General features: G+C 36.4%; 1 protein-coding gene and 1 long non-coding RNA gene across 3 annotated transcripts; one reads left to right on the forward strand and one right to left on the reverse strand.

Annotated features, from left to right (window-relative positions):
* Positions 1 to 21,637: 21,637 nt before the first annotated feature.
* On the reverse strand, positions 21,638 to 63,858 carry FBXO32 (F-box protein 32). Of its 2 annotated transcripts, none has more exons than XM_051971054.1 (9): positions 63,737 to 63,858; positions 53,032 to 53,144; positions 51,615 to 51,664; positions 51,001 to 51,093; positions 34,235 to 34,328; positions 33,515 to 33,699; positions 29,254 to 29,436; positions 28,632 to 28,775; positions 21,638 to 27,695 (listed from the first exon to the last, which is right to left on the reverse strand). In XM_051971054.1, the coding sequence occupies exons 1-9, from the start codon at positions 63,850 to 63,852 to the stop codon at positions 27,606 to 27,608; spliced, it is 1,068 nt and encodes a 355-aa protein (XP_051827014.1). In that variant the 5' UTR covers positions 63,853 to 63,858; the 3' UTR covers positions 21,638 to 27,605. The 2 variants fall into 2 exon arrangements, with proteins under 2 accessions (XP_051827014.1, XP_051827015.1); XM_051971055.1 differs by lacking the exon at positions 63,737 to 63,858 and adding an exon at positions 54,828 to 54,919.
* LOC127544426 (uncharacterized) lies at positions 53,113 to 62,886 on the forward strand. The gene is made up of 2 exons (XR_007949443.1): positions 53,113 to 53,209; positions 54,837 to 62,886. It is a non-coding gene; the product is annotated as an uncharacterized LOC127544426 (long non-coding RNA).
* Positions 63,859 to 144,179: the final 80,321 nt, after the last annotated feature.

A 144,179-nucleotide genomic window follows, 5' to 3' on the forward strand; every position in this document is an offset into this window, starting at 1 on the left:
CTATACCCTTCCCTCTGTTGATTATTTTCTACATATCTTATTTGTACATAGTGGCTTGCATATTATTCCTCCATTAGATTGAATTCCTTGAGAGAGGGAACCATCTTTTGCTTTTCTTCCCCCCCTCCCCCCCAGCACTTAACACTGTGGTAGCATATAGTAGATATTGATAAATGCTTTTTGACTGACTAAAGAGTTAAAGTAAATGGAAATAATGTGTTAACTCTATAAGATTTTTAACAAGAATAAGTACAAAGTTTCTTATTTAGATCTAGAAAATGAACTGCTTAAGTACAGGAAAAGGGAAAATAAAGTAGTTAATAGTTCATGCAATCAGAATCTTTAACTTTCAGTGAAATGTGTGCTTCATTTGAGTCAGATTCTACCTTAAGGAAAGTCAATCGGATCATTGATTTTAAACTGGACAGATTCTACTTCAAGAAAGGTCAATCGGATCATTGATTTTGGACCGGAAGAGATCCTAGAAACCACAGAGTGTAACCCCCTCATTTTATAGATGAGAAAACTGAGAAACAGAGAAGTAACAAGACTTGCTTGGGGTTACACAAGAAATTGAAGTAGGATTTGAATACAAATCTCCGTTACACAATACTTCCATTCTTGTGCTCTGAGCTGGTAAGCCTCCAACTGGAGTTTAGTTCTAGGCATCACATTTTAAGAGAATACTGACAAGCTAAAATGTTTCAGAGGATGGTCAAAAAGCTAGGAAGGGACTTCTTGGTCTTCTTAGACCTGGAGAGTCCTCCATTCATGAGTCTAAACCAGCTACCATGTTGAGTTTTTCTTTGTGGGAGGAAGGTTGAACCAATCTTGAATCAGGACTATGCATGTATATTCTTATTTTTTATATTTATTAACTGTATCCTTATATGCTAAATCAAATTTATATGTTCCTTTATTGTGTGTTAGTCATTTAACTTTTGTATTACTTCGATTTAGAACTTTGGCTGCAGTTCCCCCAAGCGTGTGAGGAGTGGGGATCATAACTCTGTCTTCAAATATTTGTAAGGTTGTCATGTAAAAGAAACAATAAGTTTATTTTGTGCAGCTCTAGAGGACAGAACTAGAAACAATGGGTAGAAAATAGAGACATATTTCAGAAAGAATTTAATAACAGAGCTTCTAAGCATAGAGTAGATCAAGCTTTTCAAACTTTTTCCACTCATGACCCCTTTTGCCTGAGAAATTTTTATGTGACCCTAGGTCACATATATATATATATATATCTATCTATCTATATATCTATCTATATATATATCTATATATCTATATATGTAGATATATAGATATATAGATATATATAGATATATAAAAGAGGCACCCAAATCAAACATTTATTGGTGATAAATCATAATTTCTTTACCCCCACATTTAGTTATGTGATCATGGCATCATGAACTACAGTTTAAGAAACTGAGGAGTAGACTATCCCATGAAGCAATGAATGACTGTAGACATTCATGATGAGGTGATATAAATATTTGTATAGATATTACAGAGAAGCTACGACTACTATCTTTTTTCTATCCTAGATCTCTTTGCCAGTCTGGTTAAACACAAGGACACTTTCTCAGAATAGTGTTTTTCAGTGCATAAAATGAAATATATAAGATTACAAAGGAAACCAATCATATTACATAAAGATATCAAGATATTTTAAAAAGCAAGTTCACAGATTCTAAGTAAAGAATCCTTGGGCTAAAAGATTTCCAAGTTCCTTCCCAATCTGAGATTCTGTTATTCATATTTATAAGTGCAAATGCATATACTTTAAAACTATATATAGATATGTATTATATAAATTTAAATCTGTATAGTTAGATTGATGGATCAGGCATTTATCAAGCGTTTTTTAGGTATGTATAGAATTATGTTTGTTGAATAGACATTTATCTTATCTATATCAGCTGCTGTTCCTGATACTAGGTGATTCAAAGTGATGAAAATTCTAGGTCTAAGTTTTGGCCTTGAAATCAGTTTATACTGGAAGAGAGAGAGATCTGAATAACAAAGAATGAGATGTAGTGTACTCAACAAGTTCTGGCCTCAAATATTAATTATATTAAAGGGAGAAGGATCATTAATGATGAGTTGTAAGTAATGTTATTTAGATAAGGCATGATTCAAGAAAGAGGTTGGTTGAAGATTGTTGAAGGAAGAAAGATTTCGTGGAGTGAGCAGCCATTATATATATTGCTTTGGAAACTTGGGGAATAATATGAGTGGTGAGTCTTATTTTTATTTATTTATTTTTTAAAATAACTTTTTATTGATAGAATGCATGCCAGGGTAATTTTTTACAGCATTATCCCTTGCATTCACTTCTGTTCCTATTTTTCCCCTCCTTCCCTCCACCCCTTCCCCCAGAGCAAGCAGTCCTTTACATGTTGAATGGGTTGCAGTATACAATATATGTGTGCAGAACCGAACAGTTTTCTTGTTGCACAGGGAGAATTGAATTCAGAAGGTAGAAATAACCCGGAAAGAAAAACAAAAATGCAAGCAGTTTATATTCATTTCCCAGTGTTCTTTCTCTGGGTGTAGCTGCTTCTGTCCATCTTTGATCAATTAAAGCTCTCTTTATCGAAGAGATCCACTTCCATCAGAATACATCCTCAAACAGTATCGTTGTTGAGGTATATAATGATCTCCTGGTTCTGCTCGTTTCACTCAGCATCAGTTTATGTAAGTCTCTCCAGTCCTCTCTGTATTCATCCTGCTGGTCATTCCTTACAGAACAATAATATTCCATAACATTCATATACCACAGTTTACTCAACCATTCTCCAATTGATGGACATCCTTTCATTTTCCAGCTTCTAGCCACTACAAACAGGGCTGCCACAAACATTTTGGCACATACAGGTCCCTTTCCTTTCTTTAGTATCTCTTTGGGGTATAAGCCCAGTAGAAACACTGCTGGATCAAAGGGTATGCACAGTTTGATAACTTTTTGAGCATAGTTCCAAATTGCTCTCCAGAATGGCTGGATGTGTTCACAATTCCACCAACAGTGTATCAGTGTCCCTGTTTTCCCACAGACCCTCCAACATTCCACATTATCTTTCCCTGTCATTCTAGCCAATCTGACAGGTGTGTAGTGGTATCTCAGAGTTGTCTTAATTTGCATTTCTCTGATTAATAATGATTTGGAGCATATTTTCATATGTCTATTCATAGTTTCAATTTCTTCGTCTGAGAATTGTCTGTTCATGTCCTTTGAGCATTTATCAATTGGAGAATGGTTTGATTTCTTATAGATTAGAGTCAATTCTCTATATATTTTGGAAATGAGGCCTTTATCAGAACCTTTGATTGTAAAAATGTTTTCCCAGTTTATTGTTTCCCTTCTAATCTTGTTTGCATTTGTTTTGTTAGTACAAGAACTTTTCAATTTGATATAATCAAAATTTTCTATGTTGTGGTCAATAGTGATCTCTAGTTCTTCTTTGTCATAAATTCCTCCCTCTTCCACAGGTCTGCGAGGTAAACTATCCTATGCTCTTCCAATTTATTTATCATCTCATTCTTTATGCCTCGGTCATGAACCCATTTTGACCTTATCTTGGTGTACGTGTTAAGTGTGGGTCAGTGCCTAGTTTCTGCCATACTGATTTCCAATTTTCAGTGGTGAGTTTTATAAAGACTCTTTTACCATTGCAACATTATTGCTCAGTCAACAATATGAGTTGGTGCTGGCACTGTTAGGCTAAAACCTGCAGCCTAATGATTAGAATCCTTCAGTAGTTTGTGTAGTCTATGATTTCATCCATGTGGTCCTCTCACTGCATTCGTACTCCTCTCTCATTTGGATGATCTTATGAATTGCTGAGTCCAATATTTCGGGGAAGTTTGTAGAATCATGGAGAAACCTCAAAAGGCATTAAGTCCAACACTCTCATTTTGAAGATGAGAAAACTAAGGCCTAGAGGAGTTAAATGACTTACATAAAGTCATATACTTATTAAGTGGAAGAGCTAGGATTTGAACATAGAACTTTTGGCTCCAAATTCTGTGTTCTTTCTAATGTCACACTGCCTCTAATGGGTAGAGCTGGGCCAAGTACACATAGAGGAAAAATATATATGGGAGGTGATATAATTTTAAGGGCATTGAAGAATTGATTCTCAAAATATGAAGATGACAAATGCATGGAAAATATTAAGAAGATATGACTGAAGAGTACCTAAAGGTACTAGATTTCAAACTATGCTGAAAAGTAATAATTCTTGAAACTATTTTGTTTTTGTTAAAAAAAATAGGAAAGCTGAAAAATTGGAAATGAACAGATTAAGTATATAAAACCTAGAAGCAATTGAACATAGGAATATTCAGTAAACTCTTGAACACTTATTATTGGAGAAATTATCCCTTACATGGCATGCTGAGAAAACTGGAAAGCAAGCTGGCAGAAATTAGCTGCAGACTAACATCTCATACCATTTAGCCATAGTAAGTTCCAAATGTATATGTGTTCTAAATATGAAAGGTTATATTATAAACAAATTGTAGGAGGAGGGATTGATATACCGTTTACTACTTTACTTTTACTTTTATTACTATTTTTACTACTTTACTACTTTGAACATTCTTCACCAAAGAAAATATAGATCTTCATAATGACAATAAAGGATGAAATGGACAATTTTGATTATATAAAATTGAAAAGTTTTTGCACAAAGAAAATTAATTAAGTTAGATTTATAAAGAAGACAGTGAATTGGGAAAAATCATTGTAGCAAGTTGATAAAGTTCTTATATTCATATATATGTGTATATGTATGCATATATATGTATGTATTAGCTTTATTCCCAGTAGAATAAATGGCAACATGATATGAATGGATATTTCTCAAAAAAAGAAAAGAAACACAAACTATCAAAATCATATTAAAAAATTTCAGATCATTAATAATAAGAGAACTGTAAATTAAAATGTCACTGCGGTTCTTCTTCATATGTATCATATTGGCAGATGACAGAAAAGGAAAATAATATTTATTAAAAGGCCTGTGAGAGGAAAGAGATCCTAATGCATTGTTGATCAAGCTTTTAATTGTTCCAATTGTCCTGGAAAGCAGTATGTTATTACCACCCCACAAAACACAAAACACAAAACACAAAATTAAGTGGAAAAAACCAAATAGATGGCAGTAACTTCCAAATCATTTAGCTACTTTCTCAAAGACTAATGAATCAAGAAAATTCCAAAGGACTCAAGATGGAAAAATACTATTCATATCCAGAGAAAGAACTGATGGAGTGTGATGCAGACTAAAACATGCTATTTTCACTTTAGTTTTTTTTTTTTTCCTTTCGGTCTGTTTCTTTTTTTTTTTTTTTTTTTAACATGACTAATATGGAAATATGTTTTACATGATTACACACATATAACCTGTATCAAATTGCTTACCCTCAAGGGAAGGAGCAAGAAAATCTGGACTCAAAATTTTTAAAAAATAATAAATAATAATATAAATAGATATAATCCAGCAAAATAAATGGACACATTGTCAATGTATGTCTCATTCTGCAAATCTACTCCCTTATTTCTCTGCCAAGAGGTCATTGGTCTTCTCAATCATAATTGGTTATTCCAAGTGGATGATATAGTAAATAATGTTCTGGGCTTGGAATGAGAAAGTCAAGAGTTCAAATCTTAGCTTACATAATGCTAGCTGTGGATACTCTCTCCATACCTTAGTTACTTATCTTCAATATGAGGCTAATAAGACCATCTATTACACAGCATTGTTGTGAGACTCAACCTAACACAAGGAACTTTATAAACTTTAAAGAGTTATTTATTTATTTATTTTCCTAATGGAATATTCTACTAGGCCAAGTCCTCAAGGGATTACATTCTGGGAGCCCTCTTTTCTCCTTGTCCATTGGAATAAACAGCTATGGGTTAACCACAAATGCTATCTTTTTACTAGCACTACAACATCTGGCTAGCTTTTCATTAAACTCAGAAGTTTTTTTAAACCTTACAAAACCACAAATTCCTTTTATTAATAGGGAACAGCCGTAGTTCAAAAACAGATATTAAAATAAAAACCTGTTCCTTTATTTCATATAATGCATATATATATCAAATATTGTTTACCCATAACATACTGATATCCACAACGTTGTCATACCTCTCTTCAGTACAAAACTGAAGTTGAGTATTCAAAGAAGACAAAAACTGTGGCAAGTTCCAACAAGCTCAGAGGATTTCATAGAAAGCCAATGTAGACTAGTCAATAAAGAGCTGGACGTAAGCTATCTTGGTTCAGATTCTCCTTCTAAAATTTACTAGCTACATGACCATGAACAAGTCATTCAGAGCTTCAGTTTCCCTCTCTGTTAAATAAAAATAATACCTGTACTAACCTTCTTATAGGGTTGTTTGGAAAAAGTCTTGCAAGAATTAAAGAATTAAAAATATAAATATGGGCTCAGCTACAAACTGAGTCACAATATAATTGTGTTCCCAGAGGTGAGATTCCAGATCCATCAGTTTTTTTTTTTAAATAGTATTTTTTTTAGTTACATGTAAAGACAAATTAAAAAAAAAGTTTCTTTTTTACCACCAGGTGGGAGTATTCTTCATTAGTCTCTGAGGTAGACATAATTATGAGACTGTCAATATTTACTTCTTTTCTAAAAAAATAGTCAATAAATATAGATTGCACAGCACATAAGAGAATTAACTATTATAGCTCCATATACTGAGAGGTTCTATGTTAAACTAAATCAAATTCGGAAGGGACAAGATGGACCTCATAGAACTACTTTAAGCTCATAATTTCAGGGTAGTCTAAAGTTTAGTGATTTAAATGATGATATCTGAATTAGGATTAGATTTCGAAATCATTGCTTAATTAGAAATGACAGACTCCTGACCAGGAATGGAGTGTATCTTAGAATATATTTGGCTGATATGTTGCAAATCAAATCAAAAGGGCTTTAAACAATAGTAACAAAAAAATAGAGTAAAGAGAAAACTATCTAAATATATGCACTATGTTAGATACTATCGAGTGTAATTGTAATGTAGGAAGAAGAATATCACTGAAATTTAAAGAAATAGAATAGATAAAGCATTTTTCAAGCACTTATATGTTAGTTTGGTTATAAAGTACATCAAGGAGCAGTAAAATCTCTGGCTTAAAATTGTACAAAGTTTAAACAAACAGACAAAATAAAGTAAAAGTTACCACAAGGAAACACATTTCATCTCAGTTATCATTGACACTTGGTGGGTTAAGGGCTATGTCTAGATCATGATTCTGGATGGGTAGGCTATATTTCAAAAACAAAACAGAACAAAACAGGATAGGTAAATGATGGTGTACAATAGCACAGCATATTAAGAAGATATACTCACAAGTGTAACCCTTGGCCTGAAGAGTTATTTACACAGAACTGTCCTTTTTGGAGAAGACTAATTATTCAATATTTGTGGGTAGAATTGGTGAGAACTTGAGAGAAGAGATATCTTGATCTTCTGACTTTCAGCTTTAGAGAAAAGATATGGTTCCAGATTCTTCAGATCTTTTAAAGGAGAGAAAGAATCTAGGAAGAAGTATTACACTAAAGACTTTGGGGAATTTCCTTCTGAATGAGATCTGAGATTCCATGTTTCTTGGTTAAACTGAGATATTTCATCCTCAATGGGAGAGTTCATTGTCTGTATCCATTGCCTTGCATATATTTTCATACTTTCTCTGATTCTGTTTTCTATCAATTTGTATAAATGGTTTTATTGCTATTTGCTATAGGTGTTCCTTAGGGAACTGGTATCTGGTGGGAATGGAGTCAACACTTGAATATATTTCTTAGGGCATGCCTTCCCCATTACAGGATAATGATAGGGAATGCAACTGGAATCTAACATTCATTTCCTCTAGACTAACAATATTTAAAGAATCTGAAAAATATAATTCTAATTCTGTCCCTCCTTTCTCTGAGGAGAGCAAGGTGACCAGACTCTTGCTCCAACCTCTTCCTCCTCCTAATAGGAAGCCAGCTCTTCCTTGGAGAAGAATGGGAGGAAGAAACTCTAGCACTATCTATTCATGTCTCCCTTTGAACATCATTTAGAAAAACCCATATAAATATACTTAATCTATGTGGGTAAAATAAAGAGTGGCTCACACATCACATTTAATATTTAAAAAAAAAACTGGAATCAGTGGAGGAAGGAATGATAGAGAGTAACTGGAATCAGTGGAGGAAGGAATGATAGAGAGTATTTGGGGGAGAATAACGAAGGAAGAAACAGAAGTGGTTCTATCCCTGGAATATGCTATGAGCACTTGAACAAAAAGAAGAAAGAGCAGCATTTGGGAAGTGCATAACAAGCTTGCTTATCTCTTAGAATTTGTACCTTAGGAAAGCTGCAAATCAGGTGCCTAGCTGGCACAGTGAATAGAGTGTCAAACCTACAGTCATAGAGACTCTTCTTCCTGAATTCAAATTTGACTTTAGATACATATTATCTGTGTGAACCCTGGGAACGTTACTTAACTCTGTTTACCTCAAGTTTCCTCATCTGAAAAATGATCTGGAGAAGGAAAGGGCTCTTTGCCAAGAAAACCTCAAATGGAGTAGTGGAGTCAAATATAACTAAAAACAACTGAACAATAAAACAGATATAAGTCTCCCATACAATATAAATTTTGGGAGAACAGATTTCAAAGGGTTTAAAAGGATACCTAGACTCAACCCAGGAAGAACAGAAAACTGAAAAACAAAATTCTAAAGACAAAAAAGAAAATAATTCCAATGGAGGAAAAACAGGAATTGTTTAAAGAAACTAATGTGGATGTAGAGAACTCATTACCTTGCTTAGATTTTTTTCAAAGGAAGATGTATTTAGAAGATCAAAATGAAGGCAGCTAACTGTAGTGTTCTCTCTAAAATGTAATATTCTCTTGTTGGGTTTTCTTGAGGTTTCTGGGAGCAGCCTTCGTTTTAGTTCAGTTCAGTTTAGTTTAATTCAGTAATCACCACATAAGTAGCCAGATGTTAAAGTCCAAATCCTTTATTATCTCTTTTAAGGTCTTGTCTCCTTTCCTGGGGCCCAGTTAGCTTTCTTAGACGCCTATCTCATTGGTTTTGAGAGCTTAAGCTCCTGCTGCCAATCCTTTGCCTTCTCTCTGAATCTTTATCCTGGATAAAGCTTCTAGCTTATATGTTCCACACTGATACACCAATCATTGTATCATTAGGAAATCATTATTTGTTGTAGGATTAAATCAATACTAAATTAGATTTAACCATTGTCTCCTCAATTCCACTTAGTACCTTCTTTCAACTTCTGGCCCATAACAGCTAACAAAGGATGACTACAGAAGAGGGGCAGGGTCTTGAAAAATAGTGTCAAGAATGCTAAAGGTAGGAATGAATTGAGGCTGGTAAAAGAAGCTAAGGACAAAAATAAAAATCTATTTATCTAGTTTTATTGGAGGGAAAAGGACTTTCAGAGAAGAGACAGCACCACTGTTTGGATGGTTAATGAGGTGATGATAAAGGAAGAAAAAGTAAGAGTGCTCCATTTTAATTTAATTTTTCTGCCAAGGAAAATGATCTTTGAACTGGAAAAGGAAGAACAAAAAATGAATAATAGGGAGTTGATAGCAAATATAAGTAATAAAACAGAGAGAACCTAACTGCTCTTGATTAGTTTAAGTCACTCAGCACAAATGAACTGTGGTAACTGAAAGAACTGTCATGTGATCACTGAGTGACAGTTGAAAAGTCCTGGAGAACTTCCAGGAGAGGTAGAGGGCCTAGACAAAGGCAAATACTCCGATTTTCAAAAAGGGAAGAAAATAGAGTATATAGACTATATATATTTCCTGTGAGCTTAATTTCTATTCCTGAAATATTAAGGAAGAGGGGCAAGGAATAAATATTTATATAATACCTAGTGTATGTCAGGAACTATGCTGAGTACTTTTTAAAAAAGCAAATATCATCTCATTTCAGATTCACAACCTTATGCAAAGTAGGTACTACTATGTCCTCATTTTACAACTGAGGAAACTAATCACAATCGATTATCACATAATGTTGCTATTACTTTTTTACAATGTTCTCCTGACTCTGTTCACTTCACTCTCACTTCTTTTTTCTTGAAAGAGTTATCAAACTGATAGATTAAGGGAATGCCATAGCTCACAATTTCCTCATGTGTCTCCTTTTGAGATCTAGGACCTAAATCTGAAGTTTTATGTTCTTATGAGAAAAGAGGGTATTCTCTTCTACCTTTTTTGGACCTTTTAAAGCAAAAAAGGCATACGTCTTTACTACTGTACTTTGTAATACATCACAATGAGAAAGACTGGCAAATCTCAATACAGTTAGAACTGTGTCTTTATGCATGATAAGAATGAAAACAAAACCTCATTTTATGTATAATCCATTGCCATTCTGCAAATGTCAGGGCCATGAGAAAGAACAACTCAATATTCTTTTTCAATTACTCATTGGCATTGCATTCATCTTAACTGCCATGAGACTATCATAGACAAAAATAAAAAAACCTTTTTGCTGGAAAAATATGATTAAGTTGAAGCCTAGTTCAATAGCTCAATCATCCATTTAATAGTTATTAATCACCTATTATTAATAAATCAGTCAAAAAGCATTTATTAGGCAATTGCCAAGTGCCATTACACTGAAGAGCAGGGACTGAAGTTTGATTTTTTGTTTTGTTTGTTTTTGCATTTTTAAAAAAAATTAAAGCTTTTTATTTTCAAAATGTATACATATATCATTTTCAATATTCATCCTTGCAAAACCTTGTGTTTCAAATTTTTTTTCAATTCCTTCCCCCACTCTCTCATCTAGAAGCAAGTACTCCAATATGTGTTAAACATGTATAATTCGTCTATATATATTTCCACAATTATCATGCTTCATAAGAAAAATCAGATCAAAAAGGAAAAAAAAGAGAAAACATGCAAACAAACAACAACAACAAAAATGAAAACACCATTTTGTGATCCACACTCAGTTCCCACAGTCCTCTCTCTGGGTGAAAATGGCTCTCTCCATCACAAGATCACTGGAACATGTCTGAATCACCTTGCTGTTTGAAAGAGCCACGTCGATCAGAATTGATCATCAAATAATCTTGTTGTTGCCGTGTATAATGTTTTCTTGGTTCTGGTTACTTCACTTAGCATCAGTTCTCCTAAGTCTCTCCAGGACTCTCTGTAATCATCCTGCTGATCATTTTTTATAGAATAATAAAATTCCACAACATTCATATACCATAACTTATTCAGCCATTCTCTAACTGATGAGCGTCCACTCAGTTTCCAGTTCTTTGCCACTACAAAAGGGCTGCTACAAGCATTTTTGCACATGCAGGTCCTTTTCCTTTTTTATAATCTCTTTGGGACACGGGCCCAGTAGAGACACTGCTGGATCAAAGGGTATGCACAGTTTTATACTCCTTTGGGCATAGTTCCATATTAGAAGCTCAGATTCTAACAGGGGACACCACACAGAGGGAAGGTTTCAGCAACAAGTCAGGTGGAAAGGTCTCCAGTGTGCTTTACGTGTGGTAGGTATTTAATGTTTCCTGCTGGATTAAAAGTTTATCTTTTTTGTATCCCCAACACTTAGTACTGTGCCTGGCATATAATTAGAGCTTATTGACTGACAACCAGGTACAGCACTAGGTATTGATATTCTTTATATTTTCTCTGTTTCTGTCAGGAGTAACAGCACCCTTCCAGTTATCCAAATTTGGAATCTTGGAATCATCCCTGAATTTTCACTCTTCCCTCCCCTTCCTCTATCCATTTAGGCCTTCATCACCTATTACCTGGACTATTGCAGTAGCTTCCTAATTGATTTCCCTATTTCTAATCCTTCCCCCTTCTCCAATCCTCTTGATGCACAGCTGTCAAATTTTATTTATTCATTAGGAAACACTATATGTCATGGTATATGCAAAGTAGATATAAGGTGATTTTGGATTGCCTCTGTGTGAGGACTCCTTTAGCAGCTTGGGAGAATCAAGAAAGTTCCCATGTGGGAGTTGCTATTTGTACTGAGCTTTGGAGAAAACTTGTGATTTCAGGATGGAGTATATTCTAGCAGCTTTTATAAAAGCATGGTTGGAGATGGGAGATGGAATGTTGTGTTTGAAGGTCAGCCAGTAGCCTAATTTGGCCTGACCTCAAACTGTAGTAATGTGTAATAAGTCTGGAAAGGTAAGCTGTGGCCAGATTCTGAGAGGCTTTAAAAGCCAAAAATATTTCTGTTTTTGATCCTAGAGGCAGTAGGGAATCACTGACATTTTTTGAGCAGGGAAATGACAGTCAACCTTGTGCTTTAGAAATATCACTTAGGCAGTTAGGTGAAGAATGAGTTGGAAAAGGAAGAGAATTATCTATATACTTCTCTTTGCCATTATTCACTGTCCCTGTGCTTTTCCAAAACCCCATTTTTGTTCACTATTCTCCTATAAAATACACATACATACAATATATATGCATATGTGTATGTGTGTGTATATGTGTGTGTGTGTGTGTGTGTATAATTTATGTATATATATAAAATTTTATTTTTTCCTTCCTTTATTAGAATTTCCTGTCTTGGGGTCAAGGAATATTTCACTTTTGCATTTATATGACCAGTTCTACATAGTGCTTGACACATAATAAGTGATTAATAGTTTCCTTTTTCATTATGCATTCATTGAGGCAGAAGGAATATACTTTTAAAAAAGTAAACAGCTCTTTTCCTCTCGGTCTTGTTCCTGACCTCTGGACTTCAAAACTATGCTTCTGCTGCTACCTCCTTCTGGAATTTGTCTCAGTGTCTGAGGTCTTCTTCCGGAATATCCAAGCATCCCTGTGGTCTGTATATTTCCCTCTATCCTATTTTCTTTTATTTGTCCTTCAGTCTCTCTTTTTATCCTGCCCCTCTTCAAAAGTCTGTTTTGCTGCTGATCACTGGCTCTCTTAATTCACTCTCCTCTCACATCTCTTATTGTATACCATTCCCCTTTTATTTTCCTATTGGGTAAGATAGATTTCTATACTCAATTGAGTATGTATTCATCTTTTTCTCTCTTTGGATCAATTCTGATGAAAATGAGGTTCAAACATTGGTTACCACTCCTTTCTCCCTTTCCACTATAAATACTCTTCTTATGCCCCTCTTTTTATGTGAGAGAAAAATTTTCCCACTGCCTCTCCCTTTTTCCTTCTCCAGTACATTCCTTTTTTTTGCCCATTCATTTTATTTCTAAGATCATCCCAAAATAATCAACTTGCACTCATGTCCTCTGTCTGTGTAGAGTCCTTCTAATTATTCTGATAGTTATAAAGTTCTTAGGAGTATATATATCATATTCCCACATAGGAATGTAGACAGTTTAATTTTATTGAGTTTCTTATGATTGCTCATTCATGTTTATCTTTTTTATGCTTCTCTTGACTCATGTTTGAATGTAAAATTTCCTCTTTAGCTCTGGTCTTTTTATCAGGAATGCTTGAAAGCCCTCTGTTTTGTTAAATGTTCATTTTTTCCTCCGTGAAGAGTTAGACTTAGTTTTTCTTCATATTTTGGTTTTAAACTTGTTCCTTTGCCTTCTATAATGTGTGAGTATATCTATATCTATATCTCTGTCTATTTAGCTATTACTTACTTTCAGAGAGATTGGGAATGAGGAGGGGATTCAGAAATTTGTGGTGTAAGAATTCAGAATCTGGAATCAGAAAAAAAGCTGAGTTGAAATCTCATTCTGACACTGACTAGTTATATAACTTCGGGAAAGTCACTTAACTGGTATTACTCAGTCTCCTAATTTGTAAAATTAGAAGAGTTAGATTCAATGGCCTCTAATGTCCTTCTTAGATTTAATAACCATATGATTTGCTCAGGATCATACGTATAGCTAGTATATGATAGACTTGAACATAGTTCCTCCTTACATCAAGACCAGCTCTCTGTTTATTGTGTCCCATTGTCTTTCAATAATACAGCTCCCTTCCTGGAATTATAGAATATAAGAGCTGGAAGAGAATTTCGAGATCTTGTAATTTAATCCCTTCGTGGATAGAAGAAGAAACTGAGACTGAAAGAAAAAGAAGAAAGGAAAGAAGGGAAGCAGGGAAGAGTAAAGGGAGGGAAGGAGATACATAGAAAGACAGAGTCACATAGACACAGAAAATGAGAGACACAGAGAGAAAGAGACAGATGGAGAAAGACACAGAGACAGACAGACAAACAGAGACAGAGACACAGAGACAGAAAGACTTAACTAGCTGGTGGCAGAACTGGAAACAGAATGCAGGACTTTTAGTCCCTAACCCTTTCCATGACACCCGGCTGCCTCATCATATCTCTTTTTTTGATTTATAAAAATGTCTTCACCTGTAGGACAAAGGCTAGACAGCCAGAAGGTTTAAGTGAACATCATCTGGGGAAAAACATTTTGTGCTTGTATTAAGTATGGGGGCAATAGTTTAAAACATGAATAGAAAGATTTTAGATTATAATTTTGGGGGTCATGGATTTTCAGTTTACACTTTTTTTTCATAACTTACATTTTTGTAACTCTTTAAAGTTGACCAAGTACTTTCATCTCAATTACTCCATGAGATCAATGGAGCAATCCTCCCTATTTTGTAGATGAGAAAACAAAGGTTTAGATAGCTTAAGGTCACATAGCTAGTAGGTGGCAAAGTTAGAACTCTATTCAATTTAATTAGAGATTTATTAAGTGGGGCAGCTAGGTGGCAAGTGGGTGGGTACAACCTACCCAAGATTTAAAATGTACAATTTTCTAGAAATAATTTCTTTCCAGAAGTCAGGAAGACCTGAGTTCAAATTCGACTTCAGACACTTAACATTTCATCCATCCTAATTGTGTGACCCTGGGCAAGTCACTTAGCCCCAATTGCCTCAGCAAAAAAAAAGAAAGAAAGAAAAGAAATATATTAAGTGCAGTAGATAGAGAACCTAAAGACCTGGGTTCAAATTCTTCCTTTGATACATACTGATTGTGTGACCATGGGTAAGTTACTTAGCTTTTTAGTGCCCAAGGCAACTCTATAAGTAGAAGAGGAGGTGTCAAGTTGCCTTGGTAGAAGGAGATTCCTCACCTGGAAGCTCCCTAAACCAATAAAACTATAGGTCTAGTCTTTAGCCCTATTATCCACAAGGCACTGTACAAGGAACTAGCACTAAGTTACAGGAATTCAGTTCTCCTGATGACCAGGGCAGAACTCTTCTCATTATATCAAGTAATGTGCTTTGCCTCCTTAAAGTCAATGGAGGAAAAAAAAAAAAGATTAAAAAAGAACATGAAGCAGTGTAGTACAGTGGTAGAAGCATTGATTTGGGAAGTGATAATTGAATTTTGCTACTGATTGGCTGCAGGACCTTGGATAGATAACTTTCTCTCTCTGGGACTTGGTTTCCTATCTTTAAAATGAGGAATCATCCATGGTGCTTTCTAAGTCCCTTCTGGCTCTGACATCCTATAGATCGAGAAAAAAAATAGGAGCTATTTGGAAAACAAAATAAAAAAGAATAAGAGTAGAGAGACAATAGAGAGGAAGGGACAAATTCTCAGGATGGTTAAGAATATGTATTTTGATGTTTCTGCCAAGTATAATTTCAAGAATGTGATCCTTGGCCAAAGAGCTCATGCAGTCATTGGATACCAGTCTACTTCTGGATTTTCTTTTCTTTTTTTTTTCTTTGTTCTTGGTTAATGTTTAGTCTTGAAGTTTTATTTTGTTTTGTTTTTCTCCTGTAGACTTCTGCTGTACTTTACATTTCCCGGGGACTATATTAGGAGAAAGCTGGGGCCACTGATTAGTTTGTAAAAGGCTACTTGACCCTGTAATTGGAAGCTTAATGACCTTGTTTCTACAACCTACCCAAGATTTAAAATGTACAATTTTCTAGAAATCATTTATTTCCAGAAATACTGAATGTATGTTAGGGGATGATGGTAATGAGATTTTTGGCCTTCAAATCCTAGTCCTTGGCATCTAGCTCAGAAATAAGAACTAATTGCACCAGAACCTGCAAGATTGTGAAAAGAGCATGCTGCTTTATTCTGTGAGTACTCTTATAACAGTGAAGGACTATATAAATGTCAGCTATAATTATGAAATCTGATTATTTCAAGTAACCCTTGCCTTTAACTCTGGTAAAGGATTTGAAAATATGTGTTTGGATTTAAACTCCTTTGCTTCAGATGAAAGAATGAGTCCCTTTGGACTTGACCCTCGTAAGGTAACATTTATAGTATTATGTTCAGTTCTGGGCTCAACATTTTAGGAAGGATATTGATATATTCAATCACCTTTTTTATTCCACTATATTATGAAATGCTTATTTTATTTCATAAATAAAAAAAACAAAAATTATTTAAAAGGAAAGATACTGATGGAGCATGTCCAAAGGACATGGAAGAGGATGAATTGGAGACCATGCCACAGAATCAGTTGAAGGACTGAAGTATGTTTTGCCTGGAGAAGAGATCAGAAGAAGGGGAAGAAGCCTCAACAATAGAAGAGGAGTTTAATTAAGAGCAATGAGTGGAAGCTACAGAAAGGCAGATTTCAGTTCCATATAGGGAAAGCTTTCTAATGACTGAGCTCAAAATAGGATAGATTGCCTCAGGAGCTTTCCTCTTCCTTAAAGGTCTTCAAACAAAAGCTTGATGGCCCCCTGTCAAAGATATGATAGAAGGTACCCCTGCTTAGGGACTGATTAAAATTAATGGATTCTGAGATCTCTCTAAGCTCTGATGAAGCTAGGAATTCTCCCCACCTCTTGTGTTTTTTGGAATGTCTACTCCATAGCTAACAAACAAATCATCATCTTCAACCTTGCCCTTTCTGTTTTCTTCTGTCTTTTTTTGCTCACCTGACTTATTATTTTTTACTCATCTGACTCCCTCCTGATGACAAAACTTCTCTGGCCACTCTTTCCAGCACTGGCTTCAATTATACCCCCTCTCCTTCTAATCTCTGCAGTCTGACTTCTGATCTCATCCTTCAATCCAAACTGCTCTCTCCAAAGTTACTGATGATCTCTTAATTGCCAAATCTAATGATCTCTTCTCAGTCCTCATTCTTTACCTCTTTGCAGCTTTTCACACTATTAATCATCCTTTTCTCCTTAATACTTTTTTTCTGTCTGTTTTTGTGACACTGAAAATTCTCTTCCTACGTATCTGACTTTTCCTTCTCAGTCTCCTTTGCTGTATCTTCATCTAAGTCATATTGTGATGACTATGAGTGTTTCCCAAGGCTCTGTTCTGGGCCCTTTTCTCTTTCTTCCCTATATTATTTTACTTAGTGATTTCATCAATTACCCTGGATTCAACTATTATCTCCATGTAGTCAATTCTCAGATTCATTTGTTCATTCCTCACTTCTCTGATGACTTCCAGATTGACATTTTTAGCTGCTTATTGGGTAGCTTAAACTGCACGTCCCACAGACATCTTAAAGTCAGGTTGTTCAAAACTGTATCCTTTCTCCCCGAATTTTCCCCAAATTATCCAAATTTTGTTATTATCATGGAGTACACAATTCTCCTAATCCCTCAGACTCACAACTTAAGTGTCATGGTTGACTGATGACTCTCCCTCACCCTTCTTACCCCACCAGCTGCCAAGTCTTGTTGTTTGTATATTTTCTCATATTCATCTTCTTCTCTCCAGTGACTGCAACCATTGTGATACAGGACCTCATCCTTTCTTACCTGGAATAGTGCAATCTCCTTTTAATTAATAGCCATCAATGTAGTTTTCCTAAAATACAAATTTGACATTCATCAAGGAACTCAGGGGAGACATATATTTAAAGGGTTGTCATATGAAGGTTGAGTTAAATCTCTTCTGTTTGGCCTCAGGTGGTAGAAATAAGAGCAACTGAGTATCCAAATAACATTTAGGCTTGATGTCAGGAAACATTTTCTACCAATTAGAGTTGTCTAAAAGTGGAATGGGCATCTGGAGAGGTGGCAGGTTCCTTCCCCTTGGAAATTACTTTCATGTAAGAGTTGGACTAGATCTCCACTGAAGGCTTTCCACTCTTAAATTCAGCGATTTTGTATTAATTTCCCTCCTTCTCAGTAAACTTCAGTAGCTTTATGTTACCTCTTACATCAAAAATGAACTCTCTTATTAGTCATTTAAAACTTCATAAACCAGACTGTTCTCCCTTTCCAGCTTCAGATGTGATGCTCCTCCTTTTTCTCTGTCTAGAATGTCCATACTTCTCATTTTTACTACTTGGAATTCTTATAACACTCAGACTGAGGGCTGTCTTCAGCAGGAGGCCTTTCTTGGTCCTTACACTCTCCTTCCAGTTGCTCTTGCCTTCTTCCCCTGAGGTTACCTTATATCTAAAATATACTTTGTACATGTTCTCTATATACTTATAGATGTCGTTTCCTCTATTGTCTCCTCTGCTAGAATGTGAACTTCCTAAAGAGATATTCTTCATTGTTTTGTATCACCAGTGTCTAAAGTGCGTTGTAAATGTTAAAGCATTCTATAAATGCTAACTATTAGGAAGGAAGGAAATAAGCATTTATTAAGTATCTACTATGTGTTTAATAATAGTGTGAAGTGATTTACCAATATGATCTCATTTGATTCTTTCAACAGTCTTTGGGGATATATATTATTATTATACCCATTTTACAGATGAGGAAACTGAGGCAAAGAGAAGTAAAGTAGCTTGTTCTGGGTCACACAGTAAGTGTCTGAGGTTAGATTTAAACTCAGCTCTTTCTGATTCCAGGTCCATTGCTCTATTCACTATGTTACCTACCTGCTGTTTTTATTGCTATTATTATTAATATATTTAGTTAAATTTGATTATTACTACATGATTAAATATATTAACATATTTGATATATTGTTAATATATTTGATTGATTAATATATTTGAATTTGATTGACTATTTGGTATTATTAATGTATTTGATTGAATTTTATGAAATCATAGGTACACAGGATATAGAACTGAAATGGATGTTAGAGATCATTTAAAATATCCCTTCATTTTACAGCTATTTCCTGATACCAGTTAATTTTTACACTTGCATATAGTTGGCTATTGCCAGTCTCCTAGTTCATCTACTATTTCCCAGTGCTCTCCTCATTCTATTGCTCAGACCTACTTCCCTGATTATCCACTAGAAGTAATATTTGCCAAATAGACATTTGATAGGAAATGCCCTGCTATTTCTTGGGCAAATTATAATCCCTCACAATCTCAGTTATAGACTCATACGAGTTCTCTGATGCCCTTTCAAGCTTCTCTGAATTCTAGACATCTGTAGTTGAATGAAACCATAAAGTTTTTGTGATCAGACTGGTTCTGAATTCTTGTATCATTTTAAGAAGGAAAGTGAATTTTCGGGGATATAACTTCTTAGTGTAAACTACCTGAGAGAGAGAGAAAGAATGAGGGGAAAGAGAGAGAGAAAGAAAGAGAAAGGCAGAGACATAGAGAGGAGAGACAGAGAAAAGAGAAATGAGAAACAGAGACAGAAACAAAGAGAGACACAGATACAGAGACAGAGAGACACAGAGAAAGGAGAGACAAAGGAGAGAGAGGGAAAAGGAGAGAGAAAGGGAGAAGGAAGGAGAGAGGAAGAGAAGGAGGGAAAGAGAGGGAGGGAGAGAGGGGGAGACAGAGGGAGAGACAGAGAGAGAGAGAGAGGGGGGGGGAGAAGGAGGGAGAGAGGAAGAGAGGAAGGGAGAAAGAGAGACAGACAGACAGCCAGACAGACTGATTTTTGGGCTACATAGACTTTGCACACTCTTCAAATTATACTACCCACAGGTGACAGCCTAATTTGATCTTAGAGTGGAAAGATCCTTGGTTGTGTCATCCCGGGAATAGGGATGGAATCCTGGTTTTGCTTCTTATTGCTTGTGTGACCACAGGAAGTCAGTTTGTCTCTCTGTGGTTGCATTTCCTCATCCTCAAATAAGAGGGTTAGCTCCAAAGACTTCTAAGGTCCCTTCCAAATGTAGTTGCGTGAGCCTATTCTCGTGGAGAGGTGGGAGTCCCAGTGAGGGAGTCCGGCAAGAGTTCTTTTCCTCCCTTTCTTCTGTGCTTTGGATTCTTAGTATCCCTGGTCTAGAACTTGGGAAGGAGCCATTCCTCCCATTTTACATATAATAAAATTGAAGCCCAAACTTACACAGGTAGTCACCATCAGAAGTGAAACTTGACTCAGATCATGCCTCTAGAACCAATATTTTTTTTTAAAATAATTTTTTATTGATAGAACGCATGCCAGGGTAATTTTTTACAGCATTATCCCTTGCATTCATTTCTGTTCCGATTTTTCCCCTCCCTCCCTCCACCCCTTCCCCCCAGATGGCAAGAGTCCTTTACATGTTCAATGGGTTGCAGTATATCCTAGATACAATATATGTGTGCAGAACCAAACAGTTTTCTTGTTGCACAGGGAGAATTGAATTCAGAAGGTATAAATAACCCGGGAGGAAAAACATAAATGCAAGCAGTTTATATTCATTTCCAGTGTTCTTTCTCTGGGTGTAGCTGCTTCTGTCCATCTTTGATCAATTAAGGCTCTCTTTATCAAAGAGGTCCACTTCCATCAGAATACATCCTCAAACAGTATCATTGTTGAGGTATATAATGATCTCCTGGTTCTGCTCATTTCACTCAGCATCAGTTCATGTAAGTCTCGCCAGTCCTCTCTGTATTCATCCTGCTGGTCATTTCTTACAGAACAATAATATTCCATAACATTCATATACCACAATTTACTCAACCATTCTCCGATGGGCATCCTTTCATTTTCCAGCTTCTAGCCACTACAAACAGGGCTGCCACAAACATTTTGGCACATACAGGTCCCTTTCCTTTCTTTAGTATCTCTTTGGGGTATAAGCCCAGTAGAAACACTGCTGGATCAAAGGGTATGCACAGCTTGATAACTTTTTGAGCATAGTTCCAAATTGCTCTCCAGAATGGCTGGATGTGTTCACAATTCCACCAACAATGTATCAGTGTCCCTGTTTTCCCACATCCCCTCCAATATTCCCCATTATCTTTCCCTGTCATTCTAGCCAATCTGACAGGTGTGTAGTGGTATCTCAGAGTTGTCTTAATTTGCATTTCTCTGATTAATAATGATTTGGAGCATATTTTCATATGTCTATAAATAGTTTCAATTTCTTCGTCTGAGAATTGTCTTAGAACCAATATTTTTTCCAATATTACATAACGCCTTTTTGATTCTCTTTAAAGGCTTTAAGAACATTTAATTTAAAGAGGTGACATGGTTCTTTGCAAAATAAACGGAAAGAATGCTGAAAGACTAAGATTCAAATTCTGATTTTCTTGCTCACTATCTAACTAGATCTAGGGAAACTTTAACTTTGTTTTTGGGTCTAGATCTATGCACAACTTAACATGCCCTCCTCTGACTATTCATTTGCAGATGAATTATAAATAAAATAATGGTGACAGGTTCATGGAAGAAGAAACAGAAACCTTCCTGACCCAATCAAAGAAAGAGCACACCCCCAAACCAAGCATATGTAAAACCTGACTTGAAGTTCACAAAAAACACAGCAAGCTTGTCCTTAAAACAAATTTATTGTAGCTCAGTGTCAAAATATTTTTTACAAAAATATGCCACTGTTTGTACCAAACAGCTATAAAAATCAGTTCTACATGCAAGGAAGGTGTGCAAATAACTTACACAGAAAAACTTATTTCACACAATAGTATTAAGGAGAAGGCATCGTCCATGGTTGGTCTAACCTCACACTTCTATTTATAATTTTCAACTCTAAAAGTTTTCTCATTCTACATTGTCTTTGCTTCGGAGAAAAGCTGTCTTTGCTTAGAACGTGTGCTGCAAGAAACATTACCTTTCAAGGAGGATGGTTGGCACTCTGGGGGAAAATAGTGCTATCTGTCCAAAGATTCCCAAGTTTAGAGGAATGATTTGAATCCTCCCTTTAGAAGACTTACATATCACACAGTGGAAATAGACAAAAAGGACCATGATCTCATCTAAGCCACTCAGGACCTTGTGTGTCTGAGGGGGGGCAGGGGATGCGAAGAGGGGAGAGAGGGAAAATAAAATTCCAAGGAAGTCTAAAGATCAAAAGTCCCAAAAAAGGCAAAATATCCATAAATTGGCAGTCTCAGGTGTAAACTGGATTTTGAGAGCTTTTTACAACCATTCTTCACTCCTGTTTTCAAATCGAGTTAACACTTTCAGGAACCTACTGAACTGAGTACTTTCAAGAAGATGGATCACTGCCTGAGATGGGAGAACAAATAAGTTCCTAGAAATTAATTCTCTTTAATCAAAAAAGATGATATGGCAAGTAGCCCAATGATGAGTCTTAAAATTAGGGTGAAGTTCTTAGGATTTTAGAGCTAGTAGCTCTCTGGAAGGAAAGGAAGGACTGATGAATTGAGATAGTTTGGGAAGAAAAATGCACTTGGGAATCATAGCTTGAGAAGCTGGCCTGCCTTATAACACAGGTTTTGCAAATTAATTGGAAGAATTAAGGGAAAAATAAGCATTGCTTTATTTTACAGAAAATTATGTGGGGGGAAGGGAGGGGTGAAAATAGAGAGACCTGTTCAAAACATAAAAGCATTTAGGAGGTTGTACTACTTAGTCTCCTTATTAAGAAAGATATCGGGAAGTGTTTGTAGCAAGAAAGAAGCCAAAGGTTCCTAGTTTCTCTTTCCCTTTCCTATAAAATGCAAATTTGTTTTAGAAAATAAAATGTTAGCTATGGAAAGTTTACCAATATGCTTCTGATAATTTTTGTTAAGGACAACAAAATTGAAAGGTGACTAATCTTATGCATTTTGAACAGTTAAGGATCTAAAAACAGACAGTCTTTTTAGACAAAAAGCTGAAATAGAGGGATTTGTTCTCTGTTGCAGCTCCTCCAAAAGAGAAATCAACAGCAGAAGACAGGGTACACAGCAATGCTGTGGTGTATTAAAAAAAAAAATCACACATAAAAGAGGTCATTTGCACAAAGCAAAGATGTCATCTCCCTAAAGCCTGGCAGAAAAATATAAATTCTGGTGCACATTTTATAGTAAGCATAGTTATACTGAAACAACTATAAATTACATGTTATTGAACAAAATCTACCTTGAAATGAATGATTTTTAACATTGTAAATCATCATCTCTCTTTCCTTTACAAATTAAACACAAAAGTTTTCCCATGTTAAAAACAAACACAATTTTAACACATAGAGTACTTGGAACCTCTACAAAGTTGAGAATTGTAGTAATGATATAATAATCACTGGGTTACTTCATGAGCATGAAGAACAAAAAAACCAAAAACATCCTTATTTTAGGATAGTTTTACTCAGCAAACTATATCTATTGAAAAGATCAGCTTTAATGCCAACCCACCTCAATAGAAAATGCATCCCCATCAGACAAATGGAACTAATGCAAGAAAGCCTAGTGGAGTTTTCCTAGTTTGGGTAAAAGATTACCTTGTGCTGAATCTGTCCAGTTCTTCCTACCATATAAATGGAGTACAGGGATGTTCTACTGGAATGTCATATCTAATTAAAGCCAGAATGATATTGTGAAATTCTTCTATGGAAAGGTAAGTTTGGATTCAGTCTAGCTCATTTTAAAATCTCCTCCCAAGCTATAGTATATCTCACTAGACAGATCTCCTAAAGATAAAGTGCCAGCATTATCAAGGATAGGTATTCATTCATGTAGCAGCCCAGCTAATAGAGAAGGAGCAATGGACTTAGGAGTCAAACAACTCTAGGAGTCCCAGCTCCTCCTCTTAATAGAGAGCAAGGTTCTGGTCAAATCATTTCATTTCTGAACCTCAGTTTTTCCAGCTGCAAAGTGAGGACAAGAACTCTTGCAGTATCTTCCACATAAAGCTGTTTTGAAAAAGTGATCTTGTAAACAACTTGCATTTATTTGATGCTTTAAGACTTACAAAGTCCTTTCCTCACAATGCCCTTGTGTGAGGTAGGTATTAATATTGTTTACACCTTTGGATTTGACCACACTGTGCTAGATTTGTTCATAGGGTCATAGTGTCTAGGACATGGCGACATTTCCCGTTAGTCTCTGTTGAGTATAGGACTCTATTAAATTCAGTTTTATGCAGTTTTCAGAGTGGGGAAGAGGGCTGGAGCTGAGGCAGAGGTGTGTACCATTCCCTCCTTTATTTCCCACTCTGATAAAAAACTTCTAGCTGCTAGGTAAGAAGGTCTCCAACACTTTTTTTGGCCAAAGCTGCTCTTTGATGGATTTGTAAAAATGGAAAAAAAAATTAATATTGTAAGCTCACAGAATCTCACAGCAGAATGGGATCTTGGAAGTCATTTAGTATAACTTTTACCTAAAGCAATACTTTCCCATGACATCCACCTCTGATGAGAAGCCATTGGCTTCTGAGTGAATCCTTATAGAAGAGGGAATTCATCTACCTCAGTAGAATAGACTGATGGCTCTAATTGTTAGAAAGTTCTTCCTCAAAGGGAGCTGAAATCCACTTCTATATTCTTGAAGAATATGGGCTGCAAATATTGAGTAATTTAACACCTTTTTGATCAAGCTGAATTTTTGAATTCTTGTACTCATGCTTCTCTTCCCTTGATTTCCTATATCTAATACAAGATTTTTAAAAAATTCCCCTTTAGTTACTACTTCCCCCACACCAACAATCTACCATTCTTTTGCCTGCTTCCTTCCCATCAGAAAGTTGCCTGATTTTTTTTTTTTTTTGCTTTTAAAAGTCACTACCTGACTTTTCCACTTCCCACTCTTGCACATTAGGATGACCAAATGAGTCAGAGAGTGGGATTCTTCATCAAAATTTGGCTAATATCTCAGACTCAATTCTGAGATTTCTTGGTGGGTTTAAACATATCAGACTTTTCAATCACATTAAAATTTGGCCACATAAATTTGCCCATACTATGATCTTTGAGATGAGGTGGTTTTAAAAACAGCATGGACTAAGGAAATGCACATTGGATTTCCAATAAGAAGATCTGTGTTCAAATATCAGCTTTATCCCTAATTACCCAAGTGATCTTGATCAAGTCATTTTTCTCTGGCCTCAGTTTATTCTTCTGTAAAATGAATAAGTTGAGCTTAATAATTGATAAGGCAATTGCTTGCCTTCCTTGCTATCAGTTCTATGGTTTTATGAGATATCCAACTGCTAATAGGAGCAATGCATTGGAATATATTTGCAATGTTTGCAAATTGACAGGGAACATGAGAATTTCATCCATTTCATAGATATGATAAAGCAGAAACTATACAGATGGGAAAAGAAAGGAAAGGATATACTTTCAGCCTAAAAATGCACATCCAATTTGTAAAAATCACTGCAAAGACCATTTTTTAAAAAGGGAACCTGAGAAAGTCAAAGGCAGCATTGAAATTTTAGAGTCTAGGTATGAATGTCAGGTAGTAGATGGAAATGCACATACACCATTTTGTAACACAGTGGTGCTTGGCTTGTATATTACTCAGGAGAAAGGATAAAGAGGAAGAATCTCCATTACTCTGTAGTTATCTTTATATATATCTCAACTACAACTAATGTTTTATCTTTAAAGGGCATTGCCCAGTAAGACAAATGTCAAATCCAAACTGCTATTCTACTATTTTTATTTTTCTTCTTTTTTTTAACCAAAGCCACCCAAGATGGTGTTTGCATTTGCAAAAATACAAATGTGATGGCAAATAGCAGAAGTACCAAGTTATTGTCAAAAAGGAAGATTTTATAAAAAGTAAAAACATGCACATATACCCCAAAGTCCACAAATCATGAAGTCTTGAGATTCCTCATTCTTCACTGTATACCCACTTGTTTGCCTTTCAAAAATCCCCTTGTGTCCTAGCATTGAAAAACATTGAATGTGAAGTCTTTGTTTGTTAAGAGGACACATGGAATTTTTCTCTACCCTTTTCCAACTTTTCCTAATGGTCCCTCTCAACATTAGTGCCTTTATTTATTTCCAACTTATCCTGTGTATATTGTCTGTTGCTTGCATGTTGTCTCCCCCATTAAATTGTAAGCTCCTTGAGAGCAGATTTTGGCTTTTGCCTTTCTTTATAGTCTCAGCACTTAGCATAGTGCCTGACACATAGTAGGCACTTGATAAATGTTTACTTACTGGAGAAATTATGGACTTCCAAGAGCAAGGGAACTGGTAAAATTTCTGAATCAGCCCACAGATATTTGGGACTTGCTTGGTAAGGCCACAGGAACATAAAACCCCTCCAGATTAAGCTCATCAACTGAACTGTGCTATTTTGTGAAGCTGCTTGTGATGGAAGAAGCATAAAAATACCCTGAAGAAAAGCAGGAATAACTCTTTTCCTGGACACAAATTATTACTTGGCCCTTTTAATTTCTTTCAGCTCAGTTTTTTCATCATTAATCTTCTAGTTTCTACAACTGGGCTGTAGAGGTGGATTTCTGTCTGCTATTCTTACCATAGTGAGTGGCATGGGGAAAAAAAAGCATTTTGAACCTCATATATTAGGTTTTCCATTCAGGAAGCAACTCCAAAAACTATACTACTCCTTTGGATAAATAAGCTCAAAATAAGAAAAACTTTGTGGTCAATATTTTCTTCTTTTAGTCACTTTTACAGTGATTAAAAATAGACAATGAAAATTTACATTGTGCACTAGAGCAAGGCTTCTTAAACTTTTTCCACTTGTGATCCCTTTTCTCAAGAAATTTTTATGTGATCCTGGGTATAGAGATATATAAAATGGGTATACAAATCAAACATTTATCGATAATAAATCATAATCTCATGACCTCCCCCATTCATTTATAAGACCCTATATAGGGTCACAAACCAGTTTAAGAAGCTGGGCCCTAGAGAATGTGCTGTGTATGATGTGTGCTGAAAGAAAGCATTTTATGATGTCAGAGGTAGAAAATGGTGTGGTGTATTTCACGTTGAAGGATATGGCCTTTTATACAATATAGGCTTAAGAAATGTTCAGATCTGTTACATGGGTTTTTCCATTGCTTTAAGACAATGACAGTTAATGACAATAACAACAAAGAACCACAAGCCAAACTAGAAAACCAAACTTTGACTTTTTCATCTCAATATGCTGTATCTTCCCAAATTTTCATCTTGTAAACAGGTCAAGGTTGTTCTATTGTGAATTCAACTTTGCTACTTTCCCAATCTTTGGAAATCAAATAGGGGTTTCAGAGCACGTAAGGCAAATTCTAAATGACTTCTGAAATATAGCATTGATGCTGCTAAAGCCTTGCTGGCTAATCATTTTTTTTTTAAAAAAAGTTTATTTACAATCTGACTGTTCTTCCACACTAGGTCTATTAAGAAAGTCCATGTTCCTAAATAGCCAGTCAGCAATTTCATTTTGCTCCTCCAGGGTTCTGTCAGTTACTCAACTCAGGAATTTCAAAACAACATAAAAATGTACACTATTTACAATGGAAGTGTCCATATTGGGTATTCCAAAGCATCCCATGAGAACTGGACATTCTCAAAGGTTGTCCCACGTGAGGGCTCAGAACTTGAACAAGTTGATAAAGTCCTGAGGCGACAGAGAGACAGAGCAGCTCTCTGGATTATTGGCTGTACATGGATGATCTGTTCCCTGAAAAAAGAACATAGAAGTTTAGTTTGAGTTCCCAGAGAGATCTCTTCTGTTCTTAGCATTGCAAAGCATTGACAAATATAGGAACAATAATCCTCTCTAAAGAATGCCATGGACAGTGCTATATGGGCTTAGAAAAGCAAAGAACTACAAAGGAAAACAGCAAGCCCAGTTAATAATGTGTCAGTCTTAGAATCAGGAAGACCTAGCTAGGTTCAAGTGGATAAATCCTAGGTCTCTAATTATAGGAAACTCACTTAAACTTTAAGTGCCTCTGACAAGTCTTTTTTTTCCAAACTAGAGTCTTAGATCCTGGGATTATCTAGATCTAACACAAACCCATATGACAGAGGAGTTGCACAGCTCCTTTGGTGAAGGGAGTTCCCATATCTGCTAATTTACTATGATGATGAAACTACAAGTCTAAATCAAAAAAATAAAAAAATAAAAGGAAGGAGGAAGACAAAAAAGAAAAAGGACAAAAAAGGAAGGAAGAAAAAGGAGAAAGAAACAAGGCAGGGAAGAAAAAGAAAGAAAAGTATGTGTATATGTTAGAAAGCATAAATAAAAAGAAAGAGGAAAGGTCTCCATTAGCACACAATGGCAAGGAGCTGTATAGAATATAATGAATCCCCTGAAATGGTTACATTATTTGAATTCAACCACTTATATACTGGGTTCGAAGTGATGATGAACTTTTGCATGATCATAACTTCAAATAGTACAAATTTAAATACATGCAACTACTTCAGAGAATTCTTTATTTGTGCTAAGAAGCACCTATCTGTGATTTCATTTCCATACCATTACATTTCAAGCTATTGCCAAAGTAAAAAAGCCTTAGCTTTATGTTAAGCATATGACTAAAAATATTATTTGTACAATCTGAGAGAGCAGAACTTTCCTAGGCTTCTGTCAAGGTCTTTTTTAACGCACCTTCCAAGAAAGGATGTGGCAATGTTTGCAGAGCTGTAGAGTGTCTCCATATTGTTCTTTCCTTGGGTAACATCGGACAAGCTTAAAATACATCTTCTTCCAATCCAGTTGTCCCTTATCAGACAAAATTAATCGCTTGCGAATCTAAAATTAAAGTATTTACAATGGGGTAAGTAGGAGCCTGGGATTATGGGTTGAGATATTCTGGAAATACTTTCTCCAACTTTTCCATACTACCCCATCCTTGTGACCCAATTCCCTTCAAAAAAGACACATCAAACTAGAAAATTTCCTCTTTTAGGCTGCAACTCCAAGATTATGTTGAGTTTTAACTGGCTTGAAACAAGGAAGACATTGAAAAACAAGATCCAAGGATCTTGTGTAAGGAGGGCAAGTGGAATGGAACAGGGGACTGGAAATCATGCTGTGTAAAAGTAATAATAATATTTGGCACATTTCTCTAGTGCTGTGAAGTTTGAAAATAGCTTTACATACTTAACCTAATTTAATTCTCACAGCAGCTCTGTAAAGTTAGTATTACAGATCTTATTATTGCTTTTTTACATATGAGGTAGAAGTAGGGATGTGAAAATGAAGGAAAGAAAACCTGCTGTTTAGTTACCTGTCGCTCTGTAAAATGATATTGGCAGAGTTTCTTCCATAGCAACCGGTCTTCACTGAGCAAGTGCAGATCTGGGGCCACCTGGCCCAAGCTGACAAGATCCCTTCCATCTGTTAGCCTCTGCATGATGTTCAGTTGTAAACACAAAGGCAGGTCCGTGAAGGTGAGGCCTTTGAAAGCAGGCTGGAACCAAGGAAGATTCAATTACACAGAGATGAAAGGAAAACCAACCAACCAATTAAGAGGTAAAGGCATCACCTGACTACCAACCACCCTGTACTCTCAACCTGGTTTATTTTACAGAGTGAATCAAATATTCTTTTCATTCTAAACCCTTCAATTGGCCCCAGCTGTGGAAGCCAATAGAGAATAGTACAGATCACCTTGAACAGATTAATAACTATGACATTTTACTCAATTTTACAAAACTTGCCCTTTGTGTTGTTGAGATGTGTTACATATTTCAGGAAGCACACACTGGGATAAGGAAAGGGTGTCTCAGAACATCTTAAAAGGGGTACCTCAATTTGGGGAATTCCATACAATTTTTAGAGTCTATCATTTTTAGTATCTATTGTCTAAGAATAGAAAAATCTGCCACAGCCCATGTGGTTTTATAGTTAGTCTTTTGGACTTGCAGGGGAATTAGGTGCCCTTAGTGCAATATCTTGCCCTATTATTCAAAAATTGTGTGACCTTGGCTAAGTGTGAGATATAGTTTTTCTCATCTGAAAAACAGAAATAAGATATGCACTACCTTATCTCACAAGGCTTTTTGATTACAGTAATATGTGAATACATAGGAGGCAGTGTGGTGTGCTGGATTAAGAATAGGCCTCAGAATCAGGACTGCATTGGTTTAAGTGCACCTTTTCTCCCCCCCTCCTCACACATAGCTTGTTGTAAGGAATCTGGGTAAGTCATTTCATCAACTTTTCAGTAATGTAGGCAATTTTCTTAGAATATAAGAGTTAGTAGTGAAAAAGTGGGGCAGGGAGGGGAGAGGAGCACTAGGGATCTCCTCTATACCAACAAAATCATAAGTCTAGACAAACATAAATAAATACATTTCCAGCTAAATTTTTTCCTTTTTCCCTATAGAAACAGGCTATCCAAATGACACAATGGGTAGAGTGCTAGACTTGGAATCAGGAAGACCTGAATTCAAATCCTACTTTAAGATACTTGTTGACTGTGCTACCCTAAGCAAGTCATTTCATCTATTTCAATTTCCTTATTTCTGAAAGGGAGACATTAATAGCACTTATTTCCCAGGGTTGTTGTGAAGGATCATATGGAATAACAAGTTGTAGATCTGAGTAAATTCTAGCTGGAAGATGGTGATGATAATGGTGCTGGTGCTGATGTTGATATAACTTGCCCAAGTTACATAGAAATTAACTGGTAGAACCAAAGCTTGAATAGAGATTTTGTGGCTTCATATCAGAGCTCTTTCCATGATACCCCATTGCTTCCTAACCAACTTCCATTCCTAACTCTTTTCATTACATTGAGACTATGTATTTAGAATTGGGTCTCCTTGATTAGCCTGGTGCCGGGCACACGGAAGACATTAATCAAAGTTTGTAGATTGACTGGACGATCTGTTTCCCCTCAGTCTGTAGAGAAAAACATTTAGTTGTTTACCGCAGTAAGGGTTTTGTAAGCCTGCAGAAAGGTCCTAAATCCATTTTTTCATTTATCATCTGCAGTGGATTGAATGAGCTCATAAAACTTCCCAAGGATTTTTTTTTCTTTAATTTCTAAGTGAGTTTCAAAGTATCTACTTTTTTTTTGGATAAAACCCCCACCAGTTACGACATTTGCTCCTGTTAGGTGTCGGGCATAGCAGGCAGGCAGAGTGAGTATTCTCAGCTTTTCAAACCTGACCTTTTCACCAGATCTTTGCCTCAATCCCCTGAAGAGCCCTGCCTCCTTATCAACAGCTAACAGCTCACATGCTCATCATCTTTAGCTGAATATAAACATGCACCAAGGGAACAAGAACCATTCTTTTCCTTTTTCAAGCCAGTACCTGGCTAGAAGCCATTCTGGGTCATTCCTTGGCCCCTCTTCTTTTCTCCCCCTTCCAATGTAATTCTGCCTGTGGCAGATTGTGGAAGTATGGGGCAGAACTCTGCTTTACTGTATACATCCTAAGTGCCTCAGATTTTTTCTTCCTCAAAATAAAAGCAACAAAACCTTTCAATCATTCTAGCTTTTCCTTTATCATTTCTAAATATTGCTTATCTCAGTTTGGCTCCATGGAATTTGATTTGAAAGTTTACTGGACTATAAAAGGGTGTGTAAGAGGGTGTGTGTGTGTGTGTGTGTGTGTGTGTGGCACTGTAAACTGAGTGTGTGTGCATGCATGTGTATTGGGGAAGAGTTGAGTTCAAAAAAGGAATGGAAACCCAAGGATGCTAATGAAACACTGGCCAAGCATTCTTACTTTGCATGGGCACTCACTCATATGATAAACCTAGTTTTCCTAGTCTGGTTCAGAATGAAGTACACCCCTCCCTTCTCAGCATCCTCTGGAGCTTGGGGTGATGGGGATGCGATGTTGCTCTCAAAGAGGTTTACTTTAGAGCTGCAGAGGGATAAGGTGAAGTACTGGAAGGATTATGATGAGGAGGAAGCATGATAAAGTAGTATTAAATGCTTTGGGTTTAGGTACTAAATCACAGGCACTATGGAAAACTCATGGCATAATAGGACTTGAAGTCAAGAACTGATATGAGTTAGAATTTCAGCTCTGATGTATAAGTTGTTTAATTCTGAGCAAGTTATTCAAATCATGTGAGTCTTATTTTTCTCCTTTTGTAAAATGGGAATGATACTTTTTTATTCCCCACCTCAGAGAGTTGTTGGAAGGAAGATGCTTCATAATCCTTCAAATATTTAACAGAACTATGCAATTGTTAGGATCACAAATCCAGAATGAAAGGGAGCTTAGATATCATCTAGTCCAACTCTCTTCTTTTATAGAGAAGGAATTGAGGCCCAGAGTGGTTAAAGGATTTGCCTATGGTCACACAGGTTGTTTGTGGCAGAGCTAAGATTTGAAATGAGATTGTCTTACTTCAAACCAAGTGCTCTTTCCTTTGTTATTATTATTAATGATTTAGAATTATTAATATTAATGATGATTGTATACATTTAAAGCTAGGAAGGACCTCAAAGGTCATTTAGTAGGTAAAAAGTTGATCACCATAAGCCTCATTTTCCTTTTCTGTAAAAGGGAAATAATGATACCAAGAACCTCACAAGGTTGTTATAAGGTTCACATAAGATCACATATACACAAATTTTGTAAACCTTATCAGGTGATATAATGTCAACAGGGAATTCTAGCTTCTTCACCTAGGCTACTTTGAAAATAACCTGACAGTTCCACCCAGCTGGCATCCCCAAAGAGCTCCCAAGCTTTGGGAACTTGCATGAAAAGGGAAAAAAATCAAAAAGGCAATTTACACCAAACTAATAAAAACCCCAAATAACTCCTAAAAATTCAGGTAATTAAGCAAAACGCTTTTTAAAATTACCTGAATAATCTCCATTCTTATTGACTTTGTAGGTGATAGAATTATTCTTTCAGCTTTCAAATGATTTAGAAATTAAGTTTCAGAGATATTGTGACAAAGTTTTATCTTAAAATTTAAAAAATGAACTTAAAAATGTAAACTGAGTTCCTCTGTTCCCTCTCTGATCTACATTTGTGTCCAAAATCTGTTCTGAAAAGTTCTTTTGTTTTTATGATGAATAAATAGAATTGTAATTTGCAGGTTAGTACCAACCCCAAACTCTACTTCAGGAAAAAAAAATCAATAGAATCTCAGCTCTTTTGAATTGACAGTATCTTGAAGCTAATAGTTTGAAGTTCATTAGAAAAGGGATTGGGAAAAGAGGAGCCCTTCCTAAAGCTTTCTCAAGGATTTCAGTCATTACAAACTTGGGAGATATTTTAGTTTTCTCATGTTTCTCTTGTTGTTTCCCTTCGCTAGCCTCCCACCCTCCCACCACTTCTGTTTTCTTGGCTCTTCCTCCCTAGCCTGCTGCTCTATCAGAGAATGTTTTTGACTGTTTTCTTTTTCTTGTTGAGGGTCCTGTTAACATAGGAAGTCATAACAATAGAAATCCTGCCATAACTAGAGGCTTCTGATGCCCTAGTGTGGCCCCCACCCTCGGCCCCAGCTGTGCTCAGGCATTGGTGTGTAGGAATTACAATGCTCTTTCCCGGCTTAGCCTTCCTGCTTACCCTGGTGATTTGGATGTTGTTCAGCTGCTGCTGCCAATGTAGAATGGTCTCCATTCGGTACACCCACATGTTAATGTTCCCAACCAGAACAGACTTGCCTACCCTTTGGACCAGGGTACATAAGGATGTGTAGAGAGTCTGCAGCAACTCTCTTATCAATCTGATATTTTGTTGGTCTTCAAGGACTGGGAAGGGGAAAAAAAAGAAAGAAGCAATTATTATCTATTTAGTATTTCTTCCCACTTTCTACATTTTGTTTGACCCTTGAATTTTTATTTTTCTGGGAAGCTCTGCTTTCCCATTGAAAACAATGGGAACCTTTTCCTGCTCTCAGGGAGCTTACAAAAAGATTGGAAAGGCTGTTCATAAACTAAGGTGGTGATATGTGCTGGCACTGAGAACAAACTGGGCCATGGTGTTGAAAGGAGGTGATTCCTTGTGGAACAGAGCATGATCAGTGAACTGGGTCCTGACAAGTTCCATATAATGGCAATACTCAGCTTTTCAGCAGGATATTATTTTCCCATCCATCCATCTTTAAAAAACTAAAGGATCTGAATGCTTCATTGGTACCCTCCTGCTAAAAATACGTATGCATAAAAATGCACAATATGCCCACACATTATATATCTCTGTGTACATCTGTACATGTATATACATACACACAGTATTTATTACATGTGTGTGTACACAATATTACATATATGTTAAGAGTTTTACCTTTCAGCACAACTTTTTCCAAAATATTCATGAAGTTCTTTTGGGCAATGCCACTCAGGGAAGTGAGCTGCGATTTTGCTATCAGTTCCAACAGCTGTGGATAAAAATAGAAGTTGCCAGGCTTAGAATACAGAAGTTTTTCCCCCTCCACCTCCTCTAATCTGTGTTTTTGAGTCATGTGACACAATACAGACCCACACTGACGACTAAAGAGATAAATGGCAGGCAGGGCCGGCCAGCCACAGTGAAAAGCAGATTCTCAAAATAAAAGATAAATGGGAATAATTAAAAATCCATAGCAGAGGAAGCAGGCTGAAGAATCAGATGCTTTTCTTTGAAAAAATAAAGAGTTTTGGCTTAAGTTGGGACCACCCCATCCATCCTATTTGTCCTCCTTTTGTTGTACCCTATGAAGTTCATGCTTTTTGAAAAGAGACAAACTTGCTGTGACCTGCTGCTAATGCTTTAATTCTGCATAATCACCTCCCAAGTAGTGAAAGAAACAGACTTGAATTTTGCCCTTTCTCTTTGTCCCAGCCTTAATCTTGTAAAGATTTGGCAATGAACACTGAAAGGTTGAAAATATGAATAGAGGAATATGATGAGGGAGAATCAAGGTTTCAGGATAACTAGCCCCAAATAACCAAGTGGATTATATGTTCATTATTTAATTTAAATCTTTATTGAGTCTTTTTAGAACTTACCAAAGTAGGTATACTTTCTCAATGGAGTCTGAATATAATTGCATTTGGGATTGGAAGAATAAAAGGTACTAATGAATATTTTCCTTTCTCTAAGTCCAAGGTAGCTAATGTAATGTTGTTACTGGAAATAAAGGAGGAAAGTTTATGAAAGAAATTTTTACATAATTTTGAAAACTAGAATGGACTTTAGAAATCATTTAGTTCAATCCCTGTAATTTTTTTCTCTCTTACAGATAAGGGAAGGAAGGGCTGAAAGAATTTAAATAACTTGCCCAAAATCATGCAACAAATTATTGGCAAAAGCAGCACTCATACCCAGATCTCTCATTTCCTTGTTTGCTGCTCTTTTAACCAGACCATGCTGTCATTTGTAATATCTGATTCACCTAAAGCAAAAGCTCATAAATCTTTTTTTTAGTGCCCTGGCAATTTTGTAAAGCTTGTGGACCTCTTCTCAGAATAATGAATTTAAACATATAAAGAAAAATACACATGATTACAAAGAAAGCAATCAGTCATAAATATATATGCTCAAGAAAAAGTTCATGGGCTTGAGGTTAGGAATCTCTGGTCTGGATCACCCCTAAAGTTATAGGTTTTGCGTGCAACAAAGAATGGCCAGCATGTATAAACATGCCTGTGTGCTAAGAGCTCACAGCAAATAAACTTATTTTGGTTACTTGCCTATTTTACTCAGTACTCTTTCCTAGGCATGAGACTGTCAACTGGGGAGTTGGAGTGGTTAAAAGTGACTGATCAACTCTTCTGTTCATTGGCTGGGCCAACACCCTGGACCAGAAGGCTGATGTTCTATTAATATCCTGTACCTCATATGACCCTCAAAAAATAAAATGAAAGAAAACAAAAACCTAGATCATTGCTCAGAAGGGCAGGCTGTCTTGTACTATGACTCATCATTAAGAGAAAAAAACCCTCAAAACCCTAACACCAAGAAGACAAGCCCATCCCAAATCCAAGGTCCATTATGACCACCAGCCACTTAATAGTAATAAGTAATTTTAAATCTTGTCTAAAGATACTTCATGTCACAAGGTGTAGGTGGGTATAAGGTATGAGGTGTGGGGACTGTGCAATCAAGGAAAGAGTTTTACCCTCAGATAGGAGGAACAATAGAATGAAAAAGTATTTGGTGGCCAAAGCTGCTAACTGATAAATCAAAATATAACAAACATACTTTGGGGGTAGGACCCTAGGATCTAGGAGCAGAAAGGACTTAAGAGATCATCAAGTCCAATCTCTGATAAACAGTACACTTGAGGTTTAGATAGCTTAAGTGATTTAACCAAGATCACAGAAATAGTGTGATATAGTTCATTTATTCATTCATTCACTCAGTCACTCACTCAACATTTATTAAGCAGCTACTCTTTACAAAATTGAAAAACTTGGGTCTTCTGATGCTAAATTTAATTCTCTTTTCACCATGTTAATTTTCTTCACTCCATGTTTTACATAATTTTGTATCTATCCTTTTATCTCTTACCCAATATGATACTTTGCACATAGTAGTTGCTTTAAAAATATTTCTTAATGACTCACTAATAGATAGAAATTACAGGAGGAAGATTTTGGTTCAATATAATTATCAAAGCTTCTCAATAATGGAATGAATAGTGATTTCCCTATCATTGGAGATACTCAGAGACTTGTCAGTAATACAGAAAGGGGGTTTTATATATCAGGTAGGGAGTTAAATTAGATCCCAGTTTCTTAAACCTCATATGGGGTTGCATAACTGAATGGAATTGTGAAATTATGATTTATTATCATCAAAGGTTTGATTTACATACTTATAAATTCCTATATAACCAGGGTTATGTTAAAAATTTGAGTTAAAAAGGGGTCACAAATGAAAAAAAGTTTGAGGCCTTGAGCTAGATGACCTTTAAGGTCCCTATTAATTTTACCATTTTAGGATTCACCAGCTCTGTATTTTAATCCTAATCATTCCTATGCAAAGTAATTTTCTATACTTCAGCTTCCCAACCTACAAAATAAGAATATAAATATACAGACCAAAATATGTGTAAATTTAAGCATGTGTACACACACACACACACACACACACACACACACACACACCCTGAATACTGATAAACTTTGGCTTAAAGTGCAAATCACATGATCAGCTTACTGTTTCATTTTGAACAAGGCTCTTATAGCACTAATAGCCTCCTATAACAATATTTCACCTATTTGTGCAAACAATTAATGCCCTTGAGTGGCCTCTCTTACCTTTAGGTGGCGTCATTTACAGATCACCTTACAGAAAATGATAATGATCTTGTTAAGTCTTAATGGCCAGGAAGAATTTTCCTCTTCTCTAAAGAGTGCATAACTAGGACCATTTGTCTGCTAGTATCTTTAAGTTGGATGTTTAAATTCTAGCAAAATTTAATGATCCCTTTTGCCATTTGCTATGACCTAATGTTTTAGTATATATAGCCTATGCTTCCTTCTTCTGATCAGATCTTTCTGGTTTTGAAGAGCACCATTGAAAAAATTCCCGCTTAAGTCCCATCTCAGATTCTCTTCCTCATGGCATGGGGGTGACCCTGGATTCTCAAAAGCAATGCCAGGGGAGCTCAAGTTCTGGCAAGTCCTACCAGTCTGTAAGGTTTCCAGTCCCAGCCTGGTGATGAGCTGTGTTACTGTTATCTGAGAACCCATTCCTAGCAAAGTTCAGGACAGACTCATTACCAGAAGGTTAGTTCTCGGATGATCTTTTTTTGCACTGGGGGTAGAGCAGCAGAGCATTAATGTATAACAAGTCAGGAAGAATTTTAATTAAGCTGTGTGTAGTTTATGAGATGCATTCTTAGAGGTAGTGTTCATGCTGGGGAAATCATGAAGTTTCTAAGGAATGAACAGAACGGAAGGAAACGAAAATGACTATGATTTGGGGCTTGTATAGTTGCTATTTTCCTATACTGTCATTGTCAAGCATATTATAGACTTATGGAGGTTCTTTAGAATGAGAAGCTACCAGGTATAGTAGAGAGAAGAGAATGCTTACTTGAAGTCAAGATGAGTTAAAATCTCAAGACACTTTCTAGCTGGGTGATCCCACACAAATCTTTGAACTTCTCGCTACCAAAGTTTCCCTCATCTGTAAAATGGGGATAATATTATCTCCCTCTCACACTTGTCGAAGCAAATGAGACAATATATATGAAGTGCTCTGCAAACTTAAAAAGGCTTTGCAAAGTGCTGTATAAATGTTATTACTATAAGAAAAAAGAACTAGGTTTCTATCCTGGTTCTGCTGCTTACAATCTGTGTGACTTTTGGCAAGATATTGAACATTTTTTATGCCCTAGTTTCCTCATCAGAAAACTAAGAGGTGGGAAAAATTTTTTTTGAAGTATTGGAAATAGCAGGTAATCTCTAAGGTTCCTTTCCAGTGATAAATCCTGTGACCTGCGATCTATTAGTGTTGATTTGGCTTGTTACTTGAGCTGGTTCGAACCCTTTCCTCATTTTACAGATGTGGAAACTGTTTGCCCAAGTGTCTTGCCATGACATATCTTAAAGATATGACAATCCAGCACGGTCTCATCAACATGGAATTTGATAGGAAGAAATATGGGTCACGCCTTTTCCCTTTCATTATCCAGGATCGATTTACACTCTGAAAATAGTAAGAAGGCTAATTATGTATTGATGCTTTGAGGAAAAACAGAGTTTGAAAGCTTATATTAACAATATGCTGTGAATAGCAGCCTTTGGGGTTATCGGATTTCATGGTACAACAGGACAATAGTTGCAGAGGCTTGGTCTGCCCCATTAGTCTTACAGACCTATGCACATAGGAAGGAAGGAAAGAAAGGTATTGTGGGTACCTTTTAAAAAATGGTGAATGAGAAATAAAATAAGCTAAAGTTTCTGATTGCTTTGGATAGCAATTGTTCAAAAGCAGTATGATTTCATCAGTTTTGGTACTTGGCCAGCATAGGCCACAGGATATATGGAGTGAACAGAGTACTAGCTTGGTAAAAAAATAAAAATAAAAATAAAAATAAAAATCCTTCCTCTGATAATAATGTGTATCTGTTTCTTCTTCTGTAAAAGGCTACTACTAATGCTTGTTGTGTGTCTCAAATGAGATCATATATGTAAACTCCTTTGAAAATTTTAAAGCACTAAATAAATTTCAGTTATTACCATTCCTGTCCCTGACACTAAAGCAACAATAGCCAAAAACAACCCCACAAGCCTTTACTTGATGGCTAACCCTCTGGAAATAAGCCATTCTGAATTGAACTAGGCTGTCCCTTGATGGCATAGATCTGGAGCTGCTGGGTTCTTCCTACAAGAGCGATTCTGCCTGAGTTTGTGTTCTTCTTCAAGAGCTCAGGATCCTTTCCACAAGAAAAGGAGGCATCAGAGAAGAACTTTAATGCAGGTTTTAACATTAAGAAAAAAAAAGTGTCAGGAAACACCTATCCTGAGATATGCCGGCAAAAGCTGTTTAGTTCCACTTTACCTGCACATCCATAAGCAAGTAAGATTATTTTATTGAGGACCAGTTGAAAAGAGATGCAACTTTCATTTTTACAGTCTGTATAACTCTGGCTCTGTATGTGCCTGAATACACAGGGTGAATGTTAATTTGGTAAACAATTGCTTACCAAGCTGATTTAGTATGAGACAATGTGTCTCCCTCCTCCCATCTTTGAGGGGGTAAAGGTGAACAGAAGAGAATTTGTCATGTTAAGGAGCTAGGAGAATTTACCAGTAATGATTGAGCAATTACTCTGAAGAAAAAAACAAATGAAACAAATATTTTTTACTAAACAAATTGTAATAATTATCATGTTTAAGATAGCCATGGGGGGAGAAGGAAGGAGGGAGAAACGAAAGAGAAATAAAAGGAAGAATGAGGGAAGAGGTAAAAAAAAAAGAGGGGAGGGGAATAAGTTGAAGAGGGAAGGAGATGAAACAGAGAGAAAAGAAGGAAGGGGATTAGAAAATTGGAATTAGAAAGGAGATAGAGATTTCAGAGGAAGAAAGAGAGGAGTAAGGAGGGAAATGGAGAATGAGAGAGTGAGGAATAAAGGGAGAGAAAAGGAGTAAAGTGAGAAGGAAGGAGAGAAAATAGGAGAGGAAAGGAAGGAGAAAGGGAGGAAAGAGAGAAAGAAAGGGAATATAGAAAAGAGGAAAAAAGAAAAATTGCAATGAGGGAAAAGTGAGGAAGGAGAGAAATAGGTATGGTCATAACTCCTGAATCCTATAATGCTATTAGCACCTGTCCTTACTGTATATTCATCATAATCAGCAGTGACTATTTTTTTTTTCTCAGTAAGATAAATGCTTCTGAGAAACAGGATGAAGGAATGATAGTTACCACAGACTAAAACCACATCCTGCCCTTCAGCCTGGGGTGTTGCTACTGCACTGCCATTGGAGATGTGTCACAAATCTCAGCAAAGAGACCACCAGGGATTGAAATAGTTTCCAGGATTAATGGATAGGAGTGAGGTCTTGTCCCTTTAGAAATGAATTGGTGTGGCTACCATTAGATATATAGACAAAAAAGAATGTCATCATTTGACTTTTCTTGTAGTGGAATATTAGAGCTGGAAGGATGTATTAAGAGAAACAGAGTCCAACTCTTTCATTTTACAAATGAAGAAAGAGGTTCAAGGGCATTAAGAAAATGGTACTACTTGACAGCTAGTAAGTGATAGAACTGGGATTCAAGCTTAGATTTTCTTACTCACAAGAAGGTGCTTTTTCTGTGAGGTGATACTCCCCATGGAAAATCCTTTTAAAAGAATTTGATTAACAGATGCTTATAGACATTATTCTATCAATTTATGAATACCAATCGATGGTATTACATGGCAATACTGGGATTTAATTATTTGTAATTCAAGGTTTGACAAATTCAGGTAGGAAAAGCAGATCCAAGTCTAGAGAGACTAGAGCAATGTGTGTGTGTGTGTGTGTGTGTGTGTGTGTGTGTGTGTGTGTGTGTGTATCTTTTAAAGAGTCATTGAAAATCTTACAGGATTTTAAAAAAGGAGGGGGGCACAAACATTGATTAAGAACCTACTATGTGCCAAGTACCTTGCTAAATACATTACAAATATATTACCCCATTTGATTGTCTGGAAGGGAGATATTATTATTATTCTCATTTTACAGTTGAGGAAACTGAGGCAGGAGAAATTAATTAACTTTTCCAGGATCACAGATCTAGTAAATCTAGTAAATGACTAAAGTCAGATATAAACTCAGGTACTCCTGACTTTAAGCCATAAATCTAGTAAATGACTAAGGTCAGATATAAACTCAGGTCCTCCTGACTTTAAGCCACTACTCTATCCATGTATCACTCAGCTAAACTGATAGAACTAGAAGGAATCTTAAAATCATCTAATTCAATTTCTTCATTTTGCAGATTATGAAAATGAGACTCACATGGGAAGTGACTTTCCTAAAATTATACTTGATGTGAATTATACAATCACTTGAACCAAAGTCTGTATACAAGTCTAAGTCCAGTACTCTTTATCCAACAGTAACCCTACAAGTAGTTTCCCCAAGCATGTTTTATATTCAATACATATTTTTAAAGACTAGAATAAATTCATAAATTCCTCTCAAGTAACAATAAGATTTTTTTAAGTCTCTATTATATATGTGTATTATGTATGTATGTATAACATTTCATAATGATATCAAAGGCTTGATATCATTGCAGTTTTGAGAAGCTTCACTTGTATGTAATTTCTCACACTTCTGTTTCTTCTGTTAATACTAGTATTCAACACCCTTAAGAAGCTTTTGTCTTTTAAAAAACACCCCTCCCCTCAACTTTTATTTTGCTTTGTTCTCTCTCCATCAGACTCTGTTCTTTCAAAACCCTTATTTACTTAATGGATGACACAAATTAAAACCATGGAAAGTTCTGAGCTGATTTTGAGCCCAAACACTGACAGGTTGGATGAGAATCACTTTCAACCACATTAATAATCTTAGGGCATGTCAAGATTGGGTAAATATTATTTGCAAGTAAAATATCCCTTTGACTTTTTCTTCCTTTTTTTTTTTTTTTAAGAATAGTCAAAACTAGAAGAATTGTACTTTCAGCATATCCAAAGTTAACCCTACCCCCTTTGATTCATCTTGTATTTTGCTACAGATGAAAACATATTTCCATTCTTCCACATAACAGCCTAAAAAATGGTCGTCTTTGATCAAATATTGAAAATCTCATTCCTCCAGTTGGTTTTCAAGGCCCTCCATAATTTCATTCACTTGGTTTCAATTCCACTCAACAGTTATGAAGCACCTTCCTGTGTAGAATATTGTTCTGGGTACTGAGAGAGATACAAAATTTAGATGAGACAAAGTTCCTGCCCTTCTGAAGCTTCTACTCTAGTGTGGAATATGATACAGAAATACAAAATAACAAGAGGTGCTTTAAAAAACACTATGTGAGTTCCTAGGAAAAAGGCTGCACCTATTTGCAGTGGAGAAGAAGGGCTTCTTGGAGATATATTCTTCCCATACACAACAGAAAAGGACTGAGGGGCAGCTCATTATCTATTACTATCAGTCTATCACTATCTACAGTGGGATAGAGCACCTACTCTGAAATCAGTAGGACCTGAGTTCTAATCTGCCTTCAGAAACTTGACACTTGCTATGTGACCCTGGGCAAGTCATTTAACTATGACTCTTTCCCCCTTCCCCTACCCCCCAAATAGAAAAGGACTGAAAACCTATAGGACTATCCTAAAGTGAAGACGGATAGGCACTACATTGGGAAAAATGCCCAACTCATTCAAGGTCATTGTAGGGTAAGTACCTGCCTCAGGGTGGCAAAAGTACTGTTGGCCATCATTACCTACCAAAAACTTGGCCTGTGAGTGGCTTTAATTGAAGGCATCGGGTTTAAATTTTGGATCATAGGACCATATTTCAGCAATTCATTTGCCAAACCACTGGTCAATTTAAGCTAAAACATTTGTTTTGAGAAATGCATTCTTAGGAAGAGGAATGCAGCAACTTGTTGGAAGAATTAGGGGGGAAAAAGAATACTAGGGTGGCAATTTAGAAAAAAAAAAAAAAACACCTCAAGAATATTCAGTGGTTATAGCTCCAGAAAGCTCAACTTCAGGGTTACTGGCAAGATACGGACAAGCTTCCCTACTTGTCTGACTTGATTCATCAATATATTTGGCCATGGCTGGTGCAAAGGCCTGCGATAATAACTTGGATGGTTGTGGACGCAGCTGTAAAACAGTAGCCTCATTCTTGTTCCACAGGGAACAATGGGTGGGGCAGGGTGGTAATTTGGGTCAAAAAACCCAGACCCCACAAGCCTGTAAAGTCTGCTGTTGGGGTGTGTACATTCCAGGATCCTTGCATTATTTCCTTTCCTCCCCGGAAGCCCTCCTCTAATGCCTTCCAGGGCATGGAAGTGACACTGGGTGCTCAAAGACTTTGCCAGAGAAACACAAACTTTGGCAGCTTCTTTCAAGCTGGAAAGACTTCAAGTTCAGGCCTGGCAAAGGGCTCTGGGTCTGGTGTCCAAGGACCAGCCCAGCTAAACTCAGAGAGGTTTATCATAGGGATGGCCACCAGGCAATTTTTTTTTTCTTTGCCATGATAATTTCTGAAACCACCCATTAAAGCATGAAGGGGCTGGGATTTATTTCAGCAGAAGAAGGACCCACAGTGAAGAAATACCAGGACTTTGAAGTAAAATTGAGACAAGTATGTCCCTTTCCTTAACAGGTAAGTCATGGGAACCAACAACAAAAAAGAACAACTCTAGACTTCAGTATCATAAAGGGCCAACAGTCAACCCTTCAGATAGATCTCTACCAAATCTGTTTTTTCCCCTACATTATTGCTTTCATCTGATCACTCCCTTGCTCAAAAAAGTCCTATAACTCCTCATTGTTTGCAGGATAAAGTTCAATTAATTGGCTTGGCATTCAACCCTCTTCATCACAGTACTCTGGTACACTCTCTTGAGTCAGACCCCAGCCTGGTTTGTCATTCCTGAATACACCCTGTACATTTCTGCCTTTTTATGTTTGCACAGGTGGTTCCCCTGCCTTGGACTGCTCTTCCATTTCTTCCTTTTGTTGAATCCTACTCTTTTTCAAAGAACTAGCTCAGTGAACCTCACCTCTGTGAAGATTTCTCTAACTATTATAGTTCATTGGAATCCCTTCCTTCTTTTTTTTATTTTTTATTTTATAATAATTTTTTATTGACAGAATCTATGCCAGGGTAATTTTTTTTTTACAACATTATCCCTTGCACTCGCTTCTGTTCTGATTTTTCCCCTCCCTCCCTCCATCCCCTCCCTTAGAATGCAAGCAGTCATATATATATATTAAATATGTTGCAGTATATCCTAGATACAATATATGTTTGCAGAACCGAACAGTTCTCTTGTTGCACAGAGAGAATTGGAAATCCCTTCCTTCTTAACAGGAATTCCTGTTTATCCTTATTGCATACTGGCCACTGAAATACCTGTCTTATTTTCTTCCCCAATTATGCTCCCCATCTTTGTATCCCCTTCTAGTCCCATGCCTTCCAAATAGCAGATACAGAATAAGCAGTCATGAGACTTGGATTCAAATCCCACCTCAGATATTGACTGGTTTTGGGAGAATGAACAAATCACTTAAGCTTTCACAATCTAATCTCCCTCTTTTGCAAAATAATACTTGTGTTGCTTAACTATGGGCAAGGAGGAAAGTATTTTACAATTCCTTCTCTCTCCGCCCCCCCCCCCCCCCTTCTCTAATTAAATGCTCCACATAAATGTGACTATTATTCACAGAGCAATTAGTTATCAGAAGTCTCAGCTAGACCAGAATGGTATGATTTAACTACAGCTATCAAACTACTCTTCCTAAAACATAAGTCTGATTAGAAATAATAAACCCCAGTGTGTATTGTTCAGGATCAAATATAAAATCCTGTGTTTGACTTTTCAAGTACTTTATAACCTGGAGCCTTCTCACTCATCTACATCTTACTCCTCTCTATATACTCTTCAATACATTGACACTGATCTCCTGACCACTCCAACTCAAAAATAGATTTTTGGTATTTTCTCTGACCATCCTCCTTCCTGGAATGTTTTCTCTCTTTATCTCTGCTTCCTGGATTTTCTGGCCTCTATTAATTCCCAGATAAAATGCCACCTTCTGCAAGAAACCTTTCCTGGTCCTCCTTAAGAATAGTACTTTTCCTCTAATTCTATCTCTTGGTTGTATACTGCTTGTAAACTCTCAGAGGGCAGGTACTGTCTTTTGCCTCTTTTTGTATCCCAAGCACTTAGTATAATGCCTGGCACATAGTAAATGATTAATAATTGATTACTGCTATCTTGTTTGCATGTTTTCTTCCTTAGAATGTGAGCTTCTTCAGAATAGAAACTATCTCTTTTGCCCTATTCTTTCTATTCCCAGTGCTTACCACAGTGTCTGGCACATAATAGATATTTAATAAAAGCTTGTTAATTCACTGATATTTATGGACAGCTAATTGTGGATTACAAAGCTCTTTATGAACATTAATCTCTTTGACTGTTCACGGCAACCCTATGAGGAAGGCAGTGCAATCGTAGTTACCTTTGAGATAATGTGACTCCTATGTGCCCTTATGACAGCTGGGATCTCTCAGGGAACTACTCCTAATGGCAACAACATTCCAACTCCAGGAAGGATCCTAGCCTTTAAATTTTCTTCTCCATTTCTTGAATGGCAGAACACAAATATGTTGACCTTCAGATCATAGTATAGCCAGATCTTTTCAGACTGTTACACCAATGAGTAGACTGTCTTCTGATTTTTCTTAGCATTCTAAATAGTTTTGAAATGATCTGGGAAATTCATGGTTAAAGACCATTTATTTTTAAAGAATTTTAAAGAATGTGAGCACATTCGAGGCCAAATAACGCTGGGGTCAAGCTCTTGACAATCTTTCTTAAACACAATGAAATGATCTTTTGAAGGTTTGCAAAATATTCTTAAGTCTTAAAGGCACTACCTTGTCTCTATGGATATTAAAGGGATTCTTATTCTCCTTCTGAAAGATCTGAGGCCATTTATTCCATGTTCCTCATTTTGTCTGTGAGCTTGATGAGGCCCAGGAGGCTAAATGGCTTGTCTAAAATCGCAAGGGTTAACTATGAAGGATTTGGACAGATTAGACTAATATGGTAACTAAGGTCTCCATCTCAGTCAAATCAGTCAAACCTTTATTACATACATACTGTCTGCCAAGCACTGTGCTAAGTACTAAGAAAACAAAGGCCGAAATATGGTCCTTTCCCTCTAGGATTTCCCATTCTAATGGGTGAGACAATATACAGATAACCACATACATACTAAATATAGTCTGTGACTCTGAAATACTTTCCCTTTTATGTGCTTTTTCTATGTGATACCTTTGTTACAAAATGGATTTTGTGAAAAAAAAAAAAAAAAGGATAAGTTTAAAAGCTTCCTAAATAAGTTTTTGGAATGGAAACAGATTTTTTTTTTAAATGTATGTTTAGAGGCACAAACTTTTCTCTTTTAAATGAATTTAAGAGTTAAGAATTAAGACCTTTATAATAGGGACTTATAATTGTTTAGTTTAGAACTAAGGATTAGCTGTAGTAGAAAATTTTAGAGGATTAAAAACTGATGAATTAGATTAAGGTAACTGGCAGAGCAACATATTCAGTCTCCAATATTCTAAGAGATATGGAATCTCTGATGCAGCTGTTCCTTCCCGTGATGAAGATCTCAACCCATTCCTCCTCCCCTATCTAGTTGAACAGCCATTTGGCCCTATTCATAACAAGAGCCCATCCCACATACTGAGGACCTAGTCAGGTATTCTTACTCTTTGTAAGATGTCTGTTAGCTACCAGAAGATCCTGGATCCTATAGTGACAAGGGACTTCAGAAGTCACAAGTATTTACTAACATCCTCATTTAACAGATAAACCACTGAGAACAATGACAGAAGGTTAAGTGTCTTGCCCAAGATTATACAGATACTCAGTGTCACATGAGGGATTTGAACCATGCCCTCTAACAAAAGAATCACTAACTGGCTCTATCATATTTTCTCAGTCATACATTTCTCTGATGACGTTCTTGATTGTCCTCCTGTCATGGAGTTTTCCTGTGTGATATACTTCAGCCTGTTCACACCTCCAATTAGCCTCTCCATTGCCTGATTTAGTGTATTTCAGCATCCTTATCTCAGAAAACTGATAGTGATACTCTAGGAATAATGAAAAGCTCACAGTTCTATAGTCTTAAATGTTTAAAAAAGCAACCTATCTTTATAGATGAGTAGTAAAATATTACAGATAAAGAAACTGAGGCTCTGAGACATTGACCTTTTCAGAATTACAAGCATAAGCCTCGGGGGCAGGATTTGAACCCAATTCCAACTCTAATGCTCTTTCTGCTATGCTATACTCCCACTGCTTCTATAGCAATCTCTAGTCATCCTGATCTATATCTTGCCACTGGATCCAGATGGCTCCTGAGGAAAGACTGATGGCTGGTGACTTGGCACAGACCTTCCATCCACTTCACTTGCATGGCGTTACCTCCCTGATACTCTTGGAGAATGAAGGACAAACAATCCTACTATTAGTCTGTGGTGGGGAAGGGGAATAAGCATTTACATAGCACTTACTATACTCCAGGCACTCTGCTAAGTGACTTACAAATATTATCTCATTTGATCTTCACAATGACAGGGGAGCTGCTAATATTATCACCAGATAAGGAAACTGAGGTAAATAGCAATTATACACAACTTGTGTTTGAGTTCACATTTGAACTCAGGTCTTCCTGATCACAGACTGCTGTGGCGTTGTCTATTGGCTAATCTGTTAAGGGTGGTCATACATTGAGCTGAATCTAACTCTTGTGACCCCATTTGGGATTTCCTTGACAAATACTGGAGTGGTTTCTCATTTCCTTCTTCAACTCATTTTACAGGTGAAGAACTGAGGTAAACAGGATTAAGTGACTTGCCCAGGTCACACAACTAGTTAGCCTTAAAAAATTAGGAAGTCTGGAGGGAAAGCTGACTTCAAGAAATTTAACTGTCATAAATATCTTATAGGATTAGTTTGATGATTAAAAAGAGGCCATCTGTAAAATGCTTTTAATTCCCCAAAGGAAAAAAACCCTCAAAACAGAAACAAAAGAGTGCCTTTTATTGTGAAAGTGTTTTAAGGATCATAATCAAATAAGAATGTATTCCAAAAGTCACTGAGGGACTTTTAGGCAGAAGAAAAAAAAAATCTTTTCCAAATAAGAATATTCTTTCAACATCCCTGGAAGAAAACACCTTTGTGAGAGCAAGGCAATTTTTCCTTTTTAATCTTAAAAATATTTGAGGGCAGATAACCTGGCATATTGTACTCAGATTGCCACTGATTTTACAAACTCCTTTGACTGGAGTAAAAGAATCAAACACTCCTTTTATTGAATTCTGGAGGGAATGAAAATTTTTTTTCATGCTAGTGAATGCATCTAAAGTCACTGATAGTTTGTTAGTGTCTTTACAGTAACTTCATTTGAAAGGACTGAGGACTTAGGGAAAAGTACATGTCCCATATCTCCCCCATGCCCAGGAAGGCACAGCCTCTTCTGTTAGGATCCTTAGCTTCCTTTAAGTCTCAATTCATATGCTACCCATCCACTCAAAGCCTCTCTCCTTCAAATTATCATACCCATACTTATCTGTGTAATGTTATACCTCCCTCAGTAGAATGTGAGCTTCTTCTGTTTGATTCTTTGACAGCCAAACTTCCAATATTATAGAGAAGGGTTTTTTGTGGTTGGATGTCCTCATATAATAACCAGAAAGGAATTATTATCACCCCCTAAACCACAAGGGACATTAGAATGCCAAAATGATCCAAACCAGTCTTCTAGGCTAGACACCAGAGTACCCAGAGTACTGTGGCCACACCTCCTTCAATGTCCTGTGACTGGACATTCATGTTCAGTTTTGCAACTATTTGGGTTTGAGAAGGTGCCTTGTGTTAATCACCTGTACTTAGAAAACAACAACAACTTGATGACTCACACAGAGATTATTTCCCCAAAAGCATGTCTTGTGTTAATCACTTATATTGGGAGAATGATGTCTCAGTGAGTCAAACAGAGAGAATTATTTGGCCAAACTATGAGGCCTTAGTAAAGAGCCTGTACCTAAAGTGGAAAGCCAGGTTTGATCAGATTTGTACAGGAGGCCTGGCTTGCATCTGTTTAGACAACAGGTGAGTGATCCAAAGCTGAACAGTCGAATGTCATCTCTTTGGCTGGCTGTTTGGAATCATTTGACTCAATGAGCTTGCCCTGAGAGGCATGATGAGCTGGCCAAAAAATCCTCCCAGAACCTAAAACCCAAACAGCTGCAGCTTCCCAGGTTGAACCACTGACAAAAATGCAAAAGAAATTGGGGGGGAGGGGGAAGACCCAAACAAAAAACATAAAATGCCACCAACAGAACACAATCTAACTTGGACACTGCTCAGTGAAATGTTCTTGCTTTCTTCCACTTATCATTCACTTCACTTTGGGCAAATTGTATTCTGTATTATTGCTAATGTGAGTTTGAAATGGAAAGCAGCAGATGAAAACAGGTAGTTGCAGCATTAAGTAAACTGGGTATTGGATACAGTATCACATGGATGGAGGAGGCAGTGAAGAAACACTCATATGATTTGGACCCTGATATAATTCTTCTGCCACAGCCAAGAATGTATGTAGACCAGTTGAGAATGCAGAATGAAAAGGGACTAACTAAAGCGAGGGCAGAGAAAGTCACTGAAGTGTAGAAGGTTTTAACGTGGTTATCCTTGAATCTCCTCTTAGCTTAGCTTCATAGAACATTGGACTTGGGAGAGACTTGAAGGACCATCTAGATCTGCTTTCTCATTTTTCAACTGAGGAAACTGGGACTCAAGGATGTCAAATGACCTGTCTAATGTCATGTAGTTAGTGGAAGAAATGTGACTAGACTACAGTCCTCACACTTTATACCAAGCTGTGTGTTTTCAGTCACTATATTCTTGAAAGTAAGTTTAATTATCTAGCCATTTTGTCACCTCACTCATCATTGACTACATTCAAATAGTGGTAGTAGGGAAATTAAATTTAAAAAGACTAGATGTTATTTAATATTATTGCATAACTCTGGAAAAATACTAATTTCCATTTACATAGCACTTTAAGATTTGCAAAGGGGAATCTCACAATCTAGTAGATGCTCCATTTATCTCCCATTTGAGAGATTAGGAAATGCTGAGGTGAGAAGAATTAAGTGACTTTGACCAGCTCACTTAGCTAGAAAGTTTTTAAGGAGAGATTTGAACTCAGGTCTCTGATTCTAAGACTAGCCTGTAAACTTTGCTGAAAGACTATCTTTGGGGTGATTGATTTATTTGTGCTATAGAGACCTTTGCCTCTCCCCTTTTTCTAAGTGCTTTGACTTAGGACCTGATGCTATGAGTTTTGAGCTATCTGATTTATATTTTCTATTTATCCATGTGACAGATTTAGCAAGGAAAAAAATATTTTGCCTCTCATCAAAAAGAGTAGCCTAGGTAAGTTTTGTGTTGGCTCTGGCCTTCTAGGTTTGACTTAAACAACGTTCTATCAGAGAGACATAAAAACATTTATGATATTGGTTTATATGCCATACACATTCACAGCCAGTTAGAACATTTTAACACTAATAGGTTGGGAAAGCTGGCATAGTGGTTAAAAAGCTAGGCCAGTAGTCAAGAAGATTCTTCTTTCTGAGTTCAAATCTGTCTTCAGACACTTACAAGCTGTGTGACCCTAGGTATATTATTTAACCTTGTTTGTTTCATTTTTTTCATCTGTAAAATTGAGTTGGAAAAGGAAAAGGCAAACCAATCAAACATCCTTGCCAAGAAAAATCCCAGAATAGGGTCATAAAGAATCAGACATGTCTGAAAAGTGACTGAACCTCAGCAAGTCAGTGGGCCTTTAATCCCTGGATGCCTACCCGTACAACGTAGTTGAATCTTCTGGAATCCAGAATAGCAGTTGAGAAGTCAAGCCGGTTGAAAGCTTCCCCCAAGGTGCAATATCCATGGCGCTAAGAGTGAGAGAGGAGACTGGAGTCATTTTTTGGTTAGGCAGAGCTTATGCTGACCAGCAATCCACTCAGAATCAAGTTCTGATTGATCTTCAACTAGCTTGTGGACCACCCTGCTCCTGTGTCTCTGGAAGAGATCTATAGCTAAGAGATGTGACAGCTAGCCACCTTCAAATATTAGCTGGATTGTCCCATGAAAGATGGATATTCACTTAGAATATAATCTGAAAGGGCTGTAATTTGCTTTCTTTTCTATCAGCCCCAAATCACTGAATTTGAATTAGAAGAAATACACTCAATCAACTACCTAGTCCAGCCTATACCCTAAAAAGGATCCCAATTTCAATCCACCTAGCAAGTGGCCATCCAACCTCTCCCTGAAGATACTTATAGGGGAGACCTATACCCTCCCAGAGCAACCCATTCTCTTTTTACTCTGCTCTTAGAAGGGAAAAAGCCAATTGTCCAATTCTGCCAAATTAACTAAGCAGATTTAATCAGATCTGTCAAGGGGCACTTACTTCCTTAGTGCTTCCTTTGTGAACATAGATCCATTTTTCCTGGTGGAAATCTGAAAAAGGGACACATCATTAATAATAGAATTGTCCAACATCTTAGGTGTATTTCTTTTGCATCTGTTCCCAGGTTTAACAAAAGTTTTGAAAGAAAAGCCAGGGATCTAAGCAGTGACATGACTCAGTCCACGATTATGTAAATGTTTACTCTCTACAATGTATAAATACAGTGAAAAATTTCAATTTACTTGGGTCACAGGCACCAAGTATGGCTGATAGCCAGCTTTAGTATACTAAAGAGTAGGATTGTTATTGAATTAAAAACAAAACGAAACACCTCTTATACTAGGTAGGGTGTTTGTATTAAATGCCAAATATGAACTTTTCCAAGGCCACAAGGAAGAAGATATAAAACAGATGAGACTATGAAGTTCAAAACCTCACAGTACAGATTAAACTAGAGGTTTTATATTTTTTGTTTAGGATCAGAGACACAAAACCCTTTCTCATATTTATATATAACATCTAGGAATGTAAATAGCAATTTTACAAGAAACAAATAGAAGAGAATATATTTTTTCAAAACTTTTCGAACTACAACTCAAAACAAAAACAATGGAATGGTCTTTATTGAATGTTCCCTAGAAAAAAAATGATTTGAGTTCTGCCAAATACAAATGACATGGAGGACAAAAAAAAAAAGAAAAAAAGAAAAAACAACACAAGGGACAGGAATGCTGATAGAAATGACTAACAGAAATGGGCCTACAAATCAGGTTCCTCACTTAGGTTAAGCCTGAATACAAAGGCAGAAATGATCTCTTAACAGCATCCAAATAAATATAAAGGTGCAACTAAATTCATTTCAATAAACAAATATTAAGTGCCAGCTATGTTCCAAGCACTTTGCATGGTGTCCCACATACAAAGGTAAACAACAAAGTAGTCTCTGCCCATAAGAAACTTACATTCTTTTAGGGGAAGAAGATGGGGGAAAAATGTATATTGCAGTCATTTCAGGTATGTCTGAGTGTTTGTGACCTCGTTTATAGTGGGCAAAGTATTGCAGTGGTTTTGTCATTTCCTTCTCTAGCTCATTTTGCAGAAGATAAACTGGAGGCAAACAGGGTTAAATGACTTGCCCAAGGTCACAAAAACTAGTGTCTAAGACCACATTTAACTCCAGGCCTAGTGCTCTATCCTCTGTGCCATCTAGCCATACCAGGAAATGTATAAAGATAAGTAAATTAAAAATAATTTTCTGGAGTTGGGGGGGAAACACTAGCAATGGAGATATCATTGTGTTAGTAAATTACTCATTAATAAATATGGAGAGGGCTACTATGCTCTCTTTGTGATGAGTTTCCCAAACCTTTTCCTAACTTTTAGCACCCATTTCCCAAGTCCAAAAATAATGCCTTACACTGAATTTTGGTTTTGCTGTTCATCAGGTCCTTCTTTCTTTTCTTGGCCACAACATCATAGTTCAGACTGTTGAAAAGATTCTCCTTGTTGTGCACGTCTTTGGGGCAGTAACTATGAATAATGAAAGATGAGAAAGTATGATTTTGGGACAGTGTAAACAATCTTCCTTTTTCAAGGTAAGCTTTTCTTAGAAATGACTGGCTTTGGTATAAAACATATGCATGGAACAGAAAGAAAAAAGGCAAATTGTCCCTTTTCTCCCCACCCTTGAATTCCATACATTCATAAACTAATCTCTTTTTGGAATATTTATATCTGTGCAGAAAACAGTCTAGAGCTTTTTTTAATGAAAGTTTTGACTTTCATTAAAATAAAATGCAATGAGGCATTTTATTTTTATATCAGAAGCCTTTTAGAATTAATAATTAATTCTAATTAATAAAGAAACACTGAAGCAAAACCAATAGTGACCACCATGTCTGACAGTGGTCAGTTGAGACAGTTCTATTGAGAACTACAACTCATTTGTCATTTATAGCTTTAAGGAGCTGTAGAGCCCAGCTTCTTAAACTGTGGGGCATAATTCTAAATGGGTCTTGTAATTGAATGTGGGGGTTGGGAAATTATGATTTATTATCAGTAAATGTGTGATTTGTATACCTCTTTATTCCCATATACCCGAAGTCAGTCATGTAAAAATCTCGGGAGAAAATGGGTCATAAGTGGAAAAAGTTTAGGAAGCCTTGACTTAAGAGTACTGAGAGGTTAGGTGATATACCTATGGCCACACAGCTACCACATACACATCAGCGGCAAGACATGAACCTGTCTTCCTATTCCAAGAGGAGCTCTCTATTCATAATTCTATTCCACTTCTCACAAGACAAGGCAAAATGGCTTTACTTTATAAAAGGCCCTTAAATGGTTTTCCTGGCACTCATCTAAAGGATGACTTAATTTGCAAAAATTTAGTTTGTTCACAGTTTTTGAGTAATAAAACTGTAAAATACAGTAAAAGAGTGAAGTCTCCAAAGGGGAAGGGGCATTCCATTATTAACCATGAGGAGCAGGTGCCAGTTCAGGATCTTGATACATGTTGACAAGACAATTCCAATAAGGACTAGGAAAAGAAAGAACATTCTGCCCTATCATATGTATCACTCATATGGCAGGTGCAGCTCAGCCATATTCATGGATTTCTCTCAATAGGTTTAGCCATTGTCTGGTGACTAGATATTATTCTATTTCCAGAAACAAAACAGATTTACTGTATAGTAAGTCAGTCAAAGGGCAGCTTTGACAAATGAGACAAGATATAGTGGATAGCATTTACACAGTGCTTCAAGGTTTGCTGTTTGTGCACTTTATCTCATTTTGTGCATTTCTCTCATTTACATAAGTATTTTAAGAATTTCTTTTTTTTAAGTTTAATGTTTAAAAATTTAACAGAAATCTTGTTCTCTCTTCAACCTTCCTCTTACCACCACTAGAAAAAATGAAAACAAAATCTTTGTTAGCAGATATGCATATTCAAATAAAAGATTCCTAAATTGGGCATGTACAAAAAAATTCCATTGATTGATTAATTGATCAATCAGTTTTTCTATATTTTTCTCTCATTCTACATCCTGAATCCATCATCTCTCTGTCAGAAGGTAGGCAATAAAATTTATCACTATTTCTCTGAAATCATGGTTGATCATCAGATGATTCAGAGTTCTTATGTCTTTCAAAATTGTTTTTAAAGTGTTATTGTTATTATATAGACTGTTTCCTACACGTATTATAATTTACATTTTACAGGTGAAGAAACAGTTTCAGGGAGGCTTCTACAGTAGTGGCAGGATTCCAATCCAGATCTTCCTGACTGCAACTCATTCCACTCTAGCACATTGCTTCCCTAAAGGCAGAGGAAGACACAATGACTTATTGTTGTCACTATGTTCCACAATAAAACAAAATATATCGAAGTTTAAACTTGCAAAAAAGATGAATTGGAATGTGCCTGGTTACAAAAGTATTTTATAGAGTTCCTAAATGTTTAAGTTCCCCAAATGAATTTAAAATACTTCCAATATTTAAAAAGATTTATGGATTTTGTCCATCATTTAGCCTCAAGCCTTGAGAGGGACAGTATCACAGTAGAGAGAGTAATCTTGGGAGCCTGAAGACACAATTACTACACAAATGGGTGTAAGTCAATCCTCACACAGTTTACTTTCTTCATCTATACAATGGAGATAATTATATTCATACAGCTTGCCTCATAGGGTTGTTTTGAGGGGAGAAAATCTTTGTGAATCTTTGTTGTATAAATTAGAATTTTAAAAAATATTTAAAATTATGGCTCTGGTCCTTCTCCAGTCACTCCCCTCAAAATCTTCATCTGGTGTCTGGCCAGTCTTCTGGTAAGAAGTTTCTGAATTTATTAACGAGGCTGATCTTTGGACAGCTAAAATACAACCTGTCACCAATCCTGTTTTTAAAGACCATTCCAGCTTGGCAGGTCCTGACAGAACTTGGACTCTTGGATCACTAACATGAAAAAGATCTGGGGATTTTAGTGGTCCTTAAGCCCAATTAGAGTCAACTAGCAACTTTAGACTCCATTTAGAAATCCTTAGTTAAGGGCTTCTAAATGGAGTCTAAAGCTGCTTTAGCTGTTTTAGTAATTCAACTTATACTATGTCTTGGTTGGAGCCCATTTGGAGTGTTGAGTTTAGCTCAAGGTGCCACAGGATAAGAGGCACCCATAGGCTAGAGGACTTCCCAAGTGGGGCAACCTAGACAGAAAGCTCCCTCCTATTTCCATAATAACTCATTTAATTTTCCCTGAAGGACTTGGAGATTTTTAGCACAAAGAGTAGACTAAGGGGACCCACAATTAGTTGTTTTGAAATATTTAAAGTTCAGTCATCAAGAAAGGGAATTCAAAATTTTCTTTCTGATCTGAGAGAACAGAACTAAAAAGCAAAGGCCTGAAAAACTAGGATTGATGGAGGAATAGAGATAGGGACAGGATCTATGATTTTATGGGTGTAAGGAACTGTCAGGTGAGGAAACTTTCTCCATCAATGCAAGTCAGCATCTTCTCTGCAACTTAATGTCTCAGAGAAATGTCTAGGGAATTGAGAGGTTGGTTTGCCCACGGTCACAGAGCCAATATATATTACAAGCAGGCTTAAACTCAAGTCTAGGATTTGAGGTCAGCTCATATAGAGCTCTTCAAATGATTAGAGCTCTCCAAAAGTGGAAGGGGTTCTCTTGGGAGGTTGGGGTCCTCCTCACTGGAGGTCTATAAGCAAAATTTGCTGGATGTATTGAACAGGGATTTCTTTTCTTAATCAATATGAGTAAAATTAGGTAGCTATTGAGGCCCTTTACAACTCAGATTCTGTGAGTCTGTGACTTTACCAAAAGAATTTAAAATATAATGTGATTTAGAGATAACTTATCAGCTCACTCCCTGGGTTACACATATGTAAATGTAGATATATCCTGTGAAGGGCTCCTCAGACTATGAGTGTGCTGATAATTATTAAGAGTTAAGATTCTGGTGGGGGAAGAAAGGAGGGATGTACATGTGATATACTTTAAGAAGTTTAATTTGTATCATTAATACTTTCTTTAGCCTAGAAATTAACAAAATAAATTTCATCCAGATTTGTAGTAATTACTAATTTCTGAGGTGTACATGATTACAATGAAAATTTAATAATTGGCTCTTTTTAATTACAAGCTGCTTCCAGCACATCCCTGCCTATATACTATTTTATAGTTCAGAGAAAGAAATTTCAAAATAAATGATCCAGTCCTTTCAACCATATCAGTTTAATATAACAGGAATCTTGCTACTGATCCTATCAGCTGATACATTTTTTTTTTTTTCCTTTGGTACCGGCAAGAGCTAGGTTTGACTATAATCTTTTTGTGAGTCCATTCAAATACACTTCTGTCAAACCTCCTAATCTTTTCAGCCCTTTTGCTTTCACATAGTATGGAGAGATTATTTTTAGGTTGCAGGTGGATAGCAGTGGCAACCTATTCCTTCAGATTGCTCTGCTATCAGTAAGGCTTATCAAGTGAACTGGGTATAAATTTGTTTCCTACGTTAATATTGACTCTGTTCTCATAGGAACAATATTAGCAGCTCAGAAATAGATTTAGAACAGAAAAGGACCTTGGAGATTATTTAATCCAATTCTTCTCATTTTATTGAGGAGTAAACTGAGGTGAGAAATAATTTGCCCAGAGTTACACAGATAATGAGAGAACTGTGATTCGAACTCAGGTCTTGTTTCCAAATCCAGAATTCTATCTTAACTATACCATCTTGTCTTTTGTTTTTTCTAGCCAGTCAATATGGCATAGTGGTAGAAGGTTAGATTTGGTGCCAGGAAGAGCTGGGTTCAAGTTTTCTTTAGTGGTGTGACCAAGGAATCTTTCTATGACTATAAATTCTATAGTACCAGAATTATAGATTACTAGGGGAAATGAACTATTTCCATAACAGCTCATTTGATCTAATGCTTTATATGACATTATGTTATTTGAGTTCTGCTGTAAAGACCGCGTATTTAAAGTCAGCCGGAGTCAGGAATTCAGGTTAAGGGAAAAATCTTCAATATTTATTGAAGTGAAGAGGTGAATAAAGATTGCGATAGCAAATATAGGCAAGAAAGATTACGATAGCAAATATAGGCAGTTGCGACAGGAAGCCAGCTAAGAGAGAGCGACGCGAGCCGAGCCAACCGTGGCAATGGCAGTCCCAAAAGTCTCTCCTCCCCTTCCTTTTCCACTCCCCTGCCCCCACCCACCAAAATCGTCATTTCCTATACAACACATCAGGACTTGCACAAAGAGTGGGTGGGGGCCATTCTTTCTCCAAGCTTATATATTAATAGAGTATGGTCCAATTACTATTTAGCCTCATGTGCTTGGGATCTCAGTGCATCAACTCAAGCCTCAGCCCATTACATTCTACAAACACCTGAGTGAATTATCCCCATTTTAGGGATGAGAAAACAGAGGCTTGGAGAGATTAAATGACTGGTGTTTGGCCAGTCTCAAACAGGATCTGAAATCAGGTCTTCCTGATTTCAAAGCTCTCCATCTAGACCAATAAACAAGTGAATAAATAAATTGAAAATAAAGCAAAAGGAAAGACTAAGAGAGTGGAGGAGTTGGAGCCTGAGAGGGGGAGCAATCAGAACTCTTCGTCCTAAGCAGTAACCTGGAGCACCCATATAAAGCTAAGAAAATGGAAAGAGATGGAAGGTCACTTGGCTGTCTGTACTATCCCAAGCATGGTCCAGGGATTGCTTTTGAAAGCTAAGAATGCTGTGTATGCAAAGATACTCCACCAAGTCCTATTATTCGATAACAAATCCAGCGCACATTCCACCCATGTGAAGAACACCATAAAACTAAGCTGTCATCTTCTCCATCACAGAAACACCCAGGCAAGGCCTAACAAAGCATTTTCGTAAGCTTAGGGCATAGCTTGTTACTATTCTTTGGAAATTTTAAATATTTATATTTCATTTTATTCCTTACTAATTTAAAACAGCCCCCAAAGGAATTTGAGTCTTCTCCCTCACAGAAAATACAATAACCTGATGCAAGACAGAGTGACTCATTATAAAAGCAAGTTTAAGAATACAATCGATTATGATCTTCCTTTGCAGAGCATAGAAGAGATGGAACCAACCCTGCAATTTTCACTCAGTATTAGCTTTCGGACTCCAGGGGGTAGGGACGGATGGGAAAAGCGATGAGGTTTATTTGTCTTGCCTGCTTATATTTTAAGCAATAATATATTCAGCTTCATTCTATTTTAAGAGTTCAATTATGTCTGTTTCAGGCAAATTGAAAGCCAATGGAAAATTACAAAAGGATTTCCCTCCCCCCCCCCCCCCCAAGAAAAGCCACCATGCTTACAGAACCACAGTATTTTTATTTGTCTTTCCAAAATCTAAAATCAGCAGAACTATTGTCTAAGGCTTCTTTCTTCATAAACTGCAAATGAAGGCACGGCAGACTTGGTGGCTATTTTACTGCTAGCAGTGGGCACTAGTTAATCCCAATCTTTGTGGGCAGTGACCTAGAATAAGGGCAGTGTTTTTTTTTTTTTAATTGTTGTTGTTGTTGTTTTTTCTCTTCATTTTTTTTTTTTTTTAACATGATGGAATACTTTAAAGAGACTTGGGGGAAAAAGTAGGAAAGATGTCAAGATGAGTTTATTATGGTTATAAAGGCAAAGGGAGATCAGTAAGAGGGAGGAAAAACAGTGAAAGCCCTATTTCTTCTTTGTCTATTTGCTTTACCATTTTAGAAACTCCCAGTGTGATTTTAAAATGTACATAGATATGTAATAGTCCAGATTGGGCTATAACCAATGAAACTTAACTCCACTAAGCAACCTAAAACTATTGACAAATTTATACAAATCCTACCATGCTACCCAGTTGACTCTTAAAAGCCAAAAAATTCAAACCAAACCAAACCAAACAAAAAAAAAATAAGAAAACAAACAAACAAAAAACCAAAAAACAACAAGGCAAAGATTAATTTAATCAATCTAACAATTATTAAACTGAAGAAATGGAAAGAGATAAAAGTCACTTGGTTATCTATAGTATCCCTAGCATGGGCAGCATAGGCAAAGAACCATGTTACTTGCATTTCTTATATACCTCTCACTAAGATCCGATACAGTATCAAGCACATCACTGACACACAGATGTGACAGTAACTCACATTTATAAAATGTGCTTCCCTCAACAACTTTATGAGGTACATTCATCCCAGTATTATTACCTCCATATCACAGGTGAGGAAACTGAGGCACAGATTTGTTTAGTGATGTAAAGCATTTTAGTAAGGGGGAAAAACCACTGTATTTGGAGTCAAGGAATCTATATTTGAAAATAGGCTGACATTTTCTATCTGTATGACTTCAGGCATGTGACTTCACCCCTCTGAGATTCAGCTTCCTTGACTGTAAATTGAGATGGTTGGTTCTAATGCCCTCTGATTTTCCTTCCCTATGCTCAAATAATGTCACATGTCCAGAAAGGGGTCAAATCCCTTCTTATTCCTAGTAAGAGGGTTCTTCTGGTCCACTGACTCATCTCTTCCTCAAGACCACCCTATGTGTCAGTACAACCATCTCCCAAGTCCTCTGACTCCAAATTCAGTGTGCTTTCCACCACACCAAACTGCTTGTAAGTTGACTGACTGGCATTTGGCTGTTGGAGTGAGACTGGGCCCCTGGAACGATGTCAGAATGTTTGACTGGAGTCCAAAAAATCTGCACTGTTACCAATCAACTGTGCATGGCCTCTTGCTTCAGCTGCTCATCAAAAATTTAAGTGGAATTAGGGAAGTATGCAGGGCTTTTGTGTCACCTTCAACCCACAAATAGTTTTTTTTTTTTTTTTTTTTTTTTTTTAAGGGATTACCTTCTGTTTCCTCTCTACAGGAGCTGGAGGCAGCTATCACCTGCCCAGGCACCCAGCCCAAATCTGACATCATAGATAACTCAGTCAGTAGTGCCCTGAAAACAGTGGGGACATTTGAGATTCCAAAGCCCAGCCCTTGAAGGCCAAATATGCCTTTTAGAGGCTGGCAGTCTTTGCATTCTGTACAGGGAGGACTGGAGTTGTTTACAGATGGAAAATAAAAAAAGAACTAAAAACAAACACCAAAGTGCTAACAGCCAGCTGCTTTAGGGCTACCAAAAAGATGCCAGGCTCTGTCTGACTCATACAAGGACCTTCAGCAGGGTCACTGGATCACCTTCTGCTGTCATAATCAGGCTCCCATAGGCCAAGGAAAGGTGACAGTCGTGGAAGGGATGGGTAAGAACAAAGTGGGCTTAAGGTGACCAAAAGACCATTTGATCCTGGCCTGGATCTGAGCTTTTTTGGTAAACTGAAACTCCCTTCAGGCTCTTCCACACCAATAGGAGAGAGGCACCTACTGTTTTCTAAGGGAGACTGATACCAACTTATCTTCCAGATGAGACACAGTAAGAGCATTCACAAGAACCACAGGGGGTGGAGGTGGAGGAAAACTGGAGAGGTTTCACTCAGGGGCAATTCAATCAGAGAAACCTACCTAATACACTAATACAAATACAGGTGAACTTAATAGCCTTCTCCCTGCTGAAGGATAGGGATATGCAGAGAAGTCTGTTTAGAGAGATGAGGAACCCAGAGGGTACCACTTGAAGAATGTTCTACTCTTCTAGAAAAATCAATTTACACATGGTTCAGAAATGTAGCAAGTGTTAAAATAGTGGACAAAGAGAAAGTTCCCTGGACAAGAGAGAAGCATCTAATTAGGAAAAAAAAGATAGAACACACATTTTGTAACTTGAGTTCCTATAAGATGGACTTTGACATCAGAGAAAGAGGACACCAGATAGGATAGTTTTCCTTGTAATTAAATTGTTATTGGATCTTTTATAAACAAGAGATTTCTTAATAGTACTCCCAAGTAAACTCCCTCTGTGACTACTCCTATGTATTTTCTTAAAATAAAAAAATCAATATAGTTTGTGCCTCTCACTCTCTTAGAATAACCCCAGAGATTAAATAACTTGTCCTTCTTTACTGCAAGACAAAGAAAGGTTGATCTGTTACAAACAACAAACAGATGAGGGGCTCTGGAGGTTAAGCCTTCAAAATAACCACATTTTGCTGATAGTTTTCTTAGGATTGAGTGCCAAGCACTCATCCAAAACAACCATTTCAAAGGCTTGGATAATTAGAAACCTGGCTCAGAGACAAAACTCCCCATCTCCACTGATGCAAGGGACTAAAGATGCTGAACATAAGTGCAAACGGAAATGACAATAATAATAATATCTATATATCAATTTAAGGGTTTCAATTGCAATTTGGGTTTCAATTTGCAAATATCTCATTTTATCCTCACAACCAACCTGAAAGGAAGATGAAAAGAGAATCAAAGAATTTGAGTTGCAGAGTTCCTTGGAGATCATGAGGCAATACCGTGTCCACACTTCTTCACAGACAACAGACCCAATTCCAACCCCCTTTTCCCCTTCATTTCAATGGAATGAATTATGAGAAAATTCTACTGAGGCTCAGGGCTTCCAGACCACATTACTACCTGTATGATCTTAGACTAAATCATTCCTTCTCTGGGGCTTAGTTTCAACATGGCAATCTTTGGAGGAAGGACCAGCCTTGAAATCAGTTCTGCCTTGAACTGAAGACTTGCCTGTGACTTATACTGTCTTTGTGATCCTGCACAAGTCACTTGAACCTTTTAGTGAACCAGGAACTCTCCAAGACTATAAAATGACTGATGACTGGCAGATAGTCATTGATGCTGGGAATATACACACTGGCTATTCCCCACCTGGTGAAATCAGATCCAGGGGCTCACTTCTTCAGAGAGATAGGATGGTTTTTAAAAATCCTTTCCTGCTGGAAATCTAAAATCTTATGATCTTTTTTATTAACTCTGACAGCAGGGTAGCCCCTGGACTTCAGAGATTGACTATCTGGGATTAAGTTCTAGTTCTCGATAGCTATGTGACCCTGAGAAAAGTCACTTCACTGCTCTGTGCACCCATTTCCTCATCTAGAAGATGGGAAGCCTTCACTACCTACACTTCACACATGTTGAGGAAAAGTTGGTATTTGAATATGACTTCTGGTTACTAATATAACAAGGTCATATAACAAGCAGAAAACAGGTGGCTGATTTTTCTCCTCAAAGCAAATGAGGTATGAACTTAGAATGAGACAGAAGGTTTACAGAAGATTGGTGGGCTTTTTCACCCTTTCAAATGGACTCATTTTGAAATGATTTTTTTTTTTAAATCGAGACATTAAACAAATAGAAAGTGGAAACTGAGGAAGCAGGTGCAAATTCTGTCCCCTCCCTCCAATCACTCCTTGCTTTACAAGCAAGGCCCTTTAAGAGCATCCTTTCCCGTAGGACCAGCTGGCTATCCCAAATTTCACCCTTGAGGCTGGAAGCTGCTTCCTGGCTTCCCGCTCTCTTCCCACTTCCCCCTCTCCTACTTCGCACCCAGGAGCAGAAAGGTTTGGAGAAGAGACGGGACCGGAGCGCTCCGCATAGGCTAGCCCAGGGTACCTGGCTCGAGATGTCTCAGCGTCTCTGGGGATTTGAGGCCAGAGAACTTTAGATCGCAGAGCACTGCCAAGCCGCCTGCGGCAGCTATCTAAGCCTTGCAACCTCCAAACAGACAAAACCTGCGCTTCTTCTAAACCAGCTTCTCAGACCATGAGAGCCAAGCCCTTTAAGCAAAAATGCTGTCTTTATGATTATCTCGTTATCTTTCTTGGGGTACAGATGACTCTCAAAACACCCTTCTCCTTTCCAACTTTATAAGTAAGTTCCTTGCAAAAACCTGTCCAAAGCACAGTTAAGTACCCCGCACGTTTTTGCGTCCCGTCCCAGCTCTCCCAGGTCCATCTCCAGTTTTTTCGTATCAGGTTCTTTACCTTCCTCCCCGCAGCTCTAATCCGGTTTTGGATTCTGGAGATGGATACCCCCGGGGAAAACAACAGCACTTGCAACAGACGGTTCTGAGCACTGTCTGGATAGCACGGCATAGGATGGGACCAAACAGGACAGGACAGGATGGGGTAGGATATGAGGAAGAAGCTAGGAGGTTGGAGAAGAGGAATTCCCCTCACCTGTTGATGTCGCTCACGAAGCCACTACTTTTCTCATCCAGGAACCGCTTCCAGCCATCCGCGGTCTTCACCCAATTCTGTCCCGGGGATCGCCAGTCCTGGCCGAGGAATGGCATTGTGCCAGTGAGCGGCGGCTGGGAGGACTGGACGGGACTAGACGCGACTAAACGGGACGGGGATGCACCTGGACTTGCCCGGCGGCCTGCAGAGCGCGCGGCGCTTGGAGACTCCTCGGGCCGGGGGCACCCGGAGGATGCTGCAGACCTGGGCGCTAGGGGATGCTTTGGTTCGGGTGGACTGGGGGGTGGAGGGGGCGTAGGAGGAAGAAGGAAAAGTATGCGGTGTATTCCGGGGCTGGGGTCCAGGGAAAGCTGTATGCTCTTGGCTTGGTGGGCTTTCGGAAGATCGGGGCAGCAGGGAGCGAAGGAGATAGGGCGCTTTGGTGTCCGTGGCTCCTTCCAGGGAGTCTGGCTTGGACGCTGGGGCCGCAGTATTTATCCTGGGCCCGCTGGCGGCTGCTCTTTGTTGCCGGAAGAGCTGCCTGCCTTTTAGCCCTGCCTCCCGGCCTGGGAGGACACGTGGCTTTGTTTATGGGCTCGGCTTGTTTTGGTGGCTGCCACTGCTACAGCACCCTTCGCAGTTGCTCAACCTCGTACCAGTGGAAACTTTAAACCAGGAAGGAACATCTCTTCTCTCTCCCGTTTTCCACCCCCAGGTTTCTTCTCCTTTTCTTTGGCCCTTCAAGGAGCAGCTACTAAGAGAGAGGCAACTGCACCTATGGTCTCTATGAAACTGGTCTCTCCTCTTCCTGTCCCTCTTATCTTCTTCCCTCTCCTCACTATCTCCTCTCCTCTTCTCTCTTCCTTTTACACCTCTCCCTTCTCTCTGTCTTCTCTTCTTTTCCCAATTAAAAGATCAAACTAAATAAGTTTCCCAAATTGCCAAGTTTTTTTTTTTTTTTTTTTGAGGGGAACTATATTTGAAGGCAAATTCAAGTTCAGCCACCCCTATTCATGATCTACATTCAACTTCAAGCAGTCCCCACTCTCTGAAGGTTCACCTTTTGGTATTTTCCTTTAACTAAGGAGAGTTCTTCAGTTTGATCAGGAACTAATACCCTATAGTGTGTGTTTTTTTTAAATTTTAAGCTCTCTATTCTTGTTCTCCTCTTCGGCTTGCTCTAGGTCTCTAGTCCCTCCCCCAGCCATTGAGAAGGTTAGCAATATGATATTCATTAAACATATGAAGTCATGCAAAACATATTTCTCTATTAACCGTTTTGGGGGAAAAAGCTAGAAAAATAAAGTGAAAAACAATGTGTGTCAAAATTCATTAGTTCTCTCTCTGGAGGGAAGATGACATTTTTCATCCTGAGTCTTTTGGAATCATCTTGGATCACCATATAGATCACAGTAGCTAAGTGTTTCACAATTGATAATCATTACAGTATTGATATTATTATGTATAGTGTTCTGGATCTGCTCAGTTCACTTTGCATCAGCTCCTATTAGTCTTTCCAGGTTTTTCTGAAATCACCCCATCTTCATTTCTTACAGCACAATAGTATTCCATGACAGTCTTATTCAACCATTCTCCAGTTGATGGACATAATATTAACACTCTATACTCACATCAGATATTGGAGAAGTCCTTAATTTAATTCGCTTGATTTAGTTAATCAATAAATTTAATTGATTTGATCTTCAATTATCCTCTTTACACATAACTTTCCATAGTTGGAAGGGATCTCAGGGGACACTGGATTACTTTGTCTCTCCCTTACTTACTTCTTACTCTCCCTACTTGTCTGGGAGGTGAACACAGTACCAGAAAAATGAAACAAAAGAGGAGGAGAAATTGAATCAGGAAAAATCCTCTGCTGTCACTTAGCAGCTATATGGAAGAATGCCCTTTTCTTCCTCTCATCCCCTTTGGAGCAATCATAACAAGTCTTCAAGCCCCTTTAAGTGGGAGTGGAGTGGGGGAGACTTATGCCCTTTGTTAATTTGTGCAACTGAATCTTTTGAAGAAGCAACATAACCAGAGACTTGTTATTTATTTCAGGACTCTTGAACCCCCTCCTTTCCAGGGCATGTAAAAGCATTACTCTAATTTCTTTTTTTTTTTTCTTCCTTTCTGTGAATGGATAGGATTTTTATTTCCTCTACTATAGAAGCTGCTTAACACCCCCAAAGACTCAGAAGACTCAAGAACAAATACAGAATTATGGACTTGGCTCTTCTCAACAGTGAGGTGATTCAGGGCAATTCCAATTGTCTTATGATGGATAGAGCCATCCCCAGAGAGAAGATTATGGGAACTGCATGTGGATCACAACATAGTATTTTTACTGTTTTTTTTTTTTTTTTTTTTGTTAGCTTGCCTTTTTTTTTTTTTCTCACTTTCCCCCCTTTTGATCTGATTTTTCTTGTGCAGCACGGTAAATGTGGAACTATGTTTAGAAGAATTGCACATGTTTACCATATATTGGATTACTTGCTGTCTAAGGGAGGGGGGAGGTAGACAGGGAGGGAGAAAAAAATTTGGAACACAAGTTTTTGCAAGAGTGAATGTTGAAAATTATCTTTGCATGTATTTTGAAAAATGAAAAGCTATTGTTATTTTAAAAAAAAGAATACAGAAAACATACAATACTCAAATCATGCCTGACATTGATTATACTCCTCCAGTTGTAAAGATAACTTTGTGCCATCACTGAACAGACCTTTCACATTTACCTCAGACTGCCCTATTAGAGAAACTCATGAGATCCAGATTTCCTAGTCAGCCTGGGCATGACTTTTTTGTGGGGGCCAGGTATAGGGGGAGAGCAGAGAGAGGAGGAGAGAAGTGGTTTCCACTTAGCTTCAAGTCCTATTTCTCTTCAGAACCTTAACTAGCACAGGGCAATAGGCAATTTGTTCCTGGGCTCTGTTACTGGAGGGGCAATTTACTCACACCTTCAGAGCTCAACCTTCCTTCAGGCACTTTTTTTTTTTTTTTTTTTTTTTGAGGCTTCCTGCACTTTTTATAGAACAGTCACCAAGGACTAAAGTACCCTTTCTCCTATTATAACCACATAGTAATTAGAGTGACTGCTGCCACACTTACCACAGTTTCCTTTCCCCAGATGAAATCATTCTTAGTTATGGTCTTATTCACGGTCACCTGTGTGACTAGGCTCTTAGTTTCACAGTGTTCAGGTAACCCTTTAGGACTGCATATTTAGAAATGGCAAGGAGCTTTAAAGGCCATTTAGTCCAACACTCATTCTACACATGAGGGAACTGGGATTTAGTGAGATTAAATGACAGACATAGGATCTGATGACTCCAAAACCAACATTCTTTGCACTATGTAACTCTCTTAAGAATATGTTTCATTCAGGTTGCTGATCTGCACTGGTAAAGGGAGTTTCCATACCAGGTATTCCCTATGCCAACAAAATAATAAGTATAGACAATAACAAATAAAGAATGTCTTTGGCATTGTGCTTGGTGTTAAGGATTCAAAGACAGAAAAGAAGGACAACCGCCCTATCCTAAAGCTCACATCCTATTGAGGCATACAAACAAGTAAACAGATAAGTAAATACGAGTCAATTTGAGAAGAGCAAAAACACTCAGAACCAACAAGATCAGGAAGGGTTTCAGGGAAGAGGTAGCACCTGAGCTGAGCTTTGAACGAAGCTATAGATTCCAAAAAGCAAATGAATGGCAGTGAATGGAGTACATTCCAAGCATATGTAAACACTTGTGATACAGAAGATAAAACTCCAATTCCATGGCCAGTTTCTCTGGAGCAGAGAGTATGCAAAAGGGATTAATGGAGAAAGTCTAGAAAGGCTGACTGGAGCCAATTCATAAGAACTTTGAATGCCAAAATGAAGAGTTTGCATTTTAACCAAAGAGAGGCATTAAAGATTCTAGAGGAGGGGAGTAACTGCCTAGCCTATGCCCTGAACAGGAATTTCCTCTGTACCACTGCTGTCAAACTCGGAAACAGTCCTGTGGGCCACCTGGACACCTACTAACTAAGAAAAGCACAAAGCAAAATCATTTATGTTGTATTGTATTTGTATTTCTGTCAGACATTTCCCAATTACATTTTAACCTGGGTTCTGCCGCACTGGAGGTTTTGCTGACTGCTTGAGGCAGCAGGCATCTAGTTTGACATCCCTGTCCTATATCATAACTAATAAAACAGTCTGGCCTTTACATTAAGTCCTCCAAAGAGAGGGATAACGGACCATCTCCCCTAAGGCAGCCCAATCCACTTTTACAGAGCTCTAATCATTAAGCCATTAAGCGATTTTTCCTTTCATAAAGATTAGATTTTCCTTTTCTTATTTTCCACATATTGTTTCTTACTCTCAGTCTTTGAATAGAATTAGAATATATGTCTAATCCCTTTTGCACATGATAGCTTTTCAAAAAGAACAATGTGTGCCCCTCCTTCCCTAAAGGCATTTCTGTTGGAATCTTTACGAACTGCTAACTAATTAGAGTTGATCTGATCTTACAAGAAGATGTTTTGGGCCAGAACCTGAAACAAGGTACTAAGTAGAACTAATTAGTACAATGCTTGTGTTTACACTTTTACTCATTGGAGTTCACAAGTATGCCAGCTTCACAAAGTAAACTTTGTAACTTGGTGAATTCACACCTCTCTTAAAGCTCTTAGGGCCAGAGAGCACTATGGGAGAAAACCCATAATCCCATTCTCTCAGAAGAGTCAGATATAAAGCCAGTGATGAGAGATCTATTCCAGAATATATTCCACTTGGCTGGCTGGTCGCAGAAGAGAATTCAGCTGGTTGGAGAGGAGCACTCTGATGCAAACACAGAGCACTTTGAGAGATTTCAGCGGAATTACGCCAGAAGCCCTCTCTCCGAGGCAAGGCAAGGGAGAATATTTTCTATTTGGCTGGCTGGTGGCAGAAGAAGAATTTTCAGAGGAAAAAGCTACGAGTCCAGAGTTCAGTGGACAACCAGATTCATCTTCATCTCACATCACTGTAGTTGGTGGCTGGGCTCTTGCACTTCCCCCACTGAGACCAAGCTGGTCTGAAAGACTCACCAGAAAGCTAGCCGAGCCCCAAGTGAAGGAGACAAGAGATTCATTCCATCTCTGTGCTGGTTGGAGGCTGAAGAAAGCAGAGGCAGAGGCTGAAGGACAGAACCTTTGGATTTGGCGACATTCGGAGGGAGCTCTTGGAACCAAGCAGAGAGATAGACCTCTAAGCTAACCGGGCTATATTAGAGACAATAAAAGATCTGAACTTTTATCACCTGGCTGTGTTTTGAGAAGAAAAAGATCACCACATTTTGGCGCCCGAACAGGGACCTGAACCCTGGACCCTCAGACCCCCTTTTAAAGAAGAAAAAGATCACACATTTCTCTCTCTCTCTCTCTCTCTCTCTTTTTTGCTTTGAGAGGGCTTAGTAGTCCAATGTACAAAATATGTTTTATATATAAAAAAAAGTGTAAGATATAAAAATCTATGCCCATTGCATCAATCCAAGTTTCTCATCTTAGTTGTTTCCTGAATCAATGTCAATTAACACAGTATTTTAATTTAAAAGGGGAAAAAACCCATCTAGCTGAGAAATAAGAAATGTAAATTAAATAGAAAAAAATACCATGTTGCCTTTATATATATATATATATATATATATATATATATATATACATACACACATACATATATATATACATACACACATATGTATACATATATATATATATATTTACTTTGCATGGTTGAATGTCTTATTTTTTTCTTTAAAACTTTCCAGATATGACTATTTAGAATGATAAAATTAGCAAATAATATAAGATTTTAAATATATTCTCACAGAAACAGTGTAATATGAAAAGAAAATCTGAAAATTTGAACGTAATCTCAATTTATTCACAGTACGGTATTGTAAAGACATTTCTCTAGGCTAAACATATTTAATTTTTTCAAGTGGTTTTTCTCTGGCTTGAATTTGGGGACCCTCATTCTCCTGCTTTCATTGTCCCTGAATTCTGATGCTCAAGACTGAACCCAGTCTTCCAGATGTGTTTGGAGCAGAACAAAGTTCAGCGGCACTCTGCCCTTATTCCAGGAAGCTCTAATTCTTTTCATGCAGCCTTTTAGACGAAGACTGTTTTCAAATAGCGACAGTTTTCTTGACCCAGCTTTCCCACCATAAAAAAGATAATTGTGTAGGAAGAGTTAAAAATAGCTCTTGAAAGCAATTTGCAAAGATTAAAAAGTTCTAAATGCTGTAGACAAGATAACAAATGAGAGTCTGCTAGGTTAGTCTTTGTGGGACATAACACTAGTATAATTGGGAACTGTGCTTATTAGAGAACAAGGTGAGTACTTATTCCTGTTTCTTAAACTTCAAATCAATCTGGTGCAGTGGTACAATTCAGCTTCAGAGGACCTTGACTGAAATCCTGCCTGTCAATTATATAATTCATGTCTTTTTTGGACCATAGTTCCCCTATTTGTACAATAAGGAATTGGCTAGGTAATCTCTCAGGTAGATCCTTTCTGTCTCAAAATCTGTGACTTCTTCCTCAAACCACTTTTTTCTTTATCATTTACTTTCAATCATTCAAATCTTTCTGTGTAAGTGGCATGAATGCTGGCTCTATGTCCTTTCATAGCCCATATCCAATTCCATGGGAGGTTTTCTGCTTTAATAAATAAGATATTCTTCTAATCTCCCCTAATTGTGCTATACTTGGTAAGTATAAAGGGGTATGAGTCAGTTAAAAAAAAGTATTTATTAATTTAATAAATTCAAATAATTAATTAATTTAATTAATTAAAAAGAATTAAGTGCTTACTTGTCAGGTATTGTGCTATGTTCTGGAGATACAAGTAAAGCATAAACATAGTTCTTGAACCTAAAGGAGTTTGTATTCTAAAGAGAGAAATAACAGATAAAAATGCATGATGCATAAAAATAAGAACTAGTATTTATTAAGTACTTACTATATGTGAGACACTGTGCTATTGCAGTTAAAAAAAAAAAAAGCTAACATTTATATAGCAATGACCATGTGCCAGGCCCTGTGCTAAGTATTTTACAAGGATTATCTCATTTGATCCATGCATGATCTATAATCTCAGAGAAGCATCAGCAATAGCGAGGAGGGGGATGGGGCTTGGGAAAGGCCTGCAGAAGGTGTGATATGAGCTGGATCTTGAAAGAAGCCAGGAAAGCTAGGAAGCAGAGGTGAGGGGGGACATCAAGCCAGGTCATCCTTGGAGTTCGGAGGTGATGGGCTGCATTTGAGGAGCAACAAATAGTCCCATGTAGATCGCAGAGCACATTGAAAGAAGGAAAGCATAAAAAGACTGGAAAGGTATCAAGGGACCAGTTGACAAAGGGCTTTAAATGCCAAAAGGAACATTTTATATTCGATTCTGAAGTAACTTTGTGGGTCTTTTATGTATAGTCAAGTTGAAGTGCAGACATTCTTCATTGAAATGCAGTATTATGTTACTTTACTGGGTTTCTTTCTTTTTTTTTTTCCAAAGGGTATTTTATTATGAAAATATTTAATGGTGGTAGTAGTAGGTTAAAAATAGCTTTAGCATGAATTTGTGGGGGGAAGGGGGAAGGGCAGCGGACCAAATCCATCATCTCCCTCCGTTCACACACGCTGCATTTGAGAAGGGAGGAACTGAAGTGAGTAAATAGATTACGTCCAGCCACTTCAGAGCACTTAAAGAGAATGTATGTTTAATGTCACAACAATTTGCATCTGACCTTCTCCCCTGTCCTGGGCGGGGCATCCTGGAACTAGTGGCCAGGGTGTTTGCTAGGTGTGGGTGAGCAGAGCCTGCCAGCTGAGTGTTATTTTTGGACCTTTGGCTCCAAGTCCCGCCAACTAAATTAAAGTTGGTCAGACACATGTCACTGAAAATCTGCTCATTCTTTTAATGAGAATCATTTGGCATTCCTGACGTGTGGGCCTGATCTGTTCTCTAGAGAGGGCCAAGGGCATTTTGCTATAATCCTCCTTATTTCTAGAAGGAATCACTCAGTTTGCAAGAAAATTCTTCCCTTCCTGGCCTTTGCATGTGCTGAATGGACAGTGTTCATCTGACACAAGTTTGTAAACTTTTACATAAAGAAGAAAAACAGAGAAAACACACAAAAGCTGACACTGATACTTCAAATCCCCATCAGTCCTTTTACTAAAGATTTCAAAATTTGAGTCTGTTACATTATTTGTGTTGTTGAAGCTTATGGGTTTAGTTTAGTTTAAAACTTTGTGTGTAGGTCATTAAGACAGACCTAGTGGCTACTCTCTGTACTTGGGATGGGCTAATTATAGATTTGAGCATTTTCACATGTTGTGTTCCAGGATTCAAAAATCGCCTGGGAGAAAATAAAAGGTATCCCTGGAGGAGAAAGTTGCTTTATTCATTGGGGTGCAATGGAAAGAGGGCAGGCTTTGGAACTGACATATCTGGATTTTAAGTATGTCTCTGTCTAGATCTTTTTGTGTGACTTTGGACAAATCATTTAAGTTCTCTGCGTCTCAGCTTCCTCATCTGAGTATAGGAAGTTCCTTTCCATATATAAAAGCTACTGTATGATTTATGGCAGCAATTGTTTTTATCATTTTGTGTGTAGCCTGGACACTCCTTTGACAGTCTGGTGAAGCTTATGGACTCCTCCTTAGAATAATTTTTAAATGGATGAAAGAAAATACATGGGATTGCAAAACAACAACAACTTTTTAAAATTAAAATATAGTTATTCAAATATTTTTTAAAAAGCTCAAGTTACTGGGTTGAAGCCCCTAGATTAAAATCCTCTATTTATATGTTCTTATAATCTTGTAACTCAAATCACATTTAAAGAATGCTAACAGAGCTATTTATTTATTTATTTATTTATTCATTTTATTAAAACTTTTTATTTACAAAACATATGCATGGGTAATTTTTCAATATTGACTCTTGGCAAAGTCTTTTATTTTTATTTATTTATTTATTTATTTATTTTTAATTTTTTTAATTTTTAATTTTTTATTGGCAAAGTCTTTTAATAGAGCTATTTAAAGCATTCTATTGTGCACCTTTTTGACAATCAACAAGCATTTATTAAGGCCTACTATGTGTCAGGCCCTGTGCTAATTTTGGAGGATACAAGAATAAAATTAAAACATTTCCCACCCCCAAGGAGCTTATATTATATAAAGGGAGAAAACATGTGGGAAAAATCCTTTTGCAAAATTATTTACTAATTTATTTTTATGCAAATCCAGATGTTTACGTGGTATTGTTTAAAATGTGGTATAGTTCTCTTAATTGGATCATTCATTATTCAGATAAGATTAATCTGATTTAAAATAATTGTTACTTCAATGAAAAATATTAAAACTCTAATTTCCCCTATAAATCTGGATTTGAAATTTAGCCTATTCATGGAATTTCAGAAGTTGAGGGGACCTTAAAAATCCTAGAATCTAACCCTTTTCTATTACAAATGGGGAAACTGAGACTCTATCCTTAGAGGTCATATGATATGTCTTGTTCACACACGCAAAACCCTGATTTGCAGTTCAGAACTGTTTCTAATGCACAGGTATATAGTCATGGAATTGAATAGAGCAAGAAGGATGTAAAGAAAAGATATGAACAATGCTTCTGCCTATAGACTTTGAGCTTCTGTAGAAATTTTTCTTTAAAAGTAAAGCTAGAATAACAAATTTAAAATGTCAGGCACAAATTAAGCCTTCTTTTTCTTCAAATCAAATTCTTATTCCTCCCTATTTATTCATTCAATTAACATTTATCAAATGCCTACTATGTGCCAACTATGTTGCTAAACACTGTCACTACCTAAATATAGATAGTAGATTGTTGATCGAGCCTGTTAATCAATCTTTCCCTCTTCTCTCCAAATTTGTATTGCTTCCAATCTTCTCTCTACATCATCATAGCTGATGGACTTTAAGTGCTCTCTCTCTCCTTCTCTCCTTCTCTCTCTCTCTCTTCCTATCTCTCCCTTTCCCTCTCTCTCTTCCCTCCTTTCTGTCTGTCTCCCTTTTTCTCTCTTCTTCTCCTTCTTCCTCTCCCTCTCCTTTCTACTCCCCCTCTCCTTTTTCCTCCCCCCTCCCTCCCTTCCTTTCCCTCTCTTTCTCCCTCCCCCCTCCCTATCCCTGTCCTTTTCACTCTCTCTCTCTCCCTCTCTCACTTCCTCTTCGTGTCTTTCTCCCTCTCCCTGTTCCTCTCCCTGTCCCTGTCCCTTTCCCTCCCTCTTTCTCTCTCCCTGTCCCTGTCCCTCTCCCTTTCCCTCCCTCTTTCTCTCTCCCTGTCCCTGTTCCTCTCTCTCTCCCTTCCACTCCTCCTCTCCTTTCCTCTCCTCCTATCGCTCCTCCTCCTGTCCCTGTCCCTCTCCTTTCCTTTCTTTCCTTTCCCCTTTCCCCTCTTCTCCTTGTCCCAAACTCCTCAGTGACTCCCTATAGCATTGTCAATGCTTCAAACTTCTTAGAGTGATATTAGATGCCATTTCTTATCTGAAACTATCTCCCTTTTTAAATCTTACATTACCAGAATCATGGAAACAGAGCAGTTGTGGTGATAGAAAGACACAACTATTACCCTTCTCTCCTATTCTGAGGATGGCTGTAGGACCCAGATAAAAGCTGGGAGAGAGAGAAGCTTTGTGCTTGTGTCTATTGTAGGTTGACCCATTATTCACTGAAGTTGGAGATGCTATAAATGAGACAGAGCAGTGGGATAGGTGGAGAGAGGGTTGGTACTTCTGTCTGTGTTCTCCTGTGTTATGTGTTCCAGGTAAAGTCCAGTGTAGTACACTGTAACTTTCCTCTCCACATTTTGGGTGTGAACAATACTGAATGGTTGGGCTATGACTGTCACACAGTGACAGCTGAGTCCCTGTTGTCTGGGACAACACTTGCCAGGCCCTGTGTCAGAGGTCATGGGATCCCAATACTTTATCTTACACTACTCCCTCTCTCATCTACTCTACATTCCTGCTAAACTGGACTACTCACCACCTTCTGTCCAGTTTTAGGAAGCACCCCAGACATGCTTTGCCTCAATCCCTCCTAGACTCATTTTGCAAATTCCTTGTCTCCCTCCTCCCTGCCTACCACTTTGTCTTTTGAGTACTCTTCCTTCTGTACCCCTTCCCCTTGCTTGGTAAGCTCCTCTTTATGTGTTGTCTTCTGCCATGAGAACATAAGCTTCCTGAGGTCAGGGTTGGTCTTACCAGCTTTATTTGTATCCCTAGAACTTAGCATAGTACCTGGTACCTCATATGTGCTTTATAAATGCTTGTCTATTTTTCTATGTAGATTTCTATCATTTGTCTATACTTTATTTATTTATCATATCTGCCTACCCATTATCTCTCTGTCTCTTAACTTGGAATCTTCCTACTTATAAGACTTCTGGCCAATATTTTTTTTTTATTCCATTATTACCAGTGGTAGCTAGATAGCTCAGTAAATAGGAGTTAATAGGGGTCAGGAAGACTCATTTTCCTGAGTTCAAGTCTGGCCTCAGACACTTACAAGTTGTGTGACTCTGGTCGAGGCATTTCACTGTTTGCCTCAGTTTCCTCATTGGTAAAATGAGCTGAAGAAGGATATGGCAAATCACTCTAGCATCTTTGCCTAAGAAAACCCCAAATGCTGTCACAAAAGTCAGACACCTAGAGTTGTATATGACAATACATATCGACAATGACAGTTTTTATAAAGTTTTTTGTGATATCCAGCCTAAATTTGATTCTTTGAGACTTTTACTTATTGTTCCTGGTTAAGGTTCAGAACAAATTCTTTCATACAACTGTTCTTCAAATAGTTGAATACAGTTATTATGTCTCCTCTACTTTTCTCATGCAAGCTTTCCATTTCTAGTACTTTTAACTAATCCTCATATGACATGGACTCAAAGTCCTTTACCATCCTAGCTTTACTCTTTCTGATGCTTTTCAGCGTAAAATAACTAATAACACTAATAATAATGAGCTCTCTTTATATGACACTTTTAGGTTTTCAAAGTACTTTACAAAGTATCTCTGGGAGGTAGATATCATTTTTGTCCCTATTTTACAGATGAAGAAATTGAGGCAAACAGAAATTAAATTACATTTGCAAGATCACACTTCCCTTCCCTTCATGCCCTGGGCAACGTCTGTGCTTAAATTTGAACTCAGGTCTTCCTAACTCCTGGCTCAATGCTCTGTTGTCATCGTTATTCACTCATGTGTGACTCTTTGTGATCCCATATGGGGTTTTCTTGATAAAGACACTAGAGTGGCTTGCCATTTCCTTCTCTAGTGGATTAGAGAAACAGAGGTTAAATGGTTTGCTCAGCATCTCACAGCTATTGAGTGTCTGAGGCCACATTTGAACTCAGATCTTCCTGATTCCATGCCCAGTGCCTTATCCACTGTGCCAAATAGCTGCTACTGTGCTTACTAATGTAAGTTTATTGACATCCTTTGTAAACTGTGGTACTAGCACTGAATGCATCAGATGAGGTCTGAGGAGAACAGAGTACATAGGAGCTACCCCCTCCTTCCCTCTTCTTGAAAGTTGTGCTTCTCTTCATGAAGCCTGAGATCTCCTTAGCTTTTTTGCTTCATCTATAAACTGGGATAATTAAAACCTCGAGTACCCATCTCACATAAATTTGCTATGAGGCTCAAATGGGCTCTTGCATATAAAGTGCTTTGCAAACTTTAAGTTGCTATGGTAATGCCAGCTATTATTATTGTTGCTGTTGATATATCCTTCCTTCATAAGTGAAGGATTATGATTTATTTAAATTTGATACACACAAGAATAGTATTTAGCACCAGGAAAGGCCACAGAATATGCTGGGAGGGCATTTCCCAAAGCAAGAAAGAGATAGCAAATGCTCTACACTTCTGCCATCATCAATGGAGATTTGCACATCTATGCTCCACTTCTCAGAATCAGTCCTCCTCTTACTTTCTCCATTCCAGTGATATTGACCTTTCAATTGCCAAAGGACACCCCTCAACTCTAGATGTCTGATCTCACATTTTCATCTGCTTCAGCCATTGCCCCCCCCACCAAATAAAACGTTGTAGAACTGCCCACCCTTTGCCCTGTGTCTTTTCAACCTCCCACTATATAGCTAAGACATTTTGTTTCATTCTGAGTCCTGGATGAGCCCCTATATGTAGGGAAAGAGAGTTCCATGTGTGAAGGGATCCATCTGTGCTGAAAAACATCATTTTGTGGCACAAAAGGAAGCAAAACAGACATCTCTATGTGATGTAATTGTGTTCATTCTAACTTCTAATTTGTCATTTTTGGCAAAGGAAGAAGGACCCAAGGGTTAATTAATGCTTTCCCCAACAAATTCTAGTTCCATGATGAACACACTTAGAGAACATCAAAGAAATCCATTTATCCAAGTCATAGCAAAACAGAAATCAGAGAATATATAATGGATAATGCTGAGTAGAGGAACTTCCCTCACTGGGACTGAGAGAACTCAGTTCAACTGAGAGAATGTTCTGAGTCTCACCCAAGAGGAAACTCCCCAAAGTCTCTAGAGTAGGAAGCTGGGTACAGGGATAAACTGGAGACTTCTAACTCCTCTCATCTTGTCATAATCTTTTCCTTCATCAACCTGAGGTGAAGTTGGCCTCTTGCTTCTTCTCTCTCCAAGTTGGAAGTCAGATAAATGCCCAAAGCAACTTGACTGAGAGTTTATTGAGTTTCAAAGGAGGCTGCAAAGGTTGGAGCTCCTGCCTCTTATCAGTTGTGTCTTGCCCCTCACAAGGGCTTTCATCTCTAACAATAGTGAGAGTTTTGTATCAATGAACTTTGGGATTGGGATTACACTAGACCACTTCCTTTCTTGCTTCTTCTTGGCATTCAGTCTGGGCTTTCATAAGATACTGCATGCACTAGGACTATTTATGGCTTTTTTATACCTCAATCACCAATTTATAGGTGGGATAAGGGGAGTCAGAATACTTCTTGCTTCCCATGCCATTTCCATACATTTCCTCTGCCATCATCACTCAGAAATCTTTTTTCTTTTGAGGTTTGCTTGCTCTAGCTAAATTTATTACCTATTCCAAATCCTAGTGGTGATTGTCTACTATTTTCTCAAGTCTTCTGATCTCTCATTTTGTCAGTCTCCTCATCTTCCATGATCTACCACTCCTCTACTCCACCCCAGCTGCTGTCTGGGAAGGCATTCCCTTGATCTTGCCATGTCTCATACATGTTCACTTCTTCAACCACAAATTTTGAAATTTCTCTACACATTATAACCTATCATTCCAACTCTTCCTATACCTTATTCCTCCTAAAACTATTCATTCTCACTAATTCTATCCTTATTTTCTTTCCTTCCCCTTTACATTCCTTATCTACTTCTCTCCCCTCCCTAAGTTCTTTCCCTTCTTGTCACCCTTGCTCCTACTTTATTTTCTTTCCCCCACAATCTTGAAAAAATAATATTCGACAAACTGAAGGACTTACAAATATTTGTAGGAAAAAGACCAGAACTCAATGGAAAATTCAGCATAAAATATCCAGAAGAAATAAAAGAAAAAAACAATAAAATTCAACACTGTTCTCTCTTCTTAAATCCTTTGCTATTTAGTCCTATTGTCACTCATACCTTGCCAAATTCTAGCCCTTGATTACTTTTGTTTTCCTCCTTAACTTTTCATTAGATGTTATTAACAGACTTGGAAGAGTCACATAACTGGGCTGACCCGGTTCACAACAGATTTATGTTGTCTCAGCCTTTGCTTAGCTAACCCTTTTAATCCTTCTTATCCATCTCACTGTCCACAGCAACTATTGCCAGATCTTCTCTTCTCTCCTCAAGTCTTTCACACACAATTCTTTCTTCTTGCCCTCCTTTTTGTTGAGGTCCTTGCCTCATACCTTACTGAGAAAATAGAGGCTATTTGCCATGAGGTTCCTCATCTTCTCTTTTTTCCTTCTCAAAACCCTTTGATATCATCCCTCATTTTCTTCTTCTTACTATAGTCTTTGACAAAGATATGGCTTGTCTCTCTCTTGGCATGTATACAATCCCTCTTCAGATATTATTGAACTTATCTTCTCCAGCTTTCTTTAGCAGATTGCCTTCACCATCACCTTATTATTTCTAATCTTCATTCTCTTACTACCTACCTTCCCTCTTTCCTAGAAACATACTCTGGTCTTCTCAATCTCTAAGAAAAGCTCATTAGACCCTATCTTTCCCTCAAGATATTATTCTATATCTCTCATCCTTTTCTAAGCCAACTCCCTAGAAAAAAAATTGTCTACACTCATTGTACTACGCTTCTCTTTCCCCACTTATTTCTTAACCTTTTACAATTTGGCTTTTGTTCTTATCACTCAATTAAAATTACTCCCTCCAAAATAAGCAGCGATTTCATAATTCCCAAATCTGATGCTCTTTTCTTACGTGTCATCCTTCTTAGATATCTTTATAGATATTGATACTGTTGATCATCTCACCTCCTCTGGAGTCTCTCCTTTCAAGGTTTTTGTTCTCTTTTGGATATTTTCCTATCTGTTTGAACTCTCCTTCTTAGATTCCTTTACTGGATAATCACCTATATCATTCCTCCTAATTTAGAGCACACTCCAGGACTCTTGGCCTTTTTTCCTTTCTCTATACTCTTTCTCACCAACCTTGTTAATTATCATTGGTTTAATTATAATTTCTGTTGGTGGCTTCCATGTCTTCCAGCCTAATCTATCTCCCAAGCCCCTCTCCCAGAATCACCTATTGTCTATTGGATATTTTTAAACTGGATTTTTAGCAAACGGCCATCTTAAATTCAAATACAAACAAAACTTGTTATCTTTTTGCTCAAACACACTAACCATCCACTAATTCCTCTATTTCAGTCAAATTCTGTCATGCAGTTTCCCAATCTTGGTATCATCATTGATCCTGTAACTCACCTCACATATCCAATTTATTGCCAAGACTTGTCAATCTTATTTTGCATCTTTCTCCTTCTTTTTATTCACACAGCTATTGCCTTGTACAGTACTGATCCTTATGATCTCTCACTTGAACTCTTTCAATTGATATCTCTGCTTTCAGATTTTTCTCAAGACTTGCTTGAACTGATGCTGAATGAAGTGAGCAGAAACAACAGAACATTGTACACAGTAACAACAAAATTATGTGATGATCAACTGTGATGGACTTGGCTTTTTTCAGCAATATGGTGATTCAGGGCAATTCCAATAGACTTGTGATATAAAATGTCATCCACATCCAGAGAGATAATTGTGGAGACTGAATATGGATCAAGGCATAGTATTTTGTTGTTGTCATTATTTATTTTTTATTTTTTATGTTTTTTTTTCTCTTTTGATCTTGTACAGCATGATGGATATGGAAATATATTTGGAAGAAATGTACATGTCTAACCTATATCAGATTGCTTGCTATCTTGGGGAGGGGGAAGGGAGAGTGAAAGGGAGAAAAACTTGTAACACAAGGTTTTGCAAAGGTGAATGTTGATAACTATCTTTGCCTGTTTTTGGAAATATAAAATACTATTTTAAAAAAGAACTCTCCTCTCTCCAAGTGAACTTTCTCACAGTTGCTAAAATGATTTTCATAAAGCAAGGATTTAATCACATCAGTCCTCTACTATATAAACTCCATTGTATTCCTATTACTTCTAAATTCCAATATCAATCAATTAAACAATAAGCAATTATGCCATGCTATGCTATGTGAGTCACTGGTGATGTGAGTATGAAGAATGATATTGTCATTTAAAGTCCTTCACAACCTGATTCTAATGTACCTTTCCAACCTTATACATTAATTCTCTTTACTAAATATATTTTAGTTAAATAGACATTCATATTATTCCTCACACATGACATATTAGCTCTGGTTTTTATATCTTTGTCTGTCCCTCTTACCTGATAAACTCTCCTTCCTTACCTCTATTTCTTAGAATACTTCTTGTTGTTTAGTTTATCAGATATGCCTGACTCTTTGTGACTCCATTTGGGATTTTCTTGGCAAAGATATTGGAATGATTTGCCATTTCCTTTTCCAACTCATTTTATACATGAGGTAATTGAGGCAAACAAGGTGAAGTGACTTGCTCAGGATTACACAGCTAGAAATATCTTAGTCCAGATTTGAACTCAGGTGAGTTTTTCTGACTCTAGGCCCCAAAATCAACCCACTGAACTGCATAGCTGCCCTTAATTTCTTTCAAAATTCAACTCTCTTGGAACTTTCTACTTAAAGCCTTTCCTTATCTCCCTAGCTGTTAGTGTCTGAAATCAAGGAGCCTGGAGTTCAGATCTTATCTCTGCTTTGTGATCAACAGCAACCATTTAACATTTTCTGAATGTTAGGTAGTGTTTTAACACTGTACTTCATAGATAGCTTTGTAGAAGAAATCCCAATACCAGCACACAAAAAAATCAGAGGTCAATAGTCAGGTATCAAGCATCTACTATGGATATTCCAGGGACAGTGTTAACCGCTGGGGATACAAAAAAGGGCAAAAAACAGCCTTTGTTCTCAAGGAGCTCATAGTATAATTAAAGGAGATACCACTTTAAGATATACAAGCTAGAGAAGAAGTAGATGGAAGGTAACGTCAGAAGGGAAGGCAGTAGCAACTGGGGGAAGAAGAAGTGTAGAGGGCTCCCATAAAAGAGGGGATTTTGAGTTAAATTTTGAAAAAAAAAAAAAAAACCAGAGAAACTAAAGGTTTGGAATGAGGAAAGAGAGTATTTCAGCTATGGGACACAGTATGTGACTAGTATTGTCAAGCCAAACTTGTTTGTTGATTGGCTGACTGATAACCCCGGGAAGAGTATGTCTCTTCTTAGGTGGTTCAAGTGGTTTTGCCTCTCTTGATTTTCCCCACCAGGTCATTGTGGTTCATCAGTTTTTATACCAGAGCTGGATTTTTGTCAGTCTTCTCCATGAATAATGTTCAGTGCCACGCTTAAGGCCTTTCCAGCAAAAACAAAACAATTCAGTCAATTCAGTAGGAAGAAACTAATTTTGCAAAGAAGTACAGAATGTTCGTCTTCCTTCCCATTCCATCAAGTACAGAATAAGAAACTTAGCCCCTTGAGGGACATATTATTTTTCAACCAGGCTTTATTGTTGATCGTAATTTAAGGAATACTTTGGTCTTTTAAACATCTGTTCCACTGGAAATGCTGTTCTATAAAAAGCCTTGCCAAACACCTTCAAATAAAATACTTTATAGAAAACCCACATTTTGGATTTACCCCCCCCCCCCCCATGTGATTAAGGAAAACAACAATAACAAAAAAAAAACCTTTTAAAAATAGTATTTTAGTTTGAGTCCTGGTTCGCACCAGAGGCAGTGGGGTATAGCTTAAAGAATGCTAGGTTTGGCATCAGAAGACCTTGGTTTGACTACTGACTATGTTAGGTAAGTCCTTTCATGCCTTTTTGCCTCAGTTTCCTCATCACCAGAATGAGGAGGTTGTGCTTGATCTCTAATGTCCCCTTCTAGCTCTTAATCCTAATCGTTATTGTTGTTACTAGTTGGCATTTGATTGAAAGGCTGCTCATGAATCTGTTGTGACCTTGAGCAAATCTCTGTTTGGCTCAGTTTCTTTATCTGTAAAATGGGGATAATAATAGTACTTACTCTAATGATTATTTTGAGAATCAAATGAAATAGTTGTAAAGTGCTTAGCACAGTAATGTTATCATCATCATTAGTGTTATTATATCAAGTAAGATAGTATATGTAAAGCAGTTTGCAAACCTTAGTGTTATATATGTATATTTATATATTATAATAAATTTTAGTTGTCACTAGTAATAATATTTAATTATTGGGTTATTGATTAAGTAGAAGGGCATTTTAATTCCTAGCATATTGACAGGATGAGATTAGAATGCTTTGAAAATATTATGCCAAACAAAGCACTGAAAGCTTGCATCGAATTTTCTTGCCCAGAAAATCATCCACTAAAAAATACTTCTCCCATAACCTTTTGGTTATACTGCAAACTTTCAGGTTCCTTGTTAGGTAGGCCTTTGCATTCCAGTTGAAGTGGATGTTGCTCATATTTTTCCAGTCCTATTCGAGAAGTCATGATGGTGTCTATTACTATTTCAAGGCAGCTGTTGCCATGGAGAAAAGTGAAGGTGGTTATTGTGGTGGTAGTTTGCTCACATGACATTTCAGGTTCTTATATGCTCAGGGACTTCCCAATTGTGTCATTGTTCTACTTCCTCAAACTGGGCTAGCTTTAATAAGCACTGTGTAATCCATGAAAGTCAAAGTCTAGAATGTCTCTGAACCCCAAACAAAGTCAGGATAAATGGTATGGGAATAGGGGGAAATTTTTTGCTATTTAAATATTTTCTTGAATTCTCATTTTGCTAAAAGCAGAGGTTTTTAATATAACTTTCTGGCTTATTTTGGGTAGAATACTATCTTTCAGAATATTCAGGGTATAATAAGGGGAGCTGAATGTTGTTCTTAATTCTGACAAAAAACTGGATAGTAAAAAGAAGTAATAGTAGAAAGTCCCCACATTATCTTAAATGAAGTAAAGATTTGGCATACTTTGCTAGATGGATTACCTTGGACAAGTCACTTAACCCTGTTTGCCTCAGTTTCTGCATCTGTTAAATGAGCTGGAGAAAGAAATGACAAACTAGTATTTTTGCCAAGAAAATGCAGTCATAAAGATTGGATCCAGCTAAAAATGCCTGAACAACAACAATGACATGATGAGCTGAGTTATAAAGAAGTAGATTTCTGCTTGTTAGAAAAAAAATCTTCCTAACTATTAAGGCTATCTCATTGTAGAATGGGCTGTCTTTAAAGGTAGTGAATTCTCCATCACATGAAGTCTTCAAGCACATGTTAGATGCCTATATGCTGGAGATGCAGTGAAGGGGATTTAATTCCTCTTCAAATAGGGATTGGAATACATAACCTCCACAAAATCTTTCATATCCAACCTTGTCTATCTTTTTCTGCAGCCATCACCAAGTTCACCTTACTCTCTCTAGGCCATTGTAACAATCTCCTAATTATTTTCTCTGCTTTAAGTCTCTCCCCATTCCAATCTTTCCTTCACATAGTTGTTGAAGTGATTTTTCTAAACTCTGGCTTTGTCATGTCTCTTCCACAGTGGTATCCAAAATGTCATCTGTGGAATGAGCTTAAGGGTGCCATCTTGGTGTTTGGTCTTTCTGATTTTCACTCCAAAAGCTATGTGATCAGCCAGTCTGAGAATTTAAGGTGGGCCAAATCTACATTGTAGTTTTATTTGCAATGAAACTATTCAACTTCCTTGAAAACTTGCCTTACTCTGCTGTTCCTTATCTTCCCTTTCTGTCCCGCCCCCCCCTGCCCCCATCATCAATTCAGTGGGCTCTGTGTTGGCAATAAGTAAGTTGAGTAAGCACCCTGACTCTCCCTCACTTTTTTTTGGTAGGAAAGAGCAAGAAGTCCAAGATACATGGCTTGGATAGGTTGTGATTACATTATCTTCTTCCTTCCCCCCATGGGAGGGTGTTTGTCCCAAGCATTCAAAAACTTCCCTGGCTGAATAGGCAGATGGGAACATTTTGTTTCAGTGAGCCAAAAGAGAGGCAGAAGCAGGTACTTTGGAGTGCTTGGAGCTTGGTAGGACTTTGAAGATGCTATATCATCCATTACATCCAGGGCCATTGCCAGTCATCTTGACTTTTGCCTTATCACTGGGCTCCAATGACTATGGAAGAAAGAGTGAAGCTGATGACTTTGAATAATTCTACCTCACTTAAATTCAATTTATGCACAAGTCAAAATGGTTAACATAACATTTAACTATTTCATTATTTTACTATTCAATAATTTTACAATTTTATCATTTTATTATTTTACTATTCAACTATTTGGTAGAATCTTCTTAGCTAATACTGGTATGATCAGCCATAGTCAGACACGCTATCCATTGACCCCAATATCATGATGCCATTTTGGTTTTCTTTGAGTGTGAAAGGGAAACACAACAAACCCTTTCTCCTCAAACTACTTTGTATTTTTTCTGTTTATATATTCTGAATCTACCCATATATGTCCATATTGTCTCCTCTATTAGAATGGATGCTTTTTAAGGGCAAAGGCAGATTCACTTTTCTCTCTATATTCTTAGCATTTACTACAGAATCTAGTACATGCTAGTTACTTAATGAGTGTTTGCTGATTGATCAGCAGTGTTTAGTAAGCACTTAATGTTTTTTTCCATTTATTAATTTCCTATTCATTCGGTCTGAAATGAAGACATATAAGGGAGTGAATCTCTTATGGGAGAGGGATCTAAGTCAGATTAGAGGAAGAATTATTTGTATATCAGAAGGTTATGAGATTTTGAAATATGTCACTAAAATTGATCTTATGTAGACATTTTAGGGAGATGATGATTGTTTTCCAGGGAGATCTTAGGGCAGAAGTTTTTGAATAGAAGGGAGAAAATTATATGACGTAGGACCCTTCTACTCCTATTTGTATTCTTGGAAAAGTAAGAGCCCAACTTATTTTGGAGAAAGCTAGACTGGTCATGGCTTTTCCGTTGTGTTTTGTTTTTTAAATATTGTATGGGGATCTAATTAATGTTTATCTTTGATTTCTGTATAAACCAAATGGAAGAAACTCTATGTTTCTATATATAGAGTCTATAGGCTCTGAGTGTATACCTTGGTCATGGTTCAGACTACATTGGAAGATGTTTAAATGGTTGCTTTTCACCTTAGCGTCTCCCGTCTTGTGCCCTGCTTCCCAAAGGAGCTAATTTATTTACTGCTTTGCCAGCTTTTCTAGAATAATCAGGGTACGATTTTATAGGTATGTTATTTTTTTACATGACTTGGTAGGTTTGGATCATTTCTTACTAATTAGAACTATGGTATAACTACATCGGAAAGCAAGGCTCCAAATCCTGCCTCTTATTAGTTGCATGATATTGGTCATCTAACTTCACATCTGAGTTTTTCTTTTCTTTTCCATAAATAAAAGGGTTAGACTAGCTGACCTCTAATGTCCCTTCCAGTTCTAACAATAGCTGACAAGAAGGCCACTGAAGTTTTATGTATAAGAGTGGCTTCGTGACTCCAGAAAAAGAAAAAGAAAATCTTTGGTGGGTAGCCAGCTATGGAATTAGATCTGTTAGGATGATTTGTAACTATTAAGGCTTGTTCCTCCTCCCTTCCAGTCCTCCGTCCCCTAAAGAAAAATCATCTTCTGAACCAACTGGACTCCAGCCTAGAAATGGGATTTTAAGTTTGTGCAAAAGTGACAGATGTTGGAACACTAGAAAAGAAAGCAAGAATGAAGATTGAATTCAAATGCTGGGGCACTGTCAAATTGTCAGCTTCTTCTAGGATGAAGGATGATGTAATTAATATGGTTTGAAACATAGGTCTTTTCTACAAATCTGTGGCACGTGCAGAGAGATGGTCAGTTTGAACTTAGACAATTTTTATCTGGTAAAAATTTTCTAAATTTACTCTAAGGTGAAAAACGAGTGGGAGGCAATGAAATGGGATGGAAAGAACACTAGACTGGAGCCTTAAGACCTGAGTTTGAATCCTGCCTTTGCCATAATTAGCATAACTTGAGTTTTTGTCCCTTCAATTTCCTTCTTATAAAATAGTGGCAAGGAGTATTAGCCTATGTTTGAAATGTCTTTTTCTTCCATCTCTTCCTTGAGTTTTATCCTGAACTTTAAAACTTTTATTAAATGTTACTTTTCCATAAAGCCTTTTCTGTTTTTTTTTTCCCCATGGATCAAAAAACAGGGTATCAGAAGGAATTTCCCCAATATATCTATCATGAAAGATTGGGTGTCATAGCTTTATTTTGCTTTAAAGGAGGAGATCCATATCTGATTTGTGACACAGTGAGTGACCTATCTACCAGTTGGAGGGTAACATAGTGATGCAGATAGATAACTATTTTTTTTTTTTTTTTTTTAGCAACTATATGGTCTTAGAGAGTTGGCTGGGGCAAGAAGGTTGTAAAGAGAGTTGTCTCAGATTATACAGTCACTACATGTAGCAATGAGACTTAACTAGATCTCCTTGACTCTGAGGCCTGCTCTCTGTCCATTATGATGTCCTGCTTCCTATATTATAGATGTTAATTCCTACTAGATTGTAAGGTTCATAAGGTCAGGGAGTGTCTTATCTATGTTTTCTATTGTCCTTAGAATCTAGTACAGAGGTCTACAAATGGTAAGTACTGTTTTTAAATGAATAGTCTGCAAAGTCCCATCTAGTTCTAATAGCCTATAAAAGGAAAGAATATTTTAATTTCTGAAATTGTGCTGCCTTGGAGGGAGAATCAGTTAGAAGATGGTGTGGGTATGATGGAAGGGTGGCTGGGTAGGATGGGGAATTGACACCCACAATGAGGAAACATTTCTTCCTCAATAGTAGAAGTGCAACCAGCAGAATACCTTGTATCCCCACTCCAATCTCATCTTCTTTAACTATGAAATTGATGTAATCCTATTTCATGGTACAACTTGAAGAACTTTTTTTTTTGTTAAATAAATTTAATTATTGTCTTTTGTTTTTGTATTATGTCATTTCTATATATATCCTGCCTTCAGTAATTGAACCTAGTAATTTTTGGAACATTCTTTTTAAAAATTTCCTTGGAGTACAAGAATAGCTGTGGAATCTGTGGAATTAAGGGTATGAACAGGTTAATGACATTTTTTTCTTTGTATAATTCTAAATTATTTTCCTGAATGGTTAGATCAATTCACAGATACTCTAAAAGTGTGCTTATAGGAAGGGCCCTTATAAAAGACTTTTAGAATAAATATGCAACAAAGATCATTCTATTGCTAAAAATTATTCCAGTTAGTATCCTATTGTGCCATGAGGCACAGTATACCATTTATGTGAGGAGTTTTGAAGTTTTGAAAAGACAACACTGTAATGTTGTTTATTGTGTTTTTCTTTCCAAAATCAAAGAATTATTTTTTAAAATGAGCTAGAAGAATTTAGGGAATCCTGAATAATGAATATCAGAGCTGGGAGACAACTTTGAACATAGAACATAGAATATAAGAATTGGAAGGAACCTTAAAAATTGTATATTCTGAAAGTAATCTGAGAACATAGAACATAAGAACTGGAAAGGCCTTTCGTGACTTTCTGATCTTAGAAGGCAGTTTAGAGCATGGAACATAGAATATGAAGATTAAAAGGAATCTTAGAAATTATCTAGTCTAATCCACACATTCAAAAAAAGTACTTAATTCTTTCAAAGGATTGTTTTAATATGGCTGTCCAAGGTATTATCTGGGAGTGGGTCACAGTTACCCAAAGTTGTTCAGAAGAATAGATGAGGGCCATCATTAAAAATTAACTTCTTGAGATTTGGGAATTTTTCTTATGAACCAAAAAGGAACAGTTCTTTTCTTCTAGCTATATAAAAACCAGTATTTCTTGAGGACCCAACCTGTTAAGAATTCATGGAAATGTTACTTTGCAGTAAATGAACAACTCACAAGCCAATGGAAAGGGATAACCAAAACTTATATATAAGGTAGAAAAATATGCTTTGAGTTTTAGGTTAGTCCCAAGCCAAGAGATTCTCCATTGCAGGGTCAGGAGGGAATTATGTTGTGCATGGAACAATGGGTATTTGTTTCCTACAAAGAATCAGTCCCAGACAGTCTCTCTTTATGGTTCCATGTTCAATTAATAACAATGGCAGCTGTAGGCTTGGACACACAATAGTAATAACTCATATACACACACACATATGCATTTATGTATGTTTACAAATTTCTTTTCCTCCTAATAATCCTATGGAGATAGTATATATACATATGCACATACATGTTATTTATATATATATACCTATATTATAATGCCCATTTTAAATAAAAGGAAACTAAAGCTTAGAGTGGGGTCACACAATTAATGAGGGTTGAACTGGGTCTTCTGACATCAAGCCCAGTGTTATTTCCATTATTTCACAAGGACTCCCATGTGGTCTCCTGAGGCTATTTCTTGTAAACTCGGGATGCCTTCTATTTGGCATTCTTTCTAGGAAAGGAGAGTGTAAATTCTGGATTTTTTAATTCCAAGGGTATGTTTTTGGCTTGCTCTTGTCCCCACAGTTCTTTGACAACTCCATGACAACTTCCTTGTAAAAGACTTGAATTCATTCTGCATTCTTCTCTCCACCCCCACTCCCAACTTTTTTTGCTGTTTTATATATGATTATTTAATGAATGAAATGAATGAATGATCCCTTATTTTGTACCAGGTAGCTCTGAATAGGGATGAGAAGTCATTTTAAAATAGAACTGGGAATACTTCAGAGATGAATGATTTATGAGCTTTATTAATCTGATATAATATTATTTGAGTGCTTTATTATCCTGATAAAAATTACACAAGGAAATAAATAACATTTTAGAAAATAGTAATAAAACAAGGGTTACATAGATGACATCAGCAATTTATTCATGTTATAGTATTCATTACATACATTATCTTATTTGACCTTTCCAATAACCCTAGGAGATAGGTGGTACAAATATTATTATCCTACTTTTACAGATGAAGGTATAGAAATTCAGTTAAATGACTTGCACAAGATCAAACAGTTGTTACAGTATCTTGTGAAATGAATACCCCATGTACATTTGAACTAAGTAAGTGAATCCTGAGTGAAATGCTTTTGGTTCTTGATTTGGCTGTCTCCCTAACTTGGTTTGGCAGAACTCAGGATTTTTTAAAATATCTTGACATCAGTACTCAAGGTCCTTTTTTGGTGGGGATTGAGAAGGGGGCATAGAGTTGGGGGAAAAAGTAGGGGGAGGCCTTGAAGAGCACGTTAACCTCAGGAGCTGATGACAGAATTGGAAGAGTTAGTCTTGATGACCTGGATTGTGGCCACTTTTAATTTTAGGTTACCATATTAATCACATTACCCAAGAGGCAGCTGGAAAGAATACTGAATTTGGAGTCATAAAGGCATGAGTTTAAATCTAGGCTCTGGTACTTATTACCTGTGTGACCTCAGGAAAATTGCCTCAATTCCCTTCTCTGTAAAATAAGAGGGTTGAACAAGGTGGTTTCTAAGAGTCCTTGTGGGTTTAAATCTGCAAATCTGTGAACTAAAATGTTGTTGTTTTGTAGGTGCATTTTTTGTACGGCAAGGTCAATAAATAATAATAGCTGGCATTTATACTTTGACGTTTACAAATTGCTTTACAAATATTCTCATTTTATCCTTATAACAATCCTGAGATGTGGGTGCTGTTATCCCTCTTTTTATAGGTAAGGAAACTGAGGATGATAGAGGTCTAATGTCTTGCCCAAAGTCACAAAACTAGTAATATCTGAGGCTGGACTTGATTCCAAGCCCATCTGTTTATCCACTATCCTTTTACTGCTACCAAATTTTTTGCAAACCTCACATTCAATTATGTGATTCCATATGGAGTCACAATCCATAGTTTAAGAAGCTTTAGTCTATTGGTTATCCTGCAAAAAGAAGCTGACTTCAAAACAAACCAAATTCAATCCATTAAATACTTGTTAAGAGCCTACTATGTGCTACTAACTGTAAAATAATTCTTAAAGAAGGTTATGATTTTCCATTGAAGGATTTTAACAGCTAAAAGGACAACTATACATGATTATTTGAGGAGGGCAATGATAAATAGGATAATGATAGTTAATATTTATTTAAGCCTTTAAGGTTTGTAAAATACTTTACATGTTATTTCACATCAACCCTAGGAAGTAGGTGTGATGCCCCATTTTACAGTTGAAGAAACCTTTTGAAAGAGAGATTAGCTACTTGCTTAGGGTTATATAGCTAATACGTGTCTGAGACCAGATTTGAATTTAATTTTAGCTGTTATTTGGAACCTGTATCATTCTCATTTTTCAGATTTATTTTTATAGATGCATAGTTAGATTTTATCTGTCACTGACTTTCATATCACCCTTCCCTATCATTGAAAACTATTTTGGGGGGTTTGTAATTACTAATAGGAACTTGTAAGGTAAAGTCACCATAGAGTCTTGAAGTTAAAAGTGGTTTTAGAGATCATTTCATCTAGTCTCCTCAGTTTATGGATGAAACTCAGTTAAAGAGATTAAGCAATTGACCAAAATCACATAGATAGGTGGTAACAGAGCCAAGATTAGAATCTATTTCTAGGCATGTTCATGCTCCTCTAGTATTGGGACATTTTCCAGAGTGTGTAGATATGTCCAACACTTTGGGAATTATAGAAACAATTGCCTGCCTATATTTATTATTTCTCCTTTATCTTTGAGGAATGTTGGGGCTGCCATGTTATTTTCATTCATTTATTTCTTATATAAGATTTTGAGTTCCAATTTCTTCCTCTTCCTTCCTCCTTGCCCTTCCTTCTTCCCAAGACAGTTAGCAATTTCGTGTAGGTGATATTTGTGCAATCATGTAAAACATATTTCCATAGTTGTCATTTTGTGAAAGAAGCAAAAAAAGAACAAATTATGAAAAAAATAAAGTGAAAGTAGTATGCTTTGATTTTCATTGAGACTCTTCCATTTCTTTCTCTGGAAGTGGATAGCATTTTCCATAATGAGACTTTTGGACTTGTCTTAAATCATTTTATTGATGAAAAGGATTAAGTCAGTCATAATAGATCATTGCAAAATGTGACTATTACTGTGTACAGTTCTTCTGATTCTATTCACTTCACTCAGCATCAGTTCATGTAAGTCTTTCCAGGTTTTTCAGAAATCTATTATTAACTATTTTAAAGGACAAAGCTGGGTTAACAAGCACTTTTCATGTAAATTGAATGTAGAATACTGTAGAAATCAAAAGATAGGAAATGATGCCTGACAGAATATTCATGTTTCTATTATATACAGATCAATTCAGATAGACACAGACATAAATAGTAGATAGAAAGAGAAAATATTTATTAAATACTATGTGACAGGTAGCAAGCAAAACAATTCTTCCTGCAGGGAACTTGTATTCTAATACAAGAAGACAACACAGGGCAGCTAGAAAGCAGGGTGAAGAGAGAGCTTTATCTATATTATGTATCACAAAATGCCTTTCCTGCAAAAAGTTTATCATGACAATTTCAAATCTGGCCTCAAACACTTATTAGTTGTATAAACTTAAGGAAGCCCTTTCAGTTTCCTCATCTATACCTCCCAGGGTTGATGTGAAATAACATATATAAAGCACTTTGCAAATCTTAAAGGGCTATATAAATATTAATTATCATCATCTTATTTATCATTGCCCTTCTCAAGAAATAATGTATAGTTGCCTGTTTAGATGTTAAAATCCTTCAGTGGAACAGCACTTAACAAATATTTATTGGATTGAATTTGTTTTTGTGTTTTGAAGCCAGTTTTCTTTTGTAAGAGTTCCAATAGCCCAAAGCTTCTTAAACTGTGAATCCTGATCCCATATAAGATCACATAATTGAATGTGAGGGTCCCAAAAAATTTGGCAACAGTAAAAGACATAAAATATTTGGTCAAGTTTTAATTCTTTATGTAAAAATAAACAAGCAGACCAATCTCATTAATGTGCAAATTTGCTTTTGTCTTTAATAAATAGTAAAATTATATGCACACCAGAGAATCATTTTAAAATAAATTTCTTATAATTTATTATCAGTAGATAATTGAATTGTACACCTCTTTTACATACCTATATACCTGGAGTTGTGTAAAAATTTCTTGTCAAAAAGGGGTCACATGTGGAAAAAGTTTGAGAAAACTTGCAATAGGCAACAGAAGTGACATAGTTCCTGGGTAGTTAGAAGGACCTTTCTGATTTTCAGATTCTGTGATTTGTGAGACTTTCTTTGCCTTACCTGATCATTTTATTCCTGTGCTTTACAGAATGCTAGATCCTGACACTGGTAGGACAGTTTTTGGGAAGACAGTCAGCATCACAATCTTGGAAGCTTAAGGTCATTTTGTCCAGCCATTTTACAGATGGGGAAACTGAGAGTGGTGAAGTGATTTGTCCCAGATCAGACAGTTGAGGTTTGAACTCAGCTGTTGCTGCTATTGGATTCTGCCCTGGTCTTGCCACATTTGAAGTATTGTGTTTGGTTCTAGTGCCACATTGTTAGAGGAATGTTGATAAATTCTAGAGTAGGGGTTTTCAACCTGGGGTCTATGAACTTGGGTTTACAAAATGTATTTTGATATCTATTTCAGTAGAACTCTTATGTAATCTTATATTTTAATTTAGGAATTAAAAATTTATTTTGTTATGGGCTCATAGACTTTCTCAGACTGTTAATATTGTCCTGGTCCCTAGAATGTTACAACCTTTTGTCCTAGAATGCTTAGATAATAGTGAAAGATTTTGAACATAGTTCTTCTATCTTTCAATTGATTAATTGAGGAAACTTGGAATGTTTAACCAAAGAATAGAAGATTTTGGGTAAAAGTTAGGATGAGTGTGTTTAAATATTTGAATATTATGAATAGAGGGTATAGGCTTATTTTGTTTGGCTTTATAGGGAAGCATTAAGAGCAGTGGTCAATAATTGCAAAGAGGAGCATTTGGATTTGATGTAACAAAAATTTCCTATCAATTAAAGCTCTCCTGAGGGAGGGAAAAAAAATAGATATTCAACAGTTAGGGAAATGGCTAAACAGGTTGTGGTACACAAATAAAATGGTATTTAAATGTGCTAATAAATATTTCTAGTTTTATCTGTTTTGAAGATAACAAATATTTTAGAAACAGATAAGACTAGAAGGATTTTTATGACTTGATGTCAAATGAAGAACCAGGAAAACAATGCATATAATGGAATGAGTGAAAATGGAAAGAACAATCCATAATCAAAATCGTTTCCTGTAAAATTATAATGACAAAACTTGGCCCCAAAGAAAAAAATATGAAAAAACAGCTCCTTTGCTTCTTTGGAGAAGTGTGGGACTATAGTTGTGGATCACAGCATGTAATATCAGACTTTTTTAGTGGGTTGGTTTGTTTTGCTGAACTGTTTTCCCCACCTTTTTTCTTTATTTTAAGGATTTGTTCTGGGGGGAATGGGTAGGAAAGGTAGATGATATACAAACAAAAGATATCAACAAAAAAAATTAGAATTATTCAAAAGTGGATGGGAGCAGCTAGGTGGTGCAGTGGATAGAACACCAGCCCCGATATCAGAAGGAACTGAGTTCAAATCAGACACTTAACACTTCCTAGTTGTGTGATCCTGGGCAAGTCACTTAGCCCCAATAATCTCAGCAAAAAATAAAGTAGATGGGAAGCACTTAGGTGGAATATAGATAGAGCACTGGGTCTGGAATCAGGAAAACCTGAGCTTGAAATCAGTCTTAGATACTTATCAGCTGTGCAACCTTGGGCAAGTCACTTAACCATGTTGTCTCAGTTTCCTCATTTGAAAAATTAGTTGGAAAAGGAAATGGGAAACCACTCCAAGAAAACACAGAAGACACAGCTGAAATAATTGAACAGCAAAAGTGTGAAGGTAGTACACTCCCTCTTAATGAAGCAAAAACTGGATGGTCACTTGGATGATATACTGCAAAGTCAGTTTTTTTTGTTCATCTATGGGTTGATCATGGGGTTTATTAGTCATGGAAATTCTTTCCAACTCTGACAACTGTGTGATACTCTGTGAAAGGAATTGGAAGCCTGGTTCCATTTCTAGCTAGGTCATTAGTTGCAATGACATTTCATGGAAAAAGCATTTGATTTGGAGTCTTGAAGTATATGATTGAAATTTTGTCCTAAGGACCTTTGAGACCATAATTAGGTCCTATGGGCCTTCATTCCTTAAATGTAACATAAAAAAAAAAAAATTAAAGCAACTGTTTAAATCCCTTTCTGTCCTAGGTCTTTTTATGATGTGTTTTTTTTTTTAAATGTAGGAAAAGATTTGTTTTACATTCTTGCAAGAATAAGTGTCTAGGTGAGTAGACATACCTTTGAAACTCCAAAAGCAACATTTTATTTCTTATCCTGAAGCACAAGTTCCTCCCCTGATTCTCCATTAGTTGAATGTTACAGAAGTTACATCTAGGTCTTAATCAATCTGGACCTCATTTTCATTATCCTATAAAATGAGGGAGTTGATTTAGATGATGTTTGAAGTCTATTCCAGCTCTAAATGCTATGAAGTTCTCCTACTATTCTAATTGCCATTTGGGGAAAAAAAAGGCTGGAGGAAGAAGAACCCTTTGTAGGTCATCAGATGAGACAACGGATCCTAACGGATATCTTATATTAGCATAGTTTACCTAGATGAAATCAAGAAACTATTAAAATACCTGTTTATAAGTTTTATATGGATTGAGAAGGAACAGTTAGCATTAAGCAGTATTTATTGTACTTGTGTTACTAAACAGTAAGATAGCCTATGAGAAACAGAGGCGTGCTGCCCTGAAGAACTCCAGCAGGCTTTTCACTGACATTGATGAGTCTCAGGTTTGGAACTTGGCAAGAAAGCCAAAAGCAGGGAGTTTTCTTAGGGGGTGGTATGCTGGATTGGAAAAAAGGCGCTGTGAGTCAGGAGACCTGGGATTTAGCACCCGGCTCTTCCTAGAATGGGGCTATGGAGAGACTGCTGGAATTGAAGGCAGAGAACCTTGGGTTACCTTGCATCTTTGTGCCCATTCTGCAGCTCTGAGCCCATTCTGCAGCTCTGAGCTGGCTATCATACTTCTTGAGTCTTCAGTTTTCTCTGCTGTAAGATGAGTGGATTTAATTAGATCCAGCGTTCTTTACCTGGAGTCTGTGGACAGATATGGTTCTGGGAACCATATGTGAAAAAAAATCATCAGTATATTAAGCTGAACACAAGGCAGTTAGATGGCATCGGAGAGAGCAGGGGTCAGGAAGACCAAATACTTCCTCTGACATTCACTACTCTGGGCTAATTCCTTGACTTTTGTCTGCCTTAGTTTTCTTGATTGCAAAAGGGAGATTGTAGTACACACACACACACACACACACACACACATATAATACATGCAATATATATACTATACCACATATATACTAATATATATCATATATTATCACTAATATATCATATATATACTATATATACACATAAACACATACACACATATATAATATACTATACAGCATAAATACTAACATATTACAATATATATTATATGTGTATCCATATGTATCCTATACATACTAATACATATCATAATATATTATATGTGTGTATGTATGCTATATATACAAATACATACTTCAGCATATTTATATATATAATATACAGTAACTATGTATACTAACATATTACTGTGTATTATATGTGTGTATATGTATATATATATACATACTATATGTATATAAACACAAACATAGATACATATACATACACACATATAAACATACACACATACAGTATATCCTACCTCCCAGAGTGGTTCAAATGAGATATTTATAATGTATTTAGCGTAGTCTCTAGTATATAGTAGGTGTTTAACAAATACTTATTCCTTTCTATTCCCTCTTTCTTAGTTGTTTTTCTTTGTATTTATAATTTTATATTCTTATATATTTAATTTATGTATTTTAACCTCATTTTTAGATAGGCTTCACTAAAATATCAGACTAAAAATGCAAAAAGGGTTAAGAGCCCCTTGTGTAGATGATCCCTAAAAAAAAGGAAAAAAAAGCTGTGATCTAGAAGCACAGATGCTGAAGGGAAGGAGGAAGGATATGGGTATAGGTCAAGGAGAATACTTCTGTAGTCTGGACCAGCTGAAACAACTAAGAGCTAATTGTCCAACAGCTCTTCTAGCTCAAACACTCTCTGATTCAATGGATGGCCCAGTGTTTTGGAATTTCCTTCTCCTATTGGCTTAAATACAATAGAAAGGTTGATCTTCATTAGTTGTAGATAATTTTGCAACTTAATTACCCCTATGCCCAAAGGCTAAGGTGAGTGGGTACATTTTTATACTGATCTAATCAAACAGTGCCTAATTCAGTATGAGCATTCTTATGGTGCAACTAGTCTGTTTTCTTAGGTGCTCATAAAAAAAGACCTATGTGTAGAAGAGGTCTTTGGAAAGTAATAAAGTACTTTCCCTCATCAGGATCCTTGAGTTAAGGTGGGGCCTTAGAAGTTTTCTAGCCCAACTCTTTCCTGAAGCATGACTTCATCTGAAATGAATATTAACTAATACTATTGATTAGTACAGTTAATTATTTAGTCTGATAAAATTATGAGTATGATACTTTTGTAATATGCTCATGCAAAATATACAATATATGATTATAATATAGCTATTTTATAATACTATACTATAATATTCTATACTTTATAATATATAATATACAATGACAATATAACAATATCATACTAAAATATACTTCTAATATACAATAAAAGTATATTGTATTTTAATAATATAATTTTAACTATCATATACTATATATAATGTAATCTACTATATATATTATAGAACATGTAACATATATCAGATATCATATACTATCTAATACTATAAGTCTAAACTAAAATAAAGTAATTAGTAATATTTAAAAATAATGATATAGTACTTTAAGATTTGCATATTATAATTTTAACTATTGTATACTATATAATGTAATCTACTATATATAGAACATATAATATATCAGATATGTACAATTCAATACTCTAAGTTTAAACTATAATAATATAATTAATATTTAATAATAATGATGCAGTACTTTAAGATTTGCAAAACACTTTACATATGTTAACTCATTTGATTCTTATACTAATCTTGTAAGGAAGATGCTATTATTATCCACCTTTTATGATGAGGGAACTGAGGCTGAAAGGAGTGAAATGACTTGTCCACAGTTATTTCAGCTAATAAATGTCTGAAGTAGGTGTTAAGTTCTTTTTCCTGATTCCAGGTCTAGTGCATTATCTATTATTCCCTCTTCTCTGTCATTAGTGATTATCTTGCTTCTGCTAGAAAACCTCCATAGAGGGAGAGTTTCAGAACTGCCCTGACCGACAAGAAGCTTTTCCTCAAATCTGCTTCACCAGAACTTTTTAGCCATTCATGTCCATTCTGCCCTACGAGAACAAGCCATCAAACTTAATGCCTTTTCCATATGGCAAACCTTAAAAGATTTGGAGGCTAGGGGCAGCTAGAAAGAAGTGGACAGAGCATCAGCCCTGAAGTTAGGAGGACCCGAGTTTAAATCTAGTCTCAGATACTTAACACTTCCTAGCTGTGTGACCCTGAGCAAGTCACTTAATCTCAATTGCTTCAGCCAAAAAAAAAATTATTTGGAGGCTGTAGTCAAAAATTTCCTCTTCTTCAGGCCTATAGATCTTTGAAGAGCATGGTTTTATCATCACTGGGTGGTTGTCTTCCTCTGAGCATTCTCTAGCTGGTCAATGTTTTTCCTATAAGTTGGCACTCAGAAATAATGAATACTGGATATATAATAATGAATCTCTGGATATGTAATCTGATCAGGATGGAATACACTGATAAAATGTGGCCTCAGATCAGATTAGCTCTTAAGAGAGCTGCCATGTTGTACTTCTGAAAAGAAAGGAATAAGCATTTATAGAGAGCCTACTGTGGGCCAGCAGCCACTGTGCTAAGTGTTTTTTGTTTTTTCTTAAAACAGGTGTCTCACTTAAAAAAATACTCTTGCTTCTCTGAAGCTGTAATGTAAGAATGTACAGAAAAGATTTTGCTTTCTGGGCAGCTAGGTAGTATGGTAGATAGAATGCCAGACCTGTAGTCAGGAAGACTTATTTTCCTTAATTCAAATCTGGCCTCAGTCCTTTACTAACTGTGTGATCCTGGACAAGTCACTTAACTCTGTTTGCCTCGTTTTCCTTATTTGTAAAATGAGCTGGAGAAGGAATGACAAATGAAAACCCTCAATGGTGTCATGAAGAATTGGACACAAATGACAAATGACTGAACAACTTCAAAGGGCTGCCTTTGGTATCAACTGGTTTCATGCTCATTTCCATTTTCCCTTAATAGTCAAGTGTGAGGTTGATTTCTGGTTAATTGGAGATTCGTTAAGTTTGGGTTGATGTTTTATTTTTTCTCTGTTCCCTTTTTATCTTGTATGTGTATTTAGAGGCAAGACCTGCCAGGCATCAGGTGGCTTTTGTCTTGAGCACATTCATTCAGAGAGAAGGAGATAACTCTGTTCCCACCCACAGGCCACCGCAGTCAAGCTGTTAAGTCAATCTGGCAGTCAGGAGATGAGGACTGGCAATTTGTTATCAGAAGCACAGCCGGGCTCTGGAGCAGAAGGAAACAACCTGACGTGTCACATTTGAATGAACCAGGAAATAAATGTCTAGGTGGGGGTGGGAAGAAGAGTCCAGCTTTGACTTCCACACTCCTTCTTCTTACAGCAGCCCTGCCCCCCATCCCCATAAAAGCAACACTCATAAATTCCCATGGCGAACAACCCCTTCTCCATAATCGTGTACTAAGAACATTTGAATTCAAAGAAATGGCCAGGGCAATATTTGATGCACCACATAAAAATACAAAGAACGCAGAGAACTTGATTATGAATTTATGACATATTTATGGACCAGGATCTTTGCTTTTAAGAGGTTCCTTTCCATGATTCCATGAGCAAAGGGACGCTGAGAAATGTCATCTTCCTTACGTGGGCCCTTTGTAGAGAAGGAAAGGAGGAGGATGAGGTGCTGTATGTCTGGGGAGACAACAGAAAATTAAGCTTGCTCAAGAGTTGTTGGCACTTTCCATAGTTTTTAGGAAGCTGGCCCCAGGCTCCTGGCCAAAGGCCAGCTGAGGAGAACTGCAGTGGTCTATGGAAATCTTCCCTTTGGAAAGAAGTGTTTGGAGGTCTTGGAAAAAAAAGTAGCCTGCAGCTCCATGGCTCTGGGCAAAACTGTGAAATTGGCTGAGGAATTCTCTTTTCCCTTTCCTACTCCCCCCTACTGCTGGATCCTTCTCTCTTTCTCTCTCTGATGCTTTCTCTCTCATCTCCGTGGCTGCCAGTGTTATCCCATTATGCTATTTCATCTATGTCTACTCTTTCAAGTCCTCTCTCCTTCCTCCAAACATACTACACCACATAATATGGAGCTATAATGGAGTTTAGGGATTCTCTAGTCCAATGTTCTCTTCTAGGGATTGGGATGGTGAGAAGCTTGTACCCCATATTATTCCAGAAATGATTGACTGCTATGTTTTATATATTAACTGTTATATTGGGAACTAAGGATATTTAGTTTGAAGTGAAGTGTTGGGAGAAACATGAAAATCATCTTCAAGTATTTGAAGAACTGCAATTGTAGAACAGAAGCTAGATTGCTTCTGCTTGGCCACTGAAGGAAGAATGAGAGGCAGTACAGGTGAGTTCCAGAGAAAAAGATTTAGATTTGATTATTAAGAACAATGCTCTAATAATTTGAATTATCTAAGAATAGAAAAGGGCTCCTTTGGGAAGTAGTGAGTTCCTCTAGTATGGGAAGTCTCCAAGTAAAGGCTGGAAGATTCTTCTGTAGATTGTTGAGGAAAATTATTAATTCAAGTTCAGTTTGGTTGAGGGGTCTTCTGAGAGCTTCTGTAACTGAAAAATTGAGGTTAATCTATAGCAGAACCAGCCTTTGATCCTAGTTCTTCTGATAGCAAAGCCAGGATTCTTTCCACAATACCATGCTGTCTTTTTCCACACAGAATCTGAGAATTGGAAGAAAAATGGTCCAGGCCTATCATCCCATTCTAAGGATCAAATAAATAAATCTAGTTCAAAATTCCAACCCCAAACCCAGGAACGGTTTGAACCTTTAGAAATCATTATTTCACCCATCCCTTTTATCAATTAGGAAACAAAATATTGAAGAGACGGTAAGGTGACTATTCATTAAGTTATTCCACTCAGCTTTAGGCAAATCAGTCCATATCAAGTTATGAAAAAGACTTAATGGCTGCCCTTCTAAAGGATATCTTAATGTTGATGGGGATAAACAATATTGAACAGGGAGTCAAACAAACTTCAATGTCTGTAATATTCCATTGGCAATTCTTCTCCAATCTCATTTCAATAATCTTAGTTCAGGCCTTCATCTCTTCTTTGTTGGCTAATGTGATAAACAGAGCATTGGACTTGAAATCAGGTTGACCTGAGTTCAAATTCAGCCTCAGATACTTACTTGATATATGACCCTGGTCAAGTCACTTAACTCATTTGCCCCAATTTTCTTATTTGTAAAATAAGGATTATAATAACTACCTCTTGTGGTTGTGGTAAAGATAAAATGAGATGATATTTGTAAAAAACTAAGATGTTGCCTGACTTAATTTAGCCTATATAGTTTATTGGATAAACCAGCCTTTTTTTTTCCTGTACTAAGAGGCTGTAGTCAATAACTGGTACATAGTAGGTACTTAACAAATACTTGCTTCTTTCTTTCCTAAACCATTTTAAAAAATTCTCCTCACTGACTTCCCAGCCTCTAGTTCATTTCTATTTTATCCTTTTAAATCATTTTCCTCATATATTGCTTTTGGCATATCATTCCTTGATTTAAAAATCTTCAGAAAAAACTCTGAATCCTGTCAATTCAAGGCCCTCTCAAATCTTGATGCAATCTATCTCTTCAGCCTTACCTCATACCATTTTTCAAATAATACATTTAAACCTGGAAGGGATTTAAGATGATCAAATCCATCCCTTTCATTTTGTAGATGAGGAAACCGAGGCTCACAAGTCTTAAGTGACTTGCATAATGACTCATGAGCAGTAAACAAAGAATTGGAATTTCAAACCAGATCCCCTAATTCTAAATACAACTTTTTTTCCCTATTGGTCCATGTTGTATTCCCATTCACTCATTTTACATGTTCCCAGAAATCATGTATAAAAAAAGGAATTAAAAAAAAAGATGACTAAGATTTCTTCCAGTTCTAAAATCTCTTGAATACATTGGAGTTGCCTGATATAGGCAAGAATTAAGTGCTTCAATCCCCAAGGAGGATAGCTGTGATTCTCTGAGTTGAATGTTACAGATAAAGGACAGCTGAGAGGGACCTTGACATTGCCAGTTTTAATTTAACCTACACAGCTCACTGGATAAACCAGCCTTTCTTTCCTGTACTAAGAGGTTATAGCCAGTAAAGTTTAATTCTACAAGAACAACCCTTTGTTGCTAAAATTTTAGTCCTAGAATTAAGGAAAAAGAAAAGAACCCAAAGGTTAAAATATAAATTCCTCCATTGGTTACCTTTCCAGGCTAATTTCTTCCTTTCATCCACTTGACTTTTGAGCCAAACTTGACTATCCTGTATGTACAATGTTCCAACTTATTAATATCCTGTATACAGAGTGTATATCTTAGTACAAACCATCTTCCATGCTTGGAATGTACTCCTTCTAACCTCCACATTTTGGAATCTTTGACTTCATTCAAGTCTCAGTTCTCCCTAATCTTGATGCCTCTGTTACTACCCTCAGTTTATCCCTTCATATCTTCTCTGTAAATAATTGTTTGCATATTGTCTCCTCTATCAGACTGTGAATTCCTTTTGAACTGGGATTATTTTTTGCTTTTCTTTGTATTCTCAAGGCTTTGCAATGTCCAGAACACAGTAGGAGCTTTTAGAAAAGCTTGATGATTAATGCTTTGTAATATAGTTTGAAATCTGGTATTGCTAAGCCAGCTTTCTTCACATTTTTTCATAGATTCCCTTGATATTTTTGACCTTTTGTTCTTCCAGATAAATTTTTAAATTCTTTTTTTTTAGGTCTAATGAAATATTTTATAGTAATTTTATTACCACTAGATTGTCTCCATCTTTAATATTATTTTTAATATATTCGATATTTACTTGTCTGGATACGTTTTTTCTTTTTAAATTGTACACTCGTTGAAGACAGGAATTATTTAATATTTTTGGTCTTTGTACTTCCAGAGGCCAACAGAGCTTGGCACATGGTAATTACTTAATAAAGAATGCATGTTTAAAGTTTGTAAAACACATATCTTATTTGAATCTCATGACAACTTTATGAGATAGATTCTACAGTCCCTCCTCAATAAATTTTACAGAATAAGAAACAGACTCAGAAATATTGAATGATTTGCTCATAGCCACTCAACTATTAAGGGTCAGATATGAGAATCTAACCCAGACCTCTTCTTGCTCTGGGATGAGCATTCTTTCTAGTATATCATCTGAAGGAGAAGATATGCCTACTAATTAATCTCCCAGACAGTCTTCCTGCTTCTAATCTATCCCTTTTCTTTTCTTTTCTTTTCTTTTCTTTTTTTCCTTGCTGAGGCAAATGAAGTTAAGTGACTTGTCCAAGATCACACAGCTAGGAAGTGTTGTGTCTGAAGTCAAATTTGAACTCAGGTCCTCCAGACTTCAGGGTTGGTGATGTATCCACTGCACCAACTAGCTGCCCCTAATCTATCCCTTTTCTAATGCATGCATCACAGTTTGCCAAACCATCTTTGAAAAGATGTGTGTGTGTGTGAAAATTTTCCTATTTTCCACTCACTGTGATTCTCGTTTCCTAACTTCATTCACTTTGCCCAGAGATGAACCTTGATCACTACCATCACCACTTGGCCCAGAACCAGAAATGAGAGGAAGGGAAAGAAGAGAGGAAAAGAAGTTGGGCAAAAACAGCATTTTGGAATAAACAGAATCACAGGTTTAATGCTAGAATAGACCTTTAAAGGTCTCCTAATCTCTAGTTTCTTAAACTGTGAGTCATGACTTTATATGGGGTTTCATAACTGAATTTGGGGGTTGTGAAATTATTATCAGTAAAAGTTTGATTTATGTACCTATTTTTTATTTATACATCTATATCTATATATGTATATATCTATTTTATAAACCTATATACTTGAGATCATGGAAAATTTTCTCAGGCAAAAAAGGGATTGTGAATGGAAAGAGTTTAAAAAGTCTGGATCTAATCCAAACTCCTTATTTTACACATGAGAAAATTGAGGTTTAAAAAAATTCCCCAACTCAAACACATCGAAAGTGAGAATGAATCTATGTCCTTCAAACATAGAACAAAAGTTCTCCTTCCATTGCATTATTCAACAATGCTATTCAAACAAGAATATGATGGAGCTAGCTCAAATTAGAGCTAATAGTTGAAATTTCAATATGAGCATGGTTATACTTTGAAAATCCACAAATGCTACAAAGAGAGACTAGATATAATGAAAGTGATGAGAATTTTAACAAAGCAGATGTATCATTAGTACACTTTTTGGGAAGAGCTAATTGTTAAACATATACTAGCAGATACCTGTTCATCTTTAAACACAATGATTAGGTTTATGTTTCTCTTCCAATTCTTTTGCCCCAACCAAAATTGAGCAAATAAATTTCCTAGTTTCCTTATGAGATTTCTCTGAAGTACTTGGGTGTCTTGCCAATTCACTGCAGTTTAATTCAGTAAATAATGCAGTAAATGAATGCAAAAAAATAATTCAGTAAATATAATGCAGTAAATAAATTTTATTTTATTATGTGCAAGTCATATGCAAGGTATTGCATATGAGGAGGGGTGTAACTTGAATATAAGTGAGTATGACACAGGATAGGATTTAATGGGGGCAAAGGAGGGCCAGCAAAGCACTCCAAGAAATTTGAGGAGGGAGGGATCATTTTCGAGGTCAGGGAAGGCTTCTTGGAGGAGAAGGCATCTGAATTGGGCAATGGGATGGGATTCAATTCCAGGAGTGGGGGATGGAAAGCTCAGGTTCCTTTCAGGACCTGTAGTCTTCCTGGGGAGAGGACAGATGGCAAACACTTATCTTGCCTAAACCTTGTTAAGTTCTTTAGCCATTTTCCCTAAAGATAGGATCTTAGTTTCAGACTGTATTTCTAAAAGTGTCTTTTTTATCCAGAGCAGAGCTTGATTCTTGGCCCAGGGGAAATGAATTCAGAACACAAAAGAATTAGGTGGGGGAATGCTGAGGGCTGTTTGCAGATATTTAAACTTCTTTACAGCTGCCATTTTTCTTTCTTTTATCTCTTACTGATATAAATGACATGATATAAATACCAGGGTTTTCTAAAAGTGGAAATTCTATAACTTGTGGTGTCTGAATAGATAACACAGAATATGTATTCAGGGAACTTGGGTTCCAGCTCTGACTTTTGTCAACCTTTCATTTGGAGTTGTCACTACTTTCTCTGTGTTTCTAGTCTCCCCATTTATAAAATACAACAGTTGGATGGAAATCAACACAATTTAAGGTTTTCTACACGCTAAAAAAATTGAAACAATTAATGTTGGAGGGGTAAGGGAAGACAAATGAGTTCACTCTTGGTGGAGTTGTGAATTAGTCCATTTATTCTGAAAAGTCATTTGGAATTATCTGAGGAAAGTTATTACCTTTGACCTAATCAACTGTGACAATTACAACATTCAAGAGACATAGTTTCTAGGTAATTTAGTCATTTTATTAACAAGGCCAGCATATTTTAAATAAAAGGATAGTCATTTGGCTGTCTCTGTCAGACCAAAGTTTCCTCATGGTGGTGGGCTCACAGTTTATATGCCCTTGGAAGAATAGGTACTTCCAAGTATCTACTCAACTCTCATTGGTTAACACAGTGAGAGATGAGCCATGTTGGAGTATGTGACTTAGGTCACTCAAATCTTGGTTGAGGAAGCATTCTTTCCATGTTATCTGCTTTGAAAATAAGAAAAATCAACATTATCTCAGATCTGCCTAAGCAAACACATTGAGCAGGAACATGCCCAAACTTAAAATTACTTTTACTGTCAGATTAGATCTTGGCCTGGATAAATCTCGAAGAGAGATTTTTCCATATTGGTTGGTTTCTGGATGAGGAAGTGAAAAGGGGAAAAGCCTTGTTCCCAATATAATAATTAGTTATTATGTATAAGAGAAATATTCATTTCTTACACATTCCACTTCTGGATCCATACCCTTAGGATGACAGAAAGAATGACTCTAATGCAGGGATAATGATGGGGCCTGGAACTGTGATTTCATTGGCAGAAGGAATGCCTGGTGAGGAACCATTTTTCTTAATTAAGGTTGGCACTTATTCTATAACTTGTAGTATGAGAGATTGTCCTAGTACATTGAGAAATTATGACCTAACCAGGGTCATTGAGCCAGAAGGTGTCAGAGGAAAGATTTGAATGTGCTATTTCCTTCTTCATTCTTGGTAAGGCAAGCCATATATAGTAACAATAATAATAATAACTAACATTTATATAGAGCTTACTATTTGCCAGAGGCTGAGCTAAATATTGTATAATTAGCATCTTATTTGATCCTCACAATAACTCTAGTGCTTTATTACCTTCATTTTACAGATGAGGAAACTGAAGCAGACTGAGGTCAAATGCCTTACCCAGGCAAGTGTTAGAGGCTGGATTTGAACTCAGGACTTCCTGACTCTAGGCCCCACAGTAAACAAAATGTTTGATTACTGTTCCACCTAGTTGCCATCACCACCATTACTACTGTCACTACCACCAGTATCACCACCACCATCATCATTATTAGACTCATTAATATAACTCATTACTATTCCATCGTATTTTATATTTGATCATCATACTAGATATGTTGCAGAAGTATTATTTTTTCCATTTTTCCAATGGAGAAAAGAGAAAACCAGAGAGTTAAATATTTGCCCAGGCTGCATTGTAAAATGATGATAGAGTTGTGAATTGAATCCAGGTCTCCTACCTCCTAATTTACTGTTCTACACAGATATGTACAATCAAAGGATGATATAGATAATTTTCAAAAAGGCAGGTCGATAGTCCAGTAGATAGAACTCCTGGACTGATGATCCATCTTCCTGAGTTCAAATCTGGCTTCAGACCCTTCCTAGCTATGTGATTCTGGGCAAGTCAGTTAATGTTTGCCTTAGTTCCTTATTTATAAGATGAACTGGAGAAGGAAATGGCAAATCATTCCAATATCTTTGCCAAATGGGGTCACAAAGAGTCAGACACAATTTAAAATGACTGACTAAATCTTTATAAGCCTGTAGAACTCTAAAATCTTATGAGATTGCAATCTTCCCACTCTTATGATAGCATCTTACCTCTAGCTAGAAAGATAAGACATAAACACCAGAAAAGTTTTTAAAAAAAATTTACATAATGATAATGTCTGTCTCTATATTTGACCATTAAGCAGAGAACATCTTTATTTTTTAATTTTTGAACAAGATCTGAAAAGACATTTCAACACTATGCAATTTAGTTCAATTCAGCATAAGAAAAGTACCATGCTTGGTACTGCATATAAAAAGTTGAAGTACAAAATGGTCATTGTTCTCTAAAGAGCTTATGGGCTAATACTGGAAGAACAGCAAAAGATAGACCTATATCCTTATGATACAAGACAGAAAGTGAAAAGAGCAAAAGAAGGATACACATATGTGTAACCATTCCTGTGTATTAACCCATAAACTCTTGGAGGGCAGAGATTACTTTGTTTTTCAACTATATATCATCACACTCAATACAATATGTTATTTATTCAGTGAATGTTTACAGAATTAAACTAGATTGCATTGCATTGAAATGTCTTTTGAGGTTCTATTAAAAATATGGAAATTATATTTTAGAATCATTTTAGCTGGGAGAGATCTACTCAGGATCCACTTCACAAAACACCATGATAGTGGTACATAGGAACCTAAGAAATCATTACAGTAATAAGCTAGGCTATATTTATAGGGTACTTTCTATTTTTTGGAAACAAGCTAAGATTTGGTGGAAATTAAGTAATCTGTCTATGGACAATATTAACAAATATTACTTAATGTATTGTGTTAATTGTGTTAATCATTGAGAATATAATTGCAAAAATACGATTCTTGCTTTTAGGGAGATCATACTTAGGCAAAAGCTAGATATATATACAAAATATATATAATGTAAATGGAAGGTGATCTTGGAGAGAAGGTATTATCGGTGGAGGAGAGAAGGAACCAGGGAAAGTCTCCCACAGAAAGTGGGATTTGAATTGAGTCTTGAAGGAAGTCAGGAGGAAGAGCACTCAAGACACACAGAGATGTGGCAAATGTCAGAACAGACGTGAGTTCATGTTATCCATTAAAAAACACACAAACAAATATGTGCGATAAAACACTGAGAGAGATTAAACCACTTAGTCCCAGGTCACACAGATAATAAATAGGAGCATAAATATCTCTTGAATCCAGTTTTTTGACTCCAAGTCAGCTGTCTCATATTTACATTCTAATCACTTACTTTTAGTCATATGGCACAGTGGAGAATGTACTGTTTTTAGAATCAGAGGATCTGTATTGAGCTACATCTTAGCCAGTTACAGGACAGCGAGGTGAGGATAGAGTGGTGGGCCCGAAATCAGGAAGATAGGAGTTCAAATCTAGCCTCAGAGACTTAATTAGCTGTATGGCCATGGGCAAGTTATTTAATTCCTGTTTGCCTCAGTTCCCTCATCTGTAAAATAAACTGGAAAAAGAAATGGCAAACCACTCCAATATCTCTGCCAAGAAAACTCCAAATAGGATCATGTAGAGTCAGGCAGATGAAATGACTAAACAACATTAGCTACTTGTAAGTGAATCAAATAAACTTGGTTCTTTGAGTCTTGATTTCCAAGTCTGAGGGAGTTGGACTCAAGATCCTCCAACTCCTCTTTCCAGCTTTAGAACATAAGATTCAACATAAGATGTTAGCTTCTTATTGATTTTGTTGTCCTCCATTAGATTATAAACTCTTTGATAATAGGGATTGCCTTTTATTTATTTATTTTTTTTAATGTTCTCAGTGCTTAGCATAGTGCCTGGCACAAAATAAGTGCTTAATAAATGTTTATTGACTAAAGGTTATCAGAAATTCTGTAAATTTGTTGCCCCATGGCATTTCCTGCAGATTTTCCTCAACTTAATCTCTTTCAAGCTATGCAAATTCAAAGCATGCAATGAACTTCATGAATCAGTCACCTTGGGAGGGATGACAGCCAGCAGAGCCCCTATGACATGAATAGAGACCTGTTTATCTTCCTGAATCTTCTCCAAGTTACAAAGGAAGGCATTTTCCTTTCTGAAAAATCAGCTGAAGCTTGCTCTGAGTAGGAGACACTTCTGGGCTGTTAAGGTACCATAACTCCTATCATATGTATTTCTGGAAAGTAACTATGTTTAAGGTACTGTTACTAACAAGGAAAATTATGAAATATGAGTAGCTCACAGCTGATAGAACAGCTGAATTATTAAGCTTCCAAACCCTTAGTAACAGAAACATAACACAACAATATGATTTCAAATCATCTTGACATCAAATGACATCAAATCACCCTGCATTTTCTCAGTTTTTTTTCTAATTTGGTTTTTCATATACCTAATTTTAATGAATACTTAAGGTTGTGATGATGGTGACTTTGCCTAATACAATTTTGTCTCATCAGCTGTTCTCTCCCTTCAGAAACAATCAGTTTTATGTGGTCAAGTCATATGAATAGAGAGTTTTTGAAGGAGATAAGTAACCACATGAGAAGAAGCTCAAATTCCATGATGAGAAAGATCCAAATCAAGGCAATTATAGGCGCCCCTTTCTACCTAGTAAATTGCGAAAAAGTAGCAAAGAGTGACAAAAATTTTATGTTGTCAGATTTGCAGAGACATAGACACATTGTTTGTAGGACTATAGACTATGGCACATGATTTGGAGAACAATTTGATAATATATAATAAATCCAGAACTGATTCTATTGATAAGACTTTAGCCTAAAAATGATTTTAAGAAGTAGCATGATATGTCATTGTTGTTTACCCTTTGTTTTTGAAGAGGATCAGTGACATCATGGGGTGCTGTTTTGACTTGCTTATGAGTTGGATTTAAATAAGGTAGAGTTGCATAAAATTGTCACCTCACTTTCTCTTTAGAGTCACTGAAGTTCAAACAGCAGCACAAAAGTCAAGATGGTGTTGGCCAGGGATGCAGTGGATTGGCATCTTCAATGTCTGAGAGAATTCCAAGAGCTCCATAACCCAGCTTCAGCCATCTTCATGGCTGTTGGAACTGATTGTTCTCATCCCTTTGTTCTGCCAGGGAAAGTCTTCACGTGCTTGAGGTAGACACTTCCCTAACTCACTGATGAACTTGCAGACTTTTGGTTACTCTTAACATGCTGTAGACCATCTGCCTAGATGGTTTTTACTGGGGTTTTATTATAAAGTTTTATATCCTATGTTTCTTGGAGTCACTGGTGAGAGGGATGTATATGGTATGTAGTGAAGAGGTGTCAAACTCAAATAGAAGCTGGACTCCTCCCTAACAGGTGCATAAAGATCCCTCTAAGCCACATATTGATTTAATTTTAAAAAATATGTTACCTGTATTTTATTGTTTTTATTTGTTTTGCTAAATATTTGCCAATTACATTTTAATCTAGTTCAAACTGCATTTGCAGTATAAGAGCTCATAGGCTTTAATTACATGACACTTTTGATAAAGTGAGAAAGTCAGCTTCATGAACAGAAAGATCTTCAAGTCTTACCTTTGATGCATTTCCTCACGTCCAAATCAATTGTCAAGACTTTTTTTTTAACCTTATCTCTTCTTTTTTTCCTGTGAACCTGCTACCACCCTGGTGTGTATTCTCATCTCCTCCTGCCCAAGGTGTTGCCAAAGTCTGTTGATTGATCTTTTGCTTCAAGTTTCTTCCCACTCCAGTCAATCCTCTGAACTAAGTAATCTCCCTAAAGCATCTGGTTAAGTTACTTCCAATTCAATAAACCCTTTGATTTTCTTTTGCCTCCATGGTAAAATATAAAGTTTTATTTGTATTTGATAATCTCCATAATCTAACCTTCCTACTTTCCCCCAGTTTTATACCTAACTACTCTTCCTACTCTTTTCAATCTCCTTGTACCTAACATCCCTACACATACCCTGCTATACATTGACATTTGTCTCCTTGTGGTTCCTTTTACATGATATCCTACCTTTTGACTTGGAGTGTTTTCCCAATCCATCCCCCATGCCTTGAATTCTCTCCTTTATTTCTTCCTCTTAATTTCTCCAATTTCCTACAATTCTTAGCCAAAATCCTACTTTCTTCACGAAGCTTTTTCCCAGTCCTTCTTAATAGTTTCTTCCTACATACATAGTTTGTATGTAATTTCTCCTATTAGACTATGAGATCCTTGAGAATAGAGATTTTTTTTGCCTTTTTTTTTTTTTTTCCTTTCTTTGTATCTCCTGGGCTTAGCATGGTACACAGTACATAGTAAGTGATAAATGCTAGCTGATAGAGTGACATTGTTTGTGTGATCTTAGATGATTCACTTAATTTCTCCATATCAACAAGCAACTCTTTTAAAAATAGTTACACAAATGTTGCCAATCTACTTTGGCCTAATACAAAGATTCTTCATTGGTAGTTCCTGATACCAAGGAAATCATGGATACAAACCGAAATGATAATAAGTGAAAAATGACTTATATATACACAATTACTTATAGTTACTTTACTTTTTAATGCAAGGAAAAAATAGAAACCAACTATGTGCCTGGTGACTAGAGAATAGCTGAGTAAATTTTGCTTTACTGAGTTAGTAGGCTATTATGAATGACATTAGACTTTATTACTTGGATGGATACATAACATATTGATGCGTATACTCTCTGCAGTGAAAAGGACGGCACTCCAAAGATGTCTGCCCATTTTGTGTAATTTTTGTCTATGGCTCCATAAATTTCCATGAGGATCTATTGACATTTGGGAGTCTTACTCTACCTATCCTGACATTACCCCATCTCTAAATTATTTCTTTCAGACTTAGACAAATCTAAAAAATAGATTACAAACAAGAAGTTGAGAAAATAAAATTTTTATAAATTTCTCGTGATTATTAAATAAGGATAAAAGGAGTAGGTATATATCTCAACTCTATATAGAGTTCTATATAGAACCTTTACAAAAACTGTATCAGGGCACAAAAATCTCAAAAACATATATAAGAGCCAAAATATTAAAATATCCTTTTTTGACCATCAATTAAAATATATTTAATAAAGGGCTTTTAAATAAGAGGAAAAAATTTAATTATAGAATAACTAGCTTAATCCAAAAATACTCATAGGTCAAAGAACAAATTATAAGAATCATAGAAAGTTTCCTTAAAGAAAATGAAAATGAGATAGCACAACAAATTAGTCCTAAGAGGAAAAATTATATCTTGAAACTCTTCCATCAACAAAAGAAATAAAGAACATACAATTAAAAAACCTCTGAAAAACCATCAAATCTTAAACATATAACTCAAAATAGAATTTCTGAAAATAAAGATGAGATCATCAAAATTAAAAGCAAAAGTTTGAATTGATAAATAAGGTTTTTAAGGCAGTAAAATAAACCATTAACTATTTTAATTTTTAAAATATAGAGGAAAACAAAATTACTAGGAAGAATTATAGCAAATAAAGAAAATTAATAAAGCTTTTAAGCTTTAATAGCTTAAAACCACATTAAGATTTCTGGGACACTCTGTACACCAATTAATTGATAATTTATATGAGTTATGTGAATCTCTACAAAATATGAAATATTCAGATTAACAGAACAAGAAATAGAGAATATGAATAATCCAATTTCTCAAAAAGAAATTAAATAATCCATAAATATGTTCTTAATAAATTCTAGAACCAGATGGCTTTCCAAGTGAATTCTATTAAATATTCAAAGAACAATTAATAGTACATAACCTATTTGCAAAAAGAGAAAAATAAAAGATCTTACCAAATTTCTTCTCTGATTTTGATTTTGATACTTAATCCTAGGAGAGACAAATCAGAGAAAGAAAATTGTAGTTCAATGTCTCTAATGAATGTAGACCACAAAATTTTAAATAAAATATTAGCAAAGATAATACAGCAAGTGATCAAGAAGTTTATTGATTATGGCAAGTTGATTGTCTACCAGGAAAACAAGATTAGATCAATGTTAGGAAAATTATAAACATAATAGACAAAATTAATAACAAAATAATCAAAATCACATGGTTATATCAATTGATGCAGAAAAAGCTTTTGATAAAATATAACATGCTTTCCTTTCAGTGAGTTAGTCAGTACTCATTTATTAAATGCTTATTATGATCTTGGCATCATACTAAATGTTTAGATTACAAAGAAAGGCAAAAGCAATCCCTGCTTTTAAGAATCCAACCTTGTTTTCCTGGCCTAAATTTTGGGGGTCAACATTCATTTTAATTCATTCTAAGAAGATGATATGTAAATAACTAGGTATATGCAAGGTATATACAGAATACAAATAAATGGACCTTTTTGTAATATGGTATCAATATGTAAAAGAGATAAACTGGAAGACTTTTCAATAATATCAAGGATAAGCTAGGATATTCATTGTTTACATTTTTACTTAACAAACTGCTAGAAATAGTACCCATAACAATAAGATAAGAAAAAGAAATCAAGGGAATAAGAAAAGAAGCAGCAAAATGATTACTTTTTGAAAATGATGTGACTGTCTAGATAGACTCCTAGAAAGACAATTTAAAATTAATTGAAAAAAGTAGCAGGACGTTGAATAAACCTATACAAATCATTAGCCCTTATGCACATTTCAATAAAACTCAGAAAAGAAAGAACAAGAAATTCCATTCAAATTAGCTATAAAATATATAAAATATTTAAAAGCTCACTGCTGAGCACACATAGAGGAATTTAATGAATGCAGTTATAAAACACTCTATATAGAAATAATGTCAGAATTAAGTTAATGGAGAGATACTAATTGCTTATGTTTAGAACATATCAATATAATAATAGAAATACCAGTTAAAATAATTTCAGGGTAATTCAGTGTAATACCAACTAAATACTAAGAAATTACTTTAGAGAGCTAGGAAAAGTAATCACATTTATTTGGAGAAACACAAAAGATCAAGTTTATTAAGAGAAATAATGAGAAAAAAAGTATCTACAAAGGGTATATAGCAACATTGTATCGTAAACTATACTCCAAAGTTGTAATGATCAAAACTATTAAGTAGTGATGAAAAAACAAAGAGTTAGCCAGTGGAATAGATTAGCTATACAATGTATCAAAGCAAATGAAATAGTATAATGTTTAATAAACCCAAAAACTGCAACTTCTAGAGTAAGAACTCACGATTTGACAAAAATTGCTACGGAAAAATAGAAAGAAGTATTCCAGGCAGACTTCAAAGAGCTCACAGTCCAATGGAGGAGACAACACACACACACACACACACACACACACACACACACACAGAGAGACAACATAGACACATTTATATACATTCATATTTGCGTATATACATACACATACAGATATATTTACATAAATGTACATATCTATATCTATGACAAATTGGGAATAGTCTCACAGGGAAAGACATTAAGATAAAAACCAGGAAAGCTTATTATAGAAGGCTTCTATCTACCATGCTAGAGACTTTGGGATTAGGTTTAGAGACAGATTTAAATCCTGCTTTCTTCCAAACACCTTTCTTGATCCTCTAGTTGTATTCTCCTCTGAGATTGCCTTCCATTTACTTTATATTTTTGTTCTTTGCTTGTTGTCTTCCCATTAGATGTTAGTTCCTTGAGGTCAAGGACAATTTTTGCCTTTCTTGTATACCCAACACTTAGCACAGTGTCTGGCACATAGCAAACACTTAATAAATGTTTGCTGACCGACTCTGTCCAAAGACTAGCCTAGTTAATTCAAGAGGCTCATAATCTATTATTTGGTCACTAGGTGATGTGTTATTTGATTAAAACAACCCATGAATGAATAAAAAATTATTCTTAGACCTATCTATATATCTATATATCTTTTCTACTTTTCAGTGATAAAGTGTAGCTTAAAGAGAGACCTAAAGTTTTTAGTCCACAAATAAATACCAATTTATTTATTGGTGATAATGTGATCTCTCTGTCCAATGACCAGTCAAGATAATATACAACTGGATCAAGTGGGTCATGTTGATATTTATAATTTCACTAAAAATGAAGCCAAGAATCAAGAAATTTCTCCTAATTGAAAGAGGAATTCTTATATCTTCCTTGGAGAGGAAAAATAGAGGAATAGATAAAGTTGATTTCTTTGAGCATCTCAAAGGAACAAGAAACACCATCATTTCATGGGACACATTGGTCATCCCACTTACAGGGATTGTAATGCACCAGTAACCAAAAGATCACAATGAATTTAGCTTTATTTCTAATTGTAGCTTAGGTACTTACATCTCAAAATCTGTGAATCTACGCTCTTCTTCAAAGGGAAAAGAAATAGGAATATTCTCTGAAGACCTACACAAGTAGAGAATCCTCTACTCCAAGTCAGCATATATGTGGACACTTAGTGATTTCAATGAGAAGGCTGACACAAGTGAGGATTGTGAAAAATATGCTGGGAAATATGGCTTAAAATAAAAAGGTGAAAGAGGTCAGTAGTTTATGAAGGATCCATAATTCTCCCACCTTTAATGTCATGTGTGTTTTCTTTAAGAAGAGAATCAAATATGGAACTGAAAATTTTTTAAAAATGAAAGAGAAAAAAGAGCTTCAGAAAGCACCAGATTTCTTCAATATACAGACAATTCAGACAACTAGTCTGATCACATCAATGTGGTTACTTTTTCTGAAGATATAGATCAAAATTCATCTGGGCTTTCTTATCTTGTACGGTTGTTGCTCATGTCCTTCCACAAATCTTCCCTAGAGACACCTTCCTCTAAGTCTTTGAATACTAAATGATATCACAGAAATGAAATAGGTTTTATCTTTAGCAGACAGGAAATGACTAATTATTTTGCATATAGGAAGCCAGTTCAGGGCTTCTTAAATTTATTTCACACATAATACTTTTTCACCTGAGAAATTTTTTACATGACCTTAGTTATATAAGTATATAAAGTAGGTTTGATTTGCATATATGATTTGATAATAAATCATAATTTTGTGACCCCCCCACATTTAGTTATGAGGACCCTTATAGGTTGTAATCCACAATTCAAGAAGCCAGAGCTTAGTGAATAAAAAACTTCAGTTCAAATGGGACCTTAGACACTAGCTGTGTGACTTGGGCAAATCACTTAATTACTATATTCCTCATTATTTATTTTTTTTATGAAACAGGGATAATAATATTAAGTCACAGGGACATTGTGTAGATTAAATCTCTCTCTCTCTCTCTCTCTCTCTCTATATATATATATATATATATACACATATATATATATTTTATCACTAAAGGACCATTTAAATACTAGTTCTTAGTTCTTATGTGTCAGATTCATAGATTAGGTGGAGCAAAAGTCAAAATTAACAATGAATTAGAAGAAAGGATAAAGAAGGAAAGACATTGTCCAGTTATTAGTCTAACCCAACCTATTTAAATAAGCTAATTATCCTGAAATATAGAAATTATCAAAAATAAAGATTTTACTTTGTAACATCAATGTTTATTAGAGAAGCCTTATTTTAACTAAACCAATCACCACCACGAGGAGGCCAAAATAGCTAGAACTAACATTTATCTGTAAAACTTGCTCTTCTAGCCCATAAGAGAAAAACTTGAAATCTAAAGATTCCATTAGTCTTTTGTATTAATTCCTTTACAGCATATTAGACTAGAAAATGCTATATAGTTACGAAAAGGATTGCCTCACAGATAATAAAAACAATGAAGGGGAAAAGAATCAACAGAAAAGTTTTTGTTGTTATTATTATTTAGTTGTGTCTACCTCTTCATGACCCCATTTGGGGTTTTCTTGATAAAGATACTGGATTGGTTTGCTATTTCCTTCTCCCACTGCTTTTTTGAGTGAGAAAATTAAGGCAAACAGGGATAAGTGATTTGCCCAAGGTCACACAACTAGTATGTGTCTGAAGCCAGATTTGAATTGAAGATGAGTCACCTGACTCCATTCCTGGCACTCTATGCCACCTACCTGCCTAGAAAACTTGTTGTAATGTCTAATCAAACCAGATCATCCGAGGAACATTTATAGAAGAAATTGTAAAGATAACAAATAGTGCAAAACACAACAGATTTGATGGTGGTCTGTGCTTATCATTGATAATAATAGAAATGCCTCTTCAAACTTCAGTACCTCAAAATTTATATAAAGAAGTGAGAAAACAGTTTTAAAAAAAGAAATTAAGAAGAACAACTGGACCTGATCAATACACATAAAAGAAGTTGGTGCTGAGTTTGACACAACTTTAAAGGCACAAAAGAGTTAATTAATTTTTCCGAAATTTTCCTACAGGGGAAGATTTCAGAAGAATGGGAAAAATCCCACCAATTACACTTTTACCAAAAAAGGCAATTCTGAGACATTAGCAGATATTAAACAGTATGAGTACTTATCAATATAAAATCTTTATGGATGTTATAATCCCTACTGCCAGGTTATAATGATTAAACTAAGATCTAGAAAACAATAGGATCTCTTTAAGGAGATCCATGACTATTCAAAGGAGATAATTTTAGCAATCCATACAGGAAAAGCCAAAGGATGGAAAATAAGTAATATTCAGATTATAAGCATGAGGGTGGCTGGATAGCCCAATGATTTACCTACTTTCTTTCCAGCAGCCTTCTCACCCTGGAGTTTGCTCTTTCTCCTTCTGCCTTTTCACCATGGAAGATGCCTCTGCACCTCTTTCAATTAGTAAGTTTCTTCCCAGAATCTCATTTGAAGAAATGCCCTAGTCACCCATGATGACTTTTCTCTTAGTTTTTGATGCTATCTCTTTGGACTTCTCCATCTGATCCTCCTGGTTTCCTCTCCTTCTGATTTTTCTTCCTTTTTAGCTTTTTTTGTGTGCTTTATCTTTTTTCCTTTAGAATGTAAATTTCTTAAAGGAAGGAATTGTCTTTCTTTTTTGCATGCATCTGAATTATGTGTTTAGTGGATATTTATCTATCCATTGATAGATGGATCTGTCATCTCAATCACCTACATATATATGCATCTATTTATCTCTATATATCTATATCAACATATCTTGGACAGGAATTATAAAGAGTAAGCAAATCCAAAGTTAATTAGGTGGAAGAGAGAAAACTGAATTGCATTTGGGAAATTATATGGTATTTTCAACATTTCCAAATTGTTCTTAGACTAAGACCTATTTTTTTAGCACTAAAGTTGGTTTGTTTGTTTATTTTTAGTGTTGTTATAGGACTGTGAATCATAAAGTATTAGTGTCTCAAGAATCATAATTCTAGGGGAGCCAGAATGTAATGGAGAGATATGTGGTAAGTGTAAACAGGTTGAAGCATTTTCATAATGTAGATATGTATATAAGAAGTGGTAAAAAGGCACCATCCTTTTTTTAGTCATGGGAAAAGAAGATAAGTCAGTCATGTAAAGAGCAAGGAATGTTCAACCTGGCTGCTATATAGACATCTGTGGAATCCTTTGGGCTTATGGGATAGATCTCCAGAAAAGTATGTATGGGAAGATATGAACAAATATCATACAGGATATGTATAACATGGTTTTACACAAGACACATACCTACAAATGTATCTACATCTACATACATATTTATGTATATATCTATATATGTATATCTATCTGTGGCAAATAGTGGCCTTCTCTATGATGGAGGGGAAAGGAAAGAGGGAGAGAGACAATTTGGAACTAAAATGTTACCAAAAAATTAAATTAAATAAAAGAATCAGGATGAAAAAGCATAGATGAATTACTATAATAAAAACAGCTAGCATCTTATAGGGTATTTTTAAGTTTGAAAGGTATTATATAAATATCTCATTTTATCCTTATAATAATCCTAGGAGGCAAGAGCTAATAATATCCCTATTTTACAGATCAGAAAAGTGAGGTGAGATTAATTGACTTTTTCCAGAGTTCCTAGCTAATGTCTTAGTAGAATTTGAATTCAGGTCTTCATGACTCCAAATCTAGCATTCTATCCCTTGAACCACTTATTTGCTATCTGTGTTACTGGAGGGAGTGCTCACACATTTTGCCTTTTATATTATCCAATCAATCAAACATTTATCAAGTACATACTTGGTTTGAGGCACTGTACTAGGAGAACTGGGTGAAATAAAAAAAATTAGAAGATACAGTTCTTTCTATCAGGGCTTACAATATGATCGGGGAGACAAAATAGAGATACGTGAAAAATTCAGAAAGAAAAAAACAACCTACTACTACCACAAGACAGCAGTCCAAGATAAGTCTCAAGGCAATGTGTAATTAATCACCAAATAAGTGGGACAGACAATAAAAGCTCTGAGTTCAGAAGGAGGAGGGCTGAGTTGGCTTCATATTCTATTTTATTTTTGAATATAAAAGTCATATGTGAGCCAACACATCCCAAAGTCATGGAAGATGGAATTCTTACTTGAGCTATTGCAAGCATAATTTAATTTTGACTTACAATAGTTTCCAGTTTAACTCCACCCCCATTCTCACCCCCTAGTCACAGGGATAATGCTTATCCCTCCAGATCATTCCCCACAAGGGGTGACTTTTGCCCCCTTCCCAGGCTTGCATCAATTTGAGGTTTGCACAGGGAGCTGAACTTGTGAGTCATGAGTAACGAAAGCATTCTTTGTATTTTGTGACTCCTGAGTCTTTTTTTTACCTTTTGATGGGAGTATTCTAGAATCAGAAGATCATGGATTCACAACTGAAAGAGACCTTGGAAGTCATGGGTCCAATTCTTTCTCATTTCTCATCTATCTATCTCTCATTTTTCTATCTATCTAGCTATCTATATCCTGGACAGACATTATGTCTATAATATATGTATATATATATATATGTATATATATATATACACACATATATATATATATGTATATATATACATATACATACACACACACACACACACACATATATGTATGTATATATGAATAAGCCTATATCCAGAGTTATATGGAAGGAAGGGAGTAGGCTGAATTGCATTTGGGAAATTATATGTTGTTTTCAATAATTCCAAATTGTTCTTAGACTCAAAAACCCATTTTTTAAAAAGAAAAGTTAAGTAACTTGCAGAGGGTCTTACAAATAGTGCCTAGAATCAAGAGAATTTAGGTTCTCTTGATTCCAACTTTAGCACTCTATCCATCACACCATACAATATTATTTTTGTCTTGGGGAAGGGTTTTTTTTTTTTTTTTTTTTTTTTTTTTTTGGTTCCTGCATGTAACAACATATATTAGCAGAAACTTCTGGCACCAGTTTAGAAGGTGAAGGTTATTTGAATGACTTAACCTCGCTCCTAAGATGATCTTTTTTTTTTTTTTTTTTTTCTCCTTTAGAAGGAAAGTTAGATTTCCATTGTTCTATGGAAACCAGAGAGGGGTAACTACCCTAGGCCAATATACAGAATTAAAAGAGACATAAAGAGCTGGTTTTCTTACAACTTCTCATGTATTAAGAATCGCTAACTGAGGAGGCCCTAACCTGTTTTCTTAAGAACTATGGGAAATCTGACCAATTTTCTTAGCAAATATTTGGAGTTCCTCATTGGACTCTCAAGGTTCTCTGCTTCCAGGTGGGCATCAGGCTATCAATCTGCACTAGCCAAATGCAGAAGTCCCAAATCTTTTTTTAAATCTATGTCCTTCTCTTGAGATTTTCTTTCCTTTTTGCCCTTCTCACTAGCTTCACATCACGGTTAGTCCTTTGCTGCCTCACCCGGACTCACCAGATGCAATGCAATCTGATAGCCCAAGTTATCTAGAGTTACATTCCTAAAATATCTCAGTGTTTCCTAGGGGGAAGAAGGAAAACAGGGGGCAGGGAAGGGCAGGCAGGATCTATAGAACTAATGAGCCACAATCCCTTCTTTCCCTTTTATCCAGTGCGTACAAAAGTTGTACAAAAGATTTTCCTGTCGAGTCCCTGTAATATGTAGATGGATTTGAAAGTTTCTTGCACAAAGGTTTCCTTGTGCCAAATATCTCCTTTCTTGATCCTGCTACCATGGCCCTCATTATCATTCACACACAGTGCCTGGCACATAATAAGACACATTTATATAGCACTTACTATGTGCCAGGCACTATGCTAAGCACTTCAGGATTATTATCTCATTTGATCTTCACAACAACTTTGGGAGCTAGATGCTATTGTTAATCCCATTTTGCAGAGGAAATTGAGGGAAACAAGGTTAAGTGACTTGCCTAGGCAAACTAATATACCTATTAAGTGCTTAACTAATGTCTGTTGCCTTTGAGGCAATGAAGATCATGTAGATCTAATAATAGTTACTAAGAAGGGTAATGATTGGCTTTGACACCAAAGTTCAAATTATGCTTCATTAAAAGATCCCTATTTCCAGGAATAAGGACATGATCACTCTACTATATTCTTCCATGCACAGACCAGCTAGAATACTGTATTCAATTTGAGAAACTGAAGAGTATTTGGAAGAAGGTACTAGAATTTTGAAGGATCTCAAAACCATTCCACATGAAGATGGGTTAAAGAAATTCGAAATATTTAATTTGAAGGAGAGAAGACTTGGGGGCACATATTAGTTCCCTTTAAATGTCTGAGATGCTGCCATCTGGAAGAAGAAGTTAACTTTCTCTGCTTACCTCTTATAGAACAGAAGTAGAAAAAACTGGTCAGAAGCTGCAGAGGTACATTTAGATTTGACATAAAGAAAATCTTAAGACTCAGTGCTTTCCAGAAGAAAAACAGGCTATTTCAGGAAGGAGGTCCCATTCACTGAAGGTCTTCAAGGAATGTTTGGTTGGAAGACTGTCTGATAGCTGTAGATGGGAATAATTTTTCTGGTGTAGTCTTGATTAGATGGCCAATGAGGTCCTTTCCAGCTCTGAAATTTTCTGATTTTGTAACTGATTAGTCTTATTCAATTTGCAAGGTTATGATGGATTGTGACTCATGACAAGTTTCAGTAAGGAAGGCATCAAGAAAAGTCCAGGAAGGAAGCATTATAGGAAATGATAGGGAAAGAAAAGAGGTAGGTGCAGAAAAACAGCTGGAAAGACTTGGAAAATAAATTTTGACTATTGCATACTTCTGTCTTGAAAAATTCAGGCTAAGCTATACTTTTTTCTTTAAATATTTTTATTGATATATTTTTAATACTTATCACCTTAATTTCCAAATATATCCTTTTCAATTCCCCTCCTGTCCATTGAGACAGCTCTGGTAACAGGAAAAACAAAGAGGAAAAAAACTCAACAAAACTAACCAATATATGACTGAATTTAATGACACAAGCAGGGTCTGATAGAAAACATCAGAGGAAGCCTTTTCAATCCCTGGTTGGTGCTTTCTTTGTTTATTAGCGGTGTGGCACTCTCTCACTCTCCTACCCCCTCTTAATTCCACTTGTCTCCTTCTAGTTTTGACTAACAAGACAGAAACCTAGAGCTGGCAAAGAACAAAAGGAAAAAGGGGTAATGCTGTTGAGGAACCCAATGGACATGACCAACATATAAACTTTGGAGCAAGGACTTAGTGAGAGGAGAATATGGAATAAAGACATAGTTCTGTTGCTATTTCTTTCCCCTTAGATGCTGGAGAGATGGTTATGTCTTATTAGGGAATCACATTTACTGCTCTCCATTGGAAGAGGCTCATGAGGAGAGGAGGAGTATCAGGAGCTGTTGGGGATCTAATGAACAGAGGAAGGTGGGACCTTTGGTGTAGTACAAAAATACCTAATCTGCAATCAGAGAAGCTGGGTTCAAATCCTCCTTCTCATGCTTATTGCCTAAGTGACCTTAGTTTAAAATCATAAGCAGCTAGGTAACACACTGGGTAGAGGGTTGAACCTGGAGTTAGAAGGACTTGTGTTCAAACTCAGCCTTAGACATATATTAACTATGTGACTCTTAGTCTCTTGACCTTAGTCTATCTCAATTTCTTCATCTGTAAAATATGGATAATAAGAGCACTTACTTCCCAGGAGAATCAAATGATATAGTATTTGTAATGTGCTTTACAAATGTTAAAGTGCTTAGACAAATGCCAGTTGCTATTTAACCTCTCTAAGTCTCAGTTTTTCTCAAACACAGAATAAGGGATCTGAGCTAGTTATCCTTTGAAATCTCCCCTTCTTAATCTATGTTCCTGTGAGCGGTTAATGTTTTTTCCTCCCTATAACAGTGGGAGGAAGAGGTTTGGTTGAAATGTTTTTTATTTTAAATTCCTGGGTTTGGATGTGCACAGACTGGTTTTGGGTGGCCTGGGTTTGGAAGTAGCTATGTGCCCATAGCCCATATGTTAGCTGTTTTCAATCAATCAATTAAAAAAACATTTATTAGGCACCTAATATGTTCTAGGCATTGCGTTAAGCAATGGGGATATGGATAGTTTTATTCTTTTGCTTCATTCATCATGTGTAAAGAGCTGTATAAATGCCAAGTTCACATAATTTCAGTGAACTTAAATGCAACAAAGTTGTAGAAAAAGAAGGAGTCATTCTGTAGGTTGGGACTGAACTAAGTAACTGATTAGATAAATCAACACAGTATTTCCTTCTAGATTTAAAAATTGAATATTTTCTTGAAGAAAGAGTCAGAGCTAGGGATAGATAACATACTGAGAACCATTGAATGCTTGGTATTTCCCCTGGTGTTGATGAGGTGGACCTAACTGCTGGAATGAAGCCACGATTGAATTCTGGATCTTGTCATTGAATGGAATCAGATTATAAGGTCAGCAATGCACCCTAGGGGGTTAAGCAGTTAAAAAAAAATACAAGATCCCCCCAAATAAAATCATTAAAAAACTCTGAAAGTTCTATGTTGGGTCAGGGAAGGTATGTGATGGCAGTGGACAGGGAGGTAGAAGAGCCATATCCTATGATGGGCAAAAGAAAAGAAGGATGAATGGACAATTAGTTTTAATCTCTAAAGATTTATACTGGTAGGAGTCCTCTAACTCCCTGAATCTCCATCCTAACTCTTCATATCGTATCAGCTTTTATTCTCCTCTGAATCTCAGGAAGGCTCCTCATCTAAGAAAATACTCTCCCCAACACTCCTGCTGGCTAAGATTTGAAATCGCATTGTTAGAATTTCGGCTCTGTAATTCAGGACCTTAAGCTCTAACAAGATATAAATTGGTTTCGGAGGACATTTTAATCTGATCAATCATTTATACTTTGTTATGACAGAGCTGGAAAGGTTCTTCTCACAACAATTTTGTGAGATAAAAAGGCCCTTTCTCTCTTTACTAGAGTTCTCACATTGGTTTCCCAGCATCTATTCCTTTTCATAGCCCATCTCTTGATTTTTCCAAGGGTTACAGTCCCGAAAACTGCTTCCTGTCTTGGATGACTGTTATTATCTAATTCTGTCAGGATTTTCTCTCTTTCCCAGTTTGGATAGAATATTGACTACTTAGGGTCTAGAATCTTCAATGATACTGTAGATAGTAGAGAAGGGAGAGAGAAAATTTCTCCTTATTGCTGCCCTTTAGTGTAAGCAAAGAGGTCTTCTTAACTGCTTATAACACTCAATCTCTAAAACTCTCCATGTGCAGTCTTTGCCATATGTTTGTCCTATATCCCTTACTACCATTGTACTTTGAATAGACTCTATCCAATGTATGTTGTATATATTTGTTGGAGAGTGACCTTCAAGGTCATGAGTGGTAGTGATGGAATGAATCACTATTCTGGCTGTGACATTTGAGTATGTGCATTGTTTAAGAATAATTGGGTCTATTGGCTACCTGGTAATTGAAAGTGGCTTGTGAACTATATTTTTCGGAGTACAGACCCAAGAGCTTGCCTTTGGACCCTGAGGTAATAGTCAAACTCTAGTATCTAATCCTTGAGAGCAAGCATTTTTTTTTCATAGATGAAGAAACCAAAGTTCTAAAGAGGGAGTGGAGGAATAAGCATCTATTAAATATCTATTATATATGTCTCAGGTACTTTACAAATATTATTTCATTTAGTGCCAATAACAATCTACCTATGAACCTACCTATCTACCAACAACAATACCTATGAAGTAAGTAAACTTTATTTTACTGCTGAGGAGACTGACATGGACAGGAGTTAAGTGACTTGTCCAGAATGACAAAGCTAGTAAATGTCTGATGTTGGATTTGAGTTGATTTTCTTGATTCCAGACTCAGGGATATAACCACTTTGCCATCTACCTAGGAGATATGATTTGACTAACATCATATAGCACAGGGTAAAACATGGTCTTTTGAGTTTAAAACCAACGTAATTTTTTTTGCACTGTGCTTTATGAATGCAGGCTTTAATTTGGGGGGAAAGAGAGATCCTAAACAAATTGGAGAGAAGGTAGAATGGTGAGGGGAACCAGGAGAGGCAAAGGTAAGGTGCTGGGCACAGAAAAGAGAAAATTTATTTCCCTCACAATTTTGGTACCACAGATATTCATGGTTAAGAAGTGGGGGGCATCATGGCTATTTTCAAATAGGTGAAGGGTTAGCTTGTGGGGAAAGGATTGGAGCTGCCTGGTTTATTTCCAAAGAGTAGAACTATGGCTGGTGGTTATAAATTGTAGGAAGACAGATTTTAGTTTAATAATAAATAATATTTCAACAATCAAATTATCCAAAGGTAGACGGTCTGATGTAGGAAGATGGTGAGTTTACCATTATGGAAAATGGAGGGGGAATACTACTTGTTGTAAGATATTGGACAAGGAATCTATACATTCAGTAAAAATTCAATAAAATATTCAGTAAACAGTGGGAAATATTGAGAAGACAAAGACAAAAATGAAATAGGTCTTGCCTTCAAGGAACTTTTATTCTGTCAGGGAAATCAACATATCTGTCTATATTTAAATGCCAATTATAATGTACATATAATAGTAAATATCTATACTATAGTATATATATGTAAAATAAATACAAAATTTCTTTTTGATAGAGAGCACTAAGGGGAAATCAGGTAAGGTACTTCACATAGAAGGTGACGAGTTGAGTTTGAAGGACACAAAGAATTCTAAGAAGTAGAGATGAAGAGGGAGAGCATTCTAGGAACTGAGAACAGCTAGTACAAAAACATGGGGATGGAGTATGATGTGTAAGAATCAAGACTGGTCTGACTGGATGGTAGAGTGTGGGGAAAGGGTAACTGTATAACAAGTTTGGAAGGATAGTTGTGTCAACAATAGCAGTATTACTTCATTCTAATACCTCAGCTTCTTTATATTCTCAACAGAAACTAGCACACTATTATTATTATTTTTTTACTGATTCATTTATTCACTTACTAATATTCATTTACTGATCATAATTTTTTTTGGAATAGAGAATTTGTTGAATTTATAGAATTTTTATATGGAAAAAAGAATTCAGGATTATATGATGGTATCTAGCAGTAAAAATTTAAATGGTATATTTAAAGGCACATTATAATAAGATAAAATTTATATTGCCTTGGAGCCCAAAGTCCATGTTATGGGGAGGTCTGAAATACTAATAAAATACTAATACAATTAATTAGTCTTAAGGCAGTAAAGGTTGGAGATGCAGTCTTTGGAGCTTGTAATAACTGTTTCTGTCCCTGCTGTTTGATGCAAATCTTTACTTTCAGGGGATCATAAATTTAGAACTCATAAGGACAATGGAGTCCAATCCTACATTTTACAGGTTATTTTTACAGATATTGAAGCTGAGGCTGAGAGGAGCTAAGGGACTTTATGAGTTACATGCTAGTAAATACCTGAGGAAAGATTTGAAATCAGATCTTTCTGAGTCCATTCCCAAAACTTTTTTCATTGCATCAGCTAGCTCCCTTATTGAATCCATTTTGTAGTTAAGAAAACTGAGATAAGCATCTTAAGTAGTCAAGAATTTAAGAGGTAGAAGAGGCCACAAAAATCACAATACCCATGTACATTTAAAGAAACTGAGGGCCAAAAAAGTAGAGTGCCTAGTGCAAAGTCATCCATGGGTCAAGTTTTAAGAGAAGATTTGAACCCTGATCTTCTGTCAGTAAACAATGTTTTCCCATTATACCAGATGACCATTTTCCAAAGATCATTAAAGGTCCTTTCTTTCTCTAGGAGCTATGATTCCTTGACTCCATTCCAGACCTAAGTCACAATAAAACATATGCAATTTTTTTTTTTTTTTTTTGGTCTGACAGACTAACTTCTGTACTGTGTGATGGGAAGAATAATTTTCCTTTTTAATTTGTGTGATAAGTTATTGCTGCTGAATAAGTCTATTATAACCCAGAAATTATAGAGATAAAACCTAGATTTCATTATATTTAAGCACAGGTTCAGGATTCAGAAAAAAATAACTCTGGACAAAGATTGGAGATTCTGACAAGCCTGTAAAAGAAAATCATGTCAGGGAGACATTTTTTAAAAACATATTACAATATTTATGGCCATAAAGATCACAGAAGCCTAGTCAAACATTCATTATCTCATGCTTCTTTCAATTAAAGTTGAACAAACTCAGGATAAATTAGTAAACAGACTGAGTTACAAATGTAATCACTGAGCTTGCAAAATTCTATACTTACAAAACTACAAGGGCTATATTTTAAAGAAGCCATGATAGGCTAATTTGAAGGGAAGAGATTTACATATCACAAAGATAATCAAAAGTTTCGGCTTCAGGGAAATTCTTCCCAAGTAGCTAGGAGATTTCATTGGTGTTCAGTCATTTTTGGTTGTGTGACCTCATTTGGGGTTTTCTTGGCAGAGATACTAGACTGGTTTGTCATTTCCTTCTCTAGTTCATTTTACAGATGAGGAAACTGAGGCAAACAGCCTTGTCTGGGGTCATGGAGTTTGGATGTGCCTAAGGCTAGATTTGCACTCAGAAAGATGTATCTTCTTGACTGTAAGCCTGATAATCTATCAACTGTGCCACCTCGTTGCCCTAACTAGAGCAATGCTTCTACAAATAGATTAGTCACGTTGGGAAGTTCACATCCCACTTTGGCTTCTTATCTGAGGGATGTCAAAAAGTCTCCCCTTGAAACTACATTCCTTGAGTTAGACTAGAAGACTACTAGTAGAAAATGGGTTTCAGACCAATTGTTCCAGGAGGAATGGCATAATAAAATGGAATAAAAAGAAAATGAAAAATTATAATCACAACTATTTTATTTAGAATGGCAAAATTATTCCTAATTGTATTTTGGAATAGATATACCAATATATATATATATATATATAGTTAAGATGACTGTGCAATTTGGAGAAGAGAAAAAAAAGATATGGACCAAGACAAAAATAACTACAACCATTTCATTAAAATATCTAAAAGCCAGCTTTCTTTGCAAAAAGAAATTCCTAGGAAAGCCCAAACAGCTTCTGAAAAATCCAATCCTATCCAATGGTATAATCACCTTTGTACTTCAGTACTAATAGAGGCCTTTAGAACCACATCCACTGCCTGGCAGTTTTGGGGGAAGAAGGAAAAAAGGAATGACCTGAATTAGAGAAGGAAATGACAAACCACTCCAGTATCTCTACCAAAAAAACCCCAAATGGATCATGAAGAGTAGGATACAAATGAAAAATGACTGAACAACAAAAAGATGTTATATGCTATGAATATGCATATTTTACTATCTCAAAACTCAAAATTGACCAATAGTATGGTGTATTTTATTATCTCTACTACTACTTCTTCTTTATGCTTCTTCTCTTTCTTTCTCTTTACCCCTTATGATCAATTTCTCTCTTTTAAAATTATTTTGCATGTATTTGCTTGTACAGATAATAATATCCCAGTAGAATGTATAGCTCCTTTAAGATAGAAACTATTTACTTTTGGTTTTTATAGCCCCAAACAGAATAGACACTTAAAAAATGATTCTTGGACTGAATTATGTACTTAATCCTCAAACAATTCTTTGATGTCCAACATATAGATGTCAGATTCTGTGCAATTTATAGCATGCTCTAGTTGGAAGAGAACTAGACTTTCTTATTAGTTAGCTGTATGACCTTGGATTGCTAGTTAATTTTCTTCCCTAGGCTTCAGTTTCCCCATCTGCAAAATGTGAGGATTGCCCTCTCTGCTCCACCAGGGACTTTTCTCCCCTTTCTTGTGCCACATTCTCTTTTAACAGTCAGTGAATCCTTCTCAGAATAAGTTTAAAAAACGACAATTGACGGAAAAGCTAGATTTCAGTGTGGGATTATATAAAATAAAGTTGGAATTTTTTTGTCCCATTCATATTCACAGAGCCTCTAAAATCTATGAACAGATCTCATGGATCCCAGGTTAAGAGCATGTGCACTAAATGATCTCTAAGGCTCCTTCCAGTTTCACCTCCTCTTTAGAACAGACAAAGCTGCTTTAATTGTCTACAAGTCCTTGGGGAAACTGTTGTTGACAGGCCCTCTTTGATTTTTTTTCCCAATTGACCTTCCATGTCAAGAACAGGGAACATTTATACTATTACAAAATGTATTTTAAAGAAAGACCACATGCTTAGCTCTAAAATACTTTGTGTGGTCAATATTGTGAAGGGTGCAAACTCTAACTTTCTTCCTCAAGAGGATTGGACCATGACTTAAGATCCTATCTGTCATTTCCAAATTTTTGATCAATTTCATTAAAGAAATATACATATCCATCCATCTATCCATATATAAAACATATATAGAATTTATCAAAGCAGGTAGGAATAATCTGAGATAAATCTTCAGGGAAGTTTATGTGTTAGAAAAAGTCACTTGAATGCTATTATTGAGCCAGCTGACCATGCATAGGATTTAATCATTTGTCAGTTGTTGACAGAGCTTGAGAGATCCCACATCTGCCTTTTTTTTTTTTTTTTAAAGATACTGTTAAGGACCCTGTGTTATGTATAATAAGAGATCCAGGAAAGCTGGTTCTTTGGTCCAGAGGAAAAAAAACACCCTGCATAAAGACCCCTTCAAGACTGAAAGTATAACAAAAAAAAGTATTTCCAATGTGTGAATCACTAGAACTGGGCATCTTAGACACACACTAATCAATATTTATATCTCCTAAATATCTCCCTTATGTAGATAAGGAATGGTTCCTGTCTTCATGGAGTAGATAACTTAGAAGAAGGATGGAAAAGAAAAACACAGATAGCTCTGATACATAGCATTGCATGGAAAATGCATCAGAGTTCCAAAATCAAATGTCATATGAGTTAGGTGACAGTAAGTTCTGTTCCCTGGAGCTTCCATTAGGGCTCAAGAAGGGAATATTTCATGGAGTTTGTCTCTCTGGCTCAAAGTTCTTAAGTTCTGACCCCAAGTGAAGGAAAAGGCTAAACATTCTTGTGACAAGACAGGGTGACTAGTGGGTAGACTGATTTTTTGGCTACCTTTGGATGTATTTGTGCCAGTGGGGAAAATAAAATGGAATAATGCCCAGCTAGCAAAGGGAAGTTGGCAGGCTAGGGAAGAGACTGGCATGCCTGCCTTGCTCGGGCCCAGACCCTGTGTAACTGAGATCTAGTTATGTGGGATGAGGAAGGCTAGACTACTCACAGATAAAATGGGAGAGAGCCTGGTGCTCTGGACATCTGGTCATCCAGCAGCTGCCTGACCATCATCAGATGTCTGCCTGGGCTACTTCCTTATCTCTGCTCCGGTTGGGAGGATGTAATGGATTGGAATGTGAAGGTCCTAAAGGATGGAGACTCATGGTGCAGGTAGGAGGCTGGACCAGAAGACCTTTGAATTCTGTTGCAACTCTAAGAGTCTGTGATTCAACAAAACAGTGCACATGATTGTTTTCTAATTGTGTCGTGTATGTGGGTCTTATTTGTCCAATAAGATCATATCTTAAGGATTGTTCAGGAGAAAGATTAGCGTCAGCTAAATCATATCATTCTTATAGTCATCCTCATAGAGGTAACTCAATCCACAGGCGCTTACAAGATCATTGAGACAGGAAGAGAAGATGACTCAGAAGAGATACTTGTGAAAACGGATTGGGGTGTAATCAAATAGGCAGAAGAACCAAGAGAAAGAAATCATGAAAACTTAGGAAAGTATCTAGGGGAAGGGACAGTGGATTGATAATTTATTAGATCACTGATTACCTTGGAGAATTAAATTTCCACTTGAGGTTTGGTCCAAATTGTAAGGGCTCAAGGGGTATGTGGGAGATTGGAAAGTAGAGGAGCAAGATAGAAAGCTTTTTCTAGGAGGGAGTGGTTGTCCTTTGTTGTCAAAGAGGATCAAAGTGACATCATTATGTTAAAGTCATATGTGTCTGATTGTGGCTGATCAGACCAACATGAGTTCTGAATGCTCTACCACAGGCAGGCACAAGTAGACAAGGAAAGGGATTTTAGCTTGAAGGAAGGGCAGGGCCAAAATAACATTAAAAGTGTACTCTCCTTTATGTCTCTTTATCTTTTCACTGCCACCCTAGTGTATGCCCTAATCACCTCACATCTGGACTATTCCAAAAGCCTGCTCTTTGATCTCTTTGCTTTAAGCCTGCCCCCACTCCAATCCATTCTCCACTCAGCAATCAAACTGAGCTTTCTAAAATACAAATCTTACTATACCATCTGCTCTTGGTTCCAGGTTCCTCTGGCTTATGAAAAACCCTTTGTAACCTGGCCACTTCAGACCTTTCCATTCTTCTTATATCTTACACATCCCCCATTCCAATACACTGACAACTCCTTGTTCTTTCTTTACCATGGCACTCCATCTTCTGATATCGGCCTTTTCTCTGGCTGTTCCCATGCATGGAACTCTCCCCAGCCTTATCACCTCTTTTCTGGTCTCCCTGTCTTCCATTAAGTCTCAGCTAAAGTTACATCTTTTATAAGAAGTCTTTCCTACTTTTCCTTAATGTTAGTACCTTCTCTCTGAAATTGTCTCCATTCTATCTTATTGGTACATGTATGTTTGCATGCTTTATTAGACTTCAAGATACTTGAGGGCAGGGGTTGTTTTTGTCTTTCTTCTTTTCTCATGCTTAGCACAGTGTCTGGCACATAGTGTGTGCTTAATAAATGCTTATTGATCTGCTTTGCTTTGAAAGACGCTGGAGCATATTTGTAAGCAATAGGGAAAGACTGAAAATTGGGAGTTGGGGAAGCAGAAGAATTATCAGCTCTGATTACTGAGTCAATGACCCTTCAAGATGATATAGAATGGGGAGGAATTCCAAAACTAGAGAAGGATAAATTTCTCAATTCCCTCCAAAGTGGAAACAGAATAGATTGTTACCTATAGGCAAGTGAATCTACTTTAGGTTCCAGGTGAAATTTTAGAATGATTTTATTAAGGAGATGGCTAATAAGCATGGAGAAAAGGATCATTTAATACAAAAATGCCAAACTGGCTTCCTTAAGGATGGGTTATGCTAGATGTTATGGGTAGTACAGGGGATAGTGAGCCTGGAGTCAGGAAGATACTTATTAGCTGTGTGACTCTAGACAAGTAACTTTGCCCTGTTTGCCTCAATTTGCTTATCTGTAAAATGAACTGGAGAAGGAAATGGCAAATTACTTCCAATATCTTTGTCAAAAGATCCTCAAATAGGATCATGAAGGATCAGGTATGACTGAAACAACTGAACAAGAATACTAGTGGTACTGGGAAGCTTGTGTTAATCTCCACCCTCTTAAAGCACCCACCTAGGCTATCATGAGTCAAAACACTGTGGATAATTTGAATCCATGCATTGATCTAGTTCACAGCTGTGGGCCCTTTGAAGCAAAGAGCATACAAAACTAGCTTTAGGACCTGGGGTGCTCCTGAGCCTCAGGAGACTTTTTTGATTATTGCTTTTTTCTCCTTTCTCTGGGCTGCTTTTACTGCTTTGGAGATTGCTTTTACTTGATGGTATTTGAATATGTTTTTATTAAAGAAACTGTTTATCTGAATCCTCAGGCTCTGACTAATCCACTGCACCAGACATGAAACCATGACTGGGACAGAAGACTAATCTCATTTCCTTTTTTGACAGTGGTCCTAAAATGTTAGATTAGGGAAATATGGTAGAAATAGTTACCTAAATTTCAACAAAAACATTTGATAAACTATTTCATGTTATTGTAGAAAAGATAGAGAAATATGAGCTTATATATAATATGGGCTCAGATACATAATTAGGTATATGTGAAATTGCTTGGCTACCTGCACTCAAAGAGTAGTCATTTAATGGTTTGATGTTGCCTGAGTAAAAAAGGTTTCCAGTGGAGTGCACCAGCATCTATACTTATACTTTTTATCAATGACTTTGGTAGATAAAGGAAGAGACAGCATCCTGGTTAAATAACCAATCTGGGAAAGATGACACTAAAAGATAAGAGTCAGGATACACAACAATTTTGATATATTAGAACATTTAAATGTCTAATCTAATAAGATGAGATATGGTAGGAATGAATGGAAAGTCTTAGACTTAAGTTAAAAAAAAAAAAAAACAACAACCTCACAACTTCACTAATAGAACCAATGGCAGTAGTTTGAAGAAGATCTGGGAGTGGACCAGTCTAGTGGACAGCAGGATCAATATGAGTCACATATGTGAGGTTTGCAATCTTAGATTGCATTAAGAGACAGATAGTTTCCAGGAAGAAGGAGGTGATGGTCCATCTGTACTCCCAGTAAGATCAGATCTAGAGTATTGTCTTCAGTATTGGGAGCCATACTTTGGGGGAGAAATCCATTTATTAATTACCTATATCAAAACAGCTAGTTAAACACTGAAGATAGAAATATAAGCAAGTAAGATAGTATATGATCTCAAAGAACTTACATTCTAATAGAGGAAGATAATACATATAAGTAGAAATGACCAAGAAGGAGTGTTTTGGACAGGAAGGTCAGAAGGGATGGTGATTGGAGGGGTTATAGGGCAATTGATTGATCTGCCCTTTTCAGGAAATGTGAGATGATTTAATTATTGCTCATAGAATAGAAGTTGGAAAATTGGGGGGGGGGTATAGTATAGAGATGACCTGGGTCCAAGCAAGAAAAAGTAACTGGTCTTCAATCCTCAGGGTACTTGAGGTGGTAGTTTGAGTACCAGTAGAAGGCAAAGAGGATAGAAGGTTATATAGCATGGAAATGACTGGAAAGGTAAATCACAGGAATTAAGAGTCAAACATCTAATAGCCACAGGAGAGGAATACAGAGTCATTTGATTGGAGCTCAAGGGAGTCCTCAAGAATCGCCAGCCCCACATTAATCAATCAACCAATAAGTATTTATTAAATATCTACTATATGCACCATGCTAAGCTCCAGGGATATAAAAATAGACAAAAGTTGCACATCACCAATTCAATGGAACGCATTGTCTCCTTTTCTAAGCCTATTCCTCCTCTGAACTTCTTTAATTCTGTGGAAATCATCACTATCTTTTCATTCAGGTTCCCAACATCAGCACTAATATCATTGATTTTTCCTCCATCATCTTCATCTCTAATCACTGACTAAATCTTATTGATTTCCTTTTCTCTACTCCCACATCTTTTACATCCATCTTCTCTTAATTCACAGGTCACCAACTTCTTTCAGGATCTTATCATCTCTCTCTCAGACTACTGCAATATCCTCCTAAGAGAATTCTGGTTTCTGATCTTTCATCTCTCAACTTTACCCTACACACGCTTTGAAAATATTTTTCCTAAAACATGAGTTTAATTTTATCATTCCCCTACTCAAGAAATTTCAATGACTCCCTTTTATAAGTAGGATAAAATTAAAAAAGTTCTTCATGATCTGGTTCCAGCCTGCTCTTCCAGGCTTATTCAACATGATTCTCCTTCACATTCTGTACATTCCAACTTGCCATTTTCTGTACATGACATTCCACGTTTCACCTCCATTCTTTTGACTAGGATGTCCCCTACTCCTGGAATGCATTCTTCCTTTACTTCTGCCTCTTAGAAGCCCTAGCCTCTTTTAAGGCTTCCCTCAGATGCCACTTCTTATAGAAAAAGTCTTATAGAAAAGTTCAATCCAAAGCAAATGCTTATTGTATATACAGTAAAATATACTCTCTGTAAGGTCAGGAATAGTTTTTCATTTTGTCTTTGTATTCCCAGGATTTAATAGAATTTTGTATATAGTTATAGTGGGCACTAAATAAAAGCTTGTTAGATTGAATTGGTTTAAAAGGACTGGGACCTTGACTTCTGAGAGGAATGGCAGAAAAATTACTGTATGAGGAATTAGAATACTTGAGCTCTAGACCCACTTTGAACATAAACTCACTGGGTAATTTTGGGTAAATCATTGATTTCTTAGTTGCCTCATCTGTAAAATAGAGATAATATTGCCCCTCCTTCCCTCTTCTTCTCCCTCCTAGGGTTGTTATGAAGGTCCAGTGAGATCATACACATACATTTGGCAGAACAAACGCTAAAATATCAGTTGTTTCTCTTGGGACTCAGTACCTCCATTGAAAGAACTTGACACTTGCTGACTTGCTGACTTCATTCCTATGATTCTGGGAACAGGAAACAGAAGCTTTGGACTCCTTATTTATTATTTGTGTACCTTTGTGTAAAACCCTTCATTTTTCTATACTTTTCTCAACTGTAAAATCAGGAAGTTGGAACTTGTCCCAGGAGAAGAAGTGAAGAAACTCACCCTCCTATTGTTAAAGAAGTGAGGTACCATGCATATTAAGTGGTGGTGTATAATTTTAACCTTTTCTCTTTGTTGCAAGGAGAAGATCACTAAGGATAGGTACTTGGGGAAAGGATATCTCCAGAAATGTCTGTGCTCTAAAAACAAAAGGCATAAATGAAATACAATGCACATATGCACACATACAGAAGATGAGTTAGATTAAATAATCTGTAAGGACCCTTCAGCCCAACTTTTGAATTCTTTGAGTTCTTGCCTTGCTTCTTGGTCCAGTGTTGTACCATGCTAAATGTACTAGATAAATTCAGTAAGTTTAGATTCAATTTTTAAAAAGTAAGTACTCATTATGTACAAGGCAGGGGTGGTTGGGCATAAGGGATAGAAAAATGGATTTAGGATCAGGAAGACCTATCCAAGTCTGAAAACCTCATTTCTAACACTTACTAGATGTGCCTCAGTCAGCTTGTAAGGACTGATCTAGTAACATCGGAAGGGCTGTAATCTACTTGTGTGGAAGGACTTTATTTATTTGGAAAAATAAGATATTTTTTTAAAGTTTTTTTTCTCATTCTCTAAGGGATTAAATGCCCTCCTCTTGTCTAGCCTCAAAATCAGTTTAGTTTGTGAAAAAAGCCTAAAGAACAATTTTTAAAGCTGGGTTTCTGGGGAGAGAGAAATAAGGATAGCCTCTGATCAGTATTTCAGGTAATTGGGAAGGACTTTAAAACTGGAGGAGTGCCCCATGTTTGATAAAATCCCAGCTTCTTCAAGTACATACAAATATGTGAGATGTTTTTTTAGTCACTGGAGATAAAGTCCAAGAATGAAAAGACTCTCTTTTCTCAGGGGACTCAGTCTAACAAGAAGATACAAATATGAAAACATACAAATAAATTTTATTAGATGCTGATAATGCTGGAAGCAGTTTTTTTCTCTTTCTCTGCCTTCTCTGAGCCCTCCCCCCTCAGCTCCATTTAAAAAAATTCCTAAGTAAAACTGAGCAATGTTTGTACTTTATAACTGACGTAAGAATGAAATATATCATCTCTCTTAGAATCCTGCCATTTCTCTTTCCCAACTCCCTTGATTGTGGCTTTATCTGACTCAGAGACATTCTACTGGCCTTCCCTCTCTCCTGGTGACCTAACCTTGCTAAGCCACATCTCTGAGATGTTAGGCTTCACCTGTAATGGCACTGATTGTGCCACAGAAAATTAAACTGTTCACTCTCCTTCATATTGTTCTTGCCATTCATTTCTCTCTCCTCTTTAAATAAGGAATTCCTGTTTTGATCAAAGCTTCCCAATTACTTGAAATACTTACCAGGGGCTATCCTTATTTTTCTCTCCCCAGAAACCCAGCTTTAAAAATTGTCCTTTGGGATTTTTTCACAAACTAGTCTGATTTTAAGACTAGAGAAGAAGAGGGCATTTAATTCCTTAGAGAATGAGAAAAAGCTAAAAAAAAACCCTTTAAAAATTTATTTTTCCAAATGCATGTAAAGATAGTTTTCAATATTCATTTTTATAAGATTTTGAGTTCCAAATGTTTCTTCTTCCATCTCTCATCTTTCCCCTTCCTAAGATAGAAAGCAATGTGACATAGGTTAAACACATGTGCAATCTGAAAAGGCTTTTCCCCCTTAGATAGACAGAGCATTTATTAAAATAGATAAAGCATTTTAAAGTACTTACTATGTTCTAATCATTAAGCTTAAAGATAAGCAAGCAAAATAGTTTCTTTCTCAGGGGAGGCATTTCATTGCTCTCTCTTACTGTCTCAGTTCAGTTGATGTGGTCACAGAATTTACTCAAAGAAAATGGGGTTTTTAACATGTTAATACTTGGAAGTTTCTTTGGGAGATGTGAATCTTTCCCTCCCGTCTCAATCATAAGGGGCAATCCAATTAACAAAGAAGATGGGAACACATCTAGGATGATCTTTAAATAATATTTAGTTTGTGAATCTGAGGAAATTCAGGGCTGGGAGCACTTTGCAGAGGCGATCCCTAAAAGGGACAACTGGAGCATGTTGCTATTTGGAGAACCATCCTTCCTGTTCCCACTGACATCTAAAAACAACTAGCAGTAGTGACATCTCATCAGTTCAAGAACTTGTCATTTCAAGAGAATTCTAGGCACACACTGAAGGAGCAGAGACATGCTCTACGCTGACTTGGATACAGAAAAGCAGTTATTTGAGAAAGGAAGCAGCTTTGATGAAAAGGAACTTTGGAAGCAGAGAAGAGAGCTGCCTATGCTTTACTCTTTGACTGAAAAGACTTAAGTTTTAGAAACAGTTACCCACAGAATAATCCTAACACTCAAAGGAATTGCTATCCTATGGGGAGACTCAATCCCTATAAGAGCAAATTGGGGGAGTATCCCAAAGAATGCCTGAAGAGTGAAGAATACTTCCTTCAGCAAGGGTCAGTTTTAAAGGAAATTAAAAACAGAAAGTCCTGTTTTTTTTTTTTAAACAAATAAACATTAAAAGACATAAAAAAACAATCCTTTCGGCCATGAAAATAAATCCAAGTCATAGAGAGAAAAGCACTAGTCATACTTGAAATTGCACCCCATTTCTGGGAAGAGTAATGGGGAAAAGAACTTGGCTTTGTCCTCACTATATACCCTGTACTTATGGTGTATAAATAATGAGGAGGCTGGATGAAGAAAAAGGAAAAGAGAAAATAAACCAGGCTCCTAAAAGGCATGGAACTGAGCCTCTAATTTATGAAAATCTCACTGAAACCTCAGCAGTGTTAGTGGTGAGTTTGGAATCATGGAAGGCTAGAGCTGGAATGGGCCTTAGAGATCATCTAGTTTAACATTTCCCAAACATTTGGCCACAGGATACTTTGGGACTTGAAATGCATCGACAAAACCTATAAATGCTGGTCTGGGTAAGGGCATAGGATGGGGGCTGGAACATACCCAGGACAAGGGAAGGGGATGTCAGAAAGATTGTAGAGTAAAATAAAGGCAATAATGCCAATTAAAATAACCCTCAAATTGTCACCCATAATGAGTGTTTTTGACATATACTTAATACTGCTAGCATGAACATTTTTTAAGGAACACAGCTGGGCACTGTCCATGAAATTTAACACCATTTTATAGATCTTTGTCTTAGGCACCTTAGAGAGGAAATTACTCTAGTGTCCTCATTTTATGTTGGAAAAACTTGGGCTCAAAAAGACATACCTCGCACAAGGCCAAACAACAAGTCACTGGCTTAGCTAGAACTTTAATATTGGTCCTTTGACTCCAAACCCAGAGAAATCTAGGACTAGAGAGATGAAATAGCATGCTGGAGGTTATGCAGGTAGTAAGACAGCTGAGATCAGTCACCAGATCAAGTCAAGCTCCATTATAGAATACTAAAATCGGCATATGTGCTTACTGAGCCACTGATGGTGATATCTGAAAAGCATCATGGGACTGTAAAAGAACAAATGTCCCCCTTTTCAAGAAAAGGAAAGAAAATGGAGTCTTCATGATATAGTCTGGGGAGACTGATTTTGGTTCCTGGCAGGATTCTAGGACATACTTAAGGGATGGTTCATGAACATCTAGAAAAGGAAGTAGTGATCAAAGAGTCAATACAGCTTCAGAAAAAAACAAGTCTTACTGGACCAACTTCATTTTTTGACAGACCAGTAGATCAGGGAAATGCTATAAATAATAATTACTTAGATTATGTTTTGTTTTATTTGTTGACTTCAGTAATTCAACAAACATTTTTTATGTATTTACTATGTGTACAATCCTGAGTTCTTTGCCAATTCTAATCCTTTCAGTGAGATGGCAGACTACCAGGACTTGCCATCTGCCTGGCCACTACGCCCTAAAGTCCTCTGGAACTTAGCATTTGCCCTGCCTCCAGACCCTTGGGTCTTGTTATCTGACTTGTTGGTGAACCTTAAGTAACCCTAGGACTTGCTATGTATCCTGATGCTGAATCCCTAAGTTTTCTGAATTCTTCTGTCTGCCTTGCAGCTAAGATATATTGTATTGCCTCTCCCAACCAGAGTTCCTTGAGTATTTTCTATTTGTATCCCTTGCATTAGAACATTGCTTGGCATGTAATAAGCTTTTTCTTTCGTCCCTCCCTCCCTCCCTCCCTCTCTCTCTCCCTTCCTTCCTTCCTTCCTTCCTTCCTTCCTTCCTTCCTTCCTTCCTTCCTTCCTTCCTTCCTTCCTTCTTTCCTTCCTTCCTTCCTTCCTTCCTTCCTTCCTTCCTTCCTTCTTTCCTTCTCCTTCTTTCCTTCCTTCTTTCCTTCTCCTCCTTTCCTCCTTCCTTTTTGCCTCCCTTCCTCTCTCCCCCTCCCTCCCTCTCTTCCTTCCTTCCTTCCTTCCTTCCTTCCTTCCTTCCTTCCTTCCTTCATTCCTTCCTTCCTTCCTTCCTCCTTCTTTTTTCCTTCTCTCCCTCTCTTCTTCCCTTTTCCCCCTCCTTCTCTCCCTTCCTTCTTCCTTTCCTCTATCCATTCCTTCCTCCCTCCATTCCTCCCTGCCTCCATCTCCCCCTCCATCCCTCCCTCCCTTCCTTCCTCCTTTCCTTCCTCCCTTCAAATCTCCCTCCTTCTCTTTCTCCCTTTCTTCCTCACCAATTTAAGACTAGTGATAAGCCAAGTAGACAACTGGATAGGCTAAAGAACAAAATTGTGAGAATTGTGCATGTACTATATAAGGGATACTTTTATAAAGTTATGATCCAGATATTCCACTTCATCAGCAAAGGGATCTTCTAGCCCATAAATTCCCTCCATTAATGCAGATCAATAACTTCAAGGTAAAAAAGAGAGACTAAGTATTTGTTCCATAGTACAAAGTTAATATGTAAGGACTTTAATCTAAGTCTTATTGATTATGTGTTTGATTTACTATATACATTGCCTCTTCTATATATTTTTAATGTTGTATGGCATATCAGAATTTTTCATATGTTGAGAGTAATTAACATTTCCTATGTATAGAAATTCTATTTCTTCATGAGTCAAATTCAATATAGAATCAATTCCATAAAAATAAGATAAACTTCAGAAGGCAGCTGTACCTTCTTCAAGAACTGATAAAACTGCCTTGTTAAAAGTCCTGTGGAAATGAACTAGAATTTCATAATGAAATAATAAATGAAAAAAGGAAAACCTCTGATGTGTAGGAAGGCCCAGATACAGTATATTTGAGTAGAAAACAACCAGTGATCACAGTTGCATTGTGAAAAGGAACATGATTTAAAATCAGGAACAATAAATGCCATGTTAAGTGGCCTGGATCAGTTTGTTGAAAATGAAACCAGTGAAGCTAATTTTAGAGAAATTCTATCATACATGCTATCAAAAGTATGCATGTGTTTTATCCACAATGTTCATTACATTGACAGCTCTAGAGATTCCCAATTCACTTGAAATCACATAATAATTGCTGATAATTGTGAACTACCTAATAAAATACACTATAATGTAATGTTAACTTTTTGAGTATTTTTAAAAACAAGATAGGCTTTAAAAAGTTACATAAATATAGACTTGCAGCCCAGTAATTGATATATTTTTAAAGGTCTTAGTGACCTGAAAGAATTACTGCAAGTCCTGAATGAAATGAACAGAACCAGGAGAACATTATATACTGTAACAACAAATTTATATGATAACTATGATAGATTTAGCTCTTCTCAATAATACAGTGATCCAAGATAATTCCAATAGAATTGGGACAGAAAATACCTTCCGCATTGAAAGGGTCAAAGCATACTATTTTCACTTTTTTGTTGTTGTCGATTTTTGCTTTTTTTCTTGGTTTTTTTTTCTCTCTTGTTCTGGTTTTTCTTTTGCAATATGACAAATACAGAAATATGATTAAAATGATCACATATGTATAACCTATATCAGAATACTTGTTGTCTTCAGGATTGTAGGATGTAAGAGAGGGAGAAAAAAAATTAGAACTCAAATCTTACAAAAATGAATGTTGAAAACTATTTTACATATAATTGGAAAAATAAAATACTATTGAGAAAAGAGAATTAATAAAAAAAGAATGATTCAAATGATTAATTTTGTTATTAGTTCATCTTTTTTCATAAAATAGACTGTTCTGTTGGATGTTATTTAAATATCACAATCTCATTTACTTTTTGAAATAGCATACAAAAATTTTTTATTTGATTGGATTATTTGTGATAAGGGAAAGATTGTCTCTCAGCTACCTGCATTATTTGTTGTTTTACATTCAGATTATGAACTACTATATTACTTAGTGGTTTAATGTGTTGTTTCTTGATGTTGGTGATCTGTTATTTATTTCAAACAATATTTTGTCCTTTATTTTCAATTTTATTTTCAAAAAATTATTAATATATTTTGCATTTAAGAGTATTTTGTAGGTATGCATCCATAGCCATCCCTCCTTGAAAAAGAGAAAAACTATTAAATAAAGCCAATTATCTTAATGATCACATCTAAACATATAAATGTTCCATGCTTACAGTTTCTCCCTTTTCCATTCTGTTCCATACTCTCTTTTCTATTAAAAGAAATATGTGTTTTATAATCTGTTGCCCAAGGCTAATGTTAGTAATAATTTAGAATTTATATTTTTATTTTATTATTCTTTTTAGTTACATTATTGTGGTCATGGTATATATTAGTCTTCCAATTTTACTCACTGCATTGATTCATGCTAGTCTTATGTTCTTTGAATGTGAGGATAGGTAGTTCAATGATCTCCTCTTCTCTCCACTAACTAATAGGTACTGGTTAGAATCATATTGATCACTACCAAAAGAGAATAGCCTCAGTCGAAGTTTGGAATATAATTCTGTTGGGATTGATTATAATGCATTCAAGTCTGGCTTGTAGGGAATGAATTCATTGCACAAACTTCTTGAACTACTCTGAGTTTTGCTTTTTGTGAGTACAGATTAAAGCATATTTTTTTCATTTTCTTTCTTTTTTCCTTCCTTCCTTTCTTCCTCTCTTTCTTTTCTTTTTCTTTTTGCAATATAGTTAGAATTGTATTTTGCATAACTTCACATGCACAATGAGTATTGTATTGTTTGGCTTCTCAATGGGTGGGGAAGGAGAGAAATTTGAACTCAAAATAAAAAAAATATAAAAATATAAAAATATATAAAATATATAAAAATATAAATATTTGCTGGCATATGCCTGCCTAAATATCTTTTATACACTTTTGCTCATATATACCTTAATAGATCCAGATTAACACTTAAATGAAATTAAATTCATTTCTGTAATAAATTTATATGGCAAACGTTCCTCTTCCCAAAGAATAAAGAATCCTTTAAATTATTATAGCATTCTCCCAAGGACATTCACTCATTTTATACTACACTGGAAAGCTAAGCTTTTTAGAAGAATTTAGGTTTCTCAAGAGTAACCCTGAGGAATTGTGGCTTCTAATATGATAGCACATAAGCCCCACCAATATTAATCAACCAGTTGGCCATCCATTACATTTTTAAAAATGGATGTTCATTAAGAATATATAGTAAGAATAGAAGTTACAAAAAATCCCCCCAAACAAAGGAAAATTCTTTTCTTGTGCAGAAAAAGTCTCTTGGGAGAAAGTTATAATCATTCTACCTTGACTTGCAAGCATTGCTCTCTCCATTGGCCACTACCATTCCTGAAGACAGTTAAATATTGTTGGGATTTCTCTGCTGGCTTTGATGAATCTGTTGAATTCATTGTTACTTAGACACTCACTTCTCAGTATGCTCATTAACCTAAAATCAGGAAAGAACAAATGCAAAACAAAAGTCCCATTGGCTCTATGGAAGGAGCAGTTCTCCTCACTTGAAAACCTCCAGAAAAGAGAGAGGTCTGCTCAAAATTTTGCTGTGAACATCCAATTCTATTCAATTTCTCCTGAGCCATTAGTTCTTTTGGCTCTGCAATCAATGAGAAGATCTTTGTTAACATATACTGCTAACTCTTTTGTCATTCATGGTTGACAGTAGGCTCCTTGGATTTTCATGTGCTGACACTTAATATCTGTACAGATGCTTGTTTACCTACCAAGAAATTCAAATTCAAGTATGCTCTAAGGTTAATTGGTTAATTTTCCCATTACATTAGTGAAATTTAAGAAAAATCTGAGTTACATATAAAAGGTCTCATATAAATTTTTTTCTATTTTAAGAAAAAAAACTTTTTTTCTGAAAGAAATGCTATTAGAAGGCTTCTGTCTTTAAATTTAAATAAATCTGTCCATTGCATTAATGAGAATAATACCTTGGAGAAAATTATTTATTGCCTGACAGAATTTTGATGTGTTTATATCATTGCTTGAGTCCAACTAAGGATCTAGGTTCTGGGGCAATCAGCCACAAAGTAGCATCCTCTTTTTTAAAAGTACCAAATTAATGAGAAGATTTATTGAGTAAAAAAAGTAGTCCAGGAATCATAGAATATCAGTACTCAAAAGAATTTTATAAATTACCTCATTCAAATCCCTTATCTGACCAAGCAGGACATCGAGGCCCATAAAATTGCTGAATGAAAGCAGCTAATTAATAACCTAGCCTGGACTAGAATCCAGATCTTCTAACTACTAATTGCCAATGAACCAAGCTGAATACAGACTAAGGCAGATTGACAATTCTTTTGTTCTTTCCTTATATTAATAACCCTGTGCTGGAGCTGGGAAAGGGTTTCTTTTGGTTACTGGGATTGGAAGGCACTTTTTTGGCCTGAACTTCAGGGTATCTAGATGGCAGATGGTGGAGACACAAGGAAGACTGGTTGGTAGATGCCCTCCTGGCATAAATATTTGA

This window comes from Antechinus flavipes, chromosome 1 (genome assembly GCF_016432865.1).
Source record: "Antechinus flavipes isolate AdamAnt ecotype Samford, QLD, Australia chromosome 1, AdamAnt_v2, whole genome shotgun sequence".
In the NCBI taxonomy this organism is placed as follows: Eukaryota; Metazoa; Chordata; class Mammalia; order Dasyuromorphia; family Dasyuridae; genus Antechinus; species Antechinus flavipes.

Excerpts from the sequence above, each read along its gene's own strand:
- FBXO32 (XM_051971054.1), bottom strand. The coding sequence starts at position 63,852 with ATGCCATTCCTCGGCCAGGACTGGCGATCCCCGGGACAGAATTGGGTG. Across the intron at positions 34,329-51,000 it reads GATTCAACTACGTTGTACGG|CTGTTGGAACTGATAGCAAA; the intron begins GTAGGCATCCAG and ends TTTTATCCACAG. Across the intron at positions 33,700-34,234 it reads GGAAAAAGTTGTGCTGAAAG|TCCTTGAAGACCAACAAAAT; the intron begins GTAAAACTCTTA and ends TCCCCTTCCCAG.